General features: G+C 37.2%; 1 protein-coding gene and 1 pseudogene across 5 annotated transcripts; one reads left to right on the forward strand and one right to left on the reverse strand.

The window, feature by feature from the left end:
• The first annotated feature begins 25,848 nt into the window (after positions 1 to 25,848).
• On the forward strand, positions 25,849 to 99,124 carry PHC3 (polyhomeotic homolog 3). Of its 5 annotated transcripts, XR_005984285.1 has the most exons (18): positions 25,849 to 25,886; positions 28,941 to 29,106; positions 34,397 to 34,552; positions 35,903 to 35,980; positions 49,558 to 49,716; positions 51,712 to 51,810; positions 58,738 to 58,984; positions 65,825 to 66,696; positions 66,991 to 67,038; positions 71,270 to 71,420; positions 77,080 to 77,330; positions 81,011 to 81,170; positions 89,466 to 89,580; positions 92,332 to 92,464; positions 92,556 to 92,787; positions 92,963 to 93,091; positions 96,420 to 96,550; positions 98,094 to 98,225. XR_005984285.1 is itself a non-coding variant. In XM_041731943.1 (16 exons), the coding sequence occupies exons 1-16, from the start codon at positions 25,873 to 25,875 to the stop codon at positions 98,246 to 98,248; spliced, it is 3,036 nt and encodes a 1,011-aa protein (XP_041587877.1). In that variant the 5' UTR covers positions 25,849 to 25,872; the 3' UTR covers positions 98,249 to 99,124. The 5 variants fall into 5 exon arrangements, 3 of the variants coding, with proteins under 3 accessions (XP_041587877.1, XP_041587878.1, XP_041587879.1); XR_005984286.1 differs by lacking the exon at positions 96,420 to 96,550 and having other exon boundaries at positions 98,094 to 98,230; XM_041731943.1 differs by lacking the exons at positions 92,963 to 93,091; positions 96,420 to 96,550 and having other exon boundaries at positions 98,094 to 99,124.
• On the reverse strand, positions 73,005 to 74,027 carry LOC121477544 (annotated as a pseudogene).
• Positions 99,125 to 107,076: the final 7,952 nt, after the last annotated feature.

Consider the following 107,076-nt stretch of genomic DNA (forward strand, 5'->3'; position numbering starts at 1 on the left):
TGCCTCCTTTGCAGCCCCCCCGCCCCCACCCCGCACCTTGGCCCTGGTATATCGCCATCGCCTGGCACAGGTGCACAGTGGTTATCCGAGCCATCCATCAGCACTTTTTTTTTTTTTTTCTATTCTTTTCTATCACTGGCTAGCCAAAGATTACGGTATAAAGGATCCGTCTTTGTAGCTTAGTCTCTGCTCTTCCATTGATCTTGGCTCTGGCACATAGGGCAACTACAGGGAGCATGAATCCAGCTCCGGCTTCGGTCCTGGCACCAGCACATGCTAAAAAAGGTTGGAATAATCAAGACTATAACCTGCTTTACTGTGATAAAATAGGGCTGGAGGATTGACTCATCAAAGTTATGTCTGACACTTCGTCTGCGGTGATGTCCTTTAACTGCTACAAACGTGGATTATAGACTCCTAATAAAAACTGCTGAAAGACCTTGGTATCAGAGTTTTGAGAATTCGGGACTTGCATCCACATGTTAAATATGAATCAATTAGCTGTGGAATATAAACTATTTCTGAAGGGAGATTGTGAAGTTTTAATTGGATTCATAGAAAATGTATTATGCTTGTGACAAATTTGAAAGATTATATAATGCTATTGGAAAGGAAATTTACATTATATGGGAAATGACAATTTAGAAAGGTAAGGCGTGAACACCTGTTTCTTCGGGGTCCTTATTTATTAGCAGTTTGAAAAATCCTTCATTGGCCTCATTTTCACAGGAGGCTTATTGCCTATATTAAATTTGTCATCATAAGAATCTATAAATAGTAAATATGTGTTTCCATGTCTTGGCTATCGTAAATGATGCTCCATGGGGGTGCAGATATCTTTTCAAGGTAGTGTTTTTGTTTTCTTTGGCTAAATAATCAGAACTGAGATTGCTGCGTGTTATCATAGTTCTTTTTCTAATTTTGTTAGGAACTTCCATTCTGTTTTCCATAGTGGCTGTGTTAATTTACATTCCCATCCTAATTTCAGTTTTTGGTTATTCATTGGTGGTGTAGAGAAAATTAATTTTGCATGTACCTTGTATCCTACAAGCTTGCTGAACTCATTTATTAGTTCTAATGGTGTTTTGATGGATCCCTTAGAATTTCCTATATACCAGATTATGCCATTTTAGAATACAAATTGAGAGGCGCCTGGGTGGCTTAGTTGGGTAAGCATCTGCCTTTGGCTCGGGTCATGCCCAGGACCACGTCCCAGGCTTGAGCCCCACATTGGGCTCCCTGCTCAGCCTGCAGGAGCCTACTTCTCCCTCTGCACACACCAACCACCACTCCCCACCCCCACTCATTCTTGTTCTCTTGCTCTCACATACTCTCTCTCAAATACTCAAATAAATAAACAAAATCTTAAAAAAAAATAAGATGTATATATAGAATACAAATTGATTTACTTCTTTCCAATCTGAATACCTTTTATTTCTTTTTCTTGCCTAACTGCATTAGCTAGGACTTCTAGTACTATGTTGAATAAAGAGGAGAGTGTGAACATTTTTGTCTTATTCTCAATCTTATGTGGCTACTTTTCAGTCTTACACCATCAAATGTGATAATTACTCGATTTTTTTTTCCAGATGCCCTTTATCAGGTTAAGGAACTTCTATTCCTAGTTTGTTGACTTTATTTCTTTGTTTTTAAAGTAAACTCTATGCTCGACATGGGGCTTGAACTCAAGACACGGAGATCAAAAGTCACATGCTCTACCAACTGAGCCAGCCAGGCGCCAAACTATTTTTATTTTGAAAGAATGTTGGGGTTTGGTTAGCGCCTTTTCTCTATCATGATAATCATGTAGTTTTACTCTTTATTCTATTGATATGGTGTTACTTGATTTTTGGGTGTAGGCCAACCTTGCATTCCTAGGACAAATCCCAACTAGCCATAACATATAATCCTTTTTGTGTGTTGCTCCATTCATTTTTTTTTATTTTTTTTTTTTATTATTTATTTATGATAGTCACGGAGAGAGAGAGAGAGAGAGAGAGAGAGAGAGGCAGAGACACAGGCGGAGGGAGAAGCAGGCTCCATGCACCGGGAGCCCGATGTGGGATTCGATCCCGGGTCTCCAGGATCGCGCCCTGGGCCAAAGGCAGGCGCCGAACCGCTGCGCCACCCAGGGATCCCGTGTTGCTCCATTCAGTTTGCTAGTATTTTGTTGAGGAATTTTGGATCCATACTCATAAGCATTATTTCCTTTAGCTCTTTGAACATAATTGTGAGAACTGTTTTGAAGCCTTTGTCTGCTAAGCCCAACATCTGTGTCCTCTCAAGGCAGTGTCTGTGTGCATGAGTCTCAATTGCCTGTTTGTATGTCTCACTATTTTTTTGCTGCAAACTGTACATTTCCATTGTAGCAACTCTGGAGACTGATCCAGAGTGGCTCCAAGGCTTGTTGTCATTGTTGTTCACTTCTTTATTTGTTTAGTGACTTGGCCAGACTAGTTCAATAGAGTTTATTTCCCCCACAGTGTACAGGCTCTGATGTCTCCTCAGTGCTTTGGCATGCACACTGTCACCTTGACTCCTTCTCCCTCCCCTAGGGCATGACAGTGGTTTCAGTCAGGTTCTTTCTTTCCCTCATCTCCTATCAAGCCTTTGGCTGGGTTGCCTTTATTGATATCACTCCTAGCTGTTAGCTTCCACTAATTGGCAAATGATTGCTTCTGACTGTCCTAGGGCACAAATGACTCAATGGTTATTTTTTATTTAAAATGTTCACAGTTATGGTTGTTTCACTGGGGAGAATATATAGGGAGCTCCTCATGTTTCCATTCTAGAAGTGCTCTGACATTAGTTTTTAAAATCAATGTGATGCAATTTAAACAGATAAAAGGCACAAAGAGTTATGCCTACAGGAGGATCAGGTTACAGAAATGATGTTATTTTTCAGTAACAAAAAAAAGAAAAACCTTGAAAATTATTGAGTCATCTCTTTAATTCAAAGAAAACAGGACTCTGCAAAAGGATCTAAAAGGAAGGAACCTGGCATCACATTAAATCATATCTTTAGGAAAATTTCACTTCCTTTCTCTAGATTGAGCTGCTCTAACAGAAATAATCAGAAGAGGTTGACCTTTATGTTAAGTCTTAATTAGCCTCACCAGGGTGGCTTGCAGTAAAGATCAAGTATGAAAATTTGTTTGCCGTGTTCTTTATGTTACCTAATAAATCCTGCTACTGTACTTCTGATGCCTCTTCCTCAGTTGAGAATCAAATGGTACAAAATGTAAAAATCAATGTAGATGCTGTGACCAAGTCCCCCACAGCCCATGTTCTTCCTGTAATATTTAAAATGGTGCTTACTAATACCCTCAGCTTCGGGTAAATCTGCTGCTCCTAACCTAGCATTCTTCAGTGGTTACACTGAGCATGGGATAATGTCATTAAAAGGAGAAAAAAACTGTTTAAACTGCAAGTCCTGATCATTTGGGAGAGTGGTGAGGGGACTTTGTGACCTGCAGAGATAAGCAGTGAGCACTGGGCTGAATTACCCTGCCTTTAGCTCACTGCCATAACTTTAATAGGAAAAATTAATTAATGCTCAAATCCACGGGCTTAAGAGATTTAAAATATTTTGGCCAACATTTTCTCATTTCTTGATTACAAGATTACTTGTCCCAACGGGAAGCAAAAATAACCTGCTGGGAAAAGGGTGAATGAGATAATAAATAGTAGACATGGGTCCTGTGTGATCATGTCTTAATATCACATTGTTGTGCTTAACTTTCAAGAGAAGCCTAGACCAAAACCCTTGACTGGAGTCCTGACAGCTGAAGTTAGTGAGAGAGTTTAGTTTTTATTGTGTTAATTTATTTTCCTTTTTAATATTTACTTATTCATGAAAGACAGAGAGAGAGAGGCAGAGACATAGCCAGAGGGAGCCTGATATAGGACTCATCCCAGCACCCCAGGATCATGACCTGAGCCAAAGGCAGATGCTCAACCACTGAGCTACCCAGGTGTCCCTTATTGTGCTAATTAACCTTGCTGATCTAGAAGGGAGAACAGACAGTGCCCCAAGACTTTCCCTTCTCCCTTCTTCTTTGCCCTCTCACTGCCCCGTTGACATGGCCTACTTTATCTCTGAGTCATCTGGGTACTCCCTTCACTCTTGCCTGGCAAACTTATCCCCATTATGTTCCCCAATCTCACTCCCACACTATAGATAATGACATATAGCAGTTTTAGCCTTAACTTATTTAAAATATCCTCACTGGGGGTACCTGGCTGGAGCTCAGGTTGTGAGTTCAAGCCCCATGTTGGGTATAGAGATTACTTAAAAGATAAGATCTTTAAAAAATAAAATGTCTTCATTTTTTTTTTTTAATTTTTTATTTATTTATGATAGTCACAGAGAGAGAGAGAGAGGCAGAGACACAGGCAGAGGGAGAAGCAGGCTCCATGCACCGGGAGCCTGATGTGGGATTCGATCCCGGGTCTCCAGGATCGCGCCCTGGGCCAAAGGCAGGCGCTAAACCGCTGCGCCACCCAGGGATCCCAAATGTCTTCATTTTGAACTTAAAATAATTTTAAGATTCATGCCATGTTCCTTGACATTCACAGAAAAGGAAGGCCATTTATTTATATTGATGACAGCATATCCCTGTCTTTGCATATATACAGAATGCAATCCCCTCCCAAACTCATTCCCCACCAGTCCTGGCCGACTGCTGCTCTCTTTCTCTAGGAACCATTTACAAACTCACTTCTGCTCCATAGCCCATTCTCTTAATTTTTCCTCTTTCTTGTTCTGCATTCTGTTTATATAACAAATATAGCATGCATTGCACAGTATCGTAGTTTATTTTCTTGCCAGCATGTTTGTAAGGCTGGAACTAATTGGTTTATCACTGTGTCCCCTATACCTAGCCCATATCAGTTTCTCAATAATGTCTAGTGATGCCGAACAATACCACTTTGCTTCATTTTTCTCATCTGTAAGACAAAGATAAGTCTTTGTTTTATTTGATAAGGATGTCCTGAGGCTGGACTAATTATTTAATTCTTAAAATATAAAGTTGCACTCTGTAAATAGAGAAACACACGAAAGAAGAGGTTTGTTTTAATGAGCCATTGATGGAAAATCCCACTGAGCGGAAGAGTCTGTAATGCAAGATATTATAAAACATTTACTTAATGAAAGTTGCTGAATACTCAGAGGCCTATGAAATCTCAACATAATTAACTCCTGTAAGGTTAATTGGAGGCAGGCACTGTTGTCTCCTTTTCAAGAAAGGTATAATCCAAATAGAATGTCAGGACCTATACCAATAAAGAGGGAGGAAAATGCAAAATAGCAAGCTGTGTGCCAATAAGTTGATAAAGAATCATTGCAACAGCTCATGAATACTACCTTGTCTTCTTTGAGAACCAGAAGAACCCATTTGTGTCTGGCTAGATCGAAAGGCACAAGGTTGACTAGTGAAACAACATGTTGAAAGAGCTTCCATCAACACACAGAAACTTCGTTTAGAAGTATCATTGTCTAATGATGTTTGCCTACCCAGGATGCTGTTGCTAATAGCAGTCAACCACTAAATGCAAGCCACCCTCCAATTTGAAAAAGCAAACCTGCTCTTGAGGCTGGTACATTCAGTAGAAAATGTAAACTTTATCTAGTAAATTCTCAGTGCTCCAGTCTCTCACTCACCCCAGCACTGGCCTTTTCAGTGACCCAGTTCTTTTTCACAGTCTCTGGAGTCAACCCCTCTCCCCAACAAGATTGCCAGCCTCTCTCCCCTGCCATGGACGATTGGCTCATTTTCTCTATAGCCTCTGCCTACTTCCTATTCCATTTCTGCGGACCTTGAATTAAACTGTATTCTATTTCGGGCCCAGAGAAATCAGAGGAAAAAGCAGGACTCATCGTCTATAATGATTTCCGGCTACTTAATCACATATACAATGTCAATGGGAGCAAGACTCCAGAGATAAAACTGCCTGTTAGTTCATCTGCACACTGTGCTTATCACCCTGCAACTTGAACGTGAGGTATTTCACTGAATCAGTATGGTTTCTTCTTCCAGATATTAACAAATTACAAATCAGTCTATAATTAAGTCAGCAAAGGGCTCCAGACACTGAGACTTTTAAAGCAAAGCTACTATCTTTATTAGGTACCTCGAGAGCAGAAATCTTACCTTTTGAATTCTTCTAGCGTTTAGAAAATTCTAGGTGTTCAACATCCATCAAATCATTTAGTTTGGTATTTAAATAATTTTACATTGGTTTATGTCCACATAAATACTAAAATTGATCTTAGTGAAAGAGGAAGGAAGCTGGCAACACCAAACCAGCAGAGCAAGTCTTCATTTTCTGTTTGCCTTAGAGCTGTTAAAGCTGTGACCTGAAAAGTTAGTTCAGCTTGCTGAGCAATCTATTTGCTCAAGTCAAACACAGCTTGTAAGGAAGTCACTCTCATTTTACCTAACTTGGAACCTTTCAACTTGAATCACAGGTTGATAAGAGTTTACTAGCTAGAAGTTCCTTTATATAATCTCATTCAGTCTTCTCAAATTTTAATATGCATATGAATTAAGTGGAGAGTTTATTAAAGCTCCAATTCTGAATTAAAAGGTGTAGAATGGGACTGAGATTCTGCATTTCAAACCAGCTTTTGAGGGATCCTTATGCTGCTGGTCTACTGATGAGCTTGAGGAGCAAAACAAGGTCTGGGCCTTGTTTTACAAATGAAGTCCGGAGAAGTGAAATAATAATGAAATGATAATGATAATGATTTTATCATTGCTCCAAAGCTTTTCATTCATTAGCATAATTTTTAAATATCATGAATTTGAAACAGGGAATGAGTGATTTCTGGAAGATGAAAAAAAAAAAACCTAACTTCTCAACATTCATCATTTTGTTTTTTGTTTTTCATTTGTTTGTTTTCCATGATCTAACCACATATGAAAACGCTGTCTGGATTTGTTGTAATTAGAGAATCACTTTAACCCACACATAATTTTTTCTCATCACTATCAATTAATAGGCTCACTGTATTCCCATAGATGTATGACAGTATACTGAGTATCAAGTCCTGACATACTCATTCTTTCTCGTTTCGCAACCTCTTATTCAGTCTTAATTTAAATTTTTAAATCAGAGTGTCTGGCTGGCTCAGTCAGTAGAGCACACGATCTTCTATCTCAGGGTTATATATGAACCCTGCGTTGGATGTAGAGGTTACTTAAAACACAAACTCTTAAAAAAAAAAAAAAAAAAAACTCTTTAGAATAAAATAAAATAAAATTTTAACTCAAACAGTCCCAAGATTTTGGTTATGTCTTCCAAGGCACTATGAGGCTAGATATGAGGCTAGATAATTCCATCTTCTTTCTCCATCTCATAACTAGAAAGCAAGCTTGAGATAAGAGAAACAGGGTGTCTTTCTCTACTTTCCGATTCAGTAATTTAAAACTACCGTTCAGAGTTCCCTTGAGAATTAGTTTAATTTACTCAGTTCTTGGGAAGATTCTACCAATCTTTTTTACTCTTTTAACAGAATTTAAAAACTATAATATTAAGAAAGTAAGTAATATTAAGAACTATCTAAATATATATATATGCACAAATTATTGGGTCTCTAGTCTCTCCATTCCTTGAGGAAAGCAAGTGGAGAGGCACTAAAATATTTCCAAATGAGAGGTGTTTTTCCTTAGAGCCTCTCACCCTGAGCAACTGAGTAAGCTGCCTTATTATCTGTGGAAGGGGGGGAAAACAGAATGACACTGAGGCCAACTAGCTTCTTATTTTAAACATGAATTATTTAAATACACAAATAATATCGAGAAACATGTACTGCATGTTCCCTAGATACAAAGGCTCTATATTTCATACAATAACATGTAATATCCAATTTTTTGCCCCTAAGTCTAGTTGGAGCAGTCTACTTAGGAGGGTCACACATAAATCTGTGATAAGTAACAATTCAAGATTATGTAACAATCTAAAGCAATAAGACAGTACAGAAGAAATTGCTAATCTTGTGGAAGAGCAAGTATGATCCACAGAAATTCAGAGAAAAGAGTAATTATGTACAGCGAGGGTGGAGGAATTTTGTTTTCCATCTCTGATAGCAGTTATCTCAGAAGATAAGTGTGGTATAAAACAGAAGCAGTTGTCTTTCATCTGGAAGGGACTTTATCAAGGACTAACTGAAAAAAAATGCTTTATCAAGGACTCCCTGAAAAAATCCTTTGTTAACTTGTAATAGAATGTAATTTCAAAGAGACCTGGGTTCCTCAGCAAATTTACATGAGATAGGCCACCAACTGCTATGTAGCCATTCAAGGTCTGATTTTTCTTACTGGTAAATGGTGGTGGTGGGTGAGGGGTGGATCTGTGATCTCCAAGACCCATTCCAGTCTAGAATCATAGGATTCTGGGACCCCTTTGACCCTTTTTGGTTTGAAAAATTCACTGGACTATGAAGTTTCTTTAGGTATAAAATCTCTCCAGCAAAGTCTATGGCACTTGGTATTTGTTGGTTGACACTAGGAATCTCCAATCAGCTTCTCATTCATTGAACACGTTTTTTGAGGGTTTACTATGTCATGGTTCCATGCTTGACGTGGAGGTAGGAATACAAATAAACTTGCCCCCAAGAAGTTCACAGTAGTAGATATGTGTCAACATTTATTTAAAAACGTGTGGTAAGGGGGGTTCCTGGGTAGTTCAGCTGGTTAAGTGTCTACCTTCTGCTCAAGTCATGATCTCAAGTCAATCTCTGCTCAAGTCCTGGGATCAAGCCCCAAGTGAGGCTCCTTGTTCAGTGGGGAGTCTGGTTCTCCCTCTCCATCTGCCCTTCCCCTCTCACTCATGCTCTCTCTCTCTGTTCTCTCAAATAAATAAATAAAATATTAAAAAAAAAAGGGGGGGGGGGTAAGGGCCAAGCCATTTAAACGGGGGAAATAATTGTTGTTTTAGTTTTTTACAAGTGATATTGGAACAGTTGGGTATCCATATACAAAAAAATGAAGTTGGACCTGTACCCTAACCATTTACAAAAATTAACTCAAAATGGATTAAAGAGCTAAATGTAAGAGCTAAAATTATAAAACTCTTAAAGGAAAACATTGTAAATCTTTGTGGTTTTTTGTTTAGTTTTTTGTTTTTTGAGGGTTTTTTTCATTGTAAATCTTTGTAAACTAAGATTAGGCAATGATTTCTTGGATTGACACCAGAAACACAAATAACAAAAGGAAAAAATAAATTGAACTTCATCAGAATTAAAAACACTAATATATATTTTTTCTTTTCTTTTTCTTTTTGGAGAGAGAGAGGGGGCATGCAAAGGTGGGGTTGGGAGAGGAGGCGCAAAGAGAGAAGGAGAGAATTTTAAGCAGGCTCCATGCCTAGCTTGGAACCTGATGCAAGGTTCAATCTCACAATCCTGGGATTATGACCTGAGTCGAAATCAAGAGTCAGATGCTTAACTGACTGAGCCACCCAGGTGCCCCCCAAAATGCTGCTATTTCAAGGACACCATCAAAAAAGTGAAAAATCATCTCAGAGAATTTGAGAATATATTTGCAAATCATATATCTGATAAAATGCTAGTTTTCAGATATCTAAGTAACTCAAAACTGATCTATAAGAAGATACATAAACTCACTTTCTTTGTGGGCAAAGAATTTGAAATAATATTTCCCTGAAGAAGACATATGATGGCCAATAAAAATACGAAAAAAATTATCAGTCATTAGGGAAATGTAGCTCAAAATCACAATAAGATACACTTCACACCTACTAGATTAACTATAATCAAATGGTGGGTAATAACAAGTGTTGGCAAAGATGGGCAGAAGTTGGAACCCTCATAAATGACTAGTGGAAATCTAAAGTGCTGCAGCTGCTTTAGAAAAAGTTTGACAGTTCCTTAAGATGTGACACAGAGAGTATGACCCAGTAATTACACTCCCAGTTATATAACTGAGAGAATTAAATACATACGTCTGCACAGAAACTAGTACGTAGAAGTGTTATTCATAATACCTAAAAAGTGAAACCAAAACAAATGTCTATTAATTGAAGAATGGATAAACAAAATGTGGTATATCCACAAAATGGAATTATATTTATTTATAAAAGGAATGAAGTCCTGAAAGATATTAGAATTTGAGTGAACCTTGAAAACATTAAGCTTAAAAAAAAAAAGAAAAGAAAACATTAAGCTAAGTAAAAAGAAGCCAGACACAAAGGGCCACACACTGTATAATTCAATTTATTTTATTTTGGTTTTTAGTTTTTAGGTTGTTTTTTTTTTAAGATTTTATTTATTTATTCATGAGAGACACAGAAAGAGAAACAGAGACACAGGCAGAGGGAGAAGCAGGCCCCAAGCAGGGAGCCCAATGTGGGTCTCGATCCCCGGGCTCCAGAATCACACCCTGAGACAAAGGCAGGCGCCTAACCACTGAGCCACCCAGCCATCCCAGTTTTTAGGGTTTTTTTTTTAAAGATTATATTTATTTATGTGAGAGAGAGCATGAGTGTGCAGAGGGGCGAGGGAGAAGCAAACTCCCTGCTGAGCAGGGAGTGCAACTCAGGGCTTAATTCCAGAACCCTGGGATCACAACTTGAGCCAAAGGCAGACACACTCAACTCAAGGAGCCACCCAGGTATCCTTTATTTTGTTTTTTAAGATTTATTTACTTAGGCAGGGGAGAGAGGGAAGCATGCAAGCGGGGGTGGGGGGGTGGGGGGGGAACAGAGGGAGAGAATCCTCAGGCCTACTCCACATTGAGCAGGGAGCCTGATGTGAGGCTCAAGCCCAAGACCTTGAGATCATGACCTGAGCCAAAATCAAGAGTTGGCCCCTTAACTGACTGAGCTACTCAGGCACCCCTGTATGATTCCATTTATACTAAATGTCCAGAATAGGCAACCTAAAGAAAGAAAAAGCAGATTAGTGGTTGCCAGGGGTTTCAGAGAAGGTATAAAGAAGAATGATTGCTTAATGACTACAAAATTTCTTTTTAGAGTAATGAAGATGTTCTGAAATTAGATAGCAGTGATAGCCATACAACATTTTGAATATACACTGAGTTGTACACTTTATTTTTTTTTTTTAATGTTTTATTTATTTATTCCTGAGAGACACAGAGAGAGGCAGAGACACAGGCCCAGGGAGAAGCAGGCTCCATGTAGAGGAGTCTGATGCAGGACTTGATCCCAGGACCCTGGGGTCCTACCCCGAGCCAAAGGCAGATGCTCAACCACTGAGCCACCCAGGTGTCCCTGAGTTCTACACTTTATTATAATATTTTAATTTTTTTAAGTAAACTCACCCCTCAACATGGGGCTTGAACTCATGACCCTAAGATCAAGAGTCACATGTTCTACTGACAGAGCCTGCCCGGGGCCCCTTGAGTTGTATACTTTAAGCAGATGGATTTTTGTTTTTAAAGGTTTTATTTATTTATTCATGAGAGACACATAGAGAGAGGCAAAGACATAGGCAGAGGAAGAAGCAGGCTCCCTGCAGGGAGCCCAAATGGGATTTGATCCCAGGACCCCAGGATCACATCCTGAGCCAAAGGCAGATATTCAACCACTGACCCATTCAGGCATCCCAAGCAGATGGATTTTATATTATGTAAATTATATCTCAATTAAAAATATACTCGTTGGGGGATCCCTGGGTGGCGCAGCGGTTTGGCGCCTGCCTTTGGCCCAGGGCGTGATCCTGGAGACCCGGGATCGAATCCCACGTCGGGCTCCCAGTGCATGGAGCCTGCTTCTCCCTCTGCCTGTGTCTCTGCCTCTCTCTCTATCTCTCTGTGACTATCATAAATAAATAAAAATTAAAAAAAAAAAATTAAAAAAAAAAAAATATACTCGTTGAGTAGTATAAACAGAGTACAGTTCGGCTAACTAAATCTGAGAGAGGCTGTGTAGGCCAAAGGAAGAAAATGTTGAATGGAATCTGAAGGATAATGCCAGAGATGAAGAGAGTCACCCATACTGAAAAGGCCAGAATGTGGATCTTGGAGTTGGACTTTGGCTCCAAAGCTAATCCAGCTCTACACTTGCTGTATGACCCTGAACGAGGTTACCTAATCCCACTAAAATGAATATTCTCATTAGCAAAATGGAGGCACCGACTTCATGGGTTTGCTGTGCAAATTAGATAGGATACTGTATGTAGAGCACTCAGTGAGTATTCAACAAGCATAGTCTTCTCTTTCTTCCCTCAATCTCTTATTACTATTGTAGGCGGAATTCACGTTCAGTGTAAAGGCAGAGCAGGGAAAAGGCCTAGCTTGTGTCTGAATGGCCAGAAGTTCAATGAGGCTTAAGCATAAAGGTAGTTGGAAGCAGAGGAAGGTGTTTTAGAGTCAGAAAATAGAGACTCTGCAAGCCAAAGAAGGAGCTTTGAATTTGGTCCTATGATTTCATTCTAAATCTGAAGTTTTAGAGAAGAGTGTGAAGATATCAGTTCTTTAGATGAAAGGAGAGAGCAGAGTGGTCCAGAGTAGACAAGAATGGTCACTCTGGGACCTCAGGAGAGGATGTAGGGTTTTAACTTCATTAAGTGTAAACCAAATGCCTGAATATTAGAGGCACTTGATGTGGCCTATTTGCTGATGAGTTAATTATTTGATGTCAGATTTTTCTTTTTCTTTTTTCTTTTTTTCTTAAGACATTTATTTAGAGATAGATGCCTGGGTGGCTCAGCAGTTGGGCATCTGCCTTCGTCTCAGGACGTGATCCTAATGTCCTGGGATCGGGCTCCCTGCATGGGGCCTGCTTCTCCCTCTGCCTGTGTCTCTGCCTCTCTCTCTCTCTCTCTCTCTCTCTGTCTCTCATGAATGAATAAATAAAATCTAAAAAAAAAAAAAAAAGAGTGTACCTTAAAAAAAAAAAAGACTTATTTACTTATTTCAGAGAGAGAGAGAGACAGTGTGAGTGGGGGTGAGCATGGGGTGCGGTGGGGACAGGCAGGTTAGAGGGAAAAGGCAAGACTCCCCACTGAGCACCAGGTCTGATGTGGGCTCCAGAAACCGATTTTCCTGACTGGGAGATTATGACCTGACCTGAAACCAAGGGTCTGAGGGCTCAACCAACTGAGCTATCCAGGCACCCCCTGACAACAACAGTTTTTCTATATTTTAATTGCTTGCTTCAGTTAAGTATTTTGATAAAACCAAATCTTAGATGATTCCAGCAGAAAAGGTGCCTATTGTACGAAGCTACAATCTCCAGTCTGAACACTCCATGGCAAAATTGAAAGACTTGGCTCTATTTTTGACTCAAGCAGGTTATGTAACTTGCTGTGAATTTGTTTCCCTTTCAGAGAATAGATGATGACAACTTTAGCCTGACTGACTTCAAAATATTATGAAAATAAACAAACACTTCAAAGCTCTTTGAAGTCCATTGATGGAAAGTACCCTTCAAATCTGAAATTTCTCTATATAAATAGACAGTGAATTATTACTCTTTTCCTGAATCAATTTTTAGTGTTCCCTCCTCTAATGTTGCCCTTGAACATTTCTACAATTACAACAACAACAAAAAACCTTCAGAGTTCTTACTCTGAAAAAGTCCCGGCAGTATCTTGCTGTAAGAATAAATTCTAAACACATGTATATAGGGCACTGCTGTTACTGAACACTTTTTTTTTTTTTTTTACTGAACACTTTTATAAAGACCATCACCTTTACAGTAATTGATTTCTCCCAGCAAGTTCATCTGGTAAAGATTACTGTTATCTCTGCTTTAGTGTTGATGAACTTGGTATGCAGAAAGGTTAAATGAATTGCCTAAGAGCACCTGGCTAGAAATGAGTAGGCCCAGTGCTTAAACTCAGGTCCTCAACTCTAGATTCCAAGCTCTGCCTGTCTTCCTGTATTCCTAGACAGATTCTTTCAGACAGACACACAGATATTTAATTTCCCTACAAAATGTTCCATACCACTTACAAAGAATAGACTGCTTCTGGGCTCTTAAATACTATATTGAGTCAGAGGTAGTTTAGTTATGGATTAAATAGTATCTTATTGGTGAAAAGAAATTTAACAGCTTTTAAATGTTTTATTTCCATAAAAATACTTAAAATAAGTAACCCAAGCATTTCTTAAAGTCATATGGCAATATTACACAAATTATTTGACTAAACTATATGGATTAAATCATCATAGCAGAAATCATTCTAAAATCAGTGTATATCATACTATGCTTTGGATAAACCTATAGTGTATTTAAAATGCCACGTGGTAAGAATGGTTTATAGTTCATCTGAAGAGTTCAATCAGGGAATGAATTTCATAATACCTAATTTGGAAATGCATTAATCGTGCTTTCTATTTTGTGTATTTTCTGAGGCTTTGCCATCTTGATGGCCTTAGTGACAGAGGAGCCCCTCCCAGGGCTAGCTAGTTCCTAGAGATAGCAAATGACTCCCGTGTGACTGTGCCTTTCATATGCAAACCAACCCACCCAAAGTCTACATCCCCAACCACTTCCTTTATCTCACTCATATACAAGCCACTAAACTACTCCAGGGCAGGCATTGGACAACTAGAGACCACCACTATAGACAAGAGCCTGCCAAAATTATTCTAAATATCCAATCCCAAATTTGCTCAAACTTTCTTATACTGTCTTATCTATTCCTTCCTGCAGAAACCACAGTAAATGCTCTGTGCCTTCCTTTCTCTTTCACTCTGTCTCCTAACTGACCCTGGTATTTCCCCACTTGGCTCTGCATAGTGTGGCATGCCCCTTCCCTGTGAAGGCTATAAATAATAAACTCTTCTTTCAAAAGCAATTGTCTCTGTGTTTTTCACTTTACCATACCAAAATAAAACAAATCTCAGGTACAAATCAAGACAACTATGGTATTGTTCCTTGACTAAGAGTATATGAGAACTGTGGAAAAAAAAAAAATGAAACTGATGCTCTATCCATTATGTATAGGAAATGAAAAATCAAATACACTTTTTTTGGTGCACTATTTATACATTGTTTTTATTCTTCTAACATTTATTTATTGAGAGCTTATTACGTACGTGGCACTATGTTAGGCACTGAGTATCCAGTAAGAAATAAAAACAGATTTAGTTCATGTCCTTGTGAGATTCACAGTTTAGAGAGGAAAAAATAGGTAAGAAAACAAAATGAGCAAACACATAATTACAAACTGTGGTACGTGCTCCAAGCAAAATAAATATTGTGCAGTTATAGAGAATAATGGGAGAACTCTATAAATTCATCAGAAAAAATCTGTGCACATAAATAACATTTATGCAGCAAATTAAAGGGAAGCCAGGAACTAGATTTGAAAAATGTGGGAAAAAACATTCTAAGATTGTATGGAAGGCCCTGAGGTAAGCCCAGGTTGGCATGTTTGAGGAACTGGAAGGAAACCAGGCACACTGATGTGGAAACATACTGTTAGGCGGGAAAAGTTGCAGAGGAGTATGTATAGTCCAATGCCATTTCTTTTTCTTTTTTTAATGATTTTATTTATTAATTTGACATAGAGAGAGAGCACAAGCCGGGGGAACGACAGGCAGAGGGAGAAGGAGAAGCAGGCTCCCTTCAAAGCAGAGAACCTCCACTCAGGGATCAATCCTAGGTCCCAGGATCATGACCTGAGCCGAAAGTAGATGCTTAACAGGCTGAGCCACCCAGGTGCCCCCCAATACCAATTCTGACAAAAGAGATATACACATTTACACGTATGTCAGTACATAGAAAATCAATAAGAATATATAATAGGCTGTTAATAATGATTATTTGGGGACACAGAATGTATGGATTTATAATGGACTTTCTACTTCATATGTATTTCTGCATTATTTAAATCTTTACGCAATTTTGTATTTCAGATTTACTGAGGACGAATATTGAAATTAAATTTTGTGGGACGCCTGGGTGGCACTCAGCAGTTGGGCATCTGCCTTTGGCTCAGGTTGTGATCCCAGGATCAGGGATCGAGTCCCACACTGGGGTCCTGCGAAGAGCTTGCTTCTCCCTCTGCCTATGTCTCTGCCCCTCTCTCTGTGTCTCTCATGAATAAATAAATAAATCTTTAAAAAAATAAAAAATTAAATTAAATTTTGTATCATTGGATGCTTCTGTCATATAACTTTCCCCCAACTTTTCATCCCTGTTCACAAGCTTTGCTTGTTCCCCATTGTGTATTTTGGTCTGCCTCCTGTTGGCGTTTTATGTCATTATGGAAGCCTTATCTATCATAAATAGGGCATCACAATTAAGATTTGACACAAAACCAATATGACACTGTTTAATACATTAGGAACATACAGGCAAAAATCTATTCTCAGATAACACTAAATATTTTGGATAGAGCTTATACAAGTTTAAAAAATGTATAACGCTAACTTTCAAAAGTAAGGATGACCTCATAATTTTTAAAAATGCATGACCTTTAGAAATAGGATAGGAAGATTATTTCTCTTTAAGCATAATAATAGCATGTGGTGGAATAACAAAGCAAGTGACCAACCATAACAACTACGCTTAGTGAGTGTTTGTTGTGCTCTACCGTTTATATACAGTTTTTCATTTTAAAGAAAGATTTTACTTATTTACTTATTTGAGATTTTACTTATTTACTTATTTACTTATAGAACATGAGCAGGGAGAGGGGGAGAGGCAGAGGGAGAAGCAGACCCCCAGCTGAGCAGGGAGCTCGATGCTTGCAGACACTTAACAGACTGAGCCGCTCATTATTTCATTCATTCATTCATTCATTCATTCATTCATTTTTATGGGCATATTCTTAAAAGATTTTATTTATTTATTCATGAGAGACACAGGGAGAGAGAGCAGAGACACAGGCAGAGGGAGAAGCAGGCCTCATGCAGGGAGCCTGATGTGGGACTCGATTCCAGGACTCCAGGACCATGCCCTGGGCCAAAGGCAGACGCTCAACCACTGAGCCACCCAGGCGTCCCCCATTTTTATTTAACTTCTTTTTCTTTTTAAGATCTTATTTTCAAGTAATCTCTACACCCAATGTGGGGCTGAACTCACAAACCCCAGATCAAGAATTACATGCTCCACCAACTGAGCCACCCAGAAGTTACCCTCATTTTTATTTAACTTTCTACAACAACTTTATGGTAAATATGCCCATTTTTCAGATTAGGAAATCCCTAATTAGAGATAGTAAATAATTTCATATTTATTGAGCACATAATGGTTTAAGAACTAGGAATGCAGCAGGAAACAAAACAATGAAACATGGAGCTTATGAACTACAAGTTGATGGGTGTCAAAGCAAACACATATGTCCACCACATAATGTCTGATGCATTGAAGTGTTATGAAGAAAAGAAAAGTAGGATAAAGGAAAGAAAATGATGGGAAGGCATTCCTAGCCAGAGAAGCAGGAGGTGTAAAGGAGGAAAACTAAGCAAGGAGGCCAGTGTAGCTGGAGCAGAAGAGCAAGAGAAAACTCTGGGCTCTTTTTCTTTCCTTTTCTTTTTTTTTTTTTTTAAGATTTATTTATTTTAGAGAGAGAGAGCATGCAGGGGAGGGAGCATAGGGAGAGGGAGAGAGTCTTAAGCACACTCCATGCTGAGTGCAGAGACTGACATGGGGTTTGATCTCACGATCCTGAGATCAGGACCCTGAACCAAAACCAAGGGTTGGATGCTTAACCAACTGTACCACCCAGGTAGCCCCTCTGAGCTCTTTTTCTAAATGTAATGGGAAGCCACAGGAGGAATTGAGCAGGACAGTGATGTGATCAGATTTGAACTTTTTCAAGATTTTATTTATTTATTCATGAGAGAAACACAGAGAGAGGCAGAGACATAGGCAGAGGGAGAAGTAGGCTCTCTGTGGGGAGCCTGATGTGGGACTAGATCCCAGGACCCTGGAGATCACAACCTGAGCCAAAGGCAGATGTTCAACCATTGAGCCACCCAGGTGCCCCTCTTATTTTTGTTTTCTAAAGATTTATTTATTTATTTGACAGAGAGAAAGAGAATGAGAGAGAGTACAAGCAGGGGGAGCAGTAGGCAGAGGGAGAGGGAGAAGCAGGCTCCCTGCAGAGCAGATGCAGGGGCTTGATCTCAGGACCCAGAGATCATGACCTTAAGTGAAGGCAGACGTTTAACTGACTGAGCCACCCAGGTGCCCCTGATTTAAAGTTTTAAAAGCTTACTTATTGCGTGGAAAAGAAACCAGAGAGGAGCAAGACTAGAAGCTGTGTGACCCCTCAGGAGCCTATCGCAGCAGTCAGAGGAATGATGGTGTCTGGACCCAGGCAGGTAAGAGCAGAGGTGGTGAGAAACGTCAGATTTGGTTTAGTGTCTTGATGATCTCGTGCATGCTCACCGTGGTGCAGCCAGGGCTGAGGTTATATTTTGAAGATGGAGCTGACAGGATCGAAAGAGGTCACATAGCACAGGAGTCGCAGAGCCATTATTCAAATCTGTTTGTCTGATTCCACAGCCATGCTTCTAATGACAATTCTAGGTACCGCAGGGCTAAAGAGCAAAAGCATATTTTTTGGATGGAAAGTACATGGTATCTTTAAGTGTTTATTGAGCACCTGTATGCTTGAAGTAAGGCTTTATGGCACAAGGCAAAAAAAACTCTGGACTCGATGTCCCATTGCAGATAGGAGCTTGAGGTTCAAACTGCTTTTGCCTTGGCTTCTTCAGCAGCATGGTCACAGGATGTCTAATGGCCCTTCCTGCTTTAATGCTCTGTGTTTCTACTATTCAACACCTGAGGAGATACAGCCGCTGTGTACGGTGCCGCCCACAGGTGTACAAGGGAAGATAACACGGATTAGCATATGATTAGCATACTGATTACTGTGAGAGCAGAGGAGAGGCCACAGGACCAGAGACTGTCTTTTCAGTTTCCACACTATTTGGTTTAGAAAAAACATTTGGCTTTAGTAGACTACTTTCAAAGAAAAGAGAAAGCAGATCTATACATTGTTGTCATTCTAATTTTCAGGACGCACTAGAGTTTTACGCCTCACTCATCCAAATATTCAAGCATTTGTTCCTTCAACAAGCATTTGAAACCTGTTGAGTATTAGGCATACTCAGTAACACTTACCTGAGCAAACCTAGGTGAAGGGCCACCATGATATAAAGGTAAAACATAAACAGGAGGACGTTTTTAGACTTTACATTTGGCCTTTTAAGACTTTACAATAATCTTATAAGCTGTTATTGCCCCTTCTTCCCCGAATTATAAAACTCAAACTGGAAACATTTTAATTACTGGCCCAGGGGCCTCACTTTGTGAGGTAGTGAGACCAGTATTCAGATCTGGGTCTAGGACGCCTGGGTGGCTCAGCTGTTGAGTGTCTGCCTTAGTCTCAGGGTGTGATCCCGGGGTCCTGGAATCGAGTCCCACATCGGGCTCCCTGCGAGGACCCTGCTTCTCCCTCTGCCTGTGTCTCTGCCTCTCTTCTCTCTCTCTGTATCTCTCATGATAAATAAATAAAATCTTAAAAAAAAGATCTAGGATTTTTTGTCTTACCACATGGGATCCTATGAGAGTAATCACAGTCTAGTTGAGGTATAGGACAGTGTGTGTGCCGTATTAACTATCCTGAAAGGGTCCAGAACAAGGGGTGGGTGGTGGTGGTAGCTGTGGTGGTCAGTGATCTAGAACAGAGGCCAGCAAACTTTCCCTATAAAGGGCCACATAGTGACTAGATCTTTGTATTGTCTGTTGCAGCCACTCATGCCTGCCCTTGCAGCACAAAAGCAGCTATAGATGACAAAACATAAATGAATGGGCATGGTTGTTTCCAATAGGACTCTACTTAATAGATAACGAAATTTAAATTTCACTTAATTTTTGCTTGTCACCAAAAACCATCCTTCTTTTGATCCCCTCTCCCCCCACAATCATTAGAAATGTAAAAACAATTTTCCATTTGAGAGCTGTACAAAAACAAGTAGCAGGCTGGATTTGGCCCATGGGCTTGTGTTGGTGAGTTTGGGCTGCTATAACGAACACCACAGCCTGGGTGGCTCAAGTGACAAACAATTATTTCTCACAGTTCTAGAGGCTATGAAGTCTAAGATCAAGATGCTGGCAGATGTGGTGTGTGGTGAGAGCCTTATTCCTGGTTTGCAGATGGTCACCTTATTGCTGTATCCTCACCCGGCAATGGCATCTCCCTCTCTCCTGTTTCTTCTTATTGGGGCACTAATTCCATTAATGAAGGTTCCACTCTGATCTAAATACCTCCCAACAGCTCTAAATACCATCCCATTGAGGATTAAAGCTTCAATAAATGAAGTTTGGGGAGACACATTCACTCACAGCAATTTATGAAGGGAGCCTGGCATCCTGAAGAGTTCTGTGATCACTTTTCTCTGCAGGCCAGACCATTACAGTGGGAACTGCAGCCACTGACTTGGAAAACTAATGAAAGAGGAGTAATTGGATCTTAAGGTGGCAGAGGCCAAGTGGCAGCACTTAACTGCTCAAGATTAAGTGGGCATGGTTACCATGATGGACAGCAGAGTCAAAGCGGCAATCAGAATAGTCTGACTATACAGATCTATGTCACTGGCTAGTTCCTCATGGTGTTCCTAGAGGTGAAATAGGAAGCTTACTAAATTCTTACTTGAGCTGGATTAGTAGAAAAGTTCTTGGTTAAGTCAACAAAAGTTTAGCCTGAATCATGAAAAGAGAGTCATAGGCCCTCAATCAGTTCTCAGACTCCAGCCAGTTTACAGACCCTAGAAATCCTTAAAGGAAGGGGAGGCCACATCCCCTAGTGGAAAAGGATGCTGGGACATTACCAAAAATTCATAGTTAATCTTCCTCTAGCCTTTACCAAAGGGACCTCCAACCTTTCATTGGGTAACTGTGCACCAGGGAAAAGGGAATAAACAGACCCTTTGGGGACTACTGGACAATGGCTCTGAATTAATTGATTCTAGGAGACCCAAATGCCACGGTGACCCACTAGTCAGAGGAGGGGCTTACAGAGGTCAGATGATTGGTGGAGTTTGATTTCAGGTCTGTTTCACAGTGGGCCCATTTGGTCTCCAACTCCATCCTGTGGCTATTTCTTCAGTTCTGGGATACACACTTGGAACAGATATACTTAGCAGCCAGCAGAATCCCCACATTGGTTCTCTGACTTGTGGAGTGAGGGCTCTTATGGTGGAAGGGGCAAGTGGGAGGCCCTGGAACTGCTTCTACCTGGAAAAATAGTAAGCCAAAAATCTATAGCCCATTCCTGGAGGGATTGCAGAGATTACTGCTACCACACTTCTATTCGACTTCCCTATTTGGCCTGTACAGAAGACAGATGGATTCTGGAAACTGACAGTGAACTATCATAAGCTTAACCAGGTGGTGACTCCAGCTGCAGCTGTTGTACCAGATTTGGTTTCCTTGCTTGAGCAAATTAGCACACACCCTGGTACCTGCTGCATAGCTATTGATCTGGCAAATGCTTTTTTTCATGACACCTGTTAGTCAAGACCATTAGAAACAGCTTGCTTTCATCTGGCAAGGTCATCAATACACATTCACTGTCCTACATTGGGAGTATATCAGTTCTCCAGCCCTATGTCATCATTTAGCTCACAGGGATCTTGATCACTCATCCCTTTCACAAGGTATTACACGGGTTCATTACAATGACGACATTGTGCTGATTGGACTTAGTAAGTGAGGAGTAGCGACTTTTCTAGACTTATTAGTAAGGCATTGCATGTCACAGGACAGGAAATAAATCCAAAAAGATCTTGGGACTTCTACTTCAGTGAAATTTCTAGAGGTCCAGTGGTATTATATGTCAAGATATCCCTTCTAACGTGAAGGATGAATTAATTATTGCATCTGGCCTCCTACAAACAAAAATGAGGGACAATGCCTAGTGGGCCTCTTGGATTTTGGAGGCGACATATTCCTCATTTGGGTGTTTCACTCCGTCCCATTTATTGATGCTAGTTTTATATGGGCCCTAGAACAAGAGAGGGCTCTGCGACAGGGACAGTCTGCTGTGCTAACTACATTGCCAGTTAGGCCATATGATCCAGCAGATCCAATGGTGCTTGAAGTGTATTTTGCTGATGGGGGTGCTGTTTGGAGCCTTTGATTAGGGCTCTATGGTGGATTATTGTGCAGGCCCTTAGAATTTTGGGAAAAAAACCCTACCATCTTCTGCAGGTAACTACTTTTCTTTTGAGAACCAGCTCTTGGCCTGCTACTGGGACTCAGTAGAGACTGAATGGGTCACCCAGTCACCATGAGACCTGAGCTATCTATCATAAATTGAGGGTTATCTGACTTACGAAGCCATAAAGTTGGGTGTGGATAGCAGCGTTCCATAATCAAATGGAAAGGGCCCAGCAGGCCCTGAAGGCACAAGTGGGTTACATGAAGAAGTGGCCCAAATGCCTATGGTCCCCACACCTGCTACATTGTGAGATACAGCAAGGAGGCAGCTGTCTGCAAACTAGGAAGAGGGTTCTCACTAGACACTGAATCTGCTGGCACCTTGATTTTGGACTTCCCAGCATCCAGAACTGTGAGAAATAAATGTTTGCTGTTTAAGCCACCCAGTCAGTGATATTTGTTCTAAGTGGCCCCAACTGTGTAGGGCAGAAATAGTAGTTTGCCAACCCCTGATCTAGAGTCCAGACTGACACTGTTGAATAGAATTTTCTGTAATGATGGAAATGTTCTATATCTGTACCGTGCAATATAGTTGCCACTAGCCACATGTGGCTATTGAGCACTTGATGTATGACTAATGCAACTAAGGAACTAAAATTTTATTTATTATATTTTTAAAATATTTATTTATTCATGAGAGACACATACACACAGAGGCAGAGACATAGGCAGACAGAGAACAGGCTCCCCTAGGGAGCCCAATGCGGGACTCAATCCCAAGACCTCAGGATCAGGCCCTGAGCCAAAGGCAGATGCTCAACCACTGAGCCATGCAGGCATCCCTTATTTTAATATTGTTTCCCTTATTTTAATATTTTTAAGAGATACTATTTATTTGATGGAGAGAGAGAGAGCACAAGCAGGGGGAGGGGAAGAGAGAAGCAGGCTGAGCAGGGAAACCAATGAGGGGCTGATTCCAGGACCCTGGGATCCTGGTTCAAGTGAAAGGCAGATGCTTAACCAACTGAGCCACCCAGGCACCCTAGGAACTAAAATTTTAACGTAACCCTTTCTTCCACTCCTGCAGCTCTTACCATTTCTCCTAGGATTCATACAGTTTATCAATTAGTTGCCCTGTGCCCACTTTCATTTTCTTCCAATCTATCCTTCATAAACCTAGAGGGGCTTTTCTAAAATCAAATGGGATCCTAGCATTTCTCCAAGGTAATGGTTCCCGGAAACTTTAAAAAGAAGTTCCATCTGCTAGCATGCTGTATACGTCCTTTGCTTAGGAAATCACAAAGAAGTAAAATAGCTTCCTCCCTCTGAACAGGTAAGTGATGATAAATTTCTTAAGAGTAGTCCCTCATACTTTATCTCTTCTAACATTTCACAGTGGCTTGCTGAATGCTGCTGTGAAAAAAAACCTTGGCTTTGGAGATGGAAAGCTTAAATCAGAAATCCTGCATCTGCTACAATTGAGCAGAGACACCATGGGTACTTAATCACCTTGAGCTTCACTATGCTTCTGTGCTGAATGGGAATGATGATACTTATACCACAGGGTTGTTGCAAAGAGTAAATGAGTTTGTGAAAATCCTCTGCACTTAGTAAAAGTCTGTGGAAATGGCTGATGTTATAATAACTATTGAGTTTGGAAATGTTTCTAAAAAGCAATACTGATCTGACTTTACCTAACATAGGTCTGGGTTTTAAAGCTGATCCTCACCAGGTGACAGTATAGATATAGGCCTTAGATGTTCAAGCAGAAGAGGGAGGAAAGGAACAATTTTGCCTCACTTATTCCAAACACTCTTTTGAATCATGCATTTTCCATCTTTACGCTTAAGACTATACTTTAAAAAAAAAAAAAAAAGACTATACTTTCCCCCTTTGTTTCTCTAACCAAAAATTTAAGCCATACCAATTGGCAGTTGATTCTTGAGGGTCAAATGACAATGACATCAAACAAGCAGGTCAGAAAAGAAAGAAAAGGTGGTAATATCTTATTTTTAAGTATCTACAGGGACTTTTCAAAGGGGACTTTCTCAGGGAGTTCTCCTAGGCAGAGTAGGAAAGGCAGTGCCCTGAGAGAGGAAAATAAAGTAAAAAAACATTTTCAGGAGTGCCTGGCTGGTTTCATCAGTATAGTGTGCAACTCTCAATCTAGGAGTTGTGAGTTCAAGTCCCAAGTTGGGTGTGGAGATTACTTAAAGTGTTTAACAAAACAAAACAAAAAACCCCACGTTCTGGGGGGAGGGCCGGGCTGGGAAGAGGTCAACTGACAATTTAGTTTACATTGGAAGGGTTTTTTTCCCTTCCTTAGGGAGAGCCTGAAACACAAGATTTCTAAGATTAAGTATACTTTTCATTAGGCCACATTATACTTTATGATGGATTTATATCAATATTTCATTTCTCAGGTCTTGAAATTAGTGCAACTCCACCATCTTAAGAAATACCAAGAGAAGACAGTTTCTGATCAGTACGCTTTTTTTTTCTGTTAAGGGCAGTAAAGATTGATTATTCTGTGAACTTAAGGTCTCCAAGCACTTAACAGATCTGTTTCAGAACACTAACACTGCACGGATATTTCTACAGAACTCTCCCCACTCTCCAGATTAAGACTTCTCGGAAGACAGGGACTTTTTATACTCATCTTTGTCTCATTCTGCCTCGAAGGAGTTGCCATCCATACTGTACAATAAAACCTATTAGCCAACGGGTGGAGTGGCCTGCTTGTTCCCTCCTCCGGTATTCAAGTTTGCAGTCCCTACCAAGTCTTGCTCAGTAAATTCATGTCGTAGGCACGAACGATAGAGGGCAAGCAGGGTGATTCCCCAGCTTCACCAGCGTCTAGAACACCATCCCTGAGCCTGAGAGAGGAACCGCCCGGGTTGGACTCACAAACTCCAATGAAACCCCCCCAAACACACACCCAGGGGAACCAGCTCTGCAACCCACCACAGCACTTCCTTTCCTACTGACACTTCACGTCGTGCAGCCTGGTTGTATTTTCTTTCATCTGGCTCTCTGCACTTTACATAGGCCTTGGTATATTTTATTTTAAAGATATTTTATTTATTTATTTAAAAGAATACAATTTATTTTTTAAAGATTTATTTATTTATGGAGACACACAGAGAGAGAGAGGGGCAGAGACACAGGCAGAGGGAGAAGCAGGCCCCATGCAGGGAGCCTGATGGGGACTCAATCCCTGGTCTCCAGGATCAGGCCCTGGACCTAAGGCAGTGCTAAGCCGCTGAGCCACCCGGGCTGCCCAGCCTTGGTATATTTTAGATGGTCTTTACATTTCTAATTTATTTATTTTTAAGTTATTTTTAAAGATTTTATTGAGTTATGGATGAGAGAAGAGGCAGAGACCGAGGCAGAGAGGGAGAAGCGGGCTCCACGCGGGGAGCCTGGTGCGGGACTCGATCCCGCGACCCCGGGGTCACGCCCTGAGCTGAAGGCGGTGCTAAACCGCTGGGCCCCCGGGGATCCCCTACATTTCTAATTCGAACTTATCGTGTGCTGGTTACAGACCCCCCACGCCCCCAAGCGTTAGGCCGCAGGCGGGAGGATGCAGGGGCGAGGGCAGCCAGCGCGGGCCTGGCCGCGGAGCCTGCAGGGCCTGCGGGGCGGGGGGGGGGGGGGGCGCACCACGTGACCCCGGGGCCCGGGGCTGAGCCGACCCCGCCCCTCCGCCCGCCGCCGGGGGGCGCATGCGCAGCGCGGGTCAGTGATGGAGGAGAGAAGATGGCGGAAGCGGAGTGAGTGACTCGCTGGTGACTGATGTCGTAACCGGGGGGCGAGTGGGGCAGCGACAGGTCCCCTCGGGGGAAGCCGGGGCTCCTCGGCGGGCAGTGCGGGGACACGGAGACGCTGGAGCTTCCTTGCCGTGCAGGGTCCCGCTCGGCCCGTGTGGGGGGAGGCGGGGGGGCGGAGGCCAACCGTGAGGGCGTCTGGCTCCCTCCGGGCGGGAGCGCCCCTGGCGCGGTCGGCTCCCGGGCCGCGGGGCCCCCGATCGCGGGGGGGTCCGGGGGCCGAGCCCCCGAGGGGTCCGCCGGCGCTGTCATCCCCGCAGGTGGGCCCCGCGGGCAGCCTCGGCTCGGGCCGGGCACTGCGGGGCCTCCTTCCCGCCCCGGCGGACCCTGCCCCTCCCCTCCCCCTCCCCTCCCCCTCCCCCCTCCCCCTCCCCCTCCCCGGGGGGGCCGGGACAGGGCAGCTCCCGCCCTCCGCGGGAGGCGTGCAGGAGGTGCCCCCGCGCGGGCCTCGGGGCGCGGGGCGCGGGGCGGGGGGGGCGCTGCCGCGGGGCCGGCGGGGCCGGGAAGGCCCGGGCAGGCCCGCATCCCCCCGGGAGTCCGGCCGCGGCGCCGATGCCCCCGAGGGCCCGGTCCCTGCGCGGCGCCGTGGCGTGGCGGCATCCCTGGTCGGCCGCGCAAACTTCGCGGCTGCTGGCTAGGCCTCTCGCGCGCCGGGCTCTGCCCGCGGATCCTGCGGCCGGTACCACGCAGCGACGGCCGAGCTGGCAGGACCGGGCCCGTGCGCCGGGGCTCGGGGATGCAGAAGGGTGGTCTGGCCCGCTCTACCCAGCGAGGGCGGACTCAGCGCCCGGAGTGTGGGTTCCACCTGGGTCTGTCTACCCAACAAACTTATCACAGGGGTTTTGAGTTTCGAGGACACGGTCGCGCAGAAGAGCCCTCTTTTTTTTTTTTTTTTAATATTTTATTTATTTATTCGTGAGACACACACACACAGAGGCAGAGACACAGGCAGAGGGAGAAGCAGGCCCCCTGCAGGGAGCCCGATGCAGGATTCGATCCCGGGACTCCGGGGTCACGACCTGAGCCCAAGGCAGATGCTCAACGGCTGAGCCACCCCGGGGGCCCCCAGAAGAGCCCTCTAAAAAAGACCGCAATTTTAAACCGGCTTTGTGCCTCTATCACTGCTGCATGTTTCACAAGTGTCGTGACAGCCAGTAATTTGGTTTTAGAAAAAAAAATAAAAAGTTTACCTTCAGTATCACTGAATCTGTATGATGTTGGACGGTTACCGCATGATGCTGTGATTTTGATGGTTGGAAGGCAGTTTGAAAAACTATTAAAAAAACAACCCCAGAGAAGCATAAAGATATGTGAGTCATTTACTAATAAAAAAAAGTGAAGTCAGCCGTTTTCCCCCCCTCCATCGTTTCCCTTTCCCTTTTTTTTTTTTATTAAATGGAGATTTAAAGATTTTTTTTTGATTCCTTGAAGAGCATATCAATACTATCTACATAAATGATGTAAAGAACAAAGAATATTCGTGCATTAAAGGATGCCATATGGGAATAGCATGTGTGTGCATACGCAATTAGTGCCAAATTCCTTGGTCTTTTCATAAAATTGAAAGTGTGGTGGTTACATTTCCTGTCAACGATGCTCATGTGATGTGCGTTAGATTTTGTTTCTCAGGAGAAAAGAAGGGTTAAGAAAGGCAGATAAAACCAGTGTATTATCAGGTGTGCTTTTCACCATCGTGGGGCGTTTCTAACACTATAGAAACTATTGTAGTTCTACTTTGTAACGATATTGAGGCCCTCGGAATTGACCTAAAATACAATGTTGTTTGAATTTATCCAAGTATATAGATTCAGTGGTAAGTGGAGGTTTATACTTCCAAAATAATGAAGTGAGTTTGCAGTACTTGAGGGGAAGGACTCAAAGTCTGGTACAGAAATGTACTTTATGAACTTTACTGTTAATTCATGAGGAAAGTGACATAATTATGCTGTTTTCAAAAGTTGGAGCAAGTCTTTGTGAAAAGAGATTTTTGTAAGGAAGTGGGAAAATTGTTGTCAGCTGTTTCTCTGATTTCCTGGAGTAATCTGCTTATAAGTATAACCAGAGTTATTAGATATAGTAAGGACAGTGTTGTAGACTAATTAGGGGAAAAGCCAGTGTGAGTTAATACAAAATTACTATTTTTTTTACTTTTTTTTTTTTTAACGTAAGCTTTACATCCAATGTTGGGCTTGAACTCACGGTGACTCTGAGACCAAGAGTTATGTGTCCTACCAACTGAGCCAGCTGGGTGCCACTTAAAACTCCATGTTGGGTGTAGAAGTTACTTAAAAAATCTTAAAATTTTTTTTTAAACTTTTTTTTAAAATTTTTATTTATTTATGTATGATAGTGACAGAGAGAGAGAGAGAGAGAGGCAGAGACACAGGCAGAGGGAGAAGCAGGCTCCATGCAGGGAGCCCGACGTGGGACTCGATCCCGGGTCTCCAGGATCACGCCCTGGGCTGAAGGCAGGGGCTAAGCCTCTGAGCCACCCAGGAATTCCAATAGAACATATTTTTAAAGCAAAGTGCATATGGTAACCAGAGATAAACTAATTATAATTAACACAAGTCCTTAGGCATCCTATTTTAATGTATAGATAAGAATTATTTTAATTTTTAATTAGTATGGTCAAAGAATGTAAAGAAATATTTCAAAGTACTCTGATGTTGCTTAAGTATTTTTAAGGTAGTTTAGTATTATTAACCTGTTATTATCTTTTAACAATGGAAAGATAAAAGTTTAGGCCGGGATATATTTAAGTTGCATATCCTGAATCATTTGAACATAAATTTAGTAGGTATTAACTATCCAATATGCTATATCATTGTGAAATACTTTTCCTTTTTAAGTGTTTATGGTGACTGTGTGTGATCTATGCTATTTTGTAAGGGTCTTAAAAATTTAGATTTGCTGATTATTTCTTCGAAATAATTAAATATTCTTTAAAGCCCATAAAATAATGTTTTGCCAATGAAGATCCTTTGTGTTATCTGACAGATTCAAGGACCACAATACAGCTATGGATAGCGAACCAAACCCTGGCACATCTTCTGTGTCGACAACAACCAGTAGCACTACCACCACCACCATCACCACTTCCTCCTCTCGAATGCAGCAACCGCAGATTTCTGTTTACAGTGGCTCAGACCGACATGCTGTACAGGTATTTCAGTTAGATTGAGGGGTAGGCTAAGACTTAGGATGTCATTACCTTTTTTCTCTTAAGCCAAATGAAGCTATTGTTTCACATCCTCAAATGAGTCACGTGATATTCTCTAAATGAATACAATAAGAATAGTAACATTTGAAGCAATCAAAAAGTTATTCAATGTTCTATTGAGAGGGCTTCTGTTTGTCAGCATGTGACTTATAAAACCTTATGTCAGGAAAATTATAATTGGAAGGTCTCTGTGCTGCTACAATGTGGAGACACTCAACCCTACAGCCTTAAGATGCAAAATGACTCTAGCTTCTTGGTTCTTTTGTATTTGAACCCAAAGTATTGACTTTGGAAGATCTATTCAGGTCTGTAGATTTCTTAAGAGGTTCATTTTAAACTCAAGTGGCCTAAGAACCTGAGTGGGAGGATTCATTTAAAGCTCTTAGGGACAAAGTGGGGCAGGGAATATTTAATGAGGAAAACTTTTAGGTCTGCACTTGGTTGAGAAAATTAAGTTTACTTGGTTAATCTTTATAATAGTGGAGGTTGAGATAGTATGGTATTGCATAAAAAGGGTATGGGCATTGCAGTCTGATATGCTCTTTGTTTGAATTCCGTTTTCTTTATCATTAATAGCTACGCAGTCTTGGCTGAGAGGCATGATCTCTTTGAGCATCAGGAAACTGTAAAATGTGGATGAGACTAACTAGTTCTTTAGTTATTATGAGGGCTTTTTCAAAAGATTTTATTTATTTATTGGAGAGAGTGAGAGAGCAAGAGCATGAGCTGAAGTTAGGGAAGGGGTGGTGGAGGAGGGAGAGAGGAAATCCCAAACTGACTCCCTCCTGAGTTTGGAGCCAGTTTGGGCGGGTGGGGGCTCAGTCTCAGGACCCTGAGATCAGAACCTGAGCCAAAACCAAGAGTCAGACGCTTATCGACTGAGCCACCCAGGTGTACCAGTTATGAGGATTAAAGGAAGTGTTAGAACTCTGTGGGGCACATTATAAGTGCTCAGTCAATAATAATAGCTAATGTTTGTTGAACAGTTGCCATGGGCCAAACATTTGATGAATGCTTTACGTGGATTATCCCTTTTAATCCTCACCACACCTCTATGAAATAGATACTGTTATTATTTCCATTTTACAGGTGGGAAAACTGATGTTTTAAACAGGGTAAATAGGGACGCCTGGGTAGCTCAGTGGTTGAGCATCTGCCTTCAGCTCCGGGCATGATCCCGGGGTCCTGGGATCAAGTCCCACATTGGGCTCCCCATGGGGAGCCTGCTTCTCCCTCTGCCTATGTCTCCATGTCTCTCTCACAAATAAACAAAATCTTAAAAAAAAATAGGTTAAATAACTTTTCCTAAATTCTCATAGCTAGATTATCTGGTTTTAGAGTTGTGCCTTTAGCCACTCTTTTTTCCATTATACCTGCTTACTCTCCATAACTTCATTCTGCTCTGAAAATAACTTACTTGTTTGCAAAATAGTCCTCTCTCCACTCCCATTTTTCTAGATTGGATATCCCAGTATAATGGCTATTGTTAGGATTCTATTTTTTTTTTTTTTTTAAGATTTTATTTATTTATTCATGAGAGACACACAGAGAGAGAGGCAGAGACAGGCAGAGGGAGAAGCAGGTTCCATGCTGGGAGCCGGACGTGGGACTTGATCCCAGGACTCCAGGATCATGCCATAGGCTGAAGGCAGGTGCTAAACCGCTGAGCCACCCAGGGATCCCTATTCTTAGGATTCTGAAGTTACCATAGGGTGGAATCAGAATTGTTGGAGACTGAGTCAATTCAGCAAAAGTTCAAACGGGAATGTGGAATGTGTTTTAAAAACTTCTTCACCTTTCTTTGAGGCAAGGGATATAGAAAAGAGTATCTAGATCTTTGAGCATGCAAATGATGTGGTATTTTAATTTTATTTTTTTAAAGATTTTATTTATTTATTTATTCATGAGAGAGAGAGAGAGAGAGAGGCAGAGACACAGGCAGAGGGAGAAGCAGGCTCCATGTACGGAGCCTGATGTGGGACTCGATCCTGGGTCTCCAGGATCGCGCCCTTGCCTGAAGGTGGTGCTAAACTGCTGAGCCACCAGGGCTGCCCAATGTTCCATTTTTCATCTCTAGTTTTTACCTGAACTAGATGTGTTAATAAAAAATAAAGTGTTACTGGAGATGTATAGATATACATGTTTCTCACAAATAGCAATTATACTAGTTCTTATGAAATCGTATAATTGCTTCTCCTAAAATGCCATCAAATCAATATTCATTGAATTACCCAAGGAGTTCTTTAATACCTTCCAGCATTCTTGTTCAATCCTGTGAATTCTCTTTGCCCTCTTTAGAGAAATAATACAAGAACAGTGTGTTGTGCCTTTAACTTGTATGTAAAGAGTCTCTCTCCATGAGTGTATCAATTGAAATGTTATGAATGACTACACTGACAATAGAAAAATGATTATACTCTGACAAAACTGTGTCAAATAGGGATCCCTAGGTGGCGCAGCGTTTTAGCACCTGCCTTTGGTCCAGGGCGCGATCCTGGAGACCCAGGATCGAATCCCACGTCAGGCCCCTGGTGCATGGAGCCTGCTTCTCCCTCTGCCTATGTCTCTGCCTCTCTCTGTCTCTCTCTGTGTGTTACTATCATAAATTAAAAAAAAAAAAAGTGTCAAATCGATTATTCATTTGTTATTTCAGTTTGATTTTAGTTTTGTTATGGAATTTAAAGAACATATATAGGTTTACCTGACCAAGAAGACATATTGTTATAATTCTGTATCACTTAATGCTGGTCTATAGTCTCCTGTAAGTAGGAGTCAAAAGCCTATTTTGATTTTGTGACAGGAATCTGTAGCAGGTTTAGCAATCTACAGTTGGAGAGATATGAATATATGAAAGTAAACACAAGGAAATATGTTTTCTTGGAATTTGTATAAAGAGATTCATTTCTTTGGGGTTCATGGTGTCCTGACTTAGACCTCAAGCTGTAGGATTATGGCTCTATTACCCCCCTTAGCTCTGAAAACTCTGTAGTTTGATGCTGAGATTAGAGTTCTGTGCTGTTTCAGAGTCACTGTGCTGTTTCAGAGTCACTGTGGGCATGATGTGACTTTGGGATGTGGTTGCAGAGGACTGGCTTAGTCTGATTTATGGGTTTGGACAGATAAAGGATTTTTCTCTGTTTTTGGAATACTTGATTTTTTGTTTTAAAGATTTTATTTATTTATTCATTCATGAGAGACAGAGAGAGAGACAGAGACATAGGCAAAGGGAGAAGCAGGCTCCCTGCGGGGACACCGATATGGGACTCGATCCTGGGTCCCGAGATTATGCCCTGAGCTGAAGGCAGACGCTCAACCACTGAGCCACCCAGGCATCCCATACTTGACTTTTCTATGTTTATCTATTTATGAAGTTTCGGGCTTATATTTTATATTTTGCCAATAAATATTCACAGTAATTAACACTTTTTCAGGAATTTTTTTTAGAATAGTTTTATTCTATATAGAAAGGAATCTGACATTTAAAAAACATTTTAAGAAGTAATTATTTAATAATTTAAAACATGAAATAATTTGAAACATGAAATAATTATGATTATTAATATTATACTAGTAGATTTTTTTCAGACATTTAAAGAATAGTACAAATGCAAAGGTAAAAAGCTGGGGCATCTGGGTGGCTCATGCAGTTAAGCGGCTGCCTTTAGCTCAGGTCATGATCCCAGGGTCCTGGGATCGAGCCCCATGTGGGGAGTCTGCTTCCCCCTCTCCCTCTGCTGATCTCTCTGCTTGTGGTCTCCTGCTCTCTCTCAAATAAATAAAATCTTAAAAAAAAAACAAAAAAAAACGAGAAGGTAAAAAGCACCTCGAATCTAGTTATCTATTGGTAGTCTTTTTTTTTTTTTTTTTTTTTTTTTTTTTAATTTTATTTATTTATGATAGTCACACACACAGAGAGAAGGAGAGAGGGAGGCAGAGACACAGGCAGAGGGAGAAGCAGGCTCCATGCACCGGGAGCCCGACGTGGGATTCGATCCCGGGTCTCCAGGATCGCGCCCTGGGCCAAAGGCAGGCGCCAAACCGCTGCGCCACTCAGGGATCCCTATTGGTAGTCTTTTAATGTTTTTCTGAATTTTCTTTCAAATATGTTTTAATATAAGATGGTATCTTACTTTATATACTTTAGTAATCTGCTTTTTTCACCTAATGATAGGTTAGGGAATTTCTGTCATTGTTGATAAATATAGCTAATTCTGTATTCTCCTAAGTTCATGTGGCTATTTATATTAAAATTTAGTAAAATTAAAAACTGATTTTCTTAGTTCCATTAGCTACATTTTACATTTGTAAGTCCTTAGGAGATAATGTGATTAGTAGCTGTTATATTGGGCAGCACTGATATACATTATTATTTTTTAAATTTTTGAGGGAGTGAGAGAGTTTGGGGGGTAGAGAGGGAGAGAGAATCTTAACAGGCTCTGTGCCCAGTGTGGAGCTTGATGTGGAGCTCAATCTCGTGACCCTGAGATCATGACCTGAGTGGAAACCAGGAGCCAGACCCTCAACCAGTTGAGCCACCTGGGTGCTCTACGTTACTATTTGTAATGGCTGTAGGGTTATGCATATTCCTCTCTACACCCAGGCCCCAAATTCTATTAAGTTTTATCTCTAAAAAGTTAAACCAACTTACATTCTTACTAACACTGTAGGAGTTTCTGTTTCCCCATTTCGTGGTAATATTCTTCTCAATCTTTATTCATCTGAAAGTTGGAAAATAGAATCTTTAATTTGTAATGTTTTTTTTTTAAGATTTTATTTATTTATTTGACAGAGAAGACAAGCAGGGGGAGGGGAAGAGGTAGAGAGAGAGAAGCAGGCTCTCCTCTGTGCAGGGAACCTGATGTGGGGCTCCATCCTAGGACCCCAAGATATGACCTGAGCTGAAGGCAGGCAACCCACTGAGACACCCGGGAACCCCTTAATTTGTAAATTTTGACTACTAATGAGATTGAAGATCTTTTCAAGTCTTATTTGGCTCTTTTTTTCTTTTGTGAACTGCCTCTTCTGGGTGTTTTTAATTTGTATAGATTAGTGAATCTTAGTGATACGTAACTAGGAGAGAACTATGTTAATAAACTTGACGTTGAATATTAAAGTAGTGAAATTTTATTTATTTTTTTTTTAGTGAAATTTTAAATTGACAGTTTTTTTATACTTTATTTTATGGTTAATGTTAAGATCATGGTTTGACCTTGATTCAATCGACTCATCACAGGTAATTCAACAGGCCTTGCATCGCCCCCCGAGCTCAGCTGCTCAGTACCTTCAGCAAATGTATGCAGCTCAGCAGCAACACTTGATGCTGCACACAGCAGCTCTTCAGCAGCAGCACTTAAGCAGCTCCCAGCTTCAGAGCCTTGCTGCTGTTCAGGTGAGACTTAAATAAATTAAGAATTTATGAGGTTAAAGTTGACATAAAATTGACATTTGCAGATAATTACTGAAAATAAATATGTTGGGTATTATTTCAGAATTCTCAAATGTCCTGTGATTATTTTTTCTTAAAGAAATTAATAGATGGCCAAATAGAAGCTAATTAAAACAAATGTGGATATATTTTATATGGTACTCTGTTACTAGCTTTTATCCCACTACTTTTTATCTGCATTGCAGAAATACTAGTATCATGGTTTTAATGTGTAAATTTTTTTTTTTTTAAGATTTTATTTATTTATTCATGCGAGACACAGAGAGAGAGAAGGGCAGAGACACAGGCAGAGGGAGAAGCAGACTCCATGAAGGGAGCCTGATGTGGGACTTGATCCCTGGACTCCAGGATCACACCCTGGGCCGAAGGCAGACACTAAACCGCTGAGCCACCCAGGGATCCCATATTGTATAAAATTCTAGGTACAACAGTGAATACTTAGGGTTGCATGAATTGTATTTACATTTCAATGAAAAAAGTTTTTTTTTTTTTAATGTAAGTAATTTACATTCATTAAAAAGAAGTGAAGGTATTCCTTTTCCTGACTCACTAGTATTTTTCATTCTTCAGAGTTGGCCACTTTAGCAGATGGCCACTGTTTAATATGTATCTCTCCAGAAATTTTTCATATAAAATATATGTTCATTTTCTATATAAAATATGTATCCTTTCTAATATCCATGCATACTGTTCCTACTGATAACAGGATAATTTTATGATTAAATATTTATTTAAAAAAAGATTTTCATTATTATTATACTGTTTATTTAAATAAAACCATATATGAGATTTAAATCTTATTGGAGGAGGATCTCAATTGATTAAATCTGAAAAAGAGTTATTTCTGTTAGAAACACATCCCCAGCTGTTGCTTCTTCTTCGTAGTGTAATTTTAAATAACCTTGGGTTCATGATACAAGTTAGGAAACTGAAACCCAGTGGCACTTAATGTAGCTCCAATTTCTTTTTCATAATGTTGGAGTGGTGGTTCCACTTCATAGAAGACAGAGCTGCAGAGTAAAACTGACAACGAATGCAGCTATTAAAATAAGATTAGCCTTTGGGTCCTCTGTTTTTGTCAATCATCTTTTTCTTTTCTTCTTAATTAGTTTGGCCAAAGCTTAATCTATATTGACTGTGAAATGAATTGGTTCATAACCTAGATGTGGTTTTTTTTTTTTTTTCTGTAACCTAGATGTTTTGACTTTTATTGTGGTTTTGTGGTATCCTGGTACCAGAAAGTCTTTAACTTCAGATTTTTATAGACCTATTATAAAGATCTTATTATTTTAGGCAAGTTTGTCCAGTGGAAGACCATCTACATCTCCCACAGGAAGTGTCACACAACAGTCAAGTATGTCCCAGACATCTGTAAGTGCCCTAAATTTTTTCCTGGATCTAAAAATTTTAATAACTATTTTCCAAAAGTAAACTGTTACTATTTGTAAAGTTGCTATTGTGTATTTGTTGATTGCTACATAACTAACAAGTGCCTAGAAATAGGAATGGTAAGTTTTAAGAATTCAGAACTATGTTAAGCTTCTGAAAATCTGAGTCTTAAAAAAAAATGTTTTAAAAAAAATGTTTTTGTATTATTTCTTATACATGTTTCCCACTGATTTTGTTTAGATCTTCTGTGGTTCAAATTGATTGAAGTTTTTGTGTGTATTGAAAGCCTGAAATATATAATGCAAGGGGTATTAGGCCATTTACAGGGATACATAAAGAAAATCAATCCTTGGTAGACATCTAAATGTTTCTAGTTTTTTTTCTGGGCACCTCACATTTTAGAAATTAATACTTTTCAGGTTATACTTGCTTATCTTGATCAAATTTATAAGTATTCATTCAAGATAATGTAATTATTTTTGAGAAAGGAGTAAATCTGATTTGCTATATTACACATATGTACTGGGAAATTTTGCAAAATTTCCCAGTTAAAAGAAATTTATAGGCATGGTAATACTTGCTTAACTTTTAATTTTGATATAATTTCAAATTGCAAGAATAATAAACATTTCTGTATATTCTTTACTCAGATTCACCAGTTGTTAGCATTTGGCTCATTGCTTTATAATTCTTCCTTTCTCTCTACATATATACATATAGACATTTCTTTTTCTGAACCATTTGCAGGTAAGTTGAGACATGTTCCTTTACTTCTAAATACTTTGGTATGTATTTTCTAGGAATAATGTCCTTCTTTTAGAGCAACATGAAAATGATCAGATTCAGGAAATTTTACATTGATTCAGTATAATCTGTATTCATATTTCATTAGTTCCAGATTTCTGTACCTCATCACTATAGGTGTTACAGACTAGATAATTCTTTATTGTGGGGGGAGGCTATCACGTGCATTATAGGATGCTTCTTAGCATCCTAGTATCTATCCACTATATACTACTGGGCTGTGGCCCTCCTCCTTGCCAGTGTGACAACCAAAAATGTCTCTAGATCCTAGCAAATGTTTCCTGGAGGGCAAAACTGCCCCTGGTTGAGAGCCATTAAAGTTAACCTAATAATATCCTTACTGGCTGTTTTTTCCTGATTCAGTAGGATAATGCTTTGATACTTTGTAAAATTGACTTCAGTGGAGTTTAGTTTGTAGATTGCTAAGGAAGTGGAGATAAACTTTTGCTATATTTCTTTAGTTAGGGATGTCGTCCTTCCTGTTTGAGTACATATATTGGAGCATATGGTAATTTTTCTGGGTATTGACTGACATTTTTTAAAGAGAGAGCTAGAGAAAGGTGAGGGAGGGGCAGAAGGAGAGGGGAAGAGAGACTCTTAAGCAGGCTCCATGCCCAGTGCAGAGCCTGTTGTGGGGCTCTATCTCACAACCCTGAGATCATGATCTGAGCCAAAATCAAGAGTTGGATGCTTAACCAACTGAGCCATGACATTTTTAATGAAAAAATTCTATTCTTTCTTAGCATGGAAGTATCCTGGAACAAGAATAAAATTAGTTGAAAAAAAGAAATTATTTATGACTTTAAAATGTTAGACTGAAGAAGATGAAAAATTTAAGTCTCTCTCTCCCTCTTCTTCTGCCTGTCCCCCATCTTTCTCTCTCATTGAATTATAATTAATACTGTAATTATGGTTATTGATGTTACGTATGTCTTTATTATGTTAGTAGTTAAGGAAAGCACTGATAAACATTTGTGGTCTGGTTAAATAACCTTTAGACAATTTTTTTATTCTATGAAATATTGGAATAATACTAGGATGTATATGTATAAAGATGTTTTTGAATTTTTTCAAATTATTAAAAGGTATCCTTTTAAACTCTTTTTCTCTCATTATGATTTTATGTATGTGACTTTCACAGAAGTTACAATTCCAGTGATTTTGCTTATTTTTTTATAACAGTGTTAGTGCTGCTTGCCATAAACCAGGCAGCCTTGTATGTTCAGGTATGCCAGAACCCATGACTGGTTGGCGAGGGGGAAAGAAGTAAGCAGGGAGAACAGATGTCCAGGAGGAAAAAAAATAAAAATGAGTAATGCGTTGCATTTGTTTCATTTTCTATTCCCAGCTGAATAATAGCTCAAGTGAGTTGACTAATTGTCCAAATTATGGTACTCAAGGTAGCTTTACTAAATACAGGTCATTCTCCAAAAGAGAGGCAGAACATGGTAGTAGGAATCTCTAGATAATTATATTAATGACCCATGACAGGTTGGCAGGCTGGTAGTTTTCAGAGTTTTGGTTATTTCAAGATAGGGTTCCCGAGTAACAGTGAAAGCCCATAGGGAAGGGTCTAGCCTCCAGTAGATAAAAGGGCTAGAAGGTAGATTGTTAAGTCATCAGTCAGACTTGGATTTAGAGTAGGAGTGGGATAAGGGGACATGGAATATTACTGAATAGTGGAGTCAGAAGTCCCATCATTACAACCTGGGGAAACTGGAGAAGGCTATTGTTAATTGAATATTTGGTGAAGGGTAAGTGCCAGCATCCTTTTCTTTACTCTCATTAAAACAGATCAATTCTAGAAAGCAATCAGTAGTGAGAATGGTGATTTTATGATTGTTTGGCTCTAAAACTAATTGGGGCTGAGTGTTTATGTTGATGTCTTTATATTTTAACAGGACTTAGATTTAGTTATGTTTGATTTATCAAGATGAAATCTAAGCCAATTAGAGAAAAAAGCATCATCAAAGTTAAAAAACACAGAATGGTTGAAAATGTATTGTACCTTGTTAGGTCAGCCAGCTTATATTTGTGAAATAACAAGGGCTCTTTTCTAATGGTGAGATATACAATGAGGATTCACAAAAGACTTGCTTTGGTAATTCTTAAAAGAAAGACTATTTCTGGGGATCCCTGGGTGGCGCAGCGGTTTGGCGCCTGCCTTTGGCCCAGGGTGCGATCCTGAAGACCCGGGATCGAATCCCACATTGGGCTCCCAGTGCATGGAGCCTGCTTCTCCCTCTGCCTATATCTTTGCCTCTCTCTCTCTCTCTCTCTCTGTAACTATCATAAATTAAAAAAAAAAAAAAAAGATTAAAAAAAAAAGAAAGACTATTTCTGGCTTTTAAAGATATGAAAATGTACTTACCATATTAGTAATGAAGAAATGTATGTAAAATAATAGTGACATCTCTCAAATTAGAAAACTAGGAAAAGCATTGAGCCATTACCCATTGTTGGTAAGGATGTGAGAAAGTAGATAAACTCATGCACTTATTAGTGGGAATGTATTTGGTACAACTTTTCTGGAGGATTATTTGACGATGTGTATGAAAATATTTAAACTGTGCATTCCCTTTAACTTACCACTGTTGTTTTTGGTGATGTCATTTAGTAAAAATGACAGATAATTATGATAGATAATCATGCAAAAATGACATAATTATGTAAATATGTACAGTTTATAATAGTGAAAATTATAAACAATAAAAATAAGTGCCATTAATCAAAGATTATAGTTAATTCATACAGTGGAATACTACAGCTAATAAATGCTGTATTTGTGTATACAGAGAAACTTAGATTTTTATTAGGTATTAGGTCAAAAAAGTAAAAATGTATAGTGTGATCTCATTAAGTTATTAAATTTAGGTTATTCTATTTTTTCAGTTCTAAGGTTTCTATTTGGTTCTTATTTATATCTTCTATTTGCTGAGAGATTTTGCTTTTTCCAGGTGGACTCATGTTGCTTATTCAAAACATTTTTATGATGACTGCTTTAAAATCTGCCAGAATCATAACATCTTTTTCATTTTGGTGTTGGCATGTACTTATTGATTGTCTTTTTTTATTCAGCTCATGTCTTTCTGGTTCTTGGTGTGAATAACTTTTGATTGAAACCTCAACACTTTGAGTATTATGAGACTATGGATCATATTTAAATTGTTTTTTGGCTGGCTTCTTAAAGAGAATGTGTACCAACTCCTTAATATCATCTGAGGGTAGAAGTCTAGGTTATCCATTTAGTCTCCATTGACACCTGAGAGGGTGCTTTCTCATAGTTGGCTAAACGGAGGTGAGAGTTCTGGTTCCTCACTAGACCTCTACAGATGCCTCCCTGGCTGGAGGCAGGAGGGGTGGTGGGGGGGAGGGAATAAGAGTGCCATGTTATGGCTCCCCACATGATCTCCACTGATTCTACAGGGATGGGGTGAGTTTGTGGTGGTAGTCTATTCCTGTGTGGCTAGGATGAAAGTCCTGGCTCTCTACCTCGCCTTCTCTGATGCTTATCCATTGGAGGGTTTAGGGGAACTGGAGGTGTGTCATTACAGCCTGGTGTAGGTGGAAACCTTTGCTCGTGTAGGTGGGGCCACAATGTTTTCTGTGTTTGGCTGGAGTAGAGCAGTTGTCTAAAAGTTTTCTATGTTGCTAGGTAGTCCCTTTCTTGCTCCTTTGGCTAGAAAGAGCAGGCTTCTTTTGGGGCTCTTTTGTTTGTTTGCACCCATTTGTGTTTCTGGGTTACAGACTTTTTCCGCTGTAAGTTTGGCTTAGCTAAGACAAAAGGAAAAACGCAGGGGGCTTACAACCACATGGTTCTATGGGTTCTGAGGTCACTAGCCAGTCTCCTTTTCTTTACCTTTCAGGATCTTCCTATGCTTATTTTAAATGTAACATCCAGGGATTTTAGTTGTATTTAGGGTAAGGAATAGGGAAAAGTACATCTGTTCCATCTTTCTGGATACAGAATTCCTGTCATCTAACTTACTTTTTATGAAATTAATCTATATATCTGCCTGATTATTTAGGAAGAAAATCTGTAATATACAACAAATCGTTAAATGGTGGTTATCTTTGAGGAAGTAAGTGAAAGAGCTTTATTTTGTTAATTTTTATATTGTCTAAATAAAACACAAATATACTCTTGTTGTCTCAGGGACAGGCATTACCAATGTGTAGAGTAAAAAGGACATCTCTTTTTCAGTAATCTCTTTGCCATGAAAAAAGTTTTGTGTGAAGCTTTCCTATTTTATTACTCTGTGTTTCTATACATAAATGTAAGTAGATAGGCCTGTGGCTAATTTTATTTGTTTTAATGCAAGTGAAGTGCCATCATTCTCTAGATACTTTTGCTTCATTCGGCATTTTCAGCTGGAAAGGATTATGTAGCTGAAATTGCAATCATAAGTCTCTAAATGACTCAAGAGCTGTTTGTATCTCATTCCCTTTCTCTTTGTTTTTTGGTTGCAGAATCTACATTAATCCCAGATGTTTTTACTTTAATTCACTGTACTATTTAGTCTAAAAGGGAAAAATCTTGTTTATGATAGCTTTCTAGTTATGGTACTAGACAAAATGAGCTTTTGAAGCCTGGTTAGTTTCATGATTTTTTTTTTTAATTCATACATTCACTCATTCATACAACAAATATTTATTGAACATTTAATATGTGCCAAAAGCCTTTAGGTGCTGGGAACACAGCAACACAACAGACAGACTCTCTGTTATAGTGGAGGTAGGGATAGACAGATGGTAAACTGGTATATAATATGTCAGATGGTAAATGCTATACAGAAGAATAAAGCAAGAAAAGGGAATGGGATGAGGGAATTTGCTATTTTAACTACGATGGTCAGGGAAGACATTGCTAATAAATAAAGGGTAAGGGAAGCAAACATGCTCAAGGAAAAGAAAGGAGGGCATTGTGGCTGCAGTAGAATGAGAGAATGAGAATATGTTTAGAGATGACATTAGAGAGGTAATTGTAATCTAATCATGAGGAGATTATAAACTCTTATTTGAGTTGGGAAGCTATTAGAGAGCTATTTCAGTAGGGAAGCCACATGATCTCAGGTTTTAACTTAGTGACAGTGTTAGATTGTGGAGGGCAAAGATAGAAGCAGAGAGACCAGTTAAATAGTTCTTGTAGTAATCCAAGAGAGATTGGTGACTTGCTCCATGATGGTGACAGTAGATGTGGTGAAAAGTGGTTGGCCAGATTCTAGATACTTTTTTCCACCAGTATTTTATTATAGAAATTTGCATATGTTTTAAAAGTAGAGCTAATAAGGATATGCTGATGGATTGAATAAAAGATGTGAGGAAAAGTGAAGAGTCAAGGATAATTGTAGTATTTGGCCTGAACATCTAGAAGGACCTGACAAAACAAGGTGTTGGAGAAGAAAATCAGGAGTTCGGTTTTGGACATTGAGTTTGTGGTGGATGTTGAATAAACATTGGATACATGAGTTTGGAGTTCATGTGGAGGTCTGGTGATTAGTGATGTCTTGTGCATCTCATTGAAAATTCAAGTCACAAAAAAGAGTACATGATGATTTTACTACCAATTCTGGGTTATAAAAGATTGGTAGCTTGGAAGAGGTGAGGGCCATGGGTTCTAATCTTCATTGTCTGACTGGTGGCATGACTTAGGGCAAGTCAGTTAGCCTCCTTAGTCATTTATACCTCAGTTTTCTTCTGTGTAAAATTAAATTGTCTATATGTTTTTATTACTTTTTTCATCCAGATAACCCTGGGTCAATCTCAAACAGAAGGTTCAGTAAAAGGGTGTTACATACTGAATTGCATCTCCCCAAAGTTTGTGTGTTGAAGCCCTAACCCCCATGTGACTGTATTAGAAATTTTGCTATTGCAAGTAAGCCTGCATAGGATATGCTGTTGTAATTCTTTGTATACATATCTAGTTATTTGCTTTTTAAAAATTTCTTAGTAGTACACTTACTGGGCCAGTGAGATGGTTTTTAGATCAAGAACTCTAAAAATGTTAACTTTTCTCTAAAGATGTCTAAGATCAATCACATATCAAATGAATCCATTTAAAGTTTTTTTTTTTTTTTTTCTGAGAGAAGAGTACTTGCTTATAACCAGTCATTCTCAGTGGTCTATTGCTAATGTCCTCATCCTCTAACCTAGTTTAGGAGGTACTTTAATCAAGCATTTAAAAAAATGTAATTTCAAATGATTAAATTTAGAACTCTATTCCAAAAGTTGATATTACCTTAAAATGAAACTGGCCTGAGTATTTGTATGGTCATGAGCAGCTTTACTGCATTCTTGTAAAATACTCCGATCTTACAGAAAAATTGAGAAAGTGTTAAGTCCTTGTCAGCCATCTTTCAGTTCTCTTCAGTCCTCTGACTCCTCAGTTTGCTGGATATCCCTCCATATCTTTACCTATGCATTATGGACATATATAGCATAGAGAAATGTGTGTTAACACTCATTTTTATATATATATATATACTGGAAACAGTATTCTGCATTTTGGTTTTTTGCACCTGACAGACTTGAGATCTATGTTAGCACACACAGCTCAGTCTCGCTCACTTAAGCTGTTGCATAATGTTGCATAGCATGGATGCACTTTATTTTATGTAACCAGCCCCATTGCTGACCATTTTAAGTTACTTCCAATACTTTAATCGTTTCAGCTTTGCAACTTTTTTAAGACATCAAGGTCTGAAAGCCAATGGGAGATTATGAGGTTTCTTATTTGTTTTGCTGTTGTGTTTATAGTCTGTATAGCAAATAGTAGAAATAATGGTTTTCTATAATTAATAAGATTTACATTTTATTTCATATTGTTATTGAAAGTGTGTAGTCTCTTAAAGGAAATCCTTCATGGGTAGATATTATTATTTGAAATTTTAATATAACATTTTACACTTTTAGATACTTGAATTACGTATAAATCCCCACTGAATGATGAGGCAAGAAAATGCATACACTGCTTTAAAGTGGTAAAAACAAAACAATGTACTAAACATTAAAAAAAAAAAAAAAAAGGAAATAGCGGGATGCCTGGGTGGCTCAGCAGTTGAGTGTATGCCTTTGGCTCAGGGTGTGATCCCAGGATCCGGGATAGAGTTCTGCATCCAGCTCCCTGCAGGGAGCCTGCTTTTCCCTCTGCCTATGTCTCTGCTTCTCTTTCTGTGTGTCTCTTATGAATAAATAAATAAAATCTTTATTTTATAAAATCTTTTATTTTATTTTTTAAAAATATTTTATTTATTTATTTATTCATTCATTCATTCATTCATTCATTCATGAGAGACATAGAGAGAGAGGCAAGCAGAGACACAGGTAGAGGGAGAAGCAGGCTCCATGCAGGGAGCCCAACATGGGACTCGATCCTGGGTCTCCAGGATCCCACCCTGGGCCAAACGCAGTACTAAACTGCTAAGCCACTGGGGCTGCCTAAATAAAATCTTAAAAAAAAAAAAAAAAAAAGGAAACACATTTCCTCTCGGATTCTTTTTTTTTTTTTTTTTAAGATGTTATTTATTCATGAGAGGCTCAGAGAAAGAGGTAGAAACATAACAGAGGGAGAAGTGGCTCCACGCGGGGAGCCTCTGTGATTCCTAATACTTACACAGAAGAGACAAAAAGGAAGGAAGGAAGGAAGGAAGGGAGGGAGGGAGGAAGGGAAGGGAAGGAAGGGAAGGAAGGAAAGGAAGGAAAGGAAAGGAAGGAAAAGAATGAATACACGTTATCCCAAATTATACCCCTAGCAGGCATTATTCACCTTTGCATTTTGGTGGCTGTTCTTCCAGAGTGGTGTGTGTGTATGCCTATATATCTATTTCAAATTTAATCATATCAGTTGTATAAGTATGCATTATTGTGTGTATATACAATGTATTTGTTTTTCTGTGTTTTTCACATGATACCTACATTTGCATGAACACATTTTTCTGTAATTATGTAAATGGGATTATACAGTATATGTTATTCTGTAGTTTTTTTCATTCAGAAATGGGTCATAAAGATATTTTCATGTCATTGAATAATACAGGTATACATTATCCTTTTAATATCTCTATGCTGTGCTTCTGTAGGTATCCTGATTGATCAGTCAGATGGCAGCATTGGTTCTCAAATGGGCTTTGGCTTTAGGGAGTACTCTGGGCCAGAAACCCTTTGTAACCTCGCTTTGGAGGGACACCAAGATGTGGTTGTGAGTTGAATGGCTTTTTTTGGTAGACATGGTTTTCTCTGGTGACTCTTGAAATTAGTGCTTCCAGTTGGGGAGAAAGCTCCTAGTAATAAGAGTTCCTTTATGGAGTATGGGGCTTGAGGTATGAGGTGGCAAGATTGGCTATGAAGTGAAATGGAATTAGCAATGTTGGGATGGAATTGATAGAGAATATAATGCAAACAGTTAAGGGCACTGGTTCAGGCAGTAGAGTAAAGCAGAAAATAGAATAGAGGAGAGCCTTATCAGTTGTGGAAAGGAAGGGAAGTCTTTTTTTAGGTAGGCCAGTTGTGGAGATGGACTTCTTGCAGAGATATAGATGCCATCATTCATGGGTTAAGCATTTGTGAGTAGACACTGCCTGAAATGTTACTTCCTATATGGAACTTAAAAATAAACTTGGTAATGGTTTTTTTGATCTCACAACCTAGACAAAATGGGATGCAGGTGGTTAGGAAGTTACTATTTCGGTTTCTTCCTTTTTTTCTTTTTTAAGAAAAAAGCATTCTGTTTGTACCTTGTGTGCTGCTTCCTTAAAGCGCACTCTCAAAAGAAAAAAAAAAAAAAGAGCCTCTCAGGCATTTTATCTACCAGCTAGTCATTTTTTAAAAAGACTTTTATTGTATTTCTGTTTAAAGACTGTGTGGTCTATCCTTAATAGAGTTCCTTCCTTTTTCCCCTCCCTCCTCCCTTCTCTCTGTCCCTTCCTTTCTTCCTTCTTTCCACTGACTAAAAGAAAGTGCTGTGGCACTCTTATTGGAGAGTGACCCAAATTCATAAGCTATCAGGGTGTAGGAAACCATTCTGAATGCCAAAATACATGAGTCCGAAAACCTGGGTCCGGTTTTATTCTGCTAAGTGATTTAATCTTTGCAGCTAGGCTTTATCTAAAATGTTCATTTGTAGAGGTGTAGGCAAATAGTAAGTTTTTGGGGGAGGCTTACTAATAATTTATTATATAGTATATCAAAAATAGAGTTGAACTAATGTCACCACATTGTCTCTGTGTTTTTACTCTGTTAGGGACTATGCCAATTTTTTTTTTTCCTCATAAACACTTTGTGATGAGCTTATATATCACATTAAAACTATGAAGTATGTCTTAAAATAACACGGCATTCATTAACCTAGTAAACTTATTGAATGAAAGTACTTTTGCAGATACTGGATATTTGAAGATGAGTAGTCCATGATCCCTACTGTTATAGAAATTATTGTTCAGAAGAGTAAGATATGGGACACCAGGGTGGCTCAGTGGTTGGACTGCTGCCTTCAGCTCAGTTCATGATCCTGGGATCTGAGATCAAGTCCCGCATCGGGCTCCTGCGAAGAGCCTGCTTCTCCCTCTGCCTGTGTCTCTGCCTCTCTCTCTCTGTCTCTGTGTGTGTGTGTGTCTCTCTCATGAATAAATAAGTCAAAAAAAAAAAAAGAAGAAGAAGAAGAAGAAGAAGAAGAAAGGTGAGCTAGGGGTATATGAATGATAACAAGCAAAAAAGGAAGGGAAATAGTTCTACTGTGAAACGTAGGGATACCTGAAAAAAGCTTATTATAGTAGATGATTTTTGAGAGAGGGTTGTTCACTACATAGGTGCAGATGGGATAGAGTGTGGGGGTAGAGGGATGCTCAGACCAGTCCAGAGCATTTGTTACTAGGGCCACAGATGTCTGGGACATTTTGATATTTTGAATAGCTTCATATTACTAATGTGAAGGGTATGTATGGAGGAGTGGGAGGAGATGATGCTAGAGAGGTAGTCAGGGGAGGTCGAACGTTATCCAGATTTTTAAATGGTTAATTAATTAAATCGGGGGAAGATTATCTAACATGTAGGAGGAAACAGGATTTCAGGCCGGGAGATCAGTTTGCAACTGTTAAAGTAATCTAGCTGGAAGTGCCATGGGCCCAGACTCTCAAACTAAGTGTTTAGAAAACACTTAGAAGAAAATAAAGGTGTATAAGTAAGTGTGACTGATTTTGTATGTGTGGTAAAGGAGAAGGAAGAATCAGGATGACTTCCAGATAATTTGTTTTGTAGGATTTTAGGAGATGCCAGTGACCATTCGAGGAGAAGCTGGTTTAAGAAGGAATAATTATGAGTTTGGTGTTTGAACATGTTGAATTTGAGCTGATGAGATAATTCAGAAAGATGTGTACTGTAGGTGTTTGGATCTGGAGCTCAGGATGAGTTTATAATTAAGGATTCAGAGTCATCAGGTTTGAGTTTTTTGAAACTATGAGTGTGGATGTGATAATCTAGGTGTTCAAGAAGAAAAGTGTTGAAGGTGGGCTAGAAAGAAGAGCTGGTAAAGAAGATTGAAAGGGAATGATCTGAAAAGATCCATTGAATTTGTCAGATGGAAGGAATTGATAATTATTGCTAATGGGTTCAGTGGTGTGCTAGGAGTAAAAACCATATTGCAAAAATAATTCTACATATATTCATTGCCTTTATGCACTGAATTATAGATTTAAGTACATTGTATTTTATTAAAATGAAAAATACTTAAAAGATACAGATAAGTTTAAAGAATTAACCAATTTTTGTGAACCCACTATACAGTTTTTAAAAACTTTTAAATTTTTAAATAATTATGGACTCATTAGGAGGTTATGCAAAATCACCACAGAGAGGTCCTCCAAGCACTTGTTCAGTTTAACAAATATCTTGTTCAGTTTAACAAATGTCCTGGACTGGTTTAAATGCTAGTGTTTTGGGATGGGTTATGAAATCGCAGGTAGTTTAAATTTGGATTTTCTATTCCTCACATGGCACAAGTCTGGCATTTTAAAAAAAATTTTTTTTAAAGATTTTATTTATTTATTCATGAGAGACACAGAGAGAAAGAGGCAGAGACACAAGCAGAGGGAGAAGCAGGCTCTATGCAGGGAGCCTGACGTGGGACTTGATCCGGGGACTCCAGGATCACACCCTGAGCCAAAGGCAGACGCTCAACCGCTGAGCCACCCAGGTGTCCCAAGCCTGGCATTTTGATTCTCATAGACTTTCTCCTTCCATCAGGGGCAGGGCAGATGACAAGCTTTCTTGCTGGTTTTTAGGGGATATGAGTGGAACTTTTTCTGTTCCCTCCTTACATACTGAGCACCACTTTTGAAGATTTTGGCTCAAAACAGGGGTTTTACCTCCAGCTCTTGCCTGAAATAGGCTCAAAATCAGGTCTTCTGTCTCTAGAGCATTGTCCCCTGAGACTATTGTGGTACTTGGTGTCAGCTAAAATTTCTTCCTTTCTGGAACCTGGGGATTTCCCTCCCCCCCTCTCCTTTTTTTATACAAGTTCAGTTGCATTCTAGTATTTCATGTTGATTTGGTATTTCAGTGAGTATATTTGGGCACATGGATGTTTTAGTCCAGTGTAACCTTGTTGCTTGAATCAAAAGGTTTTTTTTTTTTTTTTTAAATTCTATTTATTCATGAGCGACACAGAGGGAGGCAGAGACGTAGGCACAGGGAGAAGTAGGCTCCATGCAGGAGAACCTGATGCAGAACTCGATCCCAGGACTCCGGGGATCACGACCTGAGCCAAAGGCAGACACTCAAACACTGAGCCACCCAGGCGCCCAAATCAAAAGTCTAATTAACTATTTTATAACGTCTTATTTCTTAATTTTATTCTTTACTTTGTCCACAAAAAGTATTTGATGTTAGGTTATATTACTCTTGTTAAAATATTTATTTTTAAATTGGGTAACACATAAAAATAAAAAAAACCCCACAAAACCTAAATCGAGAAATGAAACACAAAAAAAGAAGAAATGAGGACAACATATGCATATGGTGTGAAATTGGAAAGATAAAAAAAGGGTATATGTGTCTCCCTTTGCCCTCTTCCCTACTTGCCTCAGCCAGTTGGCCTTCACAGATAACAATACCACTTATCAGGTTCTTATGTGTCCTAGAGGTAGACTGTGCACTATTTTCTTTTTTTGTAACAGTAGTTTTAACTTTAAAATAGTGCTTATAAATTAACTTTGTAACCAGTATTTAGGATTTTTCCATCTGTTTGACAAGTAGCAATTGTATTTTCTTCTTTGAGAGCTTTTGAGGGAGAACATTATACTAATTATATGTTACATGTATGTTTATATATATGTGAATGAATTGTGTTCTAATTTTTGTTCACTGGAGAAACCCCCATAATGTGACAGAATCTGACAAAATAGTATAAACTGTTGATTCGGATGTTTTAACATAGTATGTGGAATATTAAAATAATGGAACATTAACCCTAATTTTTGGGAGGTAGTGGAAATGATATTTTAAGATACTGGAGTCTTATCAAATGAAACATCTTGAGGATATCCTTAAACATCATCCTCAGTACTAATCAGTACATACAATTCTTTGCATATGTGCAAATAATTGCCCAAAGAAGTGAGGGAGGCTCTGTCAAAGATGAAGCCCTCTCTTTAGGTTCCTTAGCCATAGTTTGTACCATTGATTGCCTAACTGCAGCTTGGTGAAAATCACTGGCATGGAAGCAAGAAATGGAAGCCTATGACCTAATATGTTTTCTTCCTTAGATCAACCTCTCCACTTCTCCTACACCTGCACAGTTAATAAGCCGTTCCCAGGCTTCCAGTTCTACCAGCGGCAGTATTACCCAACAGACTATGTTACTAGGGAGTACCTCCCCTACCCTAACGGCAAGCCAAGCTCAAATGTATCTCCGAGCTCAAATGGTAAGATATGAGCTACCAAATTTTTTCAGTGTTTAAGGGCTTGAGAGAGATGGAAATGTTTCTTGATTTGATGCAATAAGAGGCATTTTTAATATTTAAGAAATGTTTAACAATTTTTTTTGTATGTGTATGCTTAGCTCTTATACATTTATGTCATGAAAAATTCTACTTTTAATTGGTAGGCCTTCTTGGTGTATCAAATAGCAACATTGGGAAACTAACAGATTCTGTAACATGGAGTGACTATTTTTTATCAAATTTTATTGATTTCAAACCTTCACATCTTAACATCTCTGAAACCGAGATGCATTTATAATTGATGGCATCTTACAGTTATAATTGATACTTGCAGTGATATATATATATCTTTGACATCTTAAATTTGATGAAGTAGTTAGCAATGTTAAAAATTTGGTGGTTAACTGTAAGTTAGAATTTATACTGTGGGATCTTCTTAAATCTGGATTGGAGTTCTGAGTAATTTACCAGATGATTTTTAGCTTTGGTTATTCCCATTTCAAAATCTGCAAGGTATTTGTGTTCTTATGTTCACTTTGATCTCTTGTTAACATAGGAACGTTAATTCTTAAGGCTGTTCTATATTAGAGTATCTACTGATTTCCTAATTTAACTGTTGAGCTTCTTTAAGGAATTGGTTGGCATTTACTTTGATGTCTTTACATGTAGCTAGATGTCTTTACATGTAGCTAAGAGCTTTGGCCTAGTATATATTTATTTATATTCTTTTTTGTCCAATGAGCTGAATATGTATCTGGATCCCTTCTCCACTAAAATTACAAAGAAAGTTTTCTATCGTATTTCTAACAGAAAACAGTGACATGACCCACCTTTTATTTACAGATTATTCAGTAGACATTACCATATTTCTAGTTTTTTCCCCCAGGAGATCTTATTTAATTAATAATATGCTTTAAAATTAGGCTGAATCATTTGAAATGACCACTTTTGACTTCTTTATAAAACTCGCAGTCTCATATGTTCAAGCTAAATAGAACAAACATCTCTTTAGATTTAGTGCTTTCAGCTGTTTGTTCTGGCAATTACCTTCTGAATGTGAAAGTTATACTTTGTTTAATTCAGTTAAATTTAGTACTATAAAGAACTGAAACTTAAAAGATTCATTAATCAGTAATTTTAATTTAAATAGGAACGGTTTGAGGAACTGAATAACTCATAATGCAATTTTGAAATAAGAGTATTTACACATTGTCATAATTTACTTGATTGGATAATCTCTGAGTGGATTGTGTTGTCTTTTTAAACTAATGGCATTCTGTTTCAATACTGAAAAATAACACTTGAAGAGATGGTGATAAATCGAGTATATCATTTTTTATTTATTTGATGTGAAGCTTTTTTGCAGACTGTTTTGTTGTTGCATTTTGACATGTGGCATTTACATTTGGAATGAATATTTCTTTATGAATAGTTTTAAAATCAAGAGCAACCTAGATTTGTACTATAGATCCCATGTAGTTGAGTGAAATAGTGTGTAGTATGTGGCATAGTTATATTTTGTGGTAAAGATGAAAAGACTTTTGTGTTTCTTTTCAGGTTTGTCACTGAAATTTGTATTCAAGAGTAGTGAATATGTTTGTCTATCAAAAATAACTTCCAGTTTTGGAATCCTACCATAGTAGTTTTGAGCTGGGAAAAGCTTAAGTTTAACAATAGCTTATTTGGGGCAAAATTTGGTATGAGAATTTCATATTACTTAAATACATTTTCTTTTTTGAGCACTGATTTATTTTGCTACTCATCAGAATCATGAGCTGTTTCAAAATGTTTATACTTTTTTTTGAGTTCTCTATTAGAAACTTTTCTTTGTCACGTTAAAACCTTTTTGCTTAGGAGACAGTCCTAAATTGCATTGTCTTTCTGTCACAAATTTCAGTCTCTCTTGCCTGCTATACATTGTGTGTGGGACACGTTCTTTTGTCTTAGGGTATTTTTTTGGTTTTTCTGTCTGTACAGCTGATTTTCACACCCGCTACCACTGTGGCTGCTGTACAGTCTGACATTCCTGTTGTCTCGTCGTCATCGTCATCTTCCTGTCAGTCTGCAGCTACTCAGGTGAGCTTGTCTGCTTCATAATGTGGTACTTGAGGTCTGGATCTTCAGTTTAAAGATAAACATACATTGTGTTTAAGTTACTGATGCTTTCAGTGCTCTTTGCCATACGTTTCGGATTGGATTTAATAAAATACATGAGAACTTTGAGAAGGTTTTTTGGTTACGTAGAAATTATATTACCATTAAGCACATTCAGTGCTCTTTGCCATACATTTCAGATTGGAATTTTATAAAATGCCGTGAGAACTTCAAGAAGGTTTTTTGGTTATATAGAAATTATATCACCAATAAGCAAGACATTTAAATTATTTGACATTAGTGAAAGCAATGAGTTTTTGCTGTAACATTGTATGTTTAGTTTTATTATAAAGCAGGCTTATTCTTATTATGTGGATTGTATTCTTTTGTGTAGATAGATTCTTTTACAAGCAGTTGTGTAATCACTTAGTCAAGATAGATTTTAAGTTTAAAAATGAATTGGGAAAATTTTTAACTTGAAAAATTGAATAGGATATTATTTTGTTCGGTATTATGAAAGGAACCTTAATTTTTTCCTCACACCATTCACAAAAATGAGCCACAAGTAGAATATAGACTTAAAGGTAAAAGCCTAAACTATAAAATCTCTAGAAGAAAACTTAAGAAAAAAAAAAAAAGAAGAAAACTTAAGGATTATTTTATAGCTCTAGGGTAGGCAAAGCTTTCTTGGGACACAAAAAGCAGTAACCATAAAAGAAAATAATAACAAATCAGAATTTATCAAAATTAAAATCTTCTTCAAAAAACACTGTTACAAAAGTGAAGCATCAAGCCACAGACTGAAGGAAAATATTCATAACACATATATCTGACAAAAGACTTGTATCTAGAATATACAAAGTAATACTTAGTAAGATCATGAGCAGTTCAGCTAAAAATGGGCTAAGGATTTAACATTTCACAAAGGTAGATGGACAAAAGGCCAATAAGTGTATGAAAAAAAATGTTCAGCATCATTAATCTTTATAGAAATTAAAATCAAAACCACAATGAATATCATGGCACGCTCACTAGAATGGCTGAAATGAAGGAGACTCATAATACCACCTGTTGGTGAGACCTTAGAGCAACCATAATTTCGTGACATTGCTGATGAGAGTGTGAAATCGTGCAACGACTTTGGAAAACAGTTTGTCACTTCCTTACAAAGTTAAACATATACTTAACATGTGACCTAGCCATTCTGCTTATAGTTGTTTACTCTGAGAGGTTTGGAAACCTATATCCATATAAAGACATGTAAATGAATGTATGTTGCAGTTCTTTTCGTAATGGCCCCAAACTGGGAACAACCAATGTCCTTTAATTGGTGAATGGATAAACAAACTGTGGAATATTACTCAAAAATAAAAAAAAAGGACACATTCCTGATGCATCTCAGAAATGTAATAGCAAAAGAAGGCAGATACCAGAGAGTACCTACCCTGTGATTTTTTTTACTTTTTAAAGATTTATTTATATACTTGAGAGAGAGCATGAGTGAGAGGGGCAGTGGGAGAGAGAATCCCAAGCTGACTTCACGTTGAGCGTGGAGCCCGAAGCTGGCCTAGATCTCACAACCCTGAGATTATGACCTTTATGGAAACTGAGTTGGGTGCTCAGCTAACTTGCACCACCGAGGCTCCCCTGCTGTAATTCTTTTTATATGAAATTCCAAAACAGGCACAGCTAGTTTTTCTTCCTATAGGGAGAAAAATTGGATTGGTGGTACCTGGGACAGAAGATGGGAGAGACTGACTGGGGACGGGCATGGGTGAACTTATATAGTGATGGAAATGTTTCATAATTTCATTAAGGTGGTGGTAACATCCTGTTTACGTATATCAAAACTCATTGAACTGGTCCATTCATCTTATTATATGTAAGTTACACCTCAGTAAAGTTGATTAAAGTGAATTAAATTGAATAAATTTTATTTTTTAAAATTTTATTTTTCTAAGATTTTATTTTCTTAAGTAATCTCTACACCCAGTGTGGGGCTTAAACTCACAATCCTGAGATCAAGAGTCATACACTCTACTGAGTTAGCCAGGCACCCTGAATAAATTTTAAATTAAAACAATTGAGTAGAAGGTGTGCCTGGGTGGTACAATCAGTTAAGTATCTGCAGGTTGGTTTTGGCTGGGTGATGATCTCAGGGGTCCTGAGATCGATCCCTGTGTTGGGCTCTGAGCTCAGTGAGGAGTCTGCTTGAGATTCTCTCTCTGTCTCCCACTGCTCTTCCACCACTCTCTTGCTTTTATGTGTGTGTGTGCGCACATGCATGTGCTCTCTAATAAATGAATACATCTTTTTTTTTTTAAGATTTTAATTATTTATTCATGAGAGACACAGAAAGAGAAAGAGAGAGAGAGGCAGAGACCCAGGCAGAGGGAGAAGCAGGCTCCATGCAAGGAGCCCGATGTGGGACTTGATCCCGGATCCTGGGATCATGCCCTGAGCCAAAGGCAGATGCTCAGTCGCTGAGCCACCCAGGTGTCCCAACATCTTTGAAAAATAATTGAAAAATAGAACAGTATCTGATACTTAGCACTTACTAGATGTTAGTTGTTGATATTATTACCTATGATGAGCCTCCATTTTTCTTTTTTTAAAGTAAGCTCTTCCCCCAGTGTGGGGCTTGAACTCATGATCCTGAGATTGAGTCTGCATGCTCTACCAACTGAGCCAGCCAGGCACCCCAAGCTTCAGTTTCTTTTTTCTTTTTTAACATTTTAAAAAAGATTTATTTATTTATTCATTCATTCATTCAGAGGAGAGAGAGAGAGAGAGAGGCAGAGGCAGAGACACAGGCAGAGAGAAGTAGGCTCCATGCAGGGAGCCTGACGTGGGACTTGATCCCGGGTTTCCAGGATCACACCCCAAGCTGCAGGTGGCGCTAAACCACTGCGCCACTGGGTCAGCCCCCTTTTTTTTCTTTTAACATTTTAAAGTCTTTATTAAAGTATAATATACATCTAGAACATATTTAAGTGTTCAGTAATCTTACCAGAATATGGGTATATCCCAAGCACCCAGATCAGGAAGGAGAACCTTACTGTGACCCAGAGAAGCCTCCCTGATGCCGTTTTGGTCCTGCCATTACTGTCCCTCAAGGATAACACTATCCTGGTGTGTGTTCGTTTTGCCTGTTTTTAAACTGCATTTAAATGAAATTTTATTGGGTATAATATTGTGTCTGGCTTCTCAAACCTCAGTTTCTTCACCATGAGCTAGAATAGCTCATAGTTGTGATAAGGAATAAATGAGACAGTATTCAAAGTAATTAGTGTAGTGCCTGGTACATATCCCATGCCGCTAATCACGTTTGTTATATGTTGTCTAAAGAGGAGTCATGAATTCAGTTTTTAGCTTTCAAGTAGCTAATCGTGATGAGAGAAAGACAGCCATTAAATGATTCACAGTTTCCAAAGTAAAATAAACCAGTTGTTGGAAAAACAACTAATGTGCTCTCCAGAGTGTGCTCTAGAATCTGTCTTGTGGGTTCTCATGGAGAAAACATCTTAGAATGACTTTATAGTATCTTTAACGTGAGCACAAAGTAATTAATGAAAGTGGTTCTTTGGGGTCCAGTTTTATATGATACAGGTATGTGGCTCTGTGATATTTGGACTTAATTCAAGGAAAGACTTTGAAACTAAAGGATGAATTGACTTTCAGGAATTTACACATTTTTTTTTCTTTGCTCTGCTTTTGAAATGGCAGTGAATGAAGCTGGCAGTGGTAGGGGATGCTAATACTTTGAATATTCTAGTGGTAACTTTCCTCAAATTTGGGACTGTTAGTTTTGCAAAAATCTGTGCTCCACTTAGTTAATTTTTAAACTTCTATTTGAAAAACTTAAAACCATGAATTTGTAGTTGAGAAATGCCAAAATTGACATTTTAATGTTCTTTTACAGAAGCCAGTGTAACAGTTAATTTTTCTGTAGTATTAAAATTCTTTTGTAGCATATTGTCCAACAATAAGAAATTTGGAAATCTTACCCTTATTTACTATTTTAAATGCTTCACCCCTTCTCCCCACCATGACCAGGAAAATAAATATAAGTAAAAAAAAAATCTGACTTTCAGAAAGATATAGGACTAAAGGTAACAAATCTTTCTTACTAAGGCTACCTAGGGAATGCTTTTAGAATTGCAAAGAAAATAGCACTTTGGATTTAAAAGCTAGAAACTCAGCTCTACTGCTATCAGTGTGACATTAAATCTTAGTTTCCTCTTCTGCAAAGATGGGATGCTACTTAGTAATTCACAGTATTTTTAGAACCAAATTAAATAATCGATGTGAGAGTATTTGAGTAATCCACTATAAAAATATAATGTGTGAAATTAGCAGAAATAAGTCATGTGAAACCTGGACTTTTTCAAAAGTCAGAATGTTTCCATAATTTGATCATAGGAGAAGTTCAGATGAAATAAAAGTTGGACGTTAGAGATACTGTTCTGTATCTAGAAGGGGTGGGTTCTTCTCAAAAGGGAAGCTCTTTCAAGGACATCTGAAATTAACTTTACTTTAGGAATATGTTTGAAATTTATTTTAAATATGTAAGCCAGATGACCACAGCTATTATAGCCATATTCCAAAATTTATTCATATAAATAGTGTATATAATATATATAATAAGCACATATGTACATTTTCTTTCAGAATTCCAAAGAACAAAATTAGACCAAAAAGTATATTCTGTAGAAATGGACTGCTGCAGGTTTAGGGTTTAATCCTCATTTACTGTGAATGTGTTTTTTATTTGAAAGAAAGTTTTCAAGTTTTTCAGATTATAATTTAGCCTCATTATGATTTGGTTTGCTTTATAGATCATTTATGGCAGTTGTTAAACTTTATGCTGTTTTTCCCTTGCTTCCTGAAAGATTTTAAGGTGCTTCCACTAGATATTTGTTGAGATTTTTTTTTTTTTGGTTTGAACCAAAAAAATGAGATTTTCATGTTTGCCTAAAAAAGAAAAAAAAAACATAAATAGAACTAAATATTTAGCAAAAAAAAAAGTTAATATATAATTTAAAATCAGCTCTGGGAGAATATCTCAGACTTGTGGAGTTTCTGTTAATGTCTGTAGTACACAACTGTGGGGAATATGAAAATGAATGTCAGTGATGAGAGCCTGCCAGTGTCTCAGCATTTCACAGACACATTAGTACTTCTAAAATAAGCTAGACATTTGTCAGTGCTGTAGGCCATTATGATCCAGATTCTGTGGGAAAGGTATTATAGAGGGGAGGAAAAATTCTTTCTAAACAGAGACCTTGGAGAGGTTTCTTTGGGAGAGAGTGGGATTTTTCTTGGGCTTTGACAAACGAATGGGGCTTCAGGAGACAGCCATGAGGAAGAATGGCATTTTAGGCAAGAGAAACTTGAGCAAGGTCTATTTGGGAATACAGAATGGCTAGAATGTGAATATTGTTGATTGAAATAGTGGAAGATGGGGCTTGAAGTGGTTTGGGCCTAGACTTTGGAGGGCTTTGAGTGGCAAGCTGAGAAACCTGGATTTTAGCACATTTTATTTTTGTATTAAATTTCAGCAATACAGCAATTATTAGTCTACTTATATTGCTATGAAATATTTGACAAAAATCCAAGAACACGCTCCATATGGTCTCAGAAAATTCTTTCAGTAGCTTAGAATAGACTAATTCAAATCTCAACTGCTCTGAAGTGAACATTTGTTTAGCACCTGCTGTTGGCTGCACACTGCATTTAGTATTTGGGAAGAGAAGGTTTAGCCTGTGACTGTCACTTAATAATGTAGTAGTAGAGACAGAACACATGAGACCTGAAGAATGTTCATAAAGCAGCAGTATCTCATTTGCTTTGCTACTTTAGAATCTTTTGCTTCAGTTTCCTTCTCAGGGTCAGTGCTAGCATAAATGTATTTAATGCATTCATTTCAGATAGGTAAAAGGTCAGGCAGCTATTGGAGAGGCATTTTCTGCCTTGCCATTTGGAAATGTTTTAAACCTCAAGTGAGAGTCCTTGGGATCATCTTGCCTACCATCCTGACTGGTGGTATGTTTAGAAGAGTCCTAGGTGTAGACAGGAGCCTTGACATGAGCCATTTCGAGGCCATGCACAATCTTTTCAGTTCACGAGGTCTAGTTCTCAAAGTGAGCAAGTGTGTATTCCATAACAACAGTGGGACTTTAAAAAGGAGTTGATGGTAAATGGTTTTTGTAATTATCACAATGGGTACGTAATTTGATAAATTCGTTTCCTAACTTACAAGATGAGTGTTCTCTTATAATCTCTGTAGAATGGGTAACTTTTTTTTTTTTTTTTTTGAGTTTTCTCTTTCTGATCTTTATGAGAATGGCAGTATTGTGTATGCACACTTCTAACTCTAGTAACGTCTGAAGAGTATCAAGCACTTGTAACCTTCAATGTTTCACACTTCTGGACTGGAGAAGTCAGTGAAATTGAAGGAATTGCTCCTTCTTCCCTTACATACCCTGGGCTCTTCTGCCTCTGCAACTTTGCTCAAGTTTTTCCTTTTATCTGGAGTACCCTTCTCTCTCCTTCCTTTTGGCTGTATCTGAGCTGGTAACTTCAAAAGGCAGTATGTTGCAGAGTTATTTCCTCATATTCATAGTTCATTTGATATATACACACACATATATATATATATAGTTTTCATTTCATTCTTAATGATTCCCTTAATGTCTTTTTAAGAATTTCTTAATATTTAAGGTATGATTACTTAGAAGAATAACTCCCCTTTCCTTTAGGATTAATCAGTCGTTTCAAGTGCTTGGAACTTGATGTAAAAAAAAAAATAATATAAATGTATCATCATTGTTGTTATACTGGTAACGATTATCACATCTCAATTAATACCATCTGTTTCATCCTTATTTTTTGTTGTGTGGTTCTTAGGTTCAGAATTTAACATTACGCAGCCAGAAGTTGGGTGTATTATCTAGCTCACAGAATGGTCCGCCAAAAAGCACTAGTCAAACTCAGTCATTGACAATTTGTCATAACAAAACAACAGTGACGAGTTCTAAAATCAGCCAACGAGATCCTTCTCCAGAAAGTAATAAGAAAGGAGAAAGTCCAAGTCTGGAATCACGAAGCACAGCTGTCACCCGGACATCAAGTATTCACCAGTTAATAGCACCAGGTGGGATAAACTTGTTGAAAATAGTTGCATTATTCACTTTATTAGTAGGCAGAGCAAAACAAAAAGATATCTATTACTTGAACAAGAACAATAATTTTAAAACATTTTTAAATGTGAATTTCATGATTTTAAAAATAGTATATTATAGCTTGGAAAAACAAATCAAAAGAGCCCAAGAACTAAAACAAATTATAATAAAATAAATTTTTTTGGTTAATTGACATTTGATTAACATCTTCAGTATGTGTTGGTCTTCCATTATATTGGTAAAACCAATAGCATTTATTTTTTATTTATCTACTTAATTAAAAAAAAAAAAACTTTAACTCCCGTATAGTTCATGTACAGTGTTATATTAGTTTCAGGCATACAATACAGTGACTCAACAATTCTATGCATTACTCAGTGCTTATCAAGAAAAGTGTGCTCTTGGGCAGCCCGGGTGGCTCAGCAGTTTAGTGCCGCCTTCAGCCCAGGGTGTGATCCTGGAGACCCGGGATCGGGTCCCACGTCGGGCTCCTTGCATGGAGCCTGCTTCTCCCTCTGCCTCTCTCTCTTTCTCTCTCTCTCTCTCTCTCTGTGTGTGTGTGTGTGTGTCTCATGAATAAATAAATAAAATCTTTAAAAAAAAAAGAAAAGTGTGCTCTTAATCCCCGTCACCCATTTCACCCATCTCCCCCATCTACTCCCCTCTGGTAATCTTTTGTTTGTTCTGTTGAGTTTGTTTTATTGGTTGGTCTCTTTCTTTTTCTTTATTCATTTGTTTTATTTCTTAAATTCCACATGTGAGTGAAATCATATGGTACTTGTCTTTCTCTGACTTATTTTGCTGAGCATTATACTCTCTAGCTCTGTCTGTGTTGTTGCAAATGGCAACATTTCATTCTTTTGTATGGCTGAATAATATTCCATTGTGTGTATGTATCACATCTTTATTCATCTGTTGTTGGACACTTGGGCTGCTTCTGTAATTTGGCCGTTGTAAAAAATGCTGCAATAAATAGGGATGCATGTATCCTTTCAAATTAGTGTTTTCATCTTCTTTGGGTAAATACCCAGTAGTGTGATTAATGGATTGTGGGATAGTTCTGTTTTTAATTTTTGGGGAACCTCAGTGCTATTTTCCACAGTGGCTGCACCAGTTTGCATTCCTGTCAGCTGTACAGTAGGGTTCTTTTTTTCCCACATCCTTGTCAAACACTTGCTTCTTGTAAAATCTTTTAGCTTTAAAAAAAAAGAAAAAGATTTGCCTGTAGTTTATTTAATATGCTTTAGTGGAACAAAACTAAAAGCTCTTAAGAAAGCACATATATATTTTGTTTAAAGTGAGTGGAGTTTACCACTTTCCAAAAATAAGGATTTTGTGTAATTATTTTCCTTACCATGTTGCTTTTTTTTCCATCTCTCATTTCATTTCTGAGAGGAAGATGGTCAGGCAGTCAACTAAGTCATTTTCATTCTCATCTACCTTTGAATCCCACTTGTGTTCCCTCTGCTATCCACAAGATAACCTTGCTTTATGGTTCTCATGCAGGAAATGTTGGGGCCATCCAGAGTGAGTTTCCTTATCATCTCTTCTGTTCATCTCAGAATTACTCAGTGTTGAGCGTTCTTCACTTGTATTAAAATAAGGAGTTATACCAAAAAAAAATAAGGAGTTATATTCATTTTCTACTTTAAAGTTAACACTGCTTATGTCATTGATTGCATCTTTTTTACCAGCTCCTGACCTTCTCTTGTAGTTGTTGTAGCATCTTTTGTCTCCCTCATGCTGGATCCTTTCCTTTGCTTCTCAAGCATACTTGGATCTCTCCTATTTGTAATACATCTGCATATGTTTTTATTCCAGTCCAAGTATTGTTTATTGAAACTCTGTGTGTGATGCACTGGGCTAGACACCACGTATGTTTCAGTTAAAAAAAAAAAATCCTCCCTTGATTCGGCTTCAAGTAAGCACCTTCTTTCTGTCTTTTTATAACTTTACTTACTTTTTAAAGATTCATTTTATACTACTGAAGTGTGCTTTTTCCCCACCTAAACCTATTTCTCTTGCTTTTCTCTGTGCTAATATTGCCTGCATTCTCTGTAGCACCCAATCTCAGTGTCTTGGAATTGTTTGATTCTGCTAGTTAGAAATCTCTCGGGGGTGTGCCTAGGTGGCTCAGGCCCTTAAGTGGCTGCTTTCAGCTCAGGTCATGATCCTAGGGGTCTGGGATCAAGCTCCTCATTGCGCTCCCTGCCCAGCGAGGAGTTTGCTTCTACCTCTCCCTTTGTTGCTCACCATGCTTTTGCTCTCTCTATCTCTCAAATAAATAAATAAAATTTTTATAAAAACCTCTCAGCACTTTGAACTTTTATAGCATTTTTATGCCTCTTTGTAGTCCTTTTTCTTTTATAGCTATTTATATACTTATTGATCTTAGCTTTTCTACTATATATATAGTAAGCTCTTTGAGAGTAGGATAATAATGATCACTTATGTGTCAAGTACTTTACAGTTATCAATTCCTTTAATCCTTTTTCAGATTCACCTTTCATCCTTTTGTCATGACAGCACTTAAGTTGTCCCTTGTATGTACTTACCTACAGTAGGTGGACAGTGAATATTTGTTGGATTAATAGTTGATTATTCTTTTCCATTTGAATTTTGGAAATTACAGCACAATTCTTTTCATTTGTACTGTTTGGGTACCACTGCTTGGAATTCTTAACTAAATCTGAATCTTCAGATAAGTACAGGCTTTGTTATAATGTATAAATTAATCCATTCATAGTAAACTCTCAAAGAGCTTACTATATATAGTAGAAAAGCTAAGATCAATAATATATAAATAGCTAAAAAAGAAAAAGGACAATGTGAATAAAAGCATTCCCATAAAAGCGTGATGTAAATTCTTTTTTATAAACATCTGTGTGCCTAGGTCCTGCTGTCTATATGGCTTGATAATAGTATTTTTATACTGTACTATCCAGAGTATTTTCAGCCTCAAATCAGTCTCTGGCTAGTTTTGAATAGGAATCATTGTGGAACATTAATGACCCACCACACAGGACATGACTGCCCAGGGAGCAATTTTTAGTGATTCTTACAATTTTGATAGATTATAATGGAGGGTAGGTTATTTTCTTTTCAAAGAGAATGCTACTTTCAGATAAAGCTAGGACTTCTTGCAGGATTAGCTCAAGCAAGGAGATCTACTTTTAGATTTTCAGTTCTCCTGAACTCCTGATACCTGGTTCTAAGTTGACAATTACTCTTCCCCTTTTCTTTCACTAATAGTGTGATAAGATCCCTATAGTTGCCTTCCTCTGACAGTCAATATTTTATGTATATATGGAGGGGACCAGTAAGTTAAAACTGTTAAGACTCTTAGAACAACTCCAGTTCCAAATTTAGATCTTTTTCCCATTGTGGTTTTGATTAGAAACAAAACCAAATGAAACACCCTAAGCTACAAAAACTTTTGCAGCTACTAAACTTACTAATTCATTCAAACCCAGGCAGCTGTGTGCCTCAGCTGGTTAAAGCATCTCCCTTCAGATCCCAGGGTCCTGGGATCAACCCCCCCACCCCCTACCCCATGTTGGGCTCTCTGCTCAGTGGGGAGCCTGTTTCTCCCTCTCCCTCTGTCTGCTGCTCCCCCTGCTTGTGTTCTTTCTCCCTCTATCAAATAAATCTTAAAAAAAAAATTAAAGAGAAATTTTTTCAAGCCTTACACTGCAGTGATTCAAAGCAATTTGTATCATCTGGCTAGGCAATAGCTGGATGTTTCCACTTTTAGTTTTTCTGCTCTTGTTGGTGGGAAGTTAGTCTAAAGCTAAGTGATTTTGTTTGTTTGTTGTTGTGTTTTGTTTTGTTTTGTTTTGTTTGAGATTCCTGAATTGTAAATTGTTCTATTCCTCAGTTAGGAAAAGGCTTATTTGTATATGTATCTTTCAAATAGGAAAAAATCTACTGGTGTTCTAATATAGTATAGACTAATTATTATAACAAATATGGTTCTTGTTTCTTTATATTTATTTCTAGAGTGCTAAAATCATTTTTTTCATTTCTTCTTGAATGTGTAGCTCTCATTTGATAGTTAATTTATTTTTAATATATAAAATAAAGGTGAATTTTAACTATATGACTAGAAATTATCATGAACTGTATTTGAGTTCAAGTTTTTATAGCGGTTTTTAGAGCTTTTATGAAATTAGTTGGAAAAACTACATACCACTTTTTGTAGACATTAATGTGTAGTGAAGAGCCTATGCTACTCTGCTCAGGCTGCCATAAAGTATACCATAGACTAGGTGGCTTAAACAAAAGAACTTTATTGTCTCTCACTTCTAGAGGTTGGAAAAACCAAGATCAATGTCTGGCAGTGTTTGGTTTTTGGTGAGAGCTCTCTTCGTGGCTTGCCTTTTCACTTTGTCCTCACATGGCCTTTCATCTGAGTGCCAATGCGTCTTCTTGTAAGGGCCCCACCCTTCTGATCTCATTAACATTAATTATTTCCTTAGAGTCCCCATTACCAAATACAGTTACATTAGGGTTATAGTTTCAACATACACATTTTTGGGGACTCACATTCAGTCTGTAGTAGGAGCCAGACTCAGCTAGGATTATGGGTTCTTTTAGACCCAGGGCTGCCCCTTAATAGCCAGGTGATTTCAGGGAATGCGCTTAACTGCCCAGTTTCTTCACGGGTAATAAATTGGCCTAATATAGTACCCTGTCTACCTCATAGGGTTGATGTAACTATTTAGTAAAATATGTGCTTAATAATTTGCAATAATATATAATTATTTAATATTATATTTAATTGTAAGTAATTATATAAGGAATTCTATCTATATAATGTGAGAGATGATGCCAATCATTAATTCTCCAAATAAAGGCCATCCTGACAATAATAAGGGGTTTATTAAAATCAGAGAAATTAACAACATGGTACCGTCCTCCAGAGCACTAGGACTTTTCTTATACAGAAGTATTATTTCAGATATCCTTGCAATTATTCTGTAATATATATGCTTGTCAGTTGGGCTTAAGGACTATATAAAATTATATAGACTCATTTTGAATTCTCATCAGAGTAAAATTTAACTTAGGTGAAAGTATTAATCTACTGAATTATTGACTCTAGAATATAAAAAAAGATTGCTTACTTGAGTTGAGAATTTTTATTCACATGAATATGATATCCACTGTATGTTCAAGAATATGGTAAATTTTAATTATACCTTAAAAATTGAATTAAAGTGGGCTTTTGCTGCCATGCTGGCAAAAACTCTATTTCCCTATAGAGGAAAAATAATACTAACCTACTCCAGGCATTTTGTGAAAACAAGTGAGAGAAATGTGAAAGCACCTTGAACCCTTTGGAGGAAAGACATTCTAGAATTCTAAGATTTTGTTGAATGCTTTATAATATAGAGTCTTTATAAAGTGCTAGCATAAAATTTTCAGTCTTAGTTTGAAGTGCTAGTCTAGTTATGTGAAAATTACTTTATTAGGTGAAATTTTAGACTTAATTTCCATTTTTTAAAAAAATACAATTTGTGGGTATTTTTTTTAACTTCTAAATGCCTCTTTTGAGATGTTAATCAGATGTTAATTTCCTTAAAGGATCTCCAAAATTTTAAATGATAACCAAGTGTAAGAATCTTAAAAAAAAGTTGTTACAAGTTTTTATAAGGCCTTTTTCACAAATGTGGTTAAATATAAAAATAGATGCAAGATGTTATAGCCTTTATCATCTTATTCTGAGATTAAGAAAAAAATGTGCCATCTCTCTAGACCTATTTTAAATGCATATAGCCTTTGTAAGATATTAAGCAATCTTTTCAACTTACCTTCTAGTGAACCCCATTTCCATTTTTATTTAGGGAGGATTTCACCAGCATCTTCTCTGTGTAAACATAGGCACTAGTATGCAGAAGAGGCATAATGATGGGACAACTATATACTACTTGATTTTGCTAATTCTTCTATATAAAATCTCTGTTGTGTGTGACTCCTTTGTGGAGAAAATGGACATGTATGGATTGCTGTAGGATTTTTTGTTTTTGTTGTTTTTTTTTGGGGGGGGGTTAGGGAGGAGAAGTAAAACAAGATCCTTTATAATCAGCATGGACTTCTGATTGCCTCATTCTCTCTGCAAGCAAAATTAGTGCTCTCCTGGATTTGGAATGGCCCCTGAAATTTTGTTAGTTATAATGATTATAGAACAGTGCTATAGAATTCACACATGTGTTTTGCTTAGCTAAATTAACTTGTTAAACAAGTTAATTTTTCTCTTTCTGGGTCAAATAATACCAACTTTTCATCTTGGCTCAAATTTGGAAACTTACTTGAGAAGGTTTATAAATAATTACATTGACTCTTGGAAGAATATTTAGACATAGATTAGAAAGTGTGAGATCTTTATGCATTCTGATACTGCATTTTTATGATTTCAAAGTTATTTTTATAGATAATATTTGTTCACTGATACTCCTTCTCCCCAAAGGAGGAATTCTGTGGAAAAACTGTTAAAAGTTAATGCAGATACTCTGGTGACCTCTAAAATTTAGTAAGAATAAATCATGTTTCAGATTCATGAATCAATTGTTTTAGGCAGTTTTTTCTTTTGGAGCTTATCACGATACATTTTATTTCATGAAATTGTTCTAGTTTTCCAAGGAAAAGTTGTTTGTCATTACATTTTCTAATCACTCTTGTTTGGAAGACTTATAATAGATTTCTGATGATTATGACCTTCTGATGTGAAAACTTTCCTTCTTTAGATATTTTTAGAAGTTTCTATGTTGTTTTTGGAAAAAAATACTAATTGTCATTTTTTTCTCTCGCAGCTTCATATCCTCCAATTCAGCCTCATCCTCTAATAAAACATCAGCAGATTCCTCTTCATTCACCACCTCCCAAGGTTTCCCATCATCAGCTGATATTACAACAGCAACAACAGCAAATTCAGCCAATCACACTTCAAAATCCAACTCAAGACCCACCCCCATCCCAGCACTGTATGCCACTCCAAAACCATGGCCTTCCTCCAGCTCCTAGTAATGCCCAGTCACAACATTGTTCACCAATTCAGAGCCATCCCCCTCCTTTGACAATGTCTCCTAGCCAGTCCCAGTCAGCACAGCAGTCTGTAGTGGTGTCTCCTCCACCGCCTCATTCACCAAGTCAGTCTCCTACTATAATTATTCATCCACAAGCACTTATTCAGCCACACTCGCTTGTGTCATCAGCTCTCCAGCCAGGGCCAAACCTGCAGCAGTCCACTGCTAATCAGGTGCAGCCTACAGCACAGCTGAATCTTCCATCCCATCTTCCACTTCCAGCTTCCCCTGTTGTACACATTGGCCCAGTTCAGCAGTCCACTTTGGTGTCCCCAGGTCAGCAGATTGTGTCTCCAACATCACACCAGCAATATTCAGCCCTGCAGTCCTCTCCAATTCCAATCGCAACCCCTCCGCAGATGTCGGCATCTCCTCCAGCTCAGATTCCACCACTGCCCTTGCAGTCTATGCAGTCTTTACAAGTGCAGCCTGAAATTCTGTCCCAGGGCCAGGTTTTGGTACAGAATGCTTTGGTGTCAGAAGAGGAGCTTCCAGCTGCAGAAGCTTTGGTCCAGTTGCCATTTCAGACCCTTCCTCCTCCACAGACTGTTGCGGTAAACCTACAAGTACAACCACCAGCACCTGTTGATCCACCAGTGGTAAGCCCTTGGACGCTCTTTGACTTTCTTGCTGAACTGAAAGTAAAAACTATTTTCTTCCACATTATGTTGTATTGCTAGATCTAAATGCCTATGAATTTAAAAAGCTTGGAATTTCCATCTGTCAGTGTCTGACAAACATGCTGTATGGGCAAAAAAAAAAAAAAAGCCATTTGTTGTAGTATGGTTGCATGCTTGATAATTTGTGATGGTTATTAAAGTCCCTCGTTAATTTTATTACTATTTAAACAAATCCATCTGCTATCTTTACAGAGTTGATTTTTTTTCCCCAAGGGAATGCATTTGAACCAGTGTCATCTGCACAAAGTTTTTTCTCTTAAGGTGATTATCCTTCATAGATCCCTTCTGTTGGCTTGTTATGTTCTTAAACGTATGGTTTATCTACCTAACCTTTTTGGTTGTGTGCATTCTGAAGTCCTGGGCCAGTAGGGGCTTTGGTTTCAAGGTGAGGTATGCTTATATGATGTAATTTGGGGGTAAAATTAGATTTTGTAGAAAAAAAAAATTAAGAAAGAATCCAGCTTTGCAAAAAACATTATAGACCATCTTTTAGTATTCTTAAACTTCTGATTTTTAAATTTCTATGAAGAAAAAATATTACTTTAAATATTTCTCATTTAAAAAGCTAACAAAATTGAGTGGATAAATTGAATACAAGAATGAAAAAATCCATTGAGTGGAGTAAAAGTTCTGCATAATTGGGATCATGGTGCAGTTTATCAGAATACACCTCTAGCAATGGTACATGTTGCCTGGAAAAGAAAATTAGCTTGAAGAACTTTTTTTTTTTAATTCTCTAAAAGACTTTTTAAATTTGTAAAATAATTTACAATAAAAATTGAAATAAGATCTCTAAATGTTTAGGCAGAATGATCAAATTAATAATTTGTAACTGAGGAAAACAGTTTTCTCAAAGGAGATTTCATACTAAATTTCACTGAAAAGATTTTATCACTTAAAAATTAATAATCATTAACTCAGAAAGGAATTTCAAAGTCTTTCCTTAATGAGAAACATTTTGGTTTTCAGGTTGCAAATTTGTAGATATTCTTATCATCCTCACTGATGTTATTAATAGGTATAAAGGGATTGAGTTCCACTTTTAACTTACTTTTATTTAAAAGCAGCTCAATAGAAATAACAATGAGCATTTAGAAATAAATTTGTCATTCAATTCCCATGTCTCTATATCTTTTAGATTTTTGAAAAATTTACAGTGGATATTATAACATAAAAACATAGGCTTCAAAGTGTACAGTAATTTCAAAGAAATCAAATTTAAATTTCTATTTCTAGTTCAGTGAATTGGGTTTTAATAAGTAAAAAGTAAAATTTCTTTGTATGCCTTCTAATTTTCTAATTGTTTACATTAGGAGAAATTTTAAAGATAAAAAATTTAAGTTCTTACGTTGTTACTTCAGTCTTCCCTTAAAAAAATTTTTTAAATTTATGTTATCCAATTTTTGGAAGTTTTTTCCCCCCCATGAAAAATAGTAACTTTTTCTGTCACTGGTGTGGTCATACTTGCTATAGATATTCCTATGTTATCTTTCTTGCCTTTTATCTTTCTTTGAGTACCATAGTCTATTAAGTTACTATGTTTTACTTTTATTACTCTTGATCACATCTTATTATTGTTTTAATCAAATCATGTTCTTTCATGAATTGCACATTTTTTCACAATTACCTGGTTGTTTCAAATATTTAAATGTAGTATAGTATATATATAGTAATATCTTTTTACTTCTTAAGAGATGTGAAATTTTAAAAGATTCCATATGAATTATCAAAGTAAAAGTATACTTAAAAATACATTTATAAAAGATGCATTTATAAAACTAAAATTTTTCAGTGACATTTGGGTATGATAAGTAAGATATGTGAGAATAGATAATTTAGAACTAATGTTCTACAGTTTGTTTAGGGAAGGGAGACAGATGGGACTAATGTATTTTATTGAGGTAAGTTTGGCAGTCATTGCTAGTTTTAGAGTAGTAGTTATGAGCTAAACAGAAATTGTGTTGTGCAGTTTCCTAATGATCTTGTGAGTAAAACCTCCATTCCTTTGCTGTATGCAGTATTTTAGTTGTTGCACTTAGATTTTTTGTGCTGATGGTGCCAGATGTCTGTGACAGATCAGTTTTTGCCTATTTCTTTTATTAACTTATTTTGCCATTACATAGCAAATTTGAAAGAAAGTATGTGTAGTTAGGCTTACCTATAAAGAAAGACAAGAATTTTGTAATATTCTATGATGGATTATTTTAGAATATGCTGTTTATGATACGACTTTTTTATCCTTTAAAACTCTTTCATTAAATTTTTATTTATTTTATTATTTTTAAAAGATTTTATTTATTAGAGAAGAGAGAAGGGGAGAGCACAAGCAGGGGGGAGGCACAGAGGGAGAAGCAGACTCCCGGCTGAGCAGGGAGCCTGATGAGGGACTTGATCCCAGGCCTCTGGGATCATGACCTGAGCCAAAGGCAGATACTTAACCAACTGAGCCACCCAGCTACCCACTTTTATTATTTTTTAAAAGCCAGAGTTCTATGCATGATCAAACTTTGATTCCTTAAGAGATACTGTAATAGGTGTTTGAAAAACTTGTGACAGCATTAATAATTAAAGAGAGAATTTCAACATTTTAAGAAAAGATAATATTGGGCAGCCCAGGTGGCTCTGCGGTTTAGTGTCGCCTTCAGCCCAGGGCTTGATCTTAGAGACCCGGATTGAGTCCACGTCGGGCTCCCTGCATGGAGCCTGCTTCTCCCTCTGCCTGTGTCTCTGCCTCTCTCTCTCTCTCTGGGTCTCCCATGAATAAATAAATAAAATCTTAAAACAAAACAAAAAAAAGAGGTGCAGGGTTGGGAGCAAATAACTTTTAAAAATGTAGCCTATGTAGTTGATTCAGATCACAGTTCTGGATATTATATTTGGTATAAAAGTATCAGTAACTGGAATATTTTTAAAATTTTTTAAGGATTTTTAAAATTTTAAAAAGACATTCTTTTTAAAGATATTAACAGGCTTGGAAAGTTAGGTTTTTGTTTATTTATTTTTTATTTTTATTTATTTAGTTATTTTTTAAAGATTTTATTTATTTATTCATGAGAGACACACACACAGAGAGAGAGGCAGAGACACAGGCAGAGGGAGAAGCAGGCTCCACACAGGGAGCCCGATGTCGGACTCGATCCTGGGTCTCCAGGATCAGGCCCTGGGCTGCAGGCGGCACTAAACCGCTGTGCCACTGGGGCTGCCCTGGTTTTTTTTTTTTTTTAAACTCACTTCTGCTAGCTAGGTGTCTTTGTAGATGAAACTTGATAGTCATTTTTATAACATGGTTTATTCTGGTTTTAAAAATCTTGATCATTTTTATATTTAGCTTTTATATACTTCAAACTTTTTCAGTAGTTTGATTACAAATACAATATTAAATATCACAAAGTTTTTTGTGAATGTTGTTGAAAGGTTTTTTTAATATTTATTAGAAATATTAATCAATTTAGGTAAGTAGTCTTAAATAAAACTCAGGACCTTTTGCAAAAAAAAAAAAAAAAGGACCTTTTGCAAATTTAAGTGATAAGTTTTGTATTATAAGAAAGGAAGGGAATTGCTTTGTGGCTTTGTTTTTAGTAACCTGTCATTTTCCAGAAATAATGGTTAAATAATGATGACAAAATAGTCTAAAAGTGGACTTTGAAAACTCGGTCTTAAGTTTCATGAAAAATTAGTAAGTTATTTTTAGTTACATAGTACCTTCTCAGATTGAATTCATCTTTTAGTCTTACGTATGCTCCTTAGCATTAGTTAACAAGGCTGTTAGGTTAAAGACTTAAAAATTTTATAAGTATGGAACAATATTAAAGAACTAAAAATAATGTGTCAAATGGATTAGGAGGGGTGTGTATATGTTTTAAGGACATATATTTTCTGGTTACCTGATGCTAGCTTATAGAAGCTAATTCGATTCTTGAGTAGATCAGAAGATTAAAGAATTAAAGATATAATTGCATATCTTTTTTGTATGTTTCCAGATATTACTTTTCATAATTTAATCTTTAGTTCACATAAGCATAATGAAGAAGGGCCTGGGGTGTCATCCTTTAAGCAGCTCCTGAGATATGTCATTTCGGAGATTTACTTAGTGTGCTTGTGAGAAATAATAGTATTTATTTCAGTTGAATTTAATAGGATCAATAGTAAATTCTCCAAATAGTTATTTGAATTTATAAGATCAAAAAAAATTTTTTAACTCTCAAAATTAAAAATATGTTCTGACTTGATGGTCACCTTTTTGGAAACTTTAGTAATTTGTAGCTTAGATATTGATCCATAACTTGCTTTTAGTAAAATATTGTCAAACATTATGAAAAACTTCGTTTGAACTTTTTTAAAGTTTTTTTTTTTTCAACCTGTCAAATAATCATTTTGCCTTTTTAAAATTTAAAACACTTAGAATTTATGTTTTTTTCAATTAACTTAGGAACACCTTAGTAAATGTATTTTTAGAAACATGTTAATAAGGCAGTGTGGTTTGTCATTGCAGGTTTATCAAGTAGAAGATGTGTGTGAAGAAGAAATGCCGGAAGAGTCAGATGAATGTGTCCGGATGGACAGAACCCCACCACCCCCCACACTGTCCCCAGCAGCTATAACTGTGGGGAGAGAAGATTTAACTTCTGAGCACCCTTTGTTAGGTGAGGATATACCTAAATTTTGGGGAATTTTCTATTGTTAGTAATACAGTTTAGTAAAGTTAGTGAAGTTTAATAACTGGAAATGGTATTAAACTGATTTTTTCTGTAATTGCAGCAAAATATTAATAGAACTCGATTTTTTTTTAACGAGGAACAATTAAAAGAGTTATTGAAGAACCACCGAAATAAAAAAACATACTTTAGGGCAGCCCGGGTGGCTCAGTGGTTTAGCGCCGCCTTCAGCCCAGGGCATAATCCTGGATACCAGGGATCGAGTCCCATGTTGGGCTCCCTGCATGGAGCCTGCTTCTCCCTCTGCCTGTGTCTCTGCCTTTCTCTCTGTGTGTCTCTCATGAATAAATAAATAAAATCTTTAAAAAAATAGCTTTGAAAAAAAAATAGCTTTGTAGGTTTTAGTGGTTTGCACAGATACATTTTATATGCTCATTCAGATTCATATGTCAAGCTATTTCTAAGCTTAAAAATTAGAATAAATCAGAGTTCTATTAAAAGATTTTAGTTACACTTACCAGAAATCACAAAGCATGTTGAGTCCTATCTGAGATGCCTCATAATTGCTTGTGATCCAGGCTGAGGATGTTTTTAAAAGTGTTCTTTCTCAGACAGTTCTTAAACTTCACTAATTCTTACTAGAGACATCTTTTTTTTCTTCTTTAAACATGGGGCTCGAACTCATGACCCTGAGAGCTGCATGCTCTACCGACTGTTAGATTTTTGAAAAATTTATAAATAATTTATTTAGATTGGGGTTGGCAGACTAGCTCATGCTTTAAATCTTTCCTGCTGTTTTTACATGGCTCATGAGCTGAGGATGGTTTTTCAATTTTTGAATGGTTGAAGAAAATCAAAAGAGTAATATTTCATGCCATGTGAGAAAAATATGCAGAATTCAAATTTCAGTGTCCATAAATAAAATTCTGTATAACACAGCTGCATTCACCTGTTCAAATATTATCTATGTTTACTTCTGTATTGCTGTGGCAAAGAAGAGTAGTTGCAAAGCCCATATGACCCTTTAGAGAAAGCTTGCTGACCCTGACCATTAGATAATACTAATCTGATTCAGTCTTCCATGTAAGTATTCAGTTCTCTAGAACATCTCATGGCCCTTGTAATTATTTACAGTAAACAAGAGCCACTGTCACCTGATGGAAACAAATTGTAATCAGTCACTGACTTTGCTACCAAAGCTACCCTTGTCCTCCCTCTTTTTTCAAGTGTGCCACTGCTCTAACCCTTCCCTTCTCTCTGATTTTATTCCCTATCAGTGTGACTCTCTTGAAAGCACAGAAGGGGAAAAACAGTTTTCTTCCAATATTTTCTCCCTCCTGAAAAATAGAAAATGTCTAGTCAAATAAAATTATGCAAAATATTTGACAAGTTTAGTAGTACTGCCTGTGTTTATTTATAATCATACCACAAAAGGTAGATTTAGGCAAATCTGTAGTATTAAATCTTTTAGTTTCTCTACACTGAAAATGGATTTAATGTTCCCGAAGTTTGATTTATTTATTAATTATTATTATTTTTTAAACATCACAAATATGTTTTTATTTGTCACCATTAAATGTCTGAATTTTAAACAGATTCTTGGACTGGTGGTTCATATCCATCAGCTCGTTCAACTTTAGCACCGATCTCATCCCCTGTATCTTTTCCAGAACTACTACCTTCACCATGAAGCTCCATGAGTTTTCCCAATTCAAACTTGGGCTTCTTCAGCATTTTTACTTTTCTAACAAAAACATCATGGAGTGGATAAATAGACTGACAAGCTTTTTCTATATCTTTTCCGATGCTGTCTGGAATCAATTTATTGACCACTTCTTTTTTTTTTTTTTTTTTTATGATAGTCACAGAGAGAGAGAGAGAGGCAGAGGCAGAGGCATAGGCAGAGGGAGAAGCAGGCTCCATGCACCGGGAGCCCGATGTGGGATTCGATCCCGGGTCTCCAGGATCGCGCCCTGGGCCAAAGGCAGGCGCCAAACCGCTGCGCCACCCAGGGATCCCTTGACCACTTCTTTCAAGTCATTTGTTTGCACCTCTCGGGTCATGATTTCCATCATCTTTTCCCGGATTTGGCGGACCTGTTGGTGCTGAGCGTAAGAGGTCTTCCGAATCTGATTATTGCGTTTTTTAGTAAAACCAACACAAAATAGATGAAGCAAATAACCATCGGTAGTCTTTACATCAACATGAGCTTCAATCATGGTCTGCCAGTTTTTGACCATGGAGCACATTTTGTCACGGGTAAGTTCCATGCCATGGAAAATTAGTCAGGCAGTTTTTGCCCTGCACATCCTCAGTGATTAGCTTGAATTTCCTAAATGCAACTTCATCATTCTGCAGATCAGCAAGGCTAACTTCAAAAACGCGACCCTTGAGACCATCAGACGCAATTTTGGTTCCTTGAGTTCTTGTGACTAGTGTTTTTCCAATATTTCTTATATTGAACATAGCTGGCGCTTTCACATCATACCAATCTTTCTTAGAAAATGGATCAACCACTTTCTTCTTGGCTCCCTTTTTGCCGCCTTTCGTAAGGCGCTTGTTCTTGCCTACCGCCATGGCGCTGCTGTCCCGAAGTTTGATTTAAAGGCAGAAATAAAAGTTTAATTAAATACTAACCTTGCATTGTGACTATGATTTAGTTACCTAAAAAGCATTAGTAATAGTAATGCGAAGAAAATTTGAATGCTTCTGAAATATTGGAACACAAAAACATCTTCACATTTTTTTCCTCAAGAATACAGTTCAAGATCCTGTCAATCATATCCCTCTGGCTAAATTGCCTGAGTATAGTGTAAACTTCTGAATCTTCCTATAACTTATTTCATACTAATTAGTCTTCTGCAGTGTATATGAGGGGGGAAAGCAAGCACAGGTTGATTCTTAGAATATCTCATCAAATCACGAAATAAACTGACCTGCGAACATAAAGGGATTTGTTTCCATCCAGCATTCAGTTTTCATAAGTCTCTAAAAATTCCTTAAAAGTAAAAAGCAGCCATAAAAAAAGGTGGAAAAAGCTCATAGATCTTACTCAGAAAATGAGTCTTTGAATAGGTAGAGAGTACCCTGTGGCAAAGTTCTATCAGTTGTGTTTTCTTTCACAGTTATCTTAAATCTAGAGAGTGTAAAATTGTGTTTTTGTTCTACTGTAATACATCAGTGTTTCTCACATGTTTTAACAGCTGATTATATATTGGCAAGTAATAGCTATTAGCTTCTTCAGAAGTCAGTAACTTACAGCTCTAGTTTTTTTTTTTTTTTTTTGGTTTGTTTTTAAAGATTTTGTTTATTTATTCATGAGAGACACAGAGAGAGAGAGAAAGAGAGGCAGAGACTCAGGCAGAGAGAGAAGCAGGCTCCATGCAGGGAGCCCAGTGTGGGGACTCGATCCCGGGACTCCAAGGTCACGCCCTGGGTGAAAGGCAGGTGCTCAACTGCTGAGCCACCCAGGTGTCCCAACAGCTCTAGTATTAAAAACATTTAGGGTGTTAAAAGATGGGCGCATTTGTATGTATGATCTAAAAATTAATTAGAGCATACGCCAAGCCGGTATTTTCTTAACAAACCATATTATACTTAATGCAGCTTTATATAAATATTTTTAGAGCTTTCATTTATTTATTTTAGAGGGAGAGAGAGCTCAAGCAAGGTGGTTGGGAGGGGCAGAGAAAGGAGGAGAAGGAAAGAATCTCAAGTGGACTCCGTGCTGAGCCGGGAGCCCAACATGGGGCTTGATTTCACAACCCCGAGATCATGAGCTGAAAATCAAGAGCTGAAATCAAGAGTCAGAGGCTTAACTGAGCCACCCAGGTGTCCCAAGGCAGCTTTATATTTCTAAAGTAACAAGTATCTATAAGTCTGTAAGGGACATAAAGATTTTATCTTATTTTTCAGTACCTCATAGATTTATATTTTCCTTTAAGCAGAAAAAATACCTTTCAGTCCCGCTTTAGAATTTTATAATTTTTATCTCTCTAGGAGTAGATGTGACGATTTGGTATGTGGGATAGGATTTTCCTGGAGTTCCTCAGTCTGGTAATGTGTGTGTACAATGTTGTGTTTATTCCCTGAAATCAGCAAACGAGCATTTTCTGTTGACTTTCTTACTTAGTTTTTAATGAGGGATTGTGTAATTTTAAACTGGTTTTCCAGTGCAGTTTATCTTGGTGGATTATTTAGTGGAACTAGGTTAATAAATGGCTTATAATAATGCTATGATAAGCAATATTATATTAATCACATTGGTGTTTGTGTGAATTGTTAGAGCTTTTCCGTTTCTGAGATTATACAGATAATAACTACACTATTTTGTTAGCTGAAATTTTTATTCTCTAGGGATTCCTATTCTTCTCTACCTAAGATTTTGAGCATCTTCGGTAGTGGTGTCAACCCTTTTTATACTAGTGGAGAGGAATTACCATAGCAATTTAGAGCCTTGTCTCAAGAACTGACTCTCTAGGTTACTATCACAGCTCCATTACCTAGTTAGGTGTGTGCCCTCCAGCAAGTTACTTTATCTTTTTGTTTCCACACTATGAAATGGAGATAACAGTACTGCCTACTCTTGGGGTAGTTTTGAGGGTTAAATGAGTTACAACATGTGAGGCATTTATACGGTACCTGGCATGTGAAGTGCTCAGTAAGTTGTACTGTTATCTTTACACATGAGCTCTTTGTTATTTTTCTTAGACATCTGTCCTCACATATATTTTTAGCTGCCATCTGGTTCTATCTTTCTACTTTAGTACAGTCGGTAAAGGTTTGATGCTTTTTTTTTTTTTTTTTTTAACATTTTATTTACTTATTCATGAGAGACACAGAGAGAGGCAGAGACACAGGCAGAGGGAGAAGCAGCCTCCATGCAGGGAGCTGACATGGGCTCGATCCCTAGACCCCGGGATCATGCCCTGGGCAGAAGGCAGGCGCTAAACCGCTGAGCCATCCAGGTGTCCCGGTTTGGTGCTATTATATGGGTAGGTAAAGTTGATTACAGGCTATGGAGTCTTATTGCGGTCTTCAGCGTTTGAAGGGGGAGGAATCACAGTGATCCAACCCAATATTTTACAATTGCCTGATACTAAAATGTTCCCCCAAATTGACATACACAGGGCCACTGAAGAGTTGTTAAAGAAAAATTGTGCATGGCCTTACTACTTGAAATAAAGGTGGTGTTGTGTAATCCTTTAAAAAATCTGTACTTATTCTATGGATTTTATGCTCCTTTTTTATTTAAGTGTACTTTCAAAGTACTTTTTCCTCCATGTCATCTGGAATATATAAATAGGAACATAGGGAATTTAATATTTGTAGCTTGAAACTTTTTTAAAAAGCAACAACATTCACAATTATTCTTAATGATGTTCTAAAACACTTTCATGTCTTATGGGACAGTTCTTTTTAACCAAGATTGGAATGATCACTTTGGGCAAGTTATCCCCTCCTGTAAAGAGGGGATAATAGTGGCTTCTATCTCCTAAGATTAAATGAAATTAAATATAAAGTTCTTAGAATGATGTTTTAAAGCACAGGTGTGGACTGTTACTGTTATTAATGTTTTTTTGTGATTCTTTTTTCATATTTGCCTACACAGAATGCTAAAGATAAAAAAAAATGACTTTTTTTCCAGAGCAAGTGGAATTACCTGCTGTGGCATCAGTCAGTGCTTCAGTAATTAAATCTCCTTCAGATCCTTCACATGTTTCTGTTCCTCCACCTCCACTCTTACTTCCAGCTGCTACAACGAGGAGTAATAGTACATCGGTGCCCAGTAGCATTCCCAATATAGAAAACAAACCTCCACAGGCTATTGTTAAACCACAGATCTTAACCCATGTCATTGAAGGCTTTGTGATTCAGGAGGGATTGGAGCCATTTCCTGTAAGTAGTAAGCAAATTTGTATTTTTAAAATTATTCCATGTAGCATTATCTTTAATTGTGGTGTATTGTTCTTTAATAAAATGCTTACAATTTTTTCAAAAAAGTTGTCAATCCCTTATATAGAATTTCTCTCTGTACTCTTTATGTAATTCCAAATATATTTCTGGAATTTTTATGCTAGCTATATATAAACAAAGGAACACGTTTTCAAGATATTAAGGATATCAGTTTTATAATTTTAAAGATCACTGGAAGTGTACTCCAGTGAAATAAATTTTTTCTTTTTAAGGGCACTAAAATGCATTATTTTTTAGAAATGGTATTTCTTATATAATGTGATGCTTTGAGAATTTTAACTTGAGTGTGCAAAATAACTTCCCAATGACCTAATACTTCTGAAGTTACCAAGTTGATAGTTTACAATTAGCAGATAGATTTTTTTCATTCTTAAATCTCAGTCCTAAACATTATATGGTCTCATTCATTTGGGGAATATAAAAAATAGCGAAAGGGAATAAAGGGGAAAGGAGAAAAAATGAGTGGGAAATATCAGAAACGGAGAGAGAACATGAGAGACTCCTAACTATGGGAAACGAGCTAGGGGGGGTGGGTATGACTGGGTGACGGGCACTGAGGGGGGCACTTGATGGGATGAGCACTGGGTGTTATTCTTTATGTTGGCAAATTGAACACCAATAAAAAATAAATTTATAAAAAAAAAGTTCCAAACATGAAAAAAAAAAATCTCAGTCCTCAGTCAGATTTTAAAAATGCCTTAAAATCTTCACTTCAAAATGGAAGTGCTATTTCTATCACTGAAATTCTTGTAAGTTGAGACTAGCTGTACATAATTTATATGCTAGTATCTAGAGATGAACATTTTTCCTTAGAAAATAAAGGCAAGTGGCCAAAGTCAAAGCAAAATCTAAGACAACCAAAGAATTCATTTCAGAAGCCTTTGAATCATACCAGGTGTTTTAGATTCATGGCTGGTGAAGATCTTGCATTGTGTTAATGGGTTGCTTCATCATTTGCCTTTGCCTTTGCCTTCAGTTAACTGTGTATTTTATTTTTATTTTTTTAAGATTTTATTTATTTATTCATGAGAGACACACACAGAGAGAGAGAGACGCAGAGACACAGGCAGAGGGAGAAGCAGGCTCCATGCAAGGAGCCCAATGTAGGACTTGATCCTGGATCTCTAGGATCACACCCCAGGCTGCAGGTGGCGCTAAACCGCTGCGCCACTGGGGCTGCCCTAACTGTATTTTAAATTTGGATCTCCTATAAGAATTCTGATAGTGGAGCAATAGTCTTTTTCCCCTGCTCCTCAGGGTTTGGATTGTGGCAGTGTTGCATACATAACCTTTGTTAAGTCACTCAACTTTTTGATCTTCATTTTTGCTCATCTGGCAAGTAGAGATGATACTTTGCTCTTAGGGTTGTTGTGAGGATTATATGTGCAAATATTGTTTTGTGCAGTGCCTGGCACTTGATACCCATAGCTGCTATTATTAATAATCACTAGTGACAATTACAACTTTTTTCTGATTACAAAATTAATAATATATTATTTTGAATGGAAAATATGGGAAATATACAGAGCAAATAATCCTCAGTAATACCACAATGTATATTTTTTTACATATATATTTCATATGATCAAGATTATCATACATATAGTTCTTCTTTCAGTGCATCTAGAGCTTTTGTTTTTTCATATGATTAATAGTACTTTGGAAACATTTTGAAAGGTTACATAATACTCCACTTTATGGGCAGTCATAATTTACGGGATCTTTGCATTGTTGGACACTTTAGGCTTCCATACTTGATCATTTCTTTAGCACAAATTCTTAGAGGCACAGATATTGAATCATATTACATATGTATTCGTAAGGCTCATGATATATATTGCCAAATTATTTTCTGGAAAGGTTATTTATTTGCTTTATTTTTATTTTTAAAGATTTTATTTTTAAGTAATCTCTACACCCAGTGTGGGGCTCAAACTCACAACACCAGGATCAAGAGTCACATGCCCTTCTTACTGAGCCACCCAGGTGCTCCTGGAAAGATTATTTAAATATATTCACACACCAGAAGTGGGAACTCTTAGCAGCACTGAGTGTATTACAGTTTCTTCAGCAATAGCTTTTGTAAATTTTACTTGAGGCATAGTAAATATACTAACTGAAATGAACAAAATTTAAAAGTTGGGTGATTATTCTCTAAAGTTAAATGGAGAAGTTTATAGTGAGCTGTATTGTTCACTATGTATGGCAGATATGGGAGACTTAACCAGCATTCTTAAATAGGAGGTTCTGTTTCAGATTAGCTGACAGTTCACTAGCAAATGAGTAAATATTTTCGGTCTGGATTGTTTGTACTGAAAACATTTTTAAAGTTAGTAGCATTTATGACTTAACCAAGTATATTGAACATATGAATATTTTGTTACTGATTTTCATGTTAATGTTTGAGGATTTATCTATTCATTTTTGTGTTATCGTGGATTAGGTTGCTGAACTAGGAGTCAGGAGACTGAGTTCTAGTCCTGATTCTGCTTTTGTAAAGAAATCACTTAAATACTTAGAACATTAATTCACTTATCTTTAGAATACATACAATAATGATCTGTCCTGAGGAGACATTGCTGCAAGTAAAAAGCTTTGTACATGAAAAATAAATCTTGGGATCCCTGGGTGTCGCAGTGGCTTAGCGCCTGCCTTTGGCCCAGGGCGCGATCCTGGAGACCCGGGATCGAATCCCACGTCGGGCTCCGGGTGCATGGAGCCTGCTTCTCCCTCTGCCTATGTCTCTGCCTCTCTCTCTGTGACTATCATGAATGAATGAATGAATGAATGAATGAATGAATGAATGAAAAATCTTAAAAGTTCTTGCAGAAAAAAAATAAGGATACTGACTAATCAAAATTTATTACTGGTTTTAATTATTTATTTATTTTTAAAAAGATTCGTTTATTTCAGAGACCACACAAGTGAGCATGGGGTGGTGGTGGTGGGACAAGTGTGGAAGGGGTTGAGGGAGAGAGAGAGAGAGAGTCACAGGCAGACTCTGCAAGAGTTCAGAGCCCAATGCAGGGCTCAGTCTAATCTCATGGACCCTGAGATCATGACCTGAGCCAAAACAAAGAGTTGGAAGCCTAACTGACTGTGCCATCTAGGCATCCCTATTACTGATTTTTAAAGACTTTTTTTTAACTACTTCCCTAAACTAGGACACTAGGTTCCATTTGACAGAGATTTTGAAGCATTCATATTGCTGATGACTTGAAATACAAACTGTTGATAATCCAGATTGCCTAAAATTTTCTTAAGGAATAAAAAACACTTAATGAATCTGATCAGTTGAACAAGTAAATTAGCACAGATACTAGTCATTTCAAGAGTTGTTTTTTTTTTTTAACCAAGTCATTTTTGAAAAGCCTTTTATGTATGTATTTATTTATAGATTTTATTTATTTATTCATGAGAGACAGAGAGAGAGGCAGAGACACAGGCAGAGGAAGAAGCAGGCTCCATGCAGTGAGCCCGACGCAGGACTCAATCCTGGGTGCCCAGGATCACACTCTGGGCCAAAGGCAGCCCTAAACCACGGAGCCACCCGGCTGCCCTGAAAAGCCTTTTAAAAGATTATTTTATTCTTTGTTTTAAAGGTGAGTCGTTCATCTTTGCTAATAGAACAACCTGTGAAAAAAAGGCCTTTTTTGGATAATCAGGTGATAAATTCTGTATGTGTGCAACCAGAGCTACAGAATAATGCAAAGCATGCAGATAATTCATCTGACACAGAGATGGAAGACATGATTGCTGAAGGTTTGTGGATTTTATTTACAATACTGTTTAAATTAACTTTGACTTTTACCATTTGAAACAGGATATGGATTTTTATTCTACATATATTTTCACACACTAGGAAGTTATTCACTCTTATTCCTATATATAATGCATTATTTAACTGAGGTAAATGGAAAGCTAATCAGGCCTTTAATGGCCAAATAATTCAAATAGCAAGATTGATGTTTTTAATTTGCATAATGTCAACCTGACTTTTGAAGGAGTGTGGGAGGAAAAAAATTCCATTATATATGAAATTAATTTAGAATTTTAGCATTGAAGCAACCAGTTCTCTTTCTCCCTAAGCAGACTTAATTGTCTGCTTTACTGAGTTTGTTTAATTTAAAGCTCCGGGTTGTTTGGTTTTAGACTTTCTATATTCTGATGTTTGATGTCAGGTAGGTATTACAGTTGTATTAAGGATGTACTTGTCAATCAAGAGGTGATTAAATTTGTTCAAAGAGGAAAATAACACTAAATCTTTGTAATGTCAGAAATTAGACTAAAGTCTAATAGTAAAATATTCCAGGAAAATCAGTCATATACAAATAGACCATAGGAAAGCAAACACAAATAAATGCAGAAGTGATATACTTTATTTTTCTTGATTCTGATCATGGCCCTGTAATTATGATACAGTTTAACTTAATCAGATAGCATTTAGTGTGTTCAGAATTCTAATAGTAGTGATTTAATTAACATCTACAGCTAAGTAATTATCCTTAATATCTTAGTATATTTCATCTGAAATTAATTTTCACATGTGTATTGAGCATGTACTATGTGTCTGTACTTTGCTAAAATAAGCAAAATAGCATGCTGGTAAAATAGTCTTTCCCACAGTTTTTCTCATTGTTAAAAGGAAGGCACCTCTGTCATTGTCAGGCAGTTACAAACTGCTGAAATGTATTCATCATTGGTTTACTTTTTATTTGAACAGCAAAGAGTATGATAGTAGTATAAAATTTGGTTTTTACTGCTAACTTTTGAGATCAGTTTGATTTTTTTTTACTTTAAAAGAATGTTAACAATTAAAAATTTCAAACATACATGAATTAGAATTGTATAATGAATCCTCACTCGCCCAGACTCAACATTGTTACCCAATTTCAGACATTATTTTTGCCACAGTAGCTTCATCTATCCCTTTTGTTTTCCTCCCTCCATGCCCCCTTTTCTTTCTCTGTTGCTTTTCACTTTCTCTTTTATTCCCTCCTCCTTTCTGTTTTTTAAAAAAATTCATAGTCCTCATTTCATTTCACTGGTATATAATTCATTGTGAATTTCTAAAAAAAAAAAAAAAGAAATCCATTTTAGTATGTAACTATAATGCTATATCACACAAAACAATATTAATAATAATTCCTTGGGGTCATCTAGTTCTTGGTTCATATTGAGATTTTTTTAATTGTAGAATTGTATAAATTGTATAAATATCCTTTTATAGTTATTTTTCAAATCAGAATCCAGACAGTGTCTACATTTTGCTTTTTGTTGTTAGGACTTTAATTTCATTTAATTCCTGGATACTTTTAGTTGTGCGTACAATTTTATCTGAAAAATGTTTCATTTGAGTTGAAGAGTAGTAAAGATGAATATGCAGGGATTTTTTTTCTCTCTTTTTTTTTTTTTGGAGGGGAGGGGCAGATTGAAAGAGAGAAAATATCAAGCAGGCTCCATGCTCAATGTGGGGCCCGACTTGGGGTGGATCTCACAACTGCATGAGTATGACCTGAGCCAAAATCAAGAGTCAGATGCTTAACCGACTGAGCCACCCAGATGCCCCACAGGGATTTTTTTTCTTCTAACTACAAGAAGTGTATAAAGGGTATAAGTAAAAGTTTTAGGCTAAAAAGCATATATGATGTGCCCTGTTGTGTGTATACATTGGAGAAAAATGGAAAACTCAGGAAGCTTCACAGCATATGTCATGATACTCATGGTTTTAAATGTAATAGACATACAGCGTATGTTAGACTGTGTCAGAACCTGAGAGGAGCTTTTAATCTAGTAGGAACTAGTGAATTTAAGATAACTAAGGAATATCATATGGTAAGTTTTAAATGAATTGTATAGATGGTAAGAACTTGGGAAATTAAAACTGGTTTTAAAACCAGTTGAAATAAACTACACTTTGGTTTTAAAACCACAGTGAGGTATCACCTCACGCCAGTCAGAATGGCTAGTATCAAAAAGACAAGAAACAGCAAGTGTTGGAGAGGATGTGGAGGAAAGGGAACCCTCATACATTGTTGGTGGGAATGTAAATTGGTGGAGCCACTCTGGAGAATAGTATAGAGGTTCCTCAGAAAACTAAAAGTGATGTGCCATATGATCCAGTAATTCCACTTCTGGGTATTTACCCAAAGGAAATGAAAACACTAATTTAAAAAGATATATGCATCCCTATGTTTATTGCAACATTATTTACAATAGCCAAGATGTGGAAACAACCTAAGTGTCCATCAATAGGTGAATGAGTAAAGATATGGTATATATACGCAAGGAGTATATTTCAGCTATAAAAAGGAATGAAATCTTGCAATTTGTGACAACATGGATGGACCTAGAGGGTATTATGATAAATGAAATAAGTCAGATAAAGACAAATACCCTAGGATTTCACTTATTTGTGGAATCTGAAAATAAAACAAGTGAACAAATAACAATAGAAAGAAATAGATATATAAATATGGAGAACAAACTGGTGGTTTCTAAAGGACGGTTAGGAGGCTGGGTGAAATTGGTGAAGGAGATTAAAAGGTACAAATTCCCAGTTATAAAATAAATAAGTCACAGGGCTAATAAGTACAGAAGGAATATAGTGACTAATATTTAATACATGTGTAGCAAGCATTTTATAATGCATATAATTGTTGAATGCTTCTGTTGTGCACCTGAAACTAATATTACATTTCAATTAAAAAAAAAAAAAAAACCTGGTTAATGGAATGTTCTGAGTATATGTCATTCAAAGCCACTGTTTCCTTGTTGATTTCTGTTTGGATGATCTGTCCATGATGGAAGTGGGGTGTTAAAGTCCCCTACTATTATTATTATATAATTGTTGATTATATCCTTTCTGTTTCTTATTAACTGTTTTATGTATTTGGGTGCTCCCACGTTGGATGCATAAATATTTACAATTGTTTTATCTTCTTGTTGAATTATCCCCTTTATTATAGTGTCCTTTGTCGCTTCTTACAGTCTTTGTTTTAAAGTCTGTTTTGTCTGATGTAAGTATTGCTATGCCAGCTTGCTTTTGACATGCATTTGCATGATAAATGTTTCTCCATCCCCACACTTTCAAGAAAGTATGTCTTTCTGTCTGAAATGAGTCTCTTGTGGGCAGCATATAAATGTATCTTGTGTTTTTATCCACTCTGTTACCCTATGTCTTTTTATTGGAGTGGTTAGTCCATTTACATTCAAAATAATTATTAATAGACATGTATTTATTGCTACTTTGTTACATTTTTCTTTTTTTTAAAGATTTTATTTATGAGAGACACAGAAAGGCAGAGACATAGGCAGAAGGAGCAGCAGGCTCCCTGAGCCTGTGGGACTTGATCCCAAGACCTCAGGATCACGACCTAAGCCAAAGGCAGACGCTCAGCCACTGAGCCACTCAGGTGCCCCTGTTACTTGTTTTATGGTTGCTTCTGTAGAACACTTGAAAAGAATGCAAACCGGTGCACCCACTGTGGAAAACTTATGTGGAGGTCCCTCAAAAAACTAAAAATACAACTACCCTGCAATCCATTAATAGCACTATTAGGTATTTACCCCCAAAATACAAAAACACTGAGGGATATATGCACTCCTGTGTTTACTGTAGCATTCTTTACAATAGCCAAACTATGGAAGCAGCCTGTGTCCATCAGTAGATCAATAGATAAAGATGTGATATATACATATAATGGAATATTACTTAACCATAAAATAGAATGAAATCTTGCCATTACAACAACATGGATAGAGCTAGAGAATATAATGCTAAGTAAAATAATTTAGAGAAAGACAAATACTATATGATCGCACTCATATGTGAGTTTAAGAAACAAACGACAAAGGAAAAAAAGAGACCAAGAAACAGACCATTAACATAGAGAACAAACTGGTTAGCAGAAGGGAAGTGGGTGAAATAGGTGATGGGGATTAAAGAATACACTTATCATAATGGAACAGAACAAAAGCAACAACTAACCTGGCTGAGATTATTGCCAGTTTGGTAAGTTTTCTGTAGAGATGAGATTTGATCTGGCTCTTGAATGGGAAGACATAGATTTACAATAACAAACAGGAAGAACCTTTCAGGCTGGAACCATGAAATGAATGTACAAAGGATATTCACATAACTTTAGGAGGGGACAGTGAAGAGTAGACTGTGGGGGAAGAGGAAGGAAAGGATTTATGGAAGACAAGACAAAGGGTAGTTTAATAGGATAAGTTACCAGAGTAAAGAAGAGGAAGACTTAAAGATGATTAATCTATACATTGAGTAGTAAATAAGCCATAGCAATCTAATGCATAGTATAATGAGTATAGACAACAATATTGCTTAGAGACTAAAACTTAAAAGTATCCCAGTTACTAAAAAGAAAGGATAATTATGTAAAGTGATAGAGGATGATGGAAGTGCTAAATATTGCTACAACAATCATAAATGTATCAAACTAACACTGTACACTTAAATTCGCAGTGTTAAAAGGTAAATATAGTAAAAAAAGATAAATCTGTTTCATAGTGGAGATATATTTATATAGAATATGCCAAATTTGGGGGCACCTGGGTGGTGCAGTCTGGTAAGTGTCTGCGTTCGGTTCAGGTTATGATCTCAGGGTCCTGGGATTGAACCCACTGTGGGGCTCCCTCCTCAGCGGGGAACCTGCTCCTCTCTCTCTCCTCCTTACTTACACTCTTTTGCTATCTCTGTCGCTGTCTTTCTGTGTCTCTCTCAAATAAAAATCTTAGGCCAAATTTTAAATATTTGATAATTTAACTTCCCAAGGTAATTTTATAAACTGTTTCTATTACTGTTAATTGGAAGTACTATAGGGTAAAATGATGAAGTCACTTGTTTAGTGGCTTTAGTAGGATATACAGTTTAATTCAGTATTTTAGAAACTTAGTGTAAGGATTATTCTCTTTTTAAGAATAGTACATGTCATCCATACCTGCATTTCAGAGTCCCTTTCTTCATCTTAATAAGCTCTTTGGACTGGTTCTGTAACTAGTATCTCTAACCAGTAGACTGTGATTTACCAGAGTATCTTTTCTTTTCCTGGGAAATCACATTGACCATGATTTCTATCTCATTGCCTCTCTCTTTTGCTTCTTATTGTTACCTGATCTCAAGTCTTCAGAAAAATTAAGAAGTATCTACTCCTCACACACAGAAAATGGGGACATCCCTTAGTAAGGTTATATGTTTGGCCACTCCATTAGAAACCCAGAATAATATTTGATTAAATAAGGTAGAAGTTTAATTTTTGCCCAAAGGCTTGCAGGTGTTAGGCACCTAAGCTGCCGGTGTTCTATGGCGCTCTCATCCCTAGAATCTTGCTTTCATTTCCAAGATAGTTAATTTTCATTATTACATTTTAATCTGTGAGATGGGAAAAGGACACCATCTGGAATTTGCAAGCATTTCCATTCATGTGTTATGGATGGCCACAACTAGGGCAGACACTGTAGTTTTTCAGAGCCCCTATACCTTGCTGAAAATTAGGATTTTGTTACTGTGGGAGAGCCGTGAAGAATGGGTGTGCCACAGACTCCCATCTTTATTAGCTACAGGAACAGTTTTTGAACTCATTTGGCTCTGTAATTTTTTGTGTGTTTTTTATTTTTATTTTTATTTATTTATGATAGTCACAGAGAGAGAGAGAGAGGCAGAGACACAGGCGGAGGGAGAAGCAGGCTCCATGCACCAGGAGCCTGATATGGGATTCGATCCCGGGTCTCCAGGATCGCGCCCTGGGCCAAAGGCAGGCGCCAAACCGCTGCGCCACCCCGGGATCCCGGCTCTGTAATTTTTTGTTCACAAATGTGAATAAGTGGCCTTGGTAATACCAAATTTGTAAGAATTCTGACAATCATGAAAACAGGGATTTTTGAATGTTAATGTTCCTCTCTTCATTATGAGAAATAAAACATGTTCATTTTTTGTTAGGTTGTTAGTACTTAGACCATACCTGTTTGGATCTCCCCTCTCTCACCAGCAAAAATGTTTCCTTCTTTTTTTTTTTAATTTATTCATGATAGTCACAGAGAGAGAGAGAGGCAGAGACACAGGCAGAGGGAGAAGCAGGCTCCATGCACTGGGAGCCCGACGTGGGATTCGATCCCGGGTCTCCAGGATCGCGCCCTGGGCCAAAGGCAGGCGCCAAACCGCTGCGCCACCCAGGGATCCCACGTTTCCTTCTTTATAGGGAATTCTAACCTATCAATTGCTGTATGTTGCTACATTAATGAATACAAACTTTTTTAAAGATTTTATTTATTTACTTTAGAGATAGATGGAGCGAGAGTGCAAGAGAGAATCGAGCCAGGGGGAGGAGCAGAGGCACAGGGACAAGCAGACTCCACACTGAGCACAGAGCCCCACACAAAGCTCCATCCAGGAGCCTGTAATCATGACCGGAGCTGAAACCAAGAGTCGGATCCTTAATCGACTGAGCCCCCCAGGTGCCCTGAGTATAAATTTTTTAAAACTTCCAGTGTAGTCTGGAAGTGGAACAACTTCATGACTAGATTCTTTGGGGCCAGACTGGTGGTAGTGGTGTAGGAGTGAGAGGTTTTGTCTCCTGTCAGACCAGGTTACAAGCATGACAAAGTGAAAACAATACTGGAAGTTGTGACATCAGGTCCCAGGAATGTGTTGTTGAGCCACAGCTGTGTAAAAGCCATTTCTAGGTCATTGGAAGGAGCAATTTTACTTGTTTCAGACTCTTTCCTTCTCTTTGCTACTCACCAGATGACTTGCTTATGAAAGTAGTCCTGAGTTTTTTTTTTAATAATGAATTACTGCTAGATCATGATTTGATCAGTCACGTTGATATATTTGGATGTCCCTTGGAACTTCAGATATTTCACAGTATGTGTTTTAGTAGTTCTTGCTGTCTTGTACTGATTTAGCACTTTGCCATTTGCTTCTTTGGTTAATAGTAGGATAGCGTGACTACTTAAACTTTGAGTACATGTCATCCGTACCTACATTTCAGAGTCCCTTTCTTCATCTTAATAAGCCTTTGGTGAAATGAGTAACATAGAAAAGCACACGGGAACTCATAGCTAAAAGCTTTAGTTAGTAAACTACTTTTTTGTGTATTCTGCATGACTTGGCATAGGAATTATGGTGATAGAGGAACATGGCAAAATAGGGTGGGTTTAAGAATTTAACAGTTAAAAAAAAAGAACAGTTTTTATTTCTTACTTATTACAGGTAGAAAATAGAAAATGGAACTGTCACTTTTTTGTGCCTACTATCTACTGGGTATTTAGGTAGTCTTCATTGCAGTTCTTATGGAAAAGTATATAAACCCCATTTTACAGATGAAAATACTGTGGGTTAGGAAAATAAAATTGCTTGCTCGAGGTGACTACTGCTGAATAGTTGAGGATTTAGGTAGGAAGTGTCCTCGGGTCTAGTAATATGGCTTGAAAAGACTAAAAGGGACTGTTTTATAATTGGATATCTCTATCTATGTTTTCTGTTGTACACTGCAGACTTTGAAAGTGTTAATTATCTTACATCCTCCTTTAAAATCAAGCATAGCAAAATTTTAGCTTCTTTTTGAAGTCATTTTCATTCTCTGGAGTTACAATCAAGTGTTCTCTGCTGTGTATCTTCCTAACCACAATGCACCAAAATTCATATCCTGCACAGTGCTTTGAAAGTGTTCCTCCTGGAGGTTGTCACATTGTCTTACTCATCTTCATTTCTTTTACACTGCTCAGGAAAGTCATTTGCACATTTTAGGTATGTTGGAGTCTTAACAAAATGAACCTTTAAAACTGCATTGCTTATTTACACAGAGAAAACTCTGTTTGTGGAAATGTTTGTGGAAGAGTAAGAGGGATTTGGTGGATGCGGCTGTTTTTGACGCATTTTCCTTGCCACAGTGGCTATCGATTAAAAAGTTAAAAGACCATTCCTTAAGTTTTCTGGAGGGACTGAACTAGCTGTATCCAACTAAAGTAGATGCTAAAAGAAAATTTGCCACAATTCAATTTTTGGAAGTTTTTTCCTTTGTTTCTTTCTTTTTTTAGAGACCTTAGAAGAAATGGACAGTGAGTTGCTCAAATGTGAATTCTGTGGGAAGATGGGATATGCTAACGAATTTCTTCGGTCAAAACGATTCTGCACTATGTCTTGTGCCAAAAGGTATTTCTGTGCTCTTGACTTTCCTAAAGCGTAAGCCAACGACTACTGTAACAAAGCCCCAGAATTTGTAGAATTTACCAGTAACCAAAACTAGACACTATAATATAGAGGAAGAATACCAAGTAGGCATTATCTGGAGCTTTGATATTAGTTATTAAATTTTTCTGTGTGAAAGTTACATATTCATAACATTTACAGTAAGTTTTACAGCATATTCTAATATTGAAGTAGCAATCTCCTGATAAGAATATGCTTAGGAGACTCTCTCCTGTGAACAGACCTACTAGTCCTTAAAGTATCAGAACAGTATTTGTTTTATCATGTCATTCTTTGATCAATATGAAAATACTAGGATTTACGTTGTTTTGTTTTAAACTGTGTTCATTTGTTTTAATTATATCCTGTTTATTCTAGGTTTTTAAGTGGGACAGCTGTAGCACAAGTTCTCCACATTGTTACATCATCAGAGAGCAAAATAATCTTTTCTAAATCTATTTTCAATAAAACTATTATAGGTAAACTATTAATAATAAAAGAAAAACCCTCTGATTCTGAAAATCCAAATATAGATATTTACCTCTAGAGGTGAAGTGTATGCACAGGTTATTTTGCAATTTGTTCTGTGTTCCAAAAAGTGATTATTCTCTCAAAGAATATAAGATCTTAATTGTTTGCATCTAGGGATTTTCTTGCTTGAACATATGCTTTTGTATGGTGCCACTACAATATACTTAGTAAAACTTAAGTTAAATAAATAATAGGAGTATTTTCCTACAAAAATGTCTTGATTTGATTTCTCAGTTGTCAGTCTTTTATTCACATATTATCCTGTGTTATTGACAGCCGTAATAACTAAGTTATGTAACTCCTGTTTTACCTCTGGAGTTTTCCAGTTTGCATACACCACAGAAAGGACAAGTGGCTTTCTGATTCTAAGTGATTAACTACTCTAAGGGAAAAGGACGGTCTTCAACGATATTTAAATATCTTGACTATTAAATATTTCAGAACATTTAACACTACCATCACTCCTCCCAGACATGATTGCTGAGTTGTCAAGTTATTACACCCTTAGGTGAACCTCTTTAGGAGGTTAGGGATCTTAATATAAGGGAAATGCAGATGAGAGAGCAAGGGGAGGATAAATTAAAGAAGGGGAGAACTGCTTTGTACATGTCTACCTTGGAGATCTAAATATTTAGGGACTAAATAAGTGTAAGGTTAGTCTCTCTTTGTTCTCTAGTCAGTGGGGGAGGAAGTTTTTGTAGACTGCAAATCAGAATGTTTTTGTGAATGCAAATCAGAAACCTATAGAGCTGAGCACACAGGTCAGTATATTGAACACAGCAGGAACTTGTTGAATCATTTGAAGGTAAAATGAAGTGACCATCAGGACACTTTTAAAAAAATTATACTTTTTTTAAGGGAAAAAAAAGCCTATTCCTTTTCAGAGTACTCCTTATTCCACCTCCTGATATTTTCATAAAACATAGATGAGGAATATTTATTTTGGTACCTGTATATTGGTCCTAGAATAGTTATCTAGCAAATAGTAGGAAAGTTCATTGAGGTTTATTCTTGTCATTTTCTTGAGAGATCTTCGTAGAGCAAAAGAGTTTTAAAAATAAGAAATTACAGTGGCGGTTTTATATGTATATAAAAAAAGAAACTATATTTTTCTTAGCCTTTCTTTAGCTTTTCAGAAATTTGTTTCTTAGATTCTTTTTGCTCTTCTTTCTAGGGAAGGGGTTGGCAAACTGTACCCAGGCCAAGTCCTTCCTTCGTTTAGCATATTTTTGGATGGTGCCTGAGTCAGGATGGTTTTTAAATTTTTAGGTGGTTGGGAGAAAAGAATGAAGAAGAATATTTCACGACACATGAAAATTACGTGAAATTCACATTTTAACCTAAATAAAATATTATCAGAACACAGCCGTGATCATTCATTATTGTTTATGGCTCTTTTCATATTACAGTCGCAGAGTTGAGTAGTTGTGACAGAGATTTGTGTTGTCCAAAAAGCCTAAAATATCTAGGCCCTTTATATAGAAAAGGTTTGCCAGCCCTGTTCTAGGCCTTGAAACCCAGTAAACAGCATAGGACTCTTTTAAACTGTCAGTCGTGTCTTATAAAGGTCTATATTGAAAAATACTAGTCTATTTAAAAATAATCTTTAAGCTAATTTTAAAGAACTATGTGTATTTGACTTTCCTGAACAGTGAGAACTATGAATTCCTTGTAACTCTGAAATCTCAACTTTACATTTCCAGTCTTTGATTTCAGTAATATTTGAAAAATCTTTTAGTAGCCTTTGAGATTCCCCCCCTCTATTCTCTTAACCTCTTAATCTCTCTTCAGAAATTATTATTTGGGAAAACATCAGTTTGAACATCTACATAATTAATTCATAACTTCATTTTCTTCTGAACCTTGGATTATTTTACAAAAAATTATCTGTATTTTGCATTAAGTTTCCCACTATCATGCTGTTATTAGGAGAAAATATCAATATCTTGTTATAGGTGTTCAGTAGTGTATTGAGAGCTATATTATGAAGTACACAGAGGCCATTTTTTGACTGTCAGCATAAGTAAATCCATTGGACACTATGGTTTACTTTCAGAGGTATTACAGTCCTTAATGAAGTACATGGCACTTACTGATTCACAAGTGCACTTTAAAGTCATAATTAAGTACTAAATGGAGTGTTCCATATATCACTTAATATTTTTTCTTACTTGAATTTCTTAGGTACAATGTTAGCTGTTCTAAAAAATTTGCACTTGGTCGTTGGAATCGTAAGCCTGATAATCAGAGTCTTGGGCATCGTGGCCGTCGTCCAAGTGGCCCTGATGGGGCAGCAAGAGAACATATCCTTAGGCAGGTCTGTAGAAACCTTGCTTCAATGTACAATACCCTTTTCAGAAATGCAAGGAAAGTGCAATGCTGTATTTTACTTGTACTACATTTTCCAGCTTCCAATTACTTATCCATCTGCAGAAGAAGACTTGGCTTCTCATGAAGATTCTGTTCCATCTGCTATGACCACACGCCTGCGCAGGCAGAGTGAGCGGGAAAGAGAACGTGAGCTTCGGGATGTGAGAATTAGGAAAATGCCTGAGAACAATGACTTGCTACCAGTTGCACAAGCAGAGCCATCTATATGGACAGTTGATGATGTTTGGGCCTTCATCCATTCTTTGCCTGGTATGTAATTTACCACTTTGGCCTTAGGTTTTTCTTGTGCGTTCACACACAGGAATGATGTTAGCTCCATCCACACCTATTGCACAAAAGGGCTAGAGAAGTACTATGTATATGTATTAACTAAATGGCATTTGCTATTGAAATGTGATCTGTTTCCTCTTGCTTATTCCCTCAGCACAACTGGGTATTTTCTCATACCCCCCCAAGTCGATAAAAACTGACTAGTCCTGCTTCTGCTGTGATACCTCAGCCGGTGAAGATATTAAAGGTGCTCTCTTCTCTTCAGTCTGATTTCTCTCGAGAGGTCAGTAGAGAGATTGAGTCAGACACTTCTTCCCTTCTGCTCTTCTATTTTTCTATTCTATTTCCTCTTTATTTCCTAATTTAACCTTTTTAAAATAAAATAAGAGGGACTATATATATATATATTTTTTGCATTTTTGAAAGCTAATCAAGACCTTTTAGTATATGATAACATTTTGGTTTCTTTTTTAAAAATCAAGCTGGTTCTTTTAAAGGAAGCTGCATTCCTTGATTCTTTTCAATAAGTAGACATCAAGAACACTTCTAAAATTTGATTTTTTAAGTAGACAACTGAAATCCATTTATGATATTCCATTCCAATATTGAGGGTAACTTTCTTTGTTTTTCTGATCTCTTGTTTTGGTACTCTTTCCATCAGCTTAATTCTTTATGTTCTTTATCTTTTTTCTTTAATGCAGCAATCTTTCATATCTACTTTCTCCAAGGGGCTGGTTACTAAAGATAACTGCACCACTGCCCATGATGAGACCCACACTGATTATATATGTTAAGACTATATTTTTTAAAATCAGCAAATCTTATTGATTTTGACCTTATGAATGTGAAAAACAAGGAGACTTTTTAAATGTTTGCTCCACTTTGATTTTATTGTGAATCATACTATTTCTCTTGACACAAACTTTCCAGAAAAATATATCCTCTTTGAACTTGTCTACAGACTTATTAAAATTAATTCAGCTATTTTTGCTGATTAGTCTTTCTGTGAAGGTAACCACTATCTCCGAAGCAAATTTACAGTTAACGTGCTGAGTGAAGAAAGTATATTCAGAACTATTACTGCTTTAAAAAAAAAAAAAGAAAAGACTGTCTGCCATTTTACCTTATAATACAGCATTCTTAATGACATTATTTTTTCAGTAGCTTGTTTCAGAAATGCTAAATAAGTTTTCTTTTTTTTAAACAAGAGATATGGTCACTTTTAAAGGAAGATTGCAGTTGTTTGAAAGGAATACGTTTTTCATGGAAGATTTTTAAGCATGCACCTAAGAAAACTTAGATGTGAGTTAAGTCCTGATAGGTTTAGAATCTGCTTCAAAACTGATATGTTAGAAGATGATGAGTCTTCACTGGTTGTGGTTTTAATACTTAATGACATAAATTTTAATTTTTAGACTGGTCTGAGTATCTTGAGAATTAACACTGGAATCTGTACTGATCCCCCTAGGGCTAGACTTTGATATTGTCATCTTCAGAAGTTGTCAGTCTCAGTCTTCCACATGGGACCTGTGAGCTGTTAACCTGATTTCATTTGGGGGAAACTATTTTCTTTCCTTGGAGGGGGTAGGTGGGGGTTGGTTCGTATCCTGAGGAAAGTATTTAGTCAAATAATGAACAAACAATAGGTATCTGATTCTTCTATCATTTCATATGCTTTTTCTTAGGGCTGATTTTCTAATTTTCCCCAACATCCGTTTGCCATGAGGTTACTCTTGGCTGCTCAGTTGGAACGAACTGTCTCATTCTTGCTTCATTTCAGTTAAGACAACAAGATGGCTTATATTTGAGATGCTGTGTTAGTTAATCAGGACCCAATTTTGTTGCCAGCTATTTAGAGAACATTACTTATCATTAAAGGGAAACTGCTTTATAATTTAGAACTGCTTGGTACTATGTAAGAGTCTGCTTTGCTTTTACTGATTAAATGGGAGTATTTCCAAACTTCTTTGCAGGCTAAATAACAGGCTTATTTCTGTGATTAGTTACATCTTCTTTCCCAGTGTTTTTCTCTGAGAATGCCTGTGGCCTAAAGTAAAATCTCATATCAGAAGATGCTTTTGTCTTCATTTCTCTATGCTCCTCTGGCCTTTGTAAACATCTTTTGAGCCTCTTTCAAGCTCATTTGGGGCTGTGTTGTTCCCCCCTCCCAAATAGTCTACTCCCAAACTTTTCTCATAAAATGAACAAGCTTACAAATTTTGTAATCCCTAGTATTTTGAGATAGGCTTCCCTCTTTTATCAGGGCACCTATATTTACTCCTAGAGTTTTCTCCTCTCTTTGTATAATGTCATCTTGTGAACTATCGTGTGGGAACGTATTAGAGCCAGTATGCTGTATATCCAGTCTCGGAACTGCTACCACAGTGAAAAATTACTTTCCTTTGGGGCGCCTGAGTAGCTCGGTCATTTGAGTGTCTGACTCTTGGTTGTGGCTCAGGTTGTAATCTCAGGGTCATGAGATGGAGCCCTGAGTCAGGCTCCTTGCTGGGGCCTGGAGCCTGCTTAAGATTCTCTCTCCCCCTCCCGCTCTGTCCCCATCCCCCCATAGCTGTGTGTGCTCGCTTTCTCTTTCTCTAAATTAAAATTCATTTTCTTCTAATTTTTGTGCATTAAAAAGTTTTCTATAGGAAAACTATAGGATTCCTTCTTATTTTCAATGAACTGTGTTATCTTAACTCTTGATACAGTGCAAAGATCAGTTTATTCTGTATTGATTTGTGAATCTGTAGTAGATTGGGTTTCTCTGTAGGCATATAGAGTAGGAATTACCTAAAAACATATGACTATTGGTTTTCATAATACTAATATTGGGACTTGTTTATTATGTAATACTAAGTGGCAGGTGATACAGTTTCACCAGGCTTACTGAGATCATTTTTGTGCAGAGTGTTTTGTTTTTGGGTTTAGCTGGAAAAGTGACTGGATATTGCAAAGTTCAGTTGGGACTCAGGTCCATTTGCAGAGGTCCACACCCATCCTGATAAGCTGCTTCTGGTGACATAAAGCCAGCAATGCTGACTGGTTGCTGCAGTTAGGATAGGTTTTGTATGAGTCCCTGGGGCACCAGCTGCTTTAGAGAGATAGATTCTATCAGAAACTCATTGAACTTTAGCTCAGTATACCTTGAGCATCTAAAAAGTTTTTGAAAATTCATTTTTCTTTAATGAGTTTCTGGAAAAAAATTTGCTTCTTTTTTTTTTTCTCTTTTTTTTAAGTAATTTTATTTTTTCATTCCTATACTAATGTTTAGTATAACTGCTCTTTGTAGTGATTGGCTTATGGAAGTTGTGATCTGAAATTCTGAAGATAATGCATTCCTACTCAATCATGCTGTTTCTCAAAACATTTTTGTTCTATATTAGTTTGCTAACACATTTACTTACCACAAGAAGACATTTGAAGAGGGATCTCACAATACAGAGGAACAAAACATGCTATATATATCTCCTCATGGAGAACTCCTTGTTTCTATTCCCAAATGTAGCTCTTACAGTCCTCATTACTTCTCATTGCTCCTATTTCCTGAATCTAAGTAAGTCCTGCCCTGTCTTTCTCTCTCTTCTTTTCTTTCCTGTGTTCTTGTAATTAAGACTGAAGAGAGAAGAACATTAGTTCTTTCATAAAAAGAAGGATGAAGTCACAACTAGATGCAAGATTAGTCAGTTTTGTCTGCCCAGTTTTGAGAGCTACCTCTGGGAAAAAGAAAGGGAGCTTTTCTATGGTGAGTAATCCCATTTTAACTATATCATTTCTTTTATATGGTAAATGGGCAAAACCACAACAATCTGCTTAGGGTACTTTTGAAATGTCAGTTTTAAAGTCTGAGAAATTAAAATGGAGAAATTGAAAAGCTGGCTGCTATATATGAAACAGGAAAGAAACAACTAACAGAGAATATGGGAAAAGAAATAACCAAGAGAAAAGATGGCCATGTAGCTGAATACAGAATAAAGTGTATTACTCTTAAAAATAGCTCCTCTATAGCAGATTCTGTTTTTGTTTATTGTTTGTTTATTCACTCATCTAGATCTTCACTTACATAAAAACATATGTATTTAGCACCTAACAATGCTTTGTGCTTGGTGTAGGGGTTATAGGGATGACATCATTATCTTAGGTAAACAAGTGGATGATACGTTTGCAATAGATGGGATAATCATTCCAGCAAAGTTGTGCTAGCCAGTGGTGTAATGTAATCATTTCCATTATTCATTATCTCTGTGTTTTCTCTTAGAATCCTGATTTGGATAAAATAGACTTGAAGCTCTTAGATTTTACTCTTAAATTCATTTTTATAATTTCACTGTCTCTTCTAAGGAAGCTTCTACATTATTGCATTCTCTCCTTTCTTGGTTTCTTAAACTCATTACCTTCCCTGGTTGTTTCTTTACCCTTAGTGGGGAAGTTTATTGAGTAACCTAGTTGTGCAAAATTTGGTAGATAGTAAAAATGTTTGAGGTTTAAGTAGATGGTAGTAAAGCACCTGGTTTACGCTGAGAGAAAATATTTGGCAAGAGACTAGGGGGCAAGTTCATAATGTCAATGGGAATTTATGTTTTCTTATCAAAAGTGGAGACAAGTCCAGTGATACTAAGATTTGAAGTTGAAATTACAAGTTGAGCCGTGAAATACATTTCAACAGCATTGCAATAGATTGATATTACAGTCTTGTTGGTTTGGTTCTTTCCTGAACAAAAAATAAAAATGTTTTACATGTGCTTGGCAATTGAAGGTTGTAAATTAGAGTAAGGTACAAATGATAATGAAAGTGGTACACTGGTAGTTGAGAAAATATTTCTAAATTGTTAACATGACAGAACATTATATTTTATTTCTCTACACCTATATGTGAAGGGTATACTAAACAGAAGAGTTCATGAGGTATAATAACTAGTTAATCCAAACTTGTTATACGTGTGGCATATTTTGAGGTAATACCATTGTCCTTTTTGTCAAGGTGTATTATGTCAGAACTGATGAATCTACATTTTTCCTGACTCTCACTATTTCTATAATAATATTTTTAGAACAAGAATTCCAAGTAAATTGTTTTACCTGGATTTTGAATTAATTCTTATTTTCAGAATGCCAAGAAATACTCTCTTCTTCAGGAGTGAACCCAAGACTACCAAAAATAAATTTCATTTGTTTCTCAGCCTGTATTTCAGATACTCAGACCCACTGAGTGCATAACTATGACTGTTAGAAGTAACATCTAATAGTTATGTATTAATGCTAACTTCCTTTCTCTGATCAAATTCCAGGCTGTCAAGATATCGCAGATGAGTTCAGAGCACAGGAGATTGATGGACAGGCCCTTCTTTTGCTAAAAGAAGACCATCTTATGAGTGCAATGAATATCAAACTAGGCCCGGCCCTAAAGATCTGTGCACGCATCAATTCTCTGAAGGAATCTTAACAGGATCATGAGGCTGGCTGTGAGAAAACAGCAGTTTTACTCTTCTTAAACAGACTTTTAAGGTAAAGGCTCAAGTTGGCCTAGAATATTACCATATATTGTGGTGGATAGCCAAGCACATTGGGATCTCCACATCAAAAGCTGACATTTCTTCTACAGATATAATTCATCATACATTTTCATAATTAGCCAACATTGGTAAAATTAATTTTACAGGTTACATGCAACAATGAAAGACTTGATATAGAGGGCCATGATATTTTTCAAAGAAACGTGTTATACTAGATAATTTTTTAAAGGTGATGTTTATCGTTAATATAAAGAATCCTTTTAAAAGTAATTTAATGATTTACATTTCTCCTCTTTTGATTCGGTTTTCTTACACATTTTTCTACCCTGTAAGTTTTCTATAGGTTGCCATGAGAGAGATAATTTAGGAGTAATTTAGGAATAGTTTAGAAGTCCAGTGACTGGAATTGTATGCGATGAGATATCAGTGTGCATTTTAAAAAACCTGTCTGTCAGACAATTGCTTTGTCTATAAAAAAGGATTGCATTCTAGCATGAGTAATACTGATCTGGAAGTCAGAAGTTTGGTTTCTATTCCAAACTTGCCCAAGAATTTGGTGCGGCTGAGAAAGTTAGTTTTCCTTTTAGTTTTTGTATATTTAGAGCAGTGGTTCTCAACAGAGGTCAGTTTTGCTCCCCAGGGGACATTTGACAATGTCTAGGGACATTTGGTTGTCATGGCTTGCAGGGGCTGGGTAGGATTATTGGCATGTAGACCAAGGAGGACAGGGATGTTCCTAAATATCCCACAGTGCACAGGCCAGTCCTACAAAACAAAGATAGATCTGGTCCAAAATATCAAGTACTGTCAAGGTTTGGAAACCCTGACATAGGAGTGATAAAGGTTGCTCTTTTTTTACCTAAAGGGATATCTTGAAAAGATGGGACATAATAAGGAATACATGATACAGTGGAAATAGTTCAGACAGCATTAATGTTCTGCTGAAGTATTTTTCCCAGTTTTATGCATACTAGAGAAAAGAAAACTCCAAACTCACCTGTAAAATAAGGGAGAGCATACAAATAATTTTACTCTCAGAAAGTACAGATTCATATTAATTATCTTTCATATCTGCTCCTCTGCACTGATGAAGGCATAATGTGATTATACCTTATGAACCAGTGCATAGCCTTTGCTGGCATGACAGTAGTTTGTGGTGGGTATGTGGTTGGTCTTTGGACTTTATTCTAACCTTGAACATGCTGGGTCTAGCTAGAATGCACATTCCTTTTTCCTTGACTAAACCCTCGCATGCTTCCTACGAAGTACCCACCAAATAATATCTCTCGGATTATCAGATTTAATTTTATATGTACATGTTTTAGGGAAAAAAAGTTCAAAGGAAAATTTTTCACTCAACAGTTAGTGTCCTATCAGAATTATGACATTAAAATAAAATTGTTATGGGAGCCCTGAGAGCCTTATAGTCCTGGACATAAAAAATTTGTTTTAACCTTGTTTTTTTATATCTTTATCACATGATGGAAATGTTTTAAAATAGAAGGATCATATACAGATATTTGGCAGAAGTTCAGTAAGTGGGGAAGAGTCCATGGGTTTCAGTCATTGTCACTGCTCTTTTCAAAAAGATTGTGTTGAGCTAGTAGAGGACTAAAGATGTCATTAAGGACATCACAGATATTTATCTTTTGGCTTTGTGTACATTAGAGAATGTTGATTATTTTTATACAAAAATACAGCGGGTAATTTTTTTAATCTTTAGATGCCTCTTGTTTGAATGTATGCTTTGTGGGATTCTTTCGTGTAGTAATGTTTTAAAAAAAGATGTTTACTGATAGTTATGTGTAGGATTAGAATGTGTAATATAGTGTAAGGCTCATGTTCCAGACCTACAATAGCTTGTAGTCTACGTTACATATTTCTTTCTATCACGTTTTTAATTATTGGATTAAAGTTTCAAGGAAAGGTAGGTACTCTACAGTCAATGTTCACTTATTAGCAGTTAATCGTTATGACAGAGTTGTCATGTGCTTGACTTTTCCCCCTCATCTTTAAGTTTCAGAACACAAGTATAGGCCAAGTGTTAGTAGGAGATGGCCCACTGTAGGGGGGGCAGGGAGGGCACAAAGGAAAATCTTCCCTGGAATTAAAACTTTATCATAGATAATTCATAAAAAATTGATTATTTGGGGATAGACTCCCCTAGCAATAGTGATTACTTCCCATAACTATATGATAAGATAGCCTTTAAGGTATTAAATTTGAGTTTTGTATAGGTTCTCCTTTTATTTTCTTTTTCTAATACCAGTCATTATGTACTAACTGAAAGCTCCTTCCTGTGCCTAGCACTGTGTTAAATATCCCAGCAAGCTTCTAAGAAGGGGGGTTTCCACTTGAGAGCACCTTATAATCTTAAATCTTGTAATCTCAAGACTAGTCCAGATCTTCTCTTGTCTGCACTCAAAACATACCTAGAAAATATACTTGCTTTTTTCAAGTGAGCTATTTTATTCATTTGCTCAACTGGTAGTTTTCCCTGTTGATGCAGCTCTGCAGCTCTTTCTTTCTAGAGGATTTAACCATCTTAAAACCAGCGCTTCAGTTACATATAATGGATATGGACGATAACACTGGGCGGCCACCTCCCTCCTAAGTTCTGAGCACAGTTCTGGTATGATGTAGGTGGGGAGAGTGTTATTTTCTCTTTCCTTCACACTACTGATTGTTTTTAGGATTTTCATTAAGGAGAGGGAATGACAAAAAAGGGACATGGGAGGTTCTTCCTACTTTTGCTACCTAAGTTTGCATTTTCTGACTTGTTTAAACTGATGCACTCTTTTCCCATTGAGGGAAACAAAACCTACACTTTTCAAATTTTATTTACTTTAAGCCGTGTGTTCCTAAGAAAATAAACTGAGAGCTGTTTGTAAACGTTTTTACATGACATGGATTTTCATCAAGCCTTGTGTAGGCACGTGTCTGACAAGCTGTGCAGCTTTGATATAATCACTGTCATATGAGGCAGAGTGCTGTTCCCAAACCCGTCACTTTTTAAGTGACACATAACTCTCTCCAGAACGATACTTTTAATTTGCTGTGGCATCACTAAACAGCCGTTTTTCTTGGTCTCAGCTTAAGGGCTGTCAGGGAGGAGTAGAGAAGGTGGAATGGGGCGGGGAAGACATGTTGGTGAAGAAGCTGGAGAATGGGGGAGAGGCAGACAGGAGACCTGCCACTTTGCTTATCCCACTTCAACACTGAGCAAATTTCTGCACTTTTGAAGTTAATATTCATAATTTACCTAGTTTAAAATAGAAACAATTTTTATAGGTAGCCCATTGTTTGTTTTTGTTTCCTAATGTGTTGAAACACTTACTTAGAAATGTATGAAGTAGGTATTGTTGTGCCCATGCCTTTGAATAATTTTTGACCTAGCTAATCTTCATATATCTAGTGTGAAATTCTAGTCAGACATTTATTCAAATACCAGTCTGAGACTGTAATCATCTGTCACAGTGTCTGTCCCATATCACAGACTTGTTTAATTAAATGTTATAAAGTCCTGTTACTTGCTTTTGCAAGGTTTTGGTACCATCATGGCAGAAGTAGGGCAGGAAGGCAATATATAGATTGTATAATCTTAGGTTGTGTTTACGTTGTGTGCAAACAGTTTTGGAAAGAATAAACTATTTTAAGTGTATGTGCATGATGCTGTCCTCACAGCCATACTGAGTAGATGAAATCCCTGATTGGATATACTGTCAAAAAGTTTTAAAGACAATTTGAACTAGAACCATCTGATAATATTTTGTGGTTTGAAGATCTCACTCTTTAGTGACAGAACACATGCTGTCTGTGTGCAGCTGGCACCGAGCATTAACCTGACAGCTTCAAAGGGCTTCACTTACTGCCTTCCTCCCTAAAGCCTGTTGTAGCCCTTAGAGAACTGTGTGAAAACTTCTCAGACACCTCTGCCTGAAACTTTAGAGAGGATTTTGTACTGGGGTTAATTTTAGGAAGGCAGTTGGGGCAGGACTTTCAAATACTTAAGTCCTATTTCAGTGCAACCTTTGAGCAGCAGAAACTGGCCCATTTGTGCAGTGTTCAGTCTGTTTCCTGTGTACCATGTATGTAGCTGGGCCATGAGGGAGATTTTTCAGGGGGAAGGATAGGGAAGTGGAAGAAGAGACAAACAGGAGGAAAAGTATTCCAAACCCAAGAGGATAGTACAGTTAATGGAGTGAGGTTGTGTAGTATTGGTAAGACCTTCAGTAGTTCAAAATGATAAATTGTAATGGTTGGATCCCAGTTAACAGCAATAAGATTGACTTACAGTATGTAATCATACTCATTCTGTAATTCTCTATCAAGTGATCCTACCCCTAAGAGCATATTAATAGTTCCAATAATACATGTTAGTGATTTTTTTACTTCAAAAAAAGGTGACAGCTATTGTATTTGGAGAATATTTGTCAAAAACTTAAATGTTAATAGTTATAATTGAGTTATTGGAATTCTAGAGGAGAGTATCCATTTTCAGATACTGTAGTTGAACCAACCTTGTAGATTGTTAATAAAGGCATTTTAAGATAGTATTTTATTTGTTAGGTTGAATTGGATGACTAAAGAGCTCTACGAGCTTTCTCTTTATTAGCGTGGATTTCAACAGAAGCCTACCTCTATTTCTTTGATGCACAGTAGTGTGGATCATGAAATGAACTGTTTAATTCACATTCATCAATACTGGTATTTTATGAGTCTATTTAAGAGCATTTGACTTTATCTCACAGATTGTGATTCAATTTAGATAAGCACAAATACAGTATTAGAAAAATAAATATGCAATCTTACTAAAGTTTAATTTCAACCTATTATAAGCTGTACATCTTTAAAAAATTCTTTGGGAAGATAATCCTTTTTTGTTAGTTGACAATATGTACCACTGTATAGTTTCCTTCATAGCAGCAATACAAGCCATTTCTTCAATTAAAAAAAAAAGAAGAGGTTGAAAATTATATTATCTTCTTTGGAAAAAGTTTCCTAAATTTCTAAGAATTTAAAATTTTACATGTTATTTTTTAGAGCTTATTTAATCTATTTTAAAATAATACTAAAAGAAAGCTTTTTTTGGAAGTTGTAAAGCACTAATACAAATTAGCATTTTTCCAGAGCACAGTGTTTGGCTTTTTCTGAACTTTCACTTGAGCTCACAAGACATTAAGAGGGAGTGGCCACCTCCTCCTCAGATCTGAGGCCCAGCTTCGCTAATGAAAACCCTGTTCTACTCGAACCCATGAACACACACCTCTTAAGTGCCATGTTTATGGGATGTTTTGGGAAAGGTTTTCTATGAATGTTTCATTTTTTTTTTATAGCTTGTGAACATTTAATTTTATTTAAAGATGACAATTTTAATCTCAGATGTTAAAGAGGGTACATCAGAGAAGTATTTGTTCCCACTGCTTTTGAAAAGTATAATTTGCTCTCAGTGATATTGATGGCTTCAGTATGAATCCATAGAAAGAAAACCTGTACAAAGGTTTTAAAATGTATTGTTGAAAAGAAGTCTAGTGATGAATTTTAATCAGCAAAAAGAACTTAATATAAATTTAAAATACTGTTATGCTAACATGGCATAGTTTTAAATATAAGCATAATTTAGTAAGTCCTTTTAGACCAACTATTTAAACTGATTCCAGTAATCTTCTTAAGGATTGATAGTAGCCATCATTTATTGGCTTAAAAGTTATGCTGTAGGGAATATTATCAGTGTTAAATCCTAATTAACGGAGGTGAAGAAGTTAGTGTTCATAAGATAGTGTGGGGCTGGTAGTGAAATAAACATCAGTTTGTTTTAGAAAGAAGGAACTTTTTTAGTCTTGCCTCAAGCAAACCAGAAGTGTCCACTGCTTAAAATCTTTGTTTAGAATGTGTTGTTAAAGTCTGAATTCTTTTTGTTTTGGATAGCACTAAATAGTCTACTTTCAGTAGTAAATAGATGAACATAATCATTAAATTAACATGATGAATGAAGATAAATGCTGGCTGGGGGGCTGGGAGTCTTACTTGCAGTTGGCAACAGCAGCATGTGACACCTTCATCCTCTCCTTAGCCTTTCATCTGTTTTGTCTTCTGAATATACAGTATGGAGCCTCTACTACTCAAAAGGCTTATTTTGGTTTAAATCATCTTTCAGGTACTTCCCAACTCTAAAACTATGATTCTAGGTCACATAATGGGGTATTTTTAAAGTTGCTTCTACTTAATTCGCTTTCCCTTTTTAATGGTTCATTTCATACTGAGAGCTCTTGCCAAAAGAGAATTGTTAAGCATCCATTTCCTGGGTCACCTGTAGGCTTGGTTCTCTTACAGATTTAAGTGAGAAGAAAAATTGTATAGACAAGCAAATGAGGGCATTTTTCTAAATGCCTCCTGGTAGTTAACCACTGAACACATGAACACATCTGAACATTCTCATTAATGCATTTATCCATTCATTTAGCAAACTCTTTGAACACTTATGTGCAACATGTGGTATACATGACTTAAGGAGCCTAGTAATAAGTAAACAGAACCTTCCCAAGCAAAATTCCAGCTGTGGCTTTAAACAAACATGGACGTTATTGTTATTTACTCTATTGAATGTAAACTTGGAACTGAGAGGGGAATTTTTTATGCACTGGGTAAATAAACTATTAAGCTAGATGACATCTAAGGGGTCTGAGTGAATCACAGTCCTGTTCCTAAAACACATTTCACATACTAATCATAGTCAAATACCTGATGAGGTTACAAAATCTAGGGTACCTAATAAGGATTTACATTTTGAGACTGTTGTGACAGCCCATATTTCTCAGAATTATTTTGACCCTTGAATCTATTCCAAGGTGTTGCTATACAGGGTGTGTGACAGAAGGATATACATACAGAAGCTGGTGCTGACTTACTGTACATTTTTAACTACAAAAGCTTTACACCCAGTATTGACAGTGAAGTAAGTTTCTAAAACTGAAAAGTCTCAATCAAAGGAGATCGCTGAACAGGTTTGTTTTTAAATTCTCTTTTGTTTTTAAAGCAAAAAAAATTACACAAAACTTACTGTTACTACAAATAGCGACTTTTTAAGAAAGCACACATGTATTACCACAGTTAAAGGGTTTCCTTTAAAAAATGCAGAACTGGTAAACATAAAACCTTTCCATGCTTGAATTGACAACTCTTTGGGGAATATACATTGAATGGCATTGATTAATGGAGTAAAGTTTCCTTACCACTTGGGGATTCTGTGAAATTATGTTCTATTTCCTGTTGACCCAGCGATACAGATTAACATCACTTGATGCTAACTTCTCCATAAAGATACAAAATGAAAATATCTTTTTTTCCCTTCACCTCTTCAAATTAAAAATACCTAATATTAAAAATCTTTTATGTACCACAGTCGCAGGTTTTTAGGCAGGAAAATGTCCAAATACATGCTAGAATCTAAAACTGACTGAAAATAGGACACAGACATCCAAGTAACCAGACAGTCTGTGTTTAAAAAACTTTTAAATTACTTTTAAAATGTTTTGATATACCTAATTTTTCAAATATTTTATGCTGTTAAAATATCTATTGCATACTTTTTGTATATGTAGTTTTAAATTTTAAAAAGTTAAGGAAGTGTGCTGAGATGGTGTAATTTTAGACGTCCAGTTGCCAGGACATTCAACTAGATTCCCAAACACCTCATTCAAAAGCTTGGTCTTGTTTTTTCCGTAGGGGAAAAAAAAAGTCAAAGCGAGTTTTAAAACCATCCTCAGAGTAAAGAGTGAGCTGTGGTGAAGGCTGGAGTTGTAGACACAGGGTGCAGGAGAGGTACTGATGAGAGAGGTGGGCATTTCCATCCAGCCTTTGCTAAATTACTGCTTTTGCTTGTTAAAAAGAAATATTACTCTGTTGATCTAACAAAGGCAAATTGTAATTTTTTTTTTGATGCTTCAAACACATGTTCACTGATTTTTTTTTCATGTTAACGGATTTTTAAGTTCCTTTTGGTTCCTCCCATTGTCCTAAAATAGGACTTTCATATTACTAAAACCTCAGAAGCTCATCTACCCAGGTTGAACAAAAGCATCACCAAGGGGAAAGGAAACCTTTTTTACTTTTACAGAAAAAAAAAAATGTTAAGATTATATATAGATGTATTCTTTCCATTGGATATTGTATTAGAGTCCTCCTTACAGGAAATGAAATAGTTTTAGCACTCTTAGCATTAGCATTCCTAGATTGGTGTCTATAGCTACAGTTTTAAAATGTATAACCTGAAAATGAAGTTAATTTTGCATTTTAAGAGCACACCATGATCTATGTAAAAAGACTGTCCATTTGGTGTATTTTTTTAAAGGAGAAAGCACTTTCATATTAACAAGTAGCATGTGTATGAATTTTAGATTTTCATATTTGTTGTGTCTGTATTCAGTGAAGTAAAATTGAGCATTCAAATGTTTGTTGATGGCAACATTAACTGTTAAATTAAAGCACCTTATACTCTGCTGCTTAAACTTGCTTGTAATTGCACCTTTGTTACCTGCACATTTTCACATAGAATATTGTTAACATTGCCTCATGTGGGTCTGGATGGAAGGTTAGTGGGCCTACAGGATCATTTATTTATATTGTTTATATTACAATAATATATTGTAGACCACCAGTTGTAAGTTCATTTCTTTACAAATAAAAGCCTCTTCCATTTGGCTGGTCTATTGAATAATTTTTTTTCTTTAAGCTTATGAGGGCTTTGATATAGTTATAA

Source organism: Vulpes lagopus, chromosome 17, assembly GCF_018345385.1.
Source record: "Vulpes lagopus strain Blue_001 chromosome 17, ASM1834538v1, whole genome shotgun sequence".
Classification (NCBI taxonomy): Eukaryota; Metazoa; Chordata; class Mammalia; order Carnivora; family Canidae; genus Vulpes; species Vulpes lagopus.

Coding starts and splice junctions, on each gene's coding strand:
- PHC3 (XM_041731943.1), top strand. Junction 34,553..35,902: donor AGAGCCTTGCTGCTGTTCAG/GTGAGACTTAAA, acceptor TTATTATTTTAG/GCAAGTTTGTCCAGTGGAAG. Junction 77,331..81,010: donor AGGGATTGGAGCCATTTCCT/GTAAGTAGTAAG, acceptor TTTGTTTTAAAG/GTGAGTCGTTCATCTTTGCT.